Source organism: Pinus tabuliformis, chromosome Q (assembly GCF_031772625.1).
Source record: "Pinus tabuliformis cultivar Carrire ecotype Pingquan chromosome Q, CPIR1, whole genome shotgun sequence".
Classification (NCBI taxonomy): domain Eukaryota; kingdom Viridiplantae; phylum Streptophyta; class Pinopsida; order Pinales; family Pinaceae; genus Pinus; species Pinus tabuliformis.
In genome coordinates this window covers 1,135,372,021-1,135,516,199 of record NC_142296.1, presented here as the reverse complement: position 1 = coordinate 1,135,516,199, position 144,179 = coordinate 1,135,372,021, and the positions used below count along the sequence as shown (strand labels likewise).

The following is a 144,179-nucleotide window of genomic DNA, read 5'->3' as shown; positions in this document are numbered from 1 at the left end:
TGTTGATAAAAAACCATAAGATAGATTGAATTTAAAAACTACTAGAAGGCTAATTCATTTATACAACACAACTGCCAAGAGGTTTGTTTAGGGCCTTCAATCTATCAAAAATGTGTAGATATGGAGATTCCAAATTCATTACAACAAGTATTGAGTTGAGATAAAATATCTTCACAAAAAGGTGCCAAAAAAATACTAAAGAGTAATGTCCTTATTTTCCTACTTTATCTGGAGAACTATTTGCTTTATGAAGGGATGATGGTAGAATTTGAAGTGTTTTGTCCCATATTTTTTATGGAAGTTCCACTGTCCCAAATCCAAGTGAAGACCTTATTTAGAGACAACGTTCATTATTCTGTTGCATTCCCTGTATACATGGTAGCATGTAAATTCATCAAATGTATCACAAATATAGAGGATTTCCTCCAACAAGGGAATAAGGTGATCATTATGACACCTTTGTGCCATTTTAACCCAATTAATTACTGGCTTTGAATCCCCAAAAGCCTAAATGAAAGAACATTTCTTTTTTTTTTTTTTGCAAAAAAAAGTAGTAGTTTTAGTGCCAAAAGTTCTACATAATTATTGGATCTTGTTCCTAGTCCCATTTTGATAGAAAAGGAGTGGATTTATGGATGGTGTAGGGTAGTCCCCCCTCGCCCCCCCACAAAAATTATCTCCCCCCTGAGAAGCTACATTGAAGAAAGGCCATGGTTTAGAGGTGTAAAAAAACTATAGAGATCAGAATGTGACCAGTGATAGATTTTTCCTTATGCGGGAGGAGGGAAAGAATAGCCATGCTCTGGGCATCAATTCAATCTTGTGAGAATATTGAATCTTTGATTTTATTTATTTATTTTAGTCTAGCCATACACCCCAACAAATTAACAAAGGGAGGGATTTATGCCTTGAGGACTCCTAACTTTTGAACCAATATCACAAAGATTCATCCATATCTTTACTCTATTAGTTAGCCATTAAGCCTAGCTAGTTTTTATAGACTTTCCAGAAACATTTAGTACAAGTGCAATGATTATAAAAATGTTGAACATTCTCCTCGACATATTTGCTTAGAGCGCACTAGTTAGGGTCTTCAATTTGTCTCTTCTAGATGATGTCCCATGTGGGAATTTTATTTTCAAGAAGGCACCACATAAAGAGCCTCAATTTTGTAGGGAATTTGAGTTTCCATATTTGTTTCCACATATTTGTTCCCCTTGAAGTCAAGATGACATGCAATGAAGATATCCTTGTTTGAGAGTGTAATCTCCAAATGGGGATATGGTCCACCATAACTCATCCTCTCACTTTGTTAAATGGGTATGGGATAAGTTTAAAGTTGTGAGGTAACCTTCCCATGCCTTTGAGACTGATTCTTGAATATCCAACTATGATTCCAATATCCATCATTGAGTCAATATGGTGGTGGTTACTAGGTCTAGAATTTGGTTTAGATGAGTAATGCCTCTCAAATGAAGGATTTTCACCAACTCTTTTAGAAAGTGAAAATTATTCCCACATCTAGTCTAATAGTCCAACCCAATTTGAACTTGAGTTTCATTACTGACTCTCCATTCCAACCCTTCCTCAATGACATGAAAGGAAGATAACACTATCTTCCTTATAGATGACAAGTTTTTCCTCATCTTAGATGGAGCTTTGGTACATTCTTTGAAAAATCTAGGAAATATATATTTGAAATGGACCATTATTGGCCATAGGATTTGGATTGTCAAAAGTCACCAACTCATTTTAGATGTTAAGGCTTTTGCAAATTTTGAGTCCCCAACTACCCTAAGATTTCAATACAATAATCCTTTCTCATTTAACCCAGGGCAAGAAAAAATGGTCTCTTGATCCATCCCACATGAATATGAGACAAATACTATGCATCTTTTTAAACTCCCCCCTTGGGATCTAAGTGTTGTCGCTACGAAAACGACTCTCCAAAATTTTTTCCTATGTCAATTTTGGAGCCTATATCAGCTATCGTTTCAAGCCCCTTAGTTTTTTCATGTTGTTTGATTTGTTATTTGTGTGTTTTCTCCTAGTGTCGCATCCTGCTAGGTCAATGTATCCTAAGAATAATCACTTAACCATTATAAGCTCTTGAGTTAGCTAGTCCATGGTTTAGTGAAGTCATCACTTATATTGACTTAGAAACTTTCCTTATCACCATGCACACACTAGAAAAACACTCAAAATCACATAAAAATCAAACAAAAGTGAGAAAATCACTTAGAAAAGAAAAATCACACTCAAAGTTGGTGAAGACACATGCCCAACTAGAGCGCACTCCTTTGTGCTGAAGAAGTGCGCCCTCCTTGAGCACACTCCTTCATGTTGAGCAAGTGCACCCTACCTGATTGCACTCCTTCATGCTAAAGACATGCACTCATCTTGGTGCATGCATGAAAATCCTTTTACATGTGGGCACACTCCTAGAAAATAAAATCCCCAGTTAACTTCTCTTAACTAATCCTTTCACTCATCGACAAGTGGCACTCATGAATGAATCAATTTTTCATGCAAAATTATTTAATTCAACACAGTTAATCATTATTTTGCATAATCATTCTCATCTGAGTTGGGGGCACAACCGGCAATTAAGACACTCTTTATCAAGCCATTTCAAAAGTAAGTTTTTCATGTCAAATATTTTCATCACCTTTCTTGATTTCAATGTTGTTCTATCTTTTCTTGCTATCGTTTCTTTATTTTTCAATTCAACTATTGGTGTTTGTGTTTAATATTCATCTTGCAAGTGTTAGTTCACTATCACATGCATAAAATCTTCACATTATTTAACCTTTCATATTCCACCATGAATGTGACAACCTATATATAACCTTACAAACCTTTCTTCTTCTCATCTTATCACCAAATCTTGCTATTTAAAATTGTTTCTAAGATTCCAACAGGTAGAGAGCTCCTTTGGAGCCCAAAGCTCGATTAACCTTTAAATTGCACCCTACATGACCAAGTTTTCCTCTAGAGTGCACTTCTTCACCACAAAGAACTGCACTCTCCCTTGAGCACATGAGCGCACCACGAAGACTTGAAGCATCTTCCTTTGTCCCTTCGGCATGATCCAGTGCACCATCCTTTGAGTGCATAGGTGCATTGTGAATGCTTGAAGGTTGGTCAATCCATTCCTTTGTCCCTTTAGAGTGCGCCTGTGTGACCTATTTCTCTCCTTGAGTGCATGAGCGCATAGGGAAGGCCTAAAGGCCCAAAACCCCACCTCTTCAACCCTTCAGAGTGCACCAGTGTGCCTGAGATGGTCTTCTTTCACTTGCTTGAGTGCACTGCAAAGCCCTGAATGACCCTTGACACTCCTTTGTCCTTTAAAAGTACACCCTCCTAGTTTGCATGCCTATTTTCTCATGCATACAAGTTATTTTGTGCTTTCACTCATAAATTTACATGTACAATAACTTTTGATGGCTCTTTATACATGATGTACAAGTATTGCTGCATAGTTAGGTTTCTTTAAGCTAATCTTGTCACGATGAGTGTGCTACCACAAACATGTGTTCATGCTACAAGTATTGTCACCCTTTTATAATCTATTGGATCCATGCCTCCTTGTAAAGTGGCCTCCAAAGAAGTCTCAGAAGCAAGCACCGAGGAACCTCTTGAAGTTATCAAGACAACCATTCTAATATATGTAATACACAATGCTTCATTGATAAGTCTACATAGGTCACATGGAGCAAGATATACAACACATTCATGTAGGAGAAGTTTGCTGAAAACTTAGAATATGTGCACACACACATCAATATCAAGAAGTTCAGGATGCATAGGATTTCATGTAGCTTCCCCGTCATCCCCTGTGCAGAAGTAATTGAGTGGATCATCACACACATGGATGACTCTTATCTTATGCTTCAAAGTGAGAGTGGTGGTAAGCTCGCCACTTATTATGAATAAGACTTGCAAATGTAATATAAGATGATTAATCCCAAAGAATATGAAAATAATGGCTTCTAAACCAGATGGGAAGACCTCGATACATTTGACATTATCAGATCTTGGTGTCGAGATCCTGCTAAGTTTCACCATCGCCCATTCGCAGTCTAGCCGACAAAGATCCTCAAAGATGTATATTAGTATCTGATAGCCATGTGTTGTTAGTTGCATGGGCGCAAGAACACCGAGGTATTTGAGGACAGTTGAATATATATGCTCAATGTGGTAGTCACCCGAGGTAAATTATTCAACTGGGTAGATATATTATCATTTGAGTTTTAGCATCATGCCAGGCAGGAAAAATAATCTTTGAGGGCTAAGAAGGCACCTAAATTCTACATGTCTGCATTTCTTCTAGATGGAATCTATGCATTATATTCTTTCCCAACATTGTATTGGAACTGGACTCCTGAGAACAAGTTCTCATTTTGCTTCCTCTATAGAGTGCTATTAGAATCAAGCTTCAAAGGAACATATGCTAGATTGGTCAAGCACATCTTTGCAATTATCTTTCAGATGATATTCAAGATCAATCCTCCTTGCATGAATGATCAGGCAAAGGAGTCACTATGGGATATCATAGTTTGGTTTGAAGCCCTTGAGGGGACATACATAAGATGTTTTGGTTTCCAGATATCCCATCATCTCATGCTGCAATATGTGACCAATAAGGTGGTCATGCAGGAAGTAGAAATCAGTTGGACAAGAGATTATTAGGAATTCTTCACAAGAGGAAGAAATTCCCTTAGGCCACCTTCTTGTTGAGGATCAAATTATATGAGTTAAAGAGACACAAGACGAAAACAATAAATATACAAGAGATGCATCAACTACACTTCCTCACTATGGATTTCCATGGATATGATCCCGGGAGAGTGATCATGCAACATTGTGAAAGGGTCTGTCACAATACGGGGTATTCTTCGATATCTATAATTGAAGATGAGAATCTAAAGAAATGGTACAATGAAAAGATGAAGGCCCACTAGCTCAAGACTTGCAGTCACAAGAGGAAGAACATATAACTCCTCAAGTAAGGAACTTAGCTCCTAAGAAGAGGATAAGATATGATTCAATAAGAGAGAGTAGAAAGAAGTGGAAAGATGATCCTTTGAACACAATAGTTGTTCAAGAATAATGGGAGAGGAGATAAGAAAAATAAGAAGAGGAGAAGAGTCAACAAGATGAGTTTATGGAGAAGCAACAAGTAGAAGAAAAAGAGAGTAGAAGGATAGAAGAAGAACAATAGAGGTAGCCCTAGGAGGAAGAAGAAACACAAAGATTAGAAGAAGAAAAGTTAAATTAAGAGCTGGAAGAGGAATAATTCAAGGAAGAGGTTACCATCAAACCAATGGAGGAAGAACCATATACTCCAAAATAACATCCCCTCATAGGTGGTCATCTTCCATTTGGAGAGATTGGAATCCCACCTCCACTAACAGATATAGTCATGGATGTATGCAGTATAAAATTCCATCAACTTAAGAAGAGGATTGTGAAGTAAAGGCATATATACTTTCCTAATGATCCTCAAAATCCAGTCTTAGTTGCTACCGAGAAGGTGAAAACTTCCAACACCAGAAGGAATCCTAGGGAAATCATGGTGGAAAATGTTGCATTCACTACAATGACATAGGATAATTCTGAGTACTTGTTGAATGAGAATTCCAAGCTGATAAGAAAACTTTCTGTGGTGAAGAAATACGTGGAACATCTTGTGGTAGTGAAGCAATGATTGCCATCACAAAGTGTTAACACCACAGAATGGAAGTCAATCATGTCGGAAGAACTGGGGCTAATGAGGACACCATTGAAGGATATATGACGAGATCATACTTATACAATAGGTGGTGTCTCCTCTCGTTAGAATTAAAAAGAAAGCATAGGAAGTGGTAAAGCTCCTAAAAGTAGCCAACAAAGCAGTTGACAAAATCTAGGAGTGGATTGCCAAGTATTTGGATGCTCCGCAACATTTAGAGAAGAGACACAAGATTATTGCGGAAATAGATAAAGTTCAGTTGAGACTCCACAATTAGAACTACTCACATCTTGGAGAATAATTGATTAATACCATTGATCCCTACAATCGACTGCATAATGGTTTTGAGTCTCTTACACAGAAGCATGGGATGCCCATAATAGAAACATTGGATGAAATTAGAAGCAGATAAGTCATATTCTAAGAGATCATGTAGTATATGGAGCCAATCAAACATGAAACAAAATAGGAAGGCTTGGAGGTTACCAAAGACATTATTCTATAGTACGCCATCATACCAATAAAAAATCATATTAAACTTTCATGATTATGGAGTAATGTACAATCATGATCCAATACTTTAGTGATGGAGGCAATGGATGTGAAGATGTGGTATATAGGGGACTTGCTAGTTTGGGTCAAGGACATCTCAATGAAGTTCAGGGCATGGAACACAAACATCACAAGTGAACTCCATGAAGAAGAAAATGATTTATTTATTTGATGAGAATTTGTCCCATTATCAATTTTGTCTTATTAGGCCACCATCATATTTGTAATTTGTCTTATGTAATAAATGTTATGTAATGAATTCCAAGGGACACATGTGGAATGTGAATAGTCACATATAGAATGTAATAAGTCATAAATAGAATATGAATAGTCATAGAAGTCAAAGAGTCATGAGGAAGCTCAAAGGTCATTGTTATTTATTATAAATAGCTCCTCATAACTAAAAGAAGGGACTTGGATTCTTGAAGCCTTTCTTTGGCTTCTTTTGTATCACATAGGAGATAAATCATTATTTGGAGAAGCAGGTTACAGCTTCATGTTCCCCTATTGGATATAGTGTTTCATTCATGTAATAGTGTACTTGGGATATTTCACTCTTAATAAAAAAGCTTGATGAACCAACACTTCTTCATACATCTATCGTAGATATAGTTGGACTATTCTAGTTATGTTTATGGTATATGTTGTTTTAATTACATACTAAGTGAATTAAATACTTCATTTCTTGGTTATGGATGTTATTGAATGAGTGTTGTTATGCTTTAATGATTGTTGTTTATTATGTGGACTAATCTACAAGTATTCAACAAGTCTTTCTCTTATTTCTCGTGTTCCCCTTTCGAATAGTGCTATTACTTTCCTAACTGGTGGCTGATATTCCCTACCAGCCATGGATCTTCCCTTGTGCACCTTACATTGGGTGTCTCACAAATCTCACATACTTGTTGCCCCAAAGAGGTGTTGCATTCTCTTGTGTGTAATCATAATCAAGGAAAATATGTGAAACCTTTCCAATGGTGGCCATACCATTGACCTGATGGGACTCCCACACACAAGAGAATGCAACACCTCTTTAGAGAAATCTTCGAAGATTTTCTTAAAGGTATAACTATTTTTGATCAAGAATATGACATGCTTATCATTCAATTTTTTTGCAGTAGTATTGAAAGTCTATCTTCTATTGAATCTCATGATTTCACTATTGAATCTCATATTGATAAGAAGCTGATCATGTTTCCACAAAATTCAAAGCTACTTCTGGTGAATAGAACACTTCAATGTAAACTGATGGTTAAGTTAGGTTCTTATCACCGTGATGCTATTTGCAATTTTTGCCAGTTCATGATTCTTTTGCACCACTTTATCTCTAATTTCATCACATGGGATGTCACCTCTCTCTTGAGGGAGGATCATTTTCTTCACGCAAAATGTTTCAACCCTCAAGAAAGAAAGTTTAATGTGACTATTGAACTTCCACCTCTGCATTCCATCTCAAGAAAATCTTTAATATGTAATGTGGGAACAAAGAAAGATATTAATGAATCTTTTACATCATCCGTCAAACAATCTCACTCGCATGACAACATGGATTGTGGTCAACCTGATAATATTTATTATGACATGGATCTGCCTTTTTTAGTCTTTCTTGTCTAAGTTTCCCTAAAGGTTGTTTCCATGATCCTATTAAGGACTCATTAGAAGAAAAATTTCAGTGCAGACCATGTCTCATGGAATATACTTGCATGTGCTCCACTAAGTCTTGTATGATCACAAGTTCGTTAGTTTTTGATGTTGTGGAGCTTTCCATTTGGTAGAGAAGTCGAGTGTGATGCACTGTTGTGGTTGTACTTCCCATTTCTGTTGGTCAGTGCATATGTTTGCACGATTTCTCTTGTTCACTGCATTGTTTTTTTGTTTTTGTTTCTACATGGTCGTGTCTTATGTCAGAAAGGTTAGGAGAAACTTCTATGGCTACATTGGAAATTTCATTTCACATGACCCAACTATGTACTATTTAGTTTAGGGTAGGATAGGATTTTACTTAGTTTGATACATTGAATTTATTTTTTGTGTTTTTATCTTCCCTTTTGATTCTAGTTTTAATGGTCTTGAATAAATATGGTTTGAGATTCGAGATGATGTGGCTTAACTTTTGTGCAAGGAAAGTTGCAGTACCATACAACCCTTGGCTTATCTGTTACCCTCTTCTTTTTTTTGTGTTACATCCCTTTCAAGTCAATGATTTCTGATGTTAAATATGATCCTTCAGTTGGAAAGCTATAAGAAAACCATGATGCCCACTATTAAGACTCTTATTCCTCCACTCATTCCTACTATGAATAGTGTGTTCTTGCTTATGTATCTGAGTAGAGTAAGATAAGGGGAAATTTTTTAGTGAACAAAGCATCAGAGGTATAAAACCTGTATCTAAAGGAAAAACCCCTTCTTCTCTCAATAAGTCGTGATCCCTATTCTGCCTATTGAAAAATAATAAGTGCATATGCACATTCCTATTGAAAAAGAAAGAAAATAAAGGGTGAAAAAAGGGAAAGGCTTCCTGTGCAGGGAGGTGAAGCAAGTGACTTCACAAGGGTACTGTCTAGGCTCATTGGTAGTGAAGCAACATTTATGTTCCTGAAGTGAATCCATCGGGGTATTATCTAGGCCTATTGGTAGCAGAGCAATGCCAGAGATGTAAAACTCACACTCTGATTTTTTTTATTTTTTCGTGCTATATTACCCTTACTTACATTGAGAGGATAATGATATAACTTTCTTTATTTTGTGTTACACCGAGTAATGGAATGGATAATACTATATCTTTAGCTGGGTAAGAGTGGGGAGCTAAGGTAACTCACTGACTAAATCAATACTTCCTATATAAATGAGACTTTGTGCCTAAATGAAACCGTTTTAGAGAAGCTAGGGTTCTTCTAGTGTGTCACCAAGTGTTGTTTCTATGACAACTACCCTCCAAATTCTTTTCCTATTTCAATTTGGAGCCTACATCAACTATCATTTCAAACCAATTATTGTTGTCATGTTGTTTGACTTGTTATTTGTGTGTTTTGTCCTAGTGGCGCATCCTGCTAAGTCAATGTTTCTTAAGTGTCATCGCTTAACCATTATAATCACTTGAGTTATCTAGTCCATGGGTGAACTCATCACTTATCTTGAATTAGAAACTTGCCTTATTGATCTAGATCTTGCGGGAAGGCCCCCGAGATCTTAAAAAATTGAAATTCTAGAAGACAAGAGGAGAATGCACAATAAACAAAACCACAAAGAATTTTTATTATTATTAAAACATAGAATAACTATAAAGGCTACATTGTGGTGGAAAATATGTCCTTTTATAGAATGTGAGTTGTTACTTATAACCCTTTTTAGTTACAATACCAAGGGTAAATTCCATGGGTGGGTAAATACCATGGGTGAATGAATACCATGGGTAGATGCCACTTATAATACCATGGGTTGATGCCACTTACAATACCATGGGCAAATGAATACCACAGGTAAACACCATGGGTGGATGCCACTTTCCATTTAGATCATTCCTCCCCCCTTAAGAAGAAATGGTCCCCATTGTGTGAAGTTTCGTCCTAAGAAACCTTTGTTGAATATGAAGAGCCACTGAAGAGAAGGGTTTTATGTGGTTGACCCATAATTGTGATGAACAAAGATCCAATGATAGAGATACCTTGTAATGCTTATGCCCAACTGTGATAATGACAATGTACAACCTAGAAAATAGACTTCGATGAAGTGTGCGTTTGTGGATGACCCATAACCATGACAAGCGAAGATTTGAGGATAGAGATACCTTGTAATGCTTGTGACCAACTATGATACTAACAGTGTGCGGCCTAGAAAATGGAATTTGATGATAAGGGTTTTGTGCAGTTGACCCATAACTTTTAGTTTGTGGGTCACCCATAACTGTGATGTTTGTTAGTCTACATGGTAAAAATATGGTGGATTTTCTGGTAGATTCTCCTATCCAATGAGATGTTGTAAAGGCTTATTTCACATTATAGACCTCTTACTACAACTTTATTGATAACTTCTACTATAGGTCATGAAATCAAATTCCATCAAAGATCCATTTGAGGTATTGAAGATATAATTCCATTGATATAAGATAATTGAAATTTGATGACCCGTGGAGTGAGAAAATGATTTAAAAAATGCATGGTATGCATTCCCACACAACGGTCTAGAAATATGCAACTTCAAATGCTCATATCTCTCAAACAGGGAAACGAAATCAAATTCTGTAAAAAAACCTATTTGAGATAACATAAAATAATTTCAAATAAGATGTTTTTTACCTTCTATAATGCTATGTAGAGTGTGTAGTACTTACATGAAGTTTCATGAAGATTGTTGAAAACTTTGAAACTAAAATATGCTTCAAACCCTCATTCCCATGGAGCCATAAGCTGAATATGATACCATTGATCTAGATCTTGGGGGAATCCCCCTAAGATCTAAAAAAATTGAAATTTTAGAAGAGAAGAGGAAAACACATAGTAAACAAAACCACAATAATTTTTTTTTTTTTATTAAAACAGAGAAAAACTGTAAAAACTACATTGTGGTGGACAATCAGTCCTTTTAAAAAATGTGACTTCTTACTTATATCATTTTTTTAGTTACAATACCACGGGTAAATTCCATGGGTGGTTAAATACCATGAGTGAATGAATAACATGGGTAGATGTCACTTACAATACGATGGGAAAATACCATGTGTGGATAAATAAAATGGGTGGGTGAATACCATGGGTGGGTGCCACTTACAATACCATGGGTAGATTCCATGGGTGGATGAATACCATGGGTGGATAAATACAATGGGTGAATGAATACCATGGGTAGATGCCACTTACAATACCATGGGTGGATGCCACTTTCCATTCAGATCACTTATAAACATGCAAACACTAGAAAAACACTCAAAAGCACAGGAAAAGAAAATAAAAATGAAAAAATCACTCATAAAATCAAAATCACACTAAAAGTTGGTGAAGACATGTGCCCAACTAAAGTGAAGTCCTTTGGGATGAAGAAGTGTGCCCCCCTTGAGTGCACTCCTTCATGCCGAGAAAGGGTGCTCTACCTGAGCAAACTCCTTCATGATGAAGACATGCGCTCATCCCAGTGCATGCATGAGAATCTTGTTGCATGTGGGTGCACTCCTAAAAAATAGGATCCCCACTTAACTTCTCTTAAATAATAATTTCACTCATCGAAAAGTGGCACCCATGAATGAATTAAATTTACATGTAAAATTCTTTAATTCAGATCAGTTAATCATTCTTTGCATAATCATTCTCATATGAGTTAGGTGCACAACTGGAGATCATGAAACTCTTCATCAACCTACTTCACAAGTAAGTTTTGCATGTTGAATATTTTCATCGCCTTTCATGATTTCACTGTCATTCTTGCTTTTTTTGCTATCATTTCTTTGTTTTTTAGTTTGACTACTGGCGTTTATGTTCAATATTCACCCTACAAGTGTTAATTCACTGTCGCATGAAGAAAATATTCACATTCTTATCTTTTCATATTCTACAATGAATGCGACAACCTCTATATAACCTTTTTGATCTTTCTTCTTCTAATCTTATCATCAAATATTGCTATATAAACTTATTTATAATCCTCCAACAGGAAGCGTGCACTTCTGGAACCTGAAGCCCGATCAACCTTGAAAATGTGCCCTAAATGACCAATTTTTCCTCTAGAGCGCACTTCTTCACCACGAAGAATTGAGCCCTCCCTTGAGTGCATGAGTGCACCATGAAGACTTAAAACATATTCCTTCATCCCTTCAGCATGCATGAGTGTTACCTCCATGCCTTTGAGTGCATAGGTGTATTGTGAAGGCTTGAAGGCTGGTCAACCCAATCCTTCATCGCTTTTGAGTGTGATAGTTCACCCTATTTATTTCCTTGAGCACATGAGTGCACTGGGAGGGCATGAAGGCCCAAAAAACCACCTCTTCAACCCTTTGGAGTGTGCCAATGCACCATAGATGGTATTTTTTCACTTTATTGAGCACATGAGCACATTGAAAAGCCTTGAATGACCCTTGACATTCCTTCATGCTTTAAAAGTGTGCCCTCCTAGTTTGGATGCCTATTTTCTCACACATGCAAGTGATTTTGTGCTATCGTTCAGAGATTTACTTATACAGTAAATTTTGATGGCTATTTATACATGATGTACAAGTATTGCTATGCAGTTAGGTTTCTTTAAGATAATATCATCACTATGAGTGTGCTTCCACAAACAGGTGTTCATGCTACAAGTATTGCCACCCTTTCATCATATGTTGGAGCCATGCCTCCTTATAAAGTGGCATCCAAATAAGTCTCATAAGAAAGCACTGAGGAACATGTCAAAGTTATCAAGACAACCATTATAATATATGTAGACACATAGTGCTTTATTGATAAGTCTATAGAGGTCACATGGAACACGATATACAACACATTCATGAAAGAGAAGTTTGCTGAGAAATTAGAAGATGTGAACACATACATCAATATGTTGATGGTGCTGGAAATATGTCAACCAAGGGGGTCTCCCCGATGTGAAGTCCAAATTAGACCTCACACTGTTTGGAATAGGATCCCCATCTGCGTTATCGGTTAGGCTTCCATATATTCTTATAGGTTTTTCTTGGATACAAAGTTCAACACAAGAGAGTTATGCACAGGTAATCTTAGATCAACAAGTGAGTACACCTGGTGAGTGTTTGATTGTATGTGTGTCAAGATTATTCTACTGTATAGGGAAAGGAAAATGAGCCTATAGGAGAGAGGTAATAGTACCACCATAATAAAGAGACACACACACAAAATATATTGATCTAACATCTAGTAGAATATTCCACAAAGATGAAATGGTATTTACAACCATTATAAACAAGAAAGATATGTCTAACATCTAGCGGAATAGTCCACAAGGATGCGAAAATTATAGAAACCATTGGAACACATTCTTAATTAGATAAGTACTAAAATAACTGAAATAGGTCAACTAATTTAGAACAGATGTGTTGCGGTCTAAGAATTCTGCTGCCGAAACATGGGGGATAACCACCTAGTCCAGACCTTAAGAAAACTCCTTTTCCGTTTAAAGTGGTGGCTCCGACTGGGGATAATGGGACCGGTTTCCTAGTGTGGGTTTTAATATGAGAGTGGGTGGTTCATGAGTGTTTTAAATAATAATGATAATCTAAATGACCTATTCTATGATGCAATTCTCTAACTAAGTTATTCTAATATAAACCTGGGTATTCCTGTGTGGTATGCGATCTACAAAGGTATCTGTTTAACATGTGATAATAAATATTGAACACAACTAAACATAGATGATAATGTAAAAGATAATTCCTTTGACTAAATATTTAGTTAAATAAATTTATAAAATATATCGCATATATGATGAGTTATATATGAAAATCACAATTTGAGCTAGACATCATATAAAAGTGCAATTAATGCTTAACAAAAACAATAAATCTCACATATAATTCATGAAGGTAAAGTTTTTCCACTACTTAAATGTAAACAGAACCAATCATACAAGATAATAGTACCATATGTGTGAAGTCCTACTCATTTGGCAAATGAAATATACCAACTTCTTTCTTCAAATCAAATAGTCTCCCAAGAATACAAAAGTGCATCAACAAAGGAAAGTAGTATGATATCTAAAATGATCATGTTCCATAATTTCACCAAAGCATTCACAAACTTACAATAGTGCATTATTTGCAAATGTTTTTGATAAAATTATGGACCCTTCTCTAAATGCATGAGAAGGGTATAAATACTATTCCAACTAATATGAAAAAATAAATTATACAAAATTTGAGGAGGTTTCAAACAACCTTCCTCCTAACTAGGTAACTAACTCCAAAAATAAATAGAGGCTAAATGAACAGAACTAAGAGGATGTCTTTCTGTCTGCTAGCTTGTCCTTTAAATCACAAATATCAGTCATCGGTTGAATTTGAGGAGGCACCCCGAAATGTGTCCTGAGTTGTCTTGTGAAGATCGCATTGGTGAGAGGTGGCAACATCCATTGAGTCATATGAAGGGAACAATTGAGAGTCATAATATGGCTGCATGGCTTAACAAGATACTGCTAATACGACTCCATGTTGGTCGTGGTTAGTTTTGTAATTGCCTCTCTTTGACTCCCCACCTTTTCTTGCCAGCTTTTATATAGAGCAATTAAATCAGGTATTTATTTTCTATTGCCTTATTTAATGAGATTGGTTGTGAACATTTTGTGATTCACTACCTTAATGATATTATTTGATACCCCAGCTGCCCTTGTGACTGCTAGCTCGACTTGTTTGATTCTCGCATCCCAATCCGTGAAGAGAATGTCATTATGAGTTTCCTCAATCTCGGGTAGATTGGCTTTCCTTCTGTCTTCTGTTTCCCGCCATTCAATGAACTCAAAAATTTTGGTGTTTAAATCTTTAAACTCTGTTCTCTGGTCGATTTCCTTATCTATTAGCTGGTTGATAGTAGTAAGATATGGAGTAATGCATCACATATTCTAGCAGAAATACTCCTATTGTTTCATTAGAATGGAATTTAATTCCAGTGCCTCTTTAATAAACTCCTCAGTGGTGGGAACATCCTTGTATCTTTCCATGGATTGCTGCATTTCTTGGACTTGCATGTTTTTGGCTGATATATCAGCTTCATGGCTTATTTTCAGGACCTCCATGCCTTGCTGCAACTGTGCGAGCTGATCAACCACCTGCCTGTTTGTTCTTGCTTTCTCTGCCTCGAGCTCTTGTTCAAGCTGCGTAATCCTCTCCTCTTTTTCCCTTAGTAAAGTAGAGACTTCAGTAGCCTTATCCATAGTGTCTGATGCATATGCTCCTGTGAACTGTGATAGTCTAGTCAAGTTATCGGCTGGATTGAAAGGAATTTCCTTCCAAATAACGTCCATCAGCGCGTTTCTAGGTGGGAATTCAAGTGTATTTACCCTTCTCCTTTTTCTTTGCCTTCTAAAAACAACCATGTGGAGAGGGATATAGAACACATCAAGTGGAGGTATTCCAGTTACTTTCAGAACAATTTCTGACATGGGCAGAGCAGGGATAATTTCAGTATGCTGGGATGTTGTCACTTGTTCCTCCATAGGCTTGGATTCTGTATCCTTATGAACATGTAGAGGATTTTTACATTCCTCTATTTTTTAGGTATTTGTGGTTTTGGGAGTGCCTTGCAATTTATAATTAAATTGGTCCCACTCCTGCTCCAAACTACTACCTTTGACCTCTGAACTGATCTTTGTAGTTAGGGTGCTCATCAATTGTTTCTTAGTTGACTTCCTACTGGACTTAGCTGTGTTGTCTACGTCTTGGGGTTTTCCTATGTCTAGTGTATTCTCAGTGTTTACCTAAGAGTCTACTTGAGAGCTAGGACCTCAACTATCAACAGTGACACTTGGTGTAGACTTATCCTTGGGCTTTAATAGATTCATTGGTATCACCTGGAGCCTCTCATTTCTGAATTCCTAAAAGCTTTGAAAATCTTCAGATTTCAAGTTCACCTTTGCCCATTCGAATGCTTGTTCGAAGAATATGACTAACTGTAACAAGTATTCAAAATAATTATCTTCATGGTTGTATGGCTTGAGCTTTACTCCAGTAGTGACATTATATGCCACTTTGTTTGGATCAAATTCCCTCTTAGGCAATGCGTGAAGCCTGAGGGCTTCCATATGTGCTGACTCTTTAGTAGCATGAACAAAATTCGCTAAAGCAAAAGAACCACATTTGATAGGGAAAGGGGGCCATAATGACTTCTTGCCGTCTTTTAGAACTTTAGTCAGGCCCCTTCCCATGGTCTGGTAGGCAATGTCTCTTGCTAATAATTTATCAGAAACATATAAAGGAAGTACATGTGGATTGGTTATGCTACCAAAAACCCTAATGTAGGTGTACCATTCTCCAATGGAATATTTTCTGACAGTAAGAAGGTCTGCTGTGACTTCTTGGGAAAACCTAGGGGCTTTATTATTGAAAATTATTTGATGTAGGAGCAACACAAAAACATGAAATATATTATAGAAGTTAGGTATATAATGTGATTCCCATATTTTTTTATGACTGAGATGTATTGGGTAGGGGTCCTGTAAGGTCCATTTGCAACCCATAGTTGGAAATGTCGTGCAAAAACAAATAGCATCCATAATGTAGGCACTAAAATATAACGAAGGGAGGTTATCTGAAGAGGAGGCTTTCTTCTGTCGATATTCAGTAATGGTGGTGGCTAGGTTGTCAGACAGGATGGAAGGCTAGTTCATGATATGGGAATTAACACACGCATCAACCAGAGGAATCCATTCTATTGAAAACTTAGTATTATTGGGTAGCCCATACAATCTACATAACATGGCTATTGCATAGTTGTAGGGGTTTGCTAAAGAGGCTATAACATACATACCCGATTTGTCATATTTGAATTTGTTGTCCAACACTCTCCAACCCTGAATTAGCTTGAAGGGGTCTAGGTTCTTCTTTGCGAAGTTAGCCACAAATGTGCTATTGTAGATATCCTGTGGGTCAGGTAGGTGGTAAATTTTCTTCAAGTCCTCTACTCTGAACGACCCTATGAGCTCCATTCTTGAATTCTTGAACTACCTATCTTCAATGATAAGGTTTTTTATCACCCACCTGATCATATCCATGTATGGGAGGATTTTAGCTCTTGCTCCTATCCTATGAAGGAAAGAACATGAAGCATATTCGCATTGAAGTCCTAAAGGCCTTGTTGATTTAGTTGTTGCTCTTGTAACAATGATTTTAGGACGTTCATCCTCCAACCTATTGTAAATAACTTCCCAAGATGTTGCACCTTCAACAGCATCACAAACTATATCAATGAAGATAGGGGCCATCTCTATAAACTCAGATTCAACAATGGTTTGCTTGCTCCTTTTCAACATCACATTTCTTACTGAAATGTCTTTTGTAGCTTGCCTAAAATAGACAAAATATATCAACAAAGACGATATCAAGTAATTAACACTAAAATATTATCTGAAATGACTTTGGATCGTGAGAAATGTTTAATGAGATACTCGATGTTAACTACCCATAACTTGGAAAATGATTTTCCTTCCTCGGGCTGCTAAATATTTATTAACCTGTCAATTTGTTCGTTTTGGTATTTAAAACGTAATTCTTTCACACGTTTTACCGCTCTTAGTTGTGCATAGCAATCTTTAAAGGGATACAATATAGCACTACCAGATGCATCAAGTGTAATGCGATTGTGGATATCACAATATCGCATTTCGAAAATCGCTAACAGTCATTCTAATGGCATATCTAGGTTTCTTGCGAAGTCTCTGAAGTGTGAAATGCGATTGCGAAATGGCGAGGTGCTATTTATCAGGTTATCGCAACAGGAGACCTAATCGCAGATCACAATTTTTTGAAGGTGTTTTAAGATAGTCATGAGGAAAAGTGCGATTTGCTATGTAGATTTTATCCTTAGTTTGTTTTGCAAGGTTTTTCTAGGTATTTTCTTAGAGTTAGGTATTATTATCCTAAGCCTAAAAATTTAAAAGGCTCCCCATTTATAACTCTAACCTTAGCTATTGTTCTTTATAAATGGGGGGGTTGTTTCGTAGTACAAAAATTAGCGATTCACTTGGGAGAACCTATTACCTCTGAGTGTTTTTCTAAAATTTCTAAAATTTTTCAAAGTAATTAGAGTTATAAGAATAATGATTACATGAGTTATAAGGTAAAAAACATTTCTCTCGAACCATAATTACTTTTCATTTCATTCCAATAATAAGATTTAAAGTAATATAGCAGGTATCTTCTGTAGATTAGTTTTTTGTGTTTACTCATTTATCATAGATAGAGCCTCTGTTGCTAGTAGGCATTTGTAGCCTCGACAGGGTTATCTTTTAACCAACAATGATTCATTATCCCATCTGTATGAATTTTCAAATTTCAAAATGATATTCACTTGGATTAAATCTCACTTGGACCTTGTCCCTTTTTCCCATTTCTGAATGTAATATTTTTCTTTTTTGGTTTCTTAAAAGACATTATCTAGGTGTGGTAACCTACTAATGACAATGCCATTCACTAAACTGAACAAGTGGCTCTTGATGAGACCCCTTGTCTTCTGATCTAGGAGATCATTAGCTATTACCTTGTTTGATATGCATTATTGGTAATATCAGTTTAATCACTTCCCTAAGAACATGGCAAACAAGCTCGTAATGAGACTTTTTATCTTCTAAGTTTATATATTTTACAATTACTTTCTGAAAAAGGAAAATTTTAACATATGGGGTGAATCATTGGTTCTTTTGAGAATTTTGGGTGATAATGATAGAGTTTTTAAGATAACCATCTATAGAAAGTCCTTACTATGTTAAAGGTTCTTTCCTTGAATGATAACAAAACCTTTATATTCTATAAAGATAAGAGTTTGTTTGTAGAATAAATGTGTTAAGAAAGATCAAGTTTTTCCAAAGAAATCAAGTTTACTTTAGTACTCAAATGCCCTAATTATTTCTTTTACCTCTTGCCTTCTTATAAAAGCGAAAAGCCAGAAATGTTATCAAAGATTTTATTTTGAAAAGCCAAAAATAAATACTAGTTAACCATTATTTTCCTAAAAAGAAAATTGTACAAAATTGGAAGAGGTTATCTCCTAGGAAAATTATTTTTCAAAATTTCCCAATAACGGGCAAAGAATCCTTCTTACCTGACAAGTCTTGTAAAAGAAACATCGATTTTCCAATTTTTTCAATGATTTGAAAAGGGCCAAGCCATAGGCTTTGGAATTTGGTATGTCTACCTTTTTCCACGTGTGCTTTGTCCAATTTCAAAACCAAGTCACCTACTTCAAGAGTTTTTTGACTGGTAGAAGTTGTGTCAAAAGAAGCTTTGACTAATTGTTGATGATGGAAGTGGGTTGATTTAACCTTTTCTCTTTCTTCTTCAAGCTTGAGAATTTGAAATTGTCTAGCTTGGGGAGAAGATGAAGGGTTTTCATTGATGAATTGCACTAGGGCAAGATATGGGATTGGTACATTTGTGGTAAGAACAACTTCTTTTCCATAAAATAAAGAAAAAGGAGAAGAACCAATAGAGGATTTACGAGTAATCCTGTCTGCCGATAGAGCAAATGTTAACGCTTTGTGCCAATTCCTATGATTTTGATCAATAGTCCTTTTGATAATTCTAATGAGGTTCTTGTTTGTTGATTCTGCTAATCCATTACCTTGAGGATAATAATTGGCTGAATATTTCAACTTGAAACCTCGCTTTAGAGAAAATTCGACCATTGTATTTCCAGAAAAGTAAGATGCATTTGCAAGCATTAAAGTTGAGGGTAAGCCAAACCTGGTAATTATGTACTGATCAATGAAGTTTGTGATGTTTTATATATTAACTATCTTTAATGGGACAACTTATACCCACTTTGCAAAATAATTAGTAGCTGTAAGGATGTACCTATGTTATTTGGAAGAGTTAGGAACAATCTCACAAATTATGTCTAATCCCCATTGTTCGAATGGTTATTGGATGCTAACTAGTTGTAAAGGGAATGCTTGATTTCTTTCTCTTCCAGCTATGGTTTGAAAAGTTTTACACTTCCTTGCATATTCATGTGCATCTTTAAATACTATTGGCCAATAATATCTTGCATGCAGGATTTTGTGAGCTATGGTATTTCCTCCAAAATGTCCTCCAACTGGCCGATCATGTAATTCCTGCATGACCTTATCAGGTTCAGGTTTCTCTAGGCAACTTAGAAATACTAAATCATATTTTTTCATAAACAATACGTCATTGAATATTTCATATTGATTTGATTTCAATCTTAAAGCTCACTTTGTTTTATAATTAAGATGCATAGGAGCTTATCTGTTTTTTAGATAAAATTTCAAATCAACATATTGTGATTGCATATCATTGAGGCTTACCTCTGTCATTTACACTTCATTACCTTGATCTTCTTCTGGTGTTAACTGGGAAGCTCCTGTTAACATCTTGCAAAAACCTTGGCCCCTAACAATTTTAGCTTGTCAGATTTCTACATCATATTCTTGGAGTGCAGTCACCCAATTTGCTCTTTTCTCCCCTACTTCTCTTTGGATCAATAGTTGTCTTACTGCAGGGTAGGGTATAACTATATTTGTATGCATTTTAAGAAGAAAAGGTCTGAAATGTTTCAAAGTTTTAAAAATAGCAAATACTTGTTTCTTGAAAGCTGAGTAATTTAATTCGGTGCCTTGCAAGTTAGAACTGAAAAAGTAGATGGGTCCCTCGATATTTTCATCGTTCAGTTGTGTCAAAACTGCTGCATATGATATATCAGATGAAAAAGTATATAATACAAAAGGTTTGAGAAAGTGAGGGGTTGTCAATGAAGGAGCATTAATAATGGTTTTTTGAATCAACTTAAATGACTCTCTTTCATCCTTGTTCCATTTTGGCCTAGGAATGATTGCATTGTTTTTTTGTTGTGTGGGAGAGGAATATTTTCAATCTCTTGGACTCTATTAGGATCAATGTAAATTCCTTTCTTGGATACTATAAACCCAAGGAGTTTTCCTTCTGGTAAAGAAAAATAAGATTTTTTGGGATTTAAGGAAATGCCATATTTCTTGCATCTTTCGAAAATGTGCTTTACGTCACTTAAATGATTATTCCTATCCTTATAATAGACTGTGATGTCATCCAATTAAATAAAAACTGATTTATTAATTAGACCTATGAAGGAAATGTCCATAGCACGTTGAAATGTGGCACCGACATTAATGAGTCCGAAAGGCATCTTCTATTAGGCATATGTTTCCCACTTGGTCCTGAATGTTGTCTTTAATCTATCATCTGGATGCACAAGAATTTGATTATATCCTGAGAATTTATCTAGAGAAGATATTAATTCAGAACCTGCAACTGCTTGCAATCTCTTTTCGATAGTAGGCAAGGGAAAATTATCTTTTTGACAAGCTTTATTCAGGTTTCTAAAATCAATACAAATTCTAATATCACCGTTCTTTTTCCTTGTGGGTACCATATTCGATACCCACTTAGAATGTCTAACAGGGAATATTATTTTGGCCTTCAGAAGATTCTTCAATTCAAAGTTGATTTGACTCTCAAGGTTTGGGTGAATTTTGCGAAGCTTCTGTTGAATTGGCTTTTCATTCGAAGTCATAGGTATGGTATGTTGAATTACAGAGGTATCGTAGGTCTTGAGATCTACATAATCCCAGGCAAAGACACCTTTGTATGTTTTCAATAACCTAATGAATGATATTCTTTCTTTAGATGATAGGCCAAGATCTAGGTTGGCATTCTGAGGTTTTTCAATTGATCCTAGGTTTACTACTTCAAATCTTAGAGTAGAACTTTGAGTTTTGGATTTGGTAATTTTCTTGAACCTATCCTTTAGATCATAAAGAGCTTCCATCTTAACCAAATACTTCGGGATTGGATTTTGATCATGATTATGTTTGATTTCTAGATCATGCTGATATTCATCTATGATCTATTCTTCATATGACCCTTCTGAAGTAAGGAAATTAACTATATCCGCATCATTGTTGAATACTCTCTAATTTGTTACATTGTCAGGAATAGATGGCCTAAATATTAAATCTATTGAAAATCTATCTGGACTAAAGTATTCTGAGGGTATGAGCTTGGATGCCACATTAGAAAGTAAGTCAGCACTTGCGTTTTGCAGTCCAGGGAATGAAGATATGTTAAAAGAAGAAAAATGAGAAGTTAATTTCTGAGCTAATGATTGATAGTGTTTAAGGTGCCCAGAGACACAATGAATTGTATTTCTCACTTGTTTCACAATTATTTTAGAATCACTATAGACTTGCAGGTATTTGACATTAATACTGATGGATTTATACAGTCCTTAAATCAATGCTTCATATTCAACGATATTATTAGTGCACTTGAATTCAAGTCTGCAGGCTAGCATGGTTTTCTATCCTTGCAGATTAATCAAAATGCATCCTGCACCTACGCCATCTTCTGATTTAGAACCATTAAAATAGAGAGTCCAGAACATATAGTTATTAGAAAATTTATCTACTAAATTTAGACATTTGGAAGCATCTGTTTGTGAAAAATTTTCGATTTGAGAAACTATGGTGTTATCTAAAAAGATTGACCTCTGGGCATTAAAGGATCCTAAAGAGGACATGATTGAGTAATTTCCAATGATATTATTAGTGAAGGAAATAGGTTCATTTCTTCCCTCGATATCAGTGACTATATATTTCATGAATTTCTCTTGGTCTACCTTGATTTGGTTTGGTTTACCATTGTGTGGCAACCACATGTGAGAGAAATCAGTTGCGAAATAACTTTGCAATTTTTCAGACCAATCCCTACTAATAATCAAACCATAAAATTCAGGGATATCAACCACCAAAATATCAATTATTTGTGAAACTTTTGGATTAGAGGAAAGCCTAATTGAAACTCATGATATCTTTCCAAGCACCTCTAATTTTGTCCTATCTAACTGAACTATGTGTATTGCAGATTTTTGAGGTGTAATGTTCAATTTGGTACACACAGCTCTTGGCATTATATTTGAGGAGGCTCCTGAATCAACCAGGCAGTTATGAACATTTCTGTTGGAAATTTCATAAGTGAGCAGAAATGGAGGAACATGAGAAATATACCTATCACCAATCTAAACTAGATGTGAAAGATCCAACTTGTTTGGGGATGAGGGGGGTTTTCCCTTATCGTAGGTAGCTTGAGTAACTACAATAGATGGTATAGGAGATACTGGAACTGCCTTCAACTCTCTTAATAGAATCTTATTTTGCTGCTTGAGTTTAGTGAGATCATGCAATGAGATGTTACGTCTAGTATTTTTCATGTCTTCCACTATATTGTATTCGACTGTATCTGAGATTACCAATGTTTTTAAGGCATTTGGGGAAGCTAGAGGAATAGGATCGGTTTGGCTAGTCTTATATTTCTTAGCTACTATTTTCTCTTTTGCAGGAGTAGCAATTTTTTGCTTCTGATTTGTGAAAGACATGTCAAGAGAGTTTTTACTTCTTATAGTCATTGGCATTGCTTGTGCCTCTTCTTCAGTTGGGAGGATGAAATCCCACATCCCATTTAGTTCAATTTCTTCTTTCGTTTCAGCTTCATCTTCGTTTGGTGAATCTTCTTCTGATTCTTAGTCAGACTCAACAATTGAAATGGTGTTTGGGCGTTGTGATGTAGAAGAAGGGTTCCTTTTGAATGATCGAAAATGTTTCTTGGGGGCAGAGGATTCTGCGATCTATTTTCTAATTTTGACCATTTCATTAGACATTGTTTTTAACACTTTTTGAAGGCCTTCAATATTGAAAGGGTTCTTTGAAGCTTTATTCTTAGAGTCATTCTTAAATGCTACTTTCTTTGACTTCCTTTCATCTGTTTGTGATCTCTTTTCCAAAGCTATGATTCTTCTTTCTATAGACATGGCTTCTTGCATGTTTTCTACAAGGGTAGCATTATTGGCTCTATCTACAAAAATCGTAATATTGGAAGGAAGAGATGATATATACCATTCTATTTGTACATCTACAACATGTTTAGAGGTAGTTGGGATTTTATTTAGCAATTTGTTGAATTTGGAGTTGAAATATTTGATCTTTTCATCTGGATTAGCTTTCAAATTAGAAAGATCATTGATCAAGGATGCTATGGTCCTATCATCACCAACTTTTTCAAGAAATACTTCTTGAAAATATCCCAGTCTCTAATTGAACCCACTGGGAAGGAAAAATACCAAGACCCATTAGATCCTTGGAAAGTATAAGGAAACAATATGATTACAACATCTTCATGTGCAACCCCATTGAGATTCATGGCTAACATAAAATTATTTATATGTTCTTTGACCGGGAGAGCATCGTTAGGATTATACTTTTAGGCAACCATTTTTCTGGGTTTGCTGGGAGTGCATTTGGATTTGCAACTAGGACAACACAGGGATTTGTCCAAGGTTGATTGGCCATAACTTGAGTTGGGAACTGAGAATATGGGAAGGTCAGTCCATAAGTAGGTATAGATGGCAAAGAACTTACTACTAGGTTAGTACTGCTCATTCTAGTACTAATTGGAGAAGTGGATAGGTGAGGAGTCATGGATTGAGTAGAAGTGGATGGGGAAGTGAATGGATGGAAAGGTGATGTGATCTCATTGGTATCTGATTCGAATGTTGGTGAAGTGAATTTTCTACGTCGTGGAGGGATGGGGAACTCGAAAGGGGTGACCCTAAGTATTTCAATTTGCAGTCTAGTCAATACACCAATTTGTTGTAATAAGGAGGTAACACTCTCTTTAGACACTTCAGGTCTCTCTGGTTTCTCAGCAGAAATGGATATCTGTTCCAATTTTTGTATCAAATAATGAACTTCGGGAGACTTGGGAGTGTAATCTAGAGATGGTGGTTGCCTTACTACTTCAAGAGAGGAGGGAGATGTTTCTACAACTTCAGACTCCTAGTTAGGGGATTCTGAATGAGTTTCAGAAGGTATAGAAATGGTGGAGGGGTTTTGACTCTTATGAATTCTTTTTGAATAATCTTCAGGTTTATATTCTATTCATAGTTGAATGCCATCCTTCTAGCGCCAAAATGTTCCAGCCTCAGAATTCTACTGCCGAAACATGGGGGATAACCACCCAGTCCAGACCTTAAGACAAATCCTTTCCTGTTTAAAGTGGTGGCTCCGACTGGGGATAATGGGACCAGTTTCCCAGTGTGGGTTTTAATATGAGAGTGGGTGGTTCATGAGTGTTTTCAATAGAATAATGACAATCTAAATGACCTATTCTATGATGCAATTATCTAACTAACTTATTCTAATATAAACCCAGGTATTCTTGTGTGGTATTTGATCTACTAAGATATTTGTTTAACATGTGATAATAAAGATTGAACACAACTAAACATAGATGATAATGTAAAAGATAATTGCTTTGAATAAATAGTTAGTCAAAGAAATTTATAAAATATATCGCATATATGATGAGTTATATATGAAAATCACAATTTGACCTAGGCATCATACGAAAGTGCAATTAATGCTTAACAAAAACAATAAATCTCACATATAATTCATGAAAGTAAAGTCTTACCACTAATTAAATGTAAATAGAATCAATCATACAAGATAATAGTACCATATGTGTGAAGTCCTGCTCATTTGACAAATGACATTGACCAACTTCTTTCTTCAAATCAAATAGTCTCCCAAGAATACAAAAGTGCATCAACAAAGGAAAGTAGTTTGATATCTAAAAGAAACACTCATGTTCCATAATTTCACCAAAGCATTCACAAACTTACAATAGTGCATTCTTTACAAATGTTTTTGATAAACTTCTGGACCATTCTCTAAATGCACGAGAAGGGTATACATACTATTCTAACTAATATGCAAAAATAGATTATACAAAATTTGAGGAGGTTTCAAACAACCTTCCTCCTAACTAGGTAACTAACTCCAAAAATAAAACATAGGCTAAATGAACAGATCTAAGAGGATGATTTGCTATCTACCAGCATGTACTTTAAATAAAAAATATCGATCATCAGTTGAATTTGAGGAGGTGCCCCAAACTGTGTCTTGAGTTGTCCTGTGAAGATCGCATCGGTGAGAGGTGGCAACATCCATTGAGTCGTATGAAGGGAACAATTGAGAGTCATAATATGGATGTGTGGCTTAACAAGATACTTCCAATATGACTCCCAATTGGTTGTGGTTAGTTTTGTAATTTCCTCTCTTTGACTCCCCGCCTCTTCTTGCATGCTTTTATACATAACATTTAAATCAGGCATTTCTTTCGTATTTCCTTCTTTAATGAGATTGGTGGCGAACATGATGTGATTCACTACCTTAATGATATTATTTGATACCCCGACTGCCCTTGCCATTGCTATCTTGGCCTGTTTGATTCTCCCATCCTAATCTGTGAAGAGAATGTCTTTATGAGTTTCCTCAATCTCGGGTAGATTGGATTTCCTTCCATCTTTTTTTTTCCTGCCATTCGATGAACTCAGAGATTCTAGTGTTTAAATCCTTAAACTCCATTTTCTAGTCAATTGCCTTATCTGTCAGCTGGTCACTAGTAGTCAGATAGGGAGTAATGTGTGACATCTTCTGGTAGAAATACTCCTACTGTTTCACCAGAAGGGAATTTAATTCCAGGGCCTCTTTAATAAACTCCTTAGTAGTGGGAACATCCTTGTATCTTTCCATGGATTGCTGCATTTCTTGGAGTTGCATGTTTTTGGCTGATATATCGGCTTCATGGCTTATTTTCAAGACCTCCATGTCTTGATGCAATTGTATGAGCTGCTTAGCCACCTGCTTGTTTGCGCTTGCTTTCTCTACCTCGAGCTCTTGTTTGAGCTGCGCAATCCTCTCCTCTTTTTCCCTTAGTAATGTAGAGACTTCAATAGCCTTGTCCATAGTGGCCGATGTGTATGCTCATGTGAAATGTGATAGTCTAGTCAAGTTCTCGGCCAGATTGAAAGGAATGTCCTTCCAAACAATGTCCATCGGCTCGTTTCCAGGTGGGAATTCAGGTGTATCTACCCTTCTCCTCTTTCTCTGCCTTCTAACTACAACCTTGTGGATAGGGCTATAAAACACATCAAGTGGAGGTATTCCAGCTACTTTCAGAACAATTTTTGACGTGGGTAGAGCAGGGATGATTTTAGTATGCTGGGACGTTGTCGCTTGTTCCTACATAGGCTTGGATTCTATATCCTTATGAACATGCAAAGGAGTTTTACATTCCTTTATTTATTGGGTATTTTTGGCTTTGGTAGTGCCTTGAAATTTCTAATTAAACTGATCCCATTCCTGCTCCAAACTAATGCCTTTGACCTCTCAACTGATCTCTATAGTCAGGCTGCTCATCACTTGTTTCTCAACTGACTTCTTACTGGACTTAGCTGTGTTGTCTATGTCTTGGGGTTTCCTTATGTCTGGTGTCTTCTCAATGTTTATCTGAGAGTCTACTTGAGAGCTAGGACCTCCACTATCAACAGTGACACTTGGTGTAGACTTATCCTCGGGCTTTAATAGTTTCATTGGGATCACCTGGAGCTTCTCATTTCTGAATTCCTGGAAGCTTTGAAAATCTTCAGGTTTTAGGTTCGCCTTTGCCCATTCAAATGCTTGCTCAAAGGATACGACCAACTGTAACAATTCTTCAAAATAAATATCTTCATGGTTGTATGACTTGAGCTTTACTCCTGTAGTGACATTATATGCCACTTTGTTTGGATCAAATTGCCTCTTAGACAACGTATGAAGCCTGAGGGCTTCCATATGTGTTGATTCTTTAGTAGCATGAACAAAATTCGCTAAAGAAAAAGAACCACATTTGATAAGGAAAGGGGGCCATAATGACTTCTTGCCATCTTTTAGAACTTTAGTTAGGCCCTTTCCCATGGTCTGGTAGGCAATCTCTCTTACTAATAATTTATCAGAAACATATAAAGGAAGGACATGTGGATTGGTTGTGCTACCAAAAACCCTAATGTAGGTGAACCATTCTTCAATGAAATATTTGCTGATAGTAAGTAGGTCTGCTGCGGTTTCTTTGGAAAACCTAGGGGCTTTCGCATTGAAAATTATTTGATGTAGGGACAACAAAACAACATGAAATATCTTATAGAAATGAGGTATGTAATGTGATTCCCATATTTGTTTATGACTGAGATGGATTGTGTAGGGGTCTTGTAAGGTTCGTTCGAAATGTCGTGAAAAAATAGATAGTATCCATAATGTAGGCACTAAAATAGAATGAAGGGAGGTTATCTAAAGAGGAGGATTTCTTCTGTCGATATTCGATAATGGTGGTGGCTAGGTTGTCACATAGGATGGAAGGCCAATTCATGATATGGGAATTAACATAGGCATCAATAAGAAGAATCCATTCTATTGAAAACTTAGTATTATTGGGTAGCCCATACAATCTACATAACATGACTGCTGCATAGTTGTAGGGGTTTTCTAAAGAGGCTATAGGATACATACCCAATTTGTCATATTTGAATTTTTTGTCCAACACTCTCCAACCCTAAATTAGCTTGAAGGGATCTAGGTTCTTCTTTGCGAAGGTAGCCACAAATGTGCTATCGTAGATATCCTGCGGGTCAGGTATGTGTTACATTTTCTTCAAGTCCTCTACTCTGAATGACCCTATGAGCCCCATTCTTGAATTCTTGAACTGCCTATCTTCAATGATAAGGTTTTCTATCACCCACATGATCATATCCATGTATGGGAGGATTTTAGCTCTTGCTCCTATCCTATGAAGGAAAGAATAGGAAGCATCTCTGCATTGAAGTCCTGAAGGCCTTGTTGAGTTAGCTGTTGCTCTTGTAACAATGATTTTAGGACGTTTGTCCTCTAGCCTATTGTAACTAACTTCCCAAGCTGTTGCGCCTTCGGTAGCGTCACAAAATATATCAGCGAAGATAGGATCCATCTCTGTAAACTCAGATTCAATAATGGTCTACTTTCCTTGTTTCTGCATCACCTTTCTTAGTGACATGTCTTTTGTAGCTTTCCTGAAATAGACAAGATATATCAGTGCAGACGATATCAGGTAATTAAGGCTGAAAGCTTCTCTGAAATGACTTTGGATCGTGAGATAGGTTTAGTGAGATACTCGATGTTAAGTACCCATAACCCGGAAAATGATTATCCTTCCTCAGGCCGCTAAATATTCATTAACCTATCAATTCATTCGTTTTGGTATTTAAAACGTAATTATTTCACACATTTTACTGCTCTTAATTGCACATTGTAATCTTTAAAGGGATACAGTATAGTGCTACTAGATGCATCAAGAAAAATGTGATCGTAGATATTGCAATATCGCATTTCACAAATCACTAACGGTCATTCTAATGGCATAGATAGGTTTCTTGCGAAGTTTGCGAAGTGTGAGATGCGATTGTGAAATGACAAGGTGCTATTTATCAAGTTATCGCAGCAGGAGACCTAATCGAAGATCACAATTTTTTGAAGGTGTTTTAAGATAGTCATGCAGAAAAGTGTGATTTGCGATGTGGATTTCATCCTTAGTTTGTTTTGCAAGGTTTCGCTAGGTATTTTCTTAAATTTAGGTATTATTATCCTAAGCCTAAAAATTTAAAAGGGTCCCCATTTATAACTCTAACTTTAACTATTGTTCTTTATAAATGGGGGGGTTGTTTCATAGTACAACAAGATGAAAGAAAACATGAATTACAAACATCCACAAAATAATGTTACAAATATTCAAAATCCATGCATGAAGAACATGCTAGCCATGAGGCTTTTGATATTAAGTAAAAGTCCCAAGACACATGTATACAATGTACACCACTAGCTCTAATAATGGAGCGTTGGAAACACCCCTTGATCCCCAAAAGAATTAGATTTCCTCCTAAATTCCCTATGGGAGGAGCCAAGGTGAAAATTTCCATTTCTCATATAATGAGGGTGTATATATAACCAATGGGGTGATGCTTCACCTCCCATGTGAATCTTTGACTACCCTCATGACTGTTTGACTTCTTTGACTTTTCAAATTTACATGACTCTTCATCTTCTATACATGTCCTTTGGACTTCCACTTTACAATACATTTTCAAATAAGAAATTACATAATCCAAAAGAATGATGTGGAATATGATGACTCATGAAATGACATGGCATGACACTGCTAACAAGGACTTCTTGATGATATGGAAATGTCGAACCATTCTTGCCGCTCCTTTGTCTTCAACAATAGATGTGCAATGCTTCATATTCATGAGAGATTAGCTTTGTTCTTCATATCCACCCTCCAAAGGGTTATGAATAATATGGAGTCTTTATGCGGCCTTGATCTTTGATCTTCTATTTTAGTCTAGTGTTCCTTCATCTTCTCACCTAATGATCATATTATCTCTTCATCTCCATATGTGTCTTCTAGCATGTTCTCTTTCTCCATATCTTTCTTGATCATCTTTCCATAGTATGATAGAGGTCCTTCATTTGTAATCCACTCATGAAAATATGATATCAGTCCGATAAACCCCTAATATAATATGCTACATGATGATAAATTGACTGGGCTAGAACTAGGTGGCGGGTTGAGGGAGAGGCTCACTGACTGTACAATTGTGCATCTCAGGTAGTCAAGGGTCATGCTTGAGCCTTGAGACTACACAATGTGCAATTTAGGCTTAGACTGAGCAAAAGATTGCATAGCTGGGGAGCTTAGGGAGCTAAGCTGAGGATTTGAACACATAATTTTCCCATTGCGTAGTTCTAGAAGGTAGAAGATCCTAGGTGATTGTGAAGTTCAAGAGATCAAGGTTTGGGTTTGAGCTCAAGGACCGCGAAGTGCATAGTTGGGGCCAAGCTAGAGGGTTGAATTGCACAATTTTGGAGGCCAAGGCTTGGGATTAAGCACTGAAACTTTGTAATGTGTAGTCCTAGAAGGTAGGAATTGTGCATGACACAATTTCAAGAGGCAGGGTTGCAACTTTAGGTTTGGGACTGCACTATGCACAGTTTAGGAAGGCCAGATGAGGCTAAGTTGGAGGGAATTTTATGAAATTTGGTGAAGCGTGGGATCAATGAAATAGATGTGAATAGTGATAATAATTGACTTTGATCATACAATAAGAGTTGTTGACGACAAAAAATAGGTCATCCAGAACAAATTAACAACATACTTCCCTTAGTGTGAACACCTTTATGGCAACTGATGACAAGTGCGACACTAAAGATACACTTTGCGATGATTTTGAAGAAACTTGTGTGACAATGCCTAAAAATTTGGAAATTAGTGTGACAAAGGTTTACATGGTAGGATCAACTCATTTACACAAGGAGAAACTCTTGAAACGACCAAAGCAAGCTTATGTAAATTGTGTGACACTTAACATGCCAGAAGATGACATGTGCTAAAGTGAAAATGACACTTGCGATATACGAACGAAAATGAAAGAAACACATGCTAGAGCGAATATAACATGAAAACAACAATAATAAGAGTGAAAGAAAGAAAACACAACAACTGAAAACATGAAAATGACACTCATGAAAACAAAGGTGCGCGAAAGTGTTAGTTTGCAAAACTCACCGAAATAGAATTACAAAGGTAGATAGAAGTGAGAAATTTTCGGTGTGAGTGCACATTAACTGTTGACATGGATTAGACATCACATATGCATAGTCTTGATGGACCATGTTGTGCTTGTTTAAGCTTGTGTAAAAGAATCTGATCATGAACTTGTTGTAGACTGAGCATGTGTGAGAAAGTACCCTCGACACTTCCAATCGAAGTAGGGAGATCAAAAGCATCAACTAACTAAGAAGTGACTACAGAACTATCGATCACAAGATCTAAAGTAGGCTCCAAAATTCGAGTGTAAGAAAATTTTTGGAGGGTGTTTGTCACAATGACAACACTTGGCGACACATTGATAGAACTCTAGGTTCTCTACATTGGTCAATTATTTCATGTAGGATCTAGCTGTTCAGGAATTATTGATTCATCATTGGATTACCATGGCTTCCCCACTTACCCTGTGCATAAACATGGTCCCCTTCATTCCTTTACTCAGTTAAACACAAACATAAGATCAACGATCACACAATGTTTCGAACATGATAGGGTAATGAAGTTCGTGAAAATTTTTAGAGTATACTTTTCGTCTATGGTGTTTCTCTGCTACTAGCAGGCCTAGACATTACCTCAGAGGAGTCACTACAAGAACACAAACATTGATCCGCTTCCAGTGGGCCTCAATAGTACCCCTACGAAGTTGCTGGCTTCACCTCTTTGCAGAGGAAGCCTTTCTCTTCTTTTTCATTTATTTATATAGGTAAATAGGACTGTGCATAAGTACTTATTCATTTTATGGGCAGAAGAGGGATCCTGAATTATTGAGAGCATAAGGGGTTGTCCTTCAAATAAGCATATATAAGACCTCTAATATTGATTTTCTTGTTTATATTTTCCTCTTGTCCTTCTATACTTAATTGGATCAGCTTGAAAACATCGAAACATAAAGACCCAAGTGTAGGAATGAGGTTCATAGATAGACATGGATATCATGGTTCAAAATAAGGATTTCCTAATGCAAGGATTGTACTTTCTGTCAGAACATCATCAACCAAAAGATGGAACCAAGACAAGGAAGAAGGAAATAGAGTTAGCCAAATGTTGCAGTGTCACAAAGTCCTTTTCTATTTTTCCACATTTCCTTTTAAGCCAATAGATAATCTTCATGCAAGGTCTCATAAAATGAAAGGAAAGACAACACACAACGATGAAGCAAAACTAGAATAGAAGACAAAAAGTGGCTAAAACAAAACATGATGCAAAACCATAAACATAAAAAATACAAGAAACGAATGTAGGATGAATGTGTAGGAAAACTAAAATGCATTTAGACCTACTCCTAACCTAACCAACTAGAAGTTCGGGGTCATGTATAATGGAATTTCTAATGTAGCCAATGTAATTGTTCCCAACCTTTCGAATGGAGATCACAACTAAACCAACCTTGGAAATTTCTTGTGAATGCAACTTCATCTATGTCATCCCTTTCAGTAGGCATGAGAAAATATTGAAACTTGTTATTAGCAAAAGGGATTGCTAAGTAAAATGCTTCCAGGAAATGATAGACTGGATATTGAAACTTGAAACAATCCTCTTGGAAATTATAAAATCTCAGAAAAGATAAATTTGCAATTAAAATCATGATATAAGGATGACAATATTGTGAGACACACTTGATCTAATCATATTCAGCCAACTTTTCAAGACAGTGAGGGATTTACATGACCATCAACGAAGGATGAAATTCCTCAACCGTTTGAAAAGTACTCAAAGGATGAGATGGGAAACAATGAAGATAAAATGATGTAAAATAACTGTCATTGGATGTGATGAGAAAATGGTAAGATGAATGACAGTCATTAGAGACAAAATCCTCATCAGATGGATTGATTAAAACACAAGACTTCCAATTTGTAGTTAGCAAAGATAGATAAAAATGAACAACTCTGCAAATGATCTGAATAATAGAACCAACTCCGTCACATGTCAGATGTGACAAATGATTTTCCTGTAACTGGTGACAAAATGTACAAGCATCGCAATCATTGAAAGAATTTAAAAGGTAAGCCAACACAACAAACACATGAGACTAATCTAGAGATAGTGAATGGGGAAGAATTTGATTCAAGCAATAACTTGTGCATCCATTATCACTCAAGAGGATTTCAGGTGCGATGAAATGATAAACTTCACAATTCTGTGACTCTATGAGAGAAACATATTCCAAACCCGAGTTTGATGCAAGAGATTTGCATGAAGATGATCAATTGAAGAATATTCTTGAATCCGATTAGAAGTAAAACATTGAAATTTTGAAAGATTACATACATAATACTAAAGATATTTAAAAAATAAATTTGCATAAAGTGAAACCACGCAAAGGGAAAGATTGTGTGAAAGAAACCAGATTTGGCTTAGTTTGGGGGGCTCACCAGAGTCGTGATATCCTGACATAAACATCAATGGAAATTGAAGTTCCTTGACTTCCTAACAAGTCCCAGAACTTTTAAAGATTGTAAAATCACATTTTGAAGATTGAAACAAATCATGCATAGTGTGAGGATAGATACTACCATTGGTTTCAATAAAACTACTTCTCGCTGGATGGAAACCATCTCCGTCACCGATTTAACCGTATTTCTCAAATTCAAAAAAAAAATTACATAAGTTGAAAGATTCTTCTGATGCGCAAATATGAAGATGTATGAATTGGAGACATTTCATGAGCAAGCTGATTTGAAGAGTTGTCTTCTTGCAAGAGATGAGATGATGAGGGAAGGAAAGAGTGCTCAGTGATTTGATTTTTTTCATTTTCATCATGGATAATATTACCACCACCTTGTGCCAATTGAAAAGTTAACTCATTAGATGAAGAACTTGAAGATCATGGAGAATCTCCTTCGCAAGTTTCAATAAAACCATCTTCTTTGACCGAATGAGATTCTAGATCTAAATTAAAATATTCATGAGAAATCGAAATATCAACTAGTGCACTTGGCCATTTGTCATCACTTACCTCAAAAAAATTATCACCATCAACATAATTGTTTCCCAAGGCTACAGATAGATCAAAGGAATTAGTTACATTTAATTCACTACCAAGATTAGCAGATGGAAAATCATCCAAGAATGAAAGTGCATCATCTTGACATGAGGTAATTTGAAAGAGGAAAGAGAGATCAAAAGTCTCTTCACTTTGTTCTTCATATACACCCTCCAAAGGGTTGTGAATTAGATGGAGTCTTCATGCGGTCCTGATCTTCGATCTTCTGTTGTAATCTAGTGTTCCTTCATCTTCTCACCTGATGATAATATTATCTCTTCAAATCCATATGTGTCTTTTAGCATGTACTCCTTCTCCATATCCTTCTTCATCATCTTTCCATATCATGATAGAGTTCTTGCATCTAAGATCCACTCATGACAAGAAGACATCAATTCGATAAACCCCTAGTCTAAGATGCTACATGATGATCCAGTGACTGAGCCGAAACTTGGTGGAAGGTTGTGGGAGAGGCTTAGTAATTGCACAATTGCATGACTTAGATAGTCAAGGGTCAGGCTTGAGTCTTGAGACTGCGCAATGTGAATTTTAGGCTTTGATTAAGAAAAAATATTGTGTAGTTGGGCGGCTCAGTGAGGCAGGATGAAGGCTTGAAAAATGATTTTTCCCATTGCACATTTTTGGAAGATATAGGAGCCCAGGTGATTATGAAATTGTGCAGTTCAAGAGCTCAGGGTTTGGGCTTGAGATTAGAGACTGTGTAGTGTGTAGTTGGGGCCAGGTTGGAGGGCTGAATTTCACAATTTTAGAGGTCAAGACTTAGGCTTGAGCACTGAAACTGCTCAGTACGTAGTCCTAGAAGGCAGGAACTACACATTGCACAGTATCATGAGGCAGTGTTGTAGCTTAAGGGCTAGTACTGCGCAATGTGCAGTTTAAAAAGGTCGGATGAGGCTAAGTTGCTGGGAATTTTTCGAAATTTGTCTAAGTGTGGGATCAGTGAAATTTATGTGAATAATGATATGAATTTACTGTGATCACACACTTAGAGTGCTTGAAAAAATGACATAGATCATCTAGAAAAAATTAAAAACATACTTCCCTCAGTGCGACAACCTTTATGACAACTTACGACAAGTGCGACACTAAAGATACACTTTGCGGCAATCATGATGCCACTTGTGTGAAAATTCCTAAAAATTTGGAAATGAGTGTGATGGAGATTTACATGGTAGGATCAATTCATTTACACAAGGAGAACCTCTTGAAACCACCAAAACAAGCTTACGTACATTGTGTGACACTTAACATGTCACAAGATGGCAAGTGCTAAAGTGCAAATGACACTTGTGATATGAAAATGAAAATGAAACAAACAGATGACAGAGTGAAGATAACATGAAAATGATACTATTCATAGTGAAAGCAAGCAAAATCCACAATAAAAAACATGAAAATGACACTCATGAAAAAAAGGTGCATGAAAGTGACAGTTTGCAAATCTAGTTGAAATAGAAGTACAAACACAGCTAGAAGTGAGAAAATGTCGATGTTAGTGTGAATTGACTGTCAACATGGAATAGACATTGGACAAGCATAGTCTTGATGGACCATGTTGTGCTTGTTCAAGCTTGCATAATAAAATGTGCTCATGAACTTGTTGTGGACTAAACATGTGTGAGAAAGTAACCTCGACACTTCCAATTCAAAACGGGAGCTTAAAAGCATAAACTAACCAAGAAGTGACTATGGAACTATCGATCGCAAGATTCATTGTAGGCTTTGAAATTCAAGTGTGGGTGAAAGTTCTGAGGGTGTTTGTCACAACGAAAACACAATATCAAGAAGTATAGGATGAATAGGATTGCATGTAAATTCCCCGTCATCCCATATGTAGAAGTAATTGAGTGGATCATCATGCACATGGATGAATCTTATCTTATGCTTCAAAGTGAGAGTGGTGTTAATCTCACCACTTATTATGGATAATACTTGAAAATGTACTATAATATGCTTATTCCTAATGAATATGAAAATAATTATTTCTACACCAAATGGGCCGACCTCGATATGAGTGACATTATCATATCTAGTTGTCAAGATTCTACTAAGTTTTTCCATTGCCCATCTAGGATTTATCTGAAAAATATCCTCAGACATGTATTCAATATCTAATAGCCATGTGTTTTCGATTTCATGGGTGCAAGAATGTTGAGGTGTTTTAGGAGAATTGGATATATATGCTCAATGTGGTAGTCACCTGAGGTAAAGTCTTCAATTGGGAAGATATATTATCTTTTGAGTTGCAACATTGTTTTGGGCACACAAAAGCATATTTGAGGGCTAACCAGGCACCTGAATTCTACATGTCTACATTTCTTCTATATGGAATCTATGCATTATATTCTTTGCTAGAATTGTATTGGAACTAGACTCTCGATAACAAGTTCCAAATTTACTTCCATTGTAGAGTTCTATCATAATCAAGCTTCAGAGGCACATATCACATATTGGATGAGAAATTCTTTGTAATTATCTTTCAAATGATATTTGAGATCAATCCTCCTTTCATAATTGATCAAGTAAAGGATTCACTATGGGATATCTCAAATTGGTTTGTAGCCCCTAAGGGGACATACATTAGATGTTTTCGTTGCCAGATATCCCCTCATCTCGTGCTGTGATATGTGAACAATAAGGTGGTCATGTAGGAAGTACCAAATCATTTGTATAAGGGATTATTAGGAATTTTTCATAGGAGGAAGAAAGCCCCTTGGACCACCTTGTAATGCCCTGCGGTTGTCACCAACCGGGCGCGCGCTCCACCCGCTCCACAAATGCGACTAAGGCATGAAACAATGCGTGGGGTGAAAAAGGATGAGGCACTATACTAATATGCGTGGGTAGAATGGCATTCCACTTATATGGCAAGTTGAGGAGGGCTCGTTTAGGCAAGCCGACCGAGGTGCGATGGCGAATCTAGGGTGAGCTGGTGGGGCAGTCCCACACCATGGGCAGGCCAAACATGTAAAGGCATCGCATATCATTCAAAGGAACATGGTTGGAAGTTTATTTGGAGTGTCGGCTGGAGCATAGCGCTACACGGAGGTAGCGTATATATGCGCAAAGGGAGTTGGCATTTCAACCAACAATCATCGCTTCGATCTTCAACGAAGAGGAGAAGTGCGAGTAGGGGAATAGCCGCAGCAAAGGGCGAGAGATGCGCCCGGGTGCCGGGCACGGTTCTTAGACTTCGCACGACGGTTGGAGGTGCGGGTGGTGGGCGTGCAAGGGCGCCCGCCCGCCGAAGTGTATACACGGAGTTGGGTTTGTGTTGGGCGTGGGTCGTGCACGGGCGCGCCCGCCCGTTCGACAAAGAACTCGGTTGTATGTTGTATTGTGTATTTCGGTTGAGGTTGAGGCAAGACCACCGTGCTCTCTTGCATGGGTGGGTGCCCAACCAGGTATGAACGCTGGTGGAGCTTCGCTCCCGGTCATTGTAATATTTTCTCATATATAATAAAAGAAGATTTCCTCTTGCATATTTTTGGGTTATTATTGTTGTTCATGTATTATTAATTGATTCCACACATCAATAATGTTAATTCATGGTTATTATGAATTGTTGAAGGCGTAGTTCGTAAAGTTAATCTAACTATGGAAAGAGTTGGTAACTTAGGCGGTGCCGCACCCGGCCAATTTAAGGAAAAAGGGGGCATGATAGTTGGTATCAGAGCAGGTTCATAGGTGGTGAAGCCGTTGCTTGATGATGAACGCAAAGAACAGACATGTATGCAGGGAAACGTTATGGAGAAATCATGGATGAACAGTCTGGGTTTCGTGGACTTGATGGTTCATGGCAAACCATTCAAGCTCTGGTGGATACGGGGGCCACTCATAACTTCATGATGACACGGTTGGAAAAAGAGGTTGGACTGATGATCTTCCCATTGAATGTGGAAGTCAAGGCAGTGAACTCTAGAGCTAAAGTGGCGGGTTTGGTACACGAAGTACCTGTGCAGATAAAAGACTGGAAGGGTCAGTTGGACTTCACAGTGATGGAGATGAACGATTTTGATATGATACTTGGACAGGATTTCTTGAAGGGAAACAAGGCTATTGTTGTCCCCTTCTATGATGAGGTGGTGCTGGTTGGACAGTCACAAACTTGGACTTTGCCCACTCAAAGGCAAAGGAGGGAAGTCAAGGTGCAGCATGTTTCGGCACTGAGTTTGGAGAAGGCTATGAAGGAATCATATATGGAGACATATGTGGTGATGTTCAAGGATGTCGAAGGTGATGGAGTGGGGACGCCTGTTCCAGCCGAGATTTCTGAGGTGCTGACCAAATATGCAGATTTGATGCCTGATGAGCTACCAAAGAAACTTCCACCAAGGCGTGCAGTGGACCATAGCATTGAGCTTGAGCCAGAAAAGAAACCCCCGGCTAAAGCACCTTATCGGTTGTTAGGACTTGAGTTGGAGGAGTTGAAACGACAGTTAAAGGAGTTAGCTGATGCAGGTTTCAACAGACCTTCAAGGTCCCCTTATGGAGCTCCAGTATTGTTCCAGCAGAAGAAGGATTCGAATGAGCTACGGATGTGCTGTGATTACCGTGCATTGAACAAGCAGACGATAAGGAACAGGTATCCTTTGCCATTGGCTACTGATTGCTCTGACAAGCTTGCGAAAGCCCGAGTGTTTTCCAAGCTGGACTTGAGGCATGGGTATTATCAAGTGCGGATAGCTGAAGGAGACGAGAAGAAGACCACAATAGTAACAAGGTATGGTAGCTTTGAGTTCCTTGTTATGCCATTCAGGTTGTGTAACACTCCTGCTACGTTTTGCACTTTGATGAATGATGTCCTACGACCATACTTGGATTAGTTCGTAGTAGTGTACTTGGACGATATAGTGGTGTTCAGTGACAACATGGAGGATCATAAGAAGCACTTGGCGATGGTGTTCGAGGCACTGAGGGAAAATCAGGTGTTCTTGAAGAAGTCTAAGTGTGTGTTCGCTCAGATCGAGATTCCGTTCCTTGGACATATTGTTGGTCAAGGGTACATACGGATGGAGCCGAGCAGACTGAAGGTGATTGAGGACTGGGTTGAACCAAAGAATGTCCATTAGATGAGGGTGTTTTTGGGCATGACCAACTACCAACGGAAGTTTGTAGAGGGGTACTCCAAGGTGACATTGGCACTGACAGACCTATTGAAGAAAGACAAGAGGTGGAGTTGGACGAGCAAATGTCAAGAGGAATTTGATGATTTGAAGAAGAGGATGGTTACAACACCGATACTGAAGTTGCCTGAATTCGAGAGACCATTTGAGGTACACACTGATGCTTCGGATTTTGCCATAGGAGGGCTTCTTATGCAGGATGGGCATCCGGTGGCGTACGAGAGTCGGAAGTTGCAGGATAGAGAACGAAGGTATCCGGTGCATGAGAAGGAGATGACTATAATCATTCACTGTCTTCATGTGTGGAGGCATTACCTGATTGGGAAGCCGTTTGTTGTCAAGACTGACAACGTTGCAGCAAGTTATTTTGCATCACAACCGAAGCTTTCTGCGAAGCAAGCTCGTTGGCAGGACTTCTTGGCAGAATTCGACATGACTATCGAGTATAGACCGGGAAGGCACAATGCGGTAGTAGATGCCCTTAGCAGGAAGGGACAACTTTTAGCATTGGAGGAAGAAGATCGGGCAGCTAGGAGTAGGAGTCCAGTTCAGATGTCAGAAGAGATGCAGCATAAGATCAAGGAAAGTGTTGAAACTGATACTTTGGCACAGGATATAGTGAAGCAGATAAAGGAGGGAAGACACGAAAGTTCTTTCTACAAGACGGGTTCTTGTTCTTTGGAAGCCGACTCTATGTTCCAAAGTCATCCGGACTCAGGAGGCACCTTTTGAAGGAGTGCCACAACTCGCCATGGGCTGGCCACCCAGGGATGTGTCGTTCTTTGGCATTATTGGAGAGAGGATTCTTTTGGGAGAAGATGCGAGAGGATGTAGAGGAGTATGTACATATGTGCATCATTTGTTAACAGGATAAATCGGATACTCAGAGGCAAGGAGGACTATTGCAGCCTTTACCGATTCCTGAGAGACCATGGATGAGTGTCTCGATGGACTTCATCACTTAGTTGCCACAGGTTCAGGGGTATAATGGGATTATGGTCGTGGTTGATCGTTTTTCCAAGTATGCTGTCTTTGTTCCAAAAAAGATACCGTGTGGAGCCGAGCGGACTGTGGAGTTGTTCTTTAAGAACATAGTGAAGTATTGGGGGATGCCATTGAGCATTGTGTCGGGTAGAGATCCATGTTTCACAGGAAGATTTTGGACCACATTGTTCAAGTTAGTCGGGACAGAGTTGTTGATGAGTTCGAGTTACCATCTGCAGACAGATGGACAGACCGAGAGGATCAACGCATTGCAGGAGGACTACTTGCGACATTATGTGACGATTACGGCTGATCAGAAGAATTGGCCTGAACTCTTGGATATTGCTCAGTTTAGCTACAATATTCAAAAGAGTTCTGCGGCGGGGTATAGTCCATTTGAGTTGGTGAATGGGCAAATGCTAGTTGCATCGCATACCGTAGTGACAGGAGGTTTGTTAAAGAGTCCTCACGCGAAGAAGTTCATGAAGGCTTGGGAGGAGACCTTGGAGTTAGCACGGTTGCGCTTGCACGATGCTACAAGGAGGATGAAAAAGTATGCTGATCGTGGGAGACGGGAGGCACACTTTAGTGTGGGAGATATGGTGTTTCTCAGGATTACCAGGGAGCAGTTTCAGCCAGCCAAGGGGACTGCAAGCAAACTGACACAGAAGTATGAGGGACCATTCCGAGTGAAGAAAAGAGTGGGGGAAGTTGCTTACGAGCTGGAGCTTCCGCACCATATGCACATGAAGCATCCAGCTTTCCATGTGAGTCAGTTGAAGAGATGTAGACTTGATTCAGACCATCCAGAGAGAGCTGAACCGCCGAGAGGACCAGCCGGGATTGTGGACAAGCCAGGACTGGAGTTGGAGAAGATTTTGAGCTACAGAACTACAGGGATTGGTTGCCACATGAAACGGGAGTATCTTGTCAGATGGAAGAATGCACCGGAGGAGGAAAGCTGGGAATCAGAGGACTCACTTTAGAGATGGAAGAAGAAGATTTCGAAGTATGAATGGAAGATAGTGAGGCAGTCAGGATTGTCGAGGGCGACAATGATTTCAAGTGGGGGAGGATGTAACACCCTCTGATTGTCACCAACCGGGTGCGCACTCCACCCACTCTACAAATGTGACTAAGGCATGAAACAATGCATGGGGTGACCAAGGATGAGGCGCTATACTAATATGTGTGGGCAGAATGGCATTCCACTTATATGGCGAGTTGAGGAGGGATCGTTTAGGCAAGCCGACCGAGGTACGATGGCGAATGTAGGGTGAGCTGGTGGGGCGGTCTCGCACCATGGGCGGGCCGACCATGTAAAGGCATCGCATATCATTCAAAGGCATGCAGTTGAAAGTTTATTTGGAGTGTCGACTGGAGCATAGCGCTACACGGAGGTAGTGTATATATGCGCAAAAGGAGTTGGCATTTCAAACAACAATCATTGCTTCGATCTTCAACGAAGAGGAGAAGTGCGAGTAGGGGAATAGCCGCAGTAAAGGGCGAGAGATGTGCCCGGGTGCCGGGCACGGTTCTTAGACTTCGTACGACGGTTGGAGGTGTGGGTGGTGGGCATGCAAGGGTGCCCGCCTGCCGAAGTGTATACACGGAGTTGGGTTTGTGTTGGGCGTGGGTCGTGCACGGGCGCACCCGCCCGTTCGACAAAGAACTCAGTTGTATGTTGTATTATGTATTTCGATTGAGGTTTGTTGCAAGACCACCATGCGCTCTTGCACGGGTGGGTACCCAACCAGGTATGAACGCCGGTGGAGCTTCGCTCCTGGTCATTGTAATATTTTCTCATATATAATAAAAGAAGATTTCCTCTTGCATATTGTTGGGTTATTATTGTTGTTAATGTATTATTAATGGATTCTGCACATTAATAATGTTAATTCATGGTTATTATGAATTGCTGAAGGCGTAGTTCGTAAAGTTAATCTAACTATGGAAAGAGTTGGTAACTTAGGCGGTGCCGCACCCGGTCAATTTAAGGAAAAAAGAATTGGGGGCGTGACACACCTTCCCATTGAGGATCAAAATATATGAGTTAAAGAGCCACAAAGTGGAGCAACAAAGATTGAAAAGATGGATACACTACACTTCGTCACTAAGGATTTTCATGGATATGATCCCAAGAGAGTTATCAGGAAACATTGTGAAAGGACTAATCACAATACAAGGTATTATTTGATATATAATGTAGAAGATGAGAAGATAAAGAACTGCTACAATGTAAACATGAAGGCCCACCGAAGGATGGAAACCAGTTCACCACAAGACCCACCAATCCAAGACTTGCAATCATAGGAGGAAGAACATATAACTCCTCAAGTAAGGAAAATAGGTCCTAAGAAGAGGATCACATATGATTAAGCAAGAGAGAGCGAAAAGAAGTGGAAAGTTGATGCTTTGAACATAGGAGTTGTTCAAGCAGAATGAGAGAGGAGAGAGGCGGAAGAAGAAGAGGAGAAGAGTCAACAGGATGAATTTCTATAGAAGAAACAAGAAGAAGAAGAGAGGAGAAGGATATAAGAAGAAAAATAGAGGCAGTCTCAGGAGGAAGAAGCAACACAAAGATTGGAAGAAGAATAATTGACTCAAGAGCTGGAAGAGGAATAGTTCGAGGAAGAGGATACCACCCAACCAATGGAGGAAGAACCAAATGCTCTAGAAGAACATCCCCTCACAGGTGGTCATCTTCCATTTCGAGAGATGGGAATCACACTTCCACCAACATAAAAAGTGATGGATATATGAAGTATAATGTTCGACCAACTTAAGAATAGGATTGTGCAGAAAAGGCATAGATACTTTCTCAATGATCCTGAAAATCCAGTCTTAGTTGCTATCGAGAAGGTGATAAATTCCAAAACTAGAAGTAATCCTACGACAGTCATGGTGGAAAATGTTACATTCACTATAGTAACATAGGATAATTTTGAGTACTTGTTGAATGATAATGCCAAGCTGAGAAGAGAACTTGTTGTAGTGAAGCAACATGCATAACATCTTGTGAAAACGAATCAATGGTTGTCATCATAGAATGTCAACACTGCAGAATGGAAGTCATCCATGTAGGAAGAAATGGGGCTAATGGAGGACACCATGGAATGATTAAGAAAGTTTTAATGATGTATAGTTACTAATTTTTAGGATCTCATGAGGATTGTTTTCCTAACTTTGTTGAATTTGTTTTATTTATGCATAGTTTTTATAATTTCTTCTTTCAAGCATAGAAATAATTCAATAAATTGATGTTATATCGAGACATGTGTCTGTGATTATCGTTTTTTGTTCTTGGAGGTCAAAGGATTACCAATATCCCACTTTGAAGTTTCATATTCTGCTTCAAGTTCCTAGATATTGCTCGACATTTATTGGAAGATTAGCCTTCAATTTCTCACATGTTTCAACTAGTTTTTAAAAGTTGTTTTATCTTCTTTCCTCAAGCCAAACATAGAATATTGATATTAGTTACCATGCAAAAAGTTATTGTGTGAATTGTTTAAAGCGGTTTAAGCTAGTGCAACTTTATTCCTAGTTTTATTCAAAGTGATTGTGTCAAATTCATCAATTTTAATACTAAATCACAAACCATAGAAAAAAGTATAATATTTATAAAATATTTGAAAATGGCTAATGATATATTTTATTTATTTTAATAATTAATTTTTTTAATGCTTTTTTTATTTTATTTTCACGATATGAAATGTTTTAGGAACTAAGTATTTTGATTAGAAACAAATTGTTTTGATATTGATCTATAGTTACTAGTGAATTAAACTTTGCTAGTCATAATTTAGTTGTTAAATTAATAGTAAAACACTTGTTATTATGAATTATTTATAAATATGAATTAATTTGTCTTTACAATTTAACTTAAAAAAATAATTTAATATTAAATCACAAATTATAGATCATCCCAACTCCATTTTGTTCTACAAAATAAAGAAGTCATGTTTAAAACGAGACACCATTTGAGAGATAACATTAAAAGTTGTGTTCCATATTCCCATATCTTCATTGCCACAAACACAATTGCATTCAACTCTATATCAATCATGTACAATTCCTATGAACTCTGTAGGAGAGAATTGGTTTTTCAAAAGAAGTTCCTTGGAATTGACACTTCATTGAGTTGAAACTAAGTTTCTCCATATCAATTTGAACCAAACACTACCAAAGAAATAAAGTTATAAATCTTCATTACAACTAATGAAGGAGGGTGCTCACCAAAAAGCAACATTTTAGCACAACATTTTCACTTTCATTTGTAATTTTGTATAACCACTTTCATTGAACATCTCACATTATGTTAGCAGTTCATACTCCAATTAGATAGATTTAAACTAAGCTCCAGGTACTAGCTACTACATAGAACTTCTTATATTGAAGTTTGGATATAATATTTTTTTAATAAATAATAAAAAGCATTAAATATGGATACAGATTAAATTTTCACAGTATAAACTTTTTTTAAATTTTGACTTTTTGCATTAAAAAAAATGTTTTCTCTTTACGTTTATTAAATTTATATTGATTTATAATTAATATTAATTTTTTATTTTTTAAATGAAAATATAAATTATCGATTTTTTTTTGAATTTTTTTGAATTTTTTTTTTTTTATTTTTTATTTTTTAATATAAAAGTGATATAAAATTAAATTCTTTAATATTAATATACACATATTTTATTTATGGTTGAGAATGCACAATAATAATAAAATGTTCTTTCATATTAAAAAATTAGCAAAATTTATATATATATATATATATATATATATATATATATATATATATATATATATATATATATATATATATATATATATATATATATATATATACTAAAATAGTTTTGATTCGTAATTTTAATTAAAGTATTGAAAAGTTTTTATTAAAATAATTACATATTTCTCTAAAAATGAAAATATAAGATTTTTTTTTAATTAATTATTTAAAAATATATTATTTCATACCAATATAGAAATGTTTTATTTGTGAGTAAGAGTGAAATACATTTTTGTGATTAATATATCTCATGTCAAATCTATGTTAAATATAGATAAAACTACACATCACTTTCATATTAAATTATAATTAATATTAGTTAATTAACTCGCGTAACACAATGAAAATGACATGATTAATGTTTTATATTTTAAATTAAAACTAATTGATATTAATTTTTTATTTAACAAATATATATAAATAAAACATCAATTCTAAACTGAGTACAAAAATAACGCTAGATTATAAAATGTGCATAGTAATATAATAAGTTAAATTTATTTATTTTACTTATTAATATCATTAATCTAATTAATAAAATAAAATCATATTCTTTTAATAATAAGATGATCTTTATCCTTTAAAATATAATACAACTTTTTAAACCTAAAAGAGTGAATTACATTAAACAAATTTTTATAATTAAACATTAGTTTTTGTATATTACAATTATTTTTCCATATTTTTAATTATTTATGTTTTTTTTTAAACAATAAAATCTTAAAATTATGAGATTAAATGGGAAAAGAGCGTTTAACGGTATTAACATAATAAAATATTGTTTTTTTTAATACGTATGTTTATGTTTATAGTTATGCATCATATAATATATTTTCAAGTATGTACTTTTATGCATCTTGTTACTCCAAATATTAAAGATTTATCTATTTGAGATTATGATATATAAATAAATAAAAATTAATGAGAAATAGAGAATTATATATATATATATATATATATATATATATATATATATATATCTATTTTTTAATGGGCATGAATAAAAAGGTTACATTAAAAATTAATCAAAAATACAAAATATGAGTGTATGATAGAGATTGTGTGAGAGAAAATGTTGATAGACATTTTTATAAGTGTATAAATTTTTATTAACAATGAATAGGTGAATCATATATAAAAGCATGTTTAAAAATAGAGATAAGATTAAGGAGTTGAAAAAATAGAGGTTATTTTTCTTTACACAAAAATCCTTATTAATGAGCTCTTAATGTCATAAATCGGATTACCGATGATGATATCTTCAAATTAATTGGTCTTTTTTCTGACATCTACCTTTTTCAGCTTCTAGGGTGAATTCTATGAATAAACATGTGGAGTTTCCATGGGTTCTCCGCTCTCTCCTATTGTTGCTAACTTATTCATGGAGGATTTTGAGACCAAAGCTTTGGCTTCTCCTCAATTTCAACCCAAGATCTGGAAAAAGTTTGTAGATGACACTTGTGTTGTATGGCCCCATGTCGTGAGAAGTTGGATTTTTTCCTTGTTCATCTTAATTCTCAACATAACTCCATCAAATTCACAATGGAGGTTGAATTTAATGAAAACCTTCCTTTCCTTGATGTTCTCCTCTCCAGAATGGAAGATGGCTCCTTGTCTCACTAGGTTTTTTACAAGAAAACTCACACAAAACAATATCTTCATGCCAATTCTCACCATTTACCAACGTAAAAATTCAGAGTTCTTAACACCCTTGCTACCCATGCACTAAGGGTCTCGAATGAAAACTACTTGTAAGAAGATAAATTCCACCCTGTGAAAGTTTTTGAAAACAATGACTATAGTAGACATCAAAGTCTTCTAGATTTTCAAAAATCCTGTAAAGGTTCTTCAATTAAGAAATCTTGTGATGAACATTTTTCAAATGTTCTTCCTCCTTTTATCCATGAAACCACTGATAAGATTGTTAGTGTTCTTAATAAGAATAATGTCAATGCTACCTTCAAGCCCCTTAATACCATTAGGAGCTCCCTTAGATCTATTAAGAACCTTTTAAACCCTAAGGTCATGAAAGGGATTTATTCAATCCCCTGCTCATGTGGGATTCCTTGCTTAGGAGAAATTGGTGGCTCCATTAATATGAGAATTCAAGAGTATGCAGCAGACATCAAACATAATCGTTCCCGCTCCTCAGCGATTGTTGAACATGCGGAACAAACTAAGCACCATGTTTGCATTGAGGATTCCAAGGTCATTGGGATGATTGATCATTTCCACCATAGGAAGTTAAGAAAGGCCATTGAAATTGAGAAGCAAGCCGAAAATAACAATAAGGACAATAATTGGAAATTAAATAAGAGTTAGGTTCCTGCTCTTCCTTTGTGGTTATTTATTTTCTTATTTAATTTTAATTTTTAATATATATATATATATATATATATATATATATATATATATATATAGTAATTATCTATTTCTTATTTTATTTTTTTTATATTTTTTTTAATCTCCTATATTCCTATATTTTTATGCTATTATAATAATAAAAATTAAAAAAAAAATTGTTCCCTTCTCTTTTTTTTCTAATTATTTAATAATTAATAATATTTTAAGAATTAATTAATTAATAATTTTAAATTAGTACTAATTTAATAATCTCTTACATATTGACTAAACTAATTATAATTTCTTATATATTAACCAAAAACTAGTGGTTAATGTTAGTTTTGATTAAATATTATTAATAATAATTAACAATTTAAGAATTAGTAAATGAAGAAATAATAAATTAAAAATTAATAATTAAGAATTAACTCTTAATTCTTAATTAACGTCACTAGGATACCAACAAATAATTATATGTGATTAATCTAAAAGTGGATTTCAAACAATTAAATTTTTGTTTTTGTTTTATCTTTTTTAAAATGGAAATGTAAGTTTTTTCTTTTTACTTTATCTCTCTATACAAAATTTATACAAAATTTACTTAATATGGACATATAAATATTTTATTTATGGTTGAGAGTGAACACAATGATAATAGAATGTTTCTTCATATTGAAATATATGATTCTCTCTACATATATGATATTAAAATATTTTTTCTTAGTTTATTTATGGTTAACATTTCATTTTCCGTGTTTATATAGATATACATAAAATTGATACAAATATTTTGGTTAGTAATGTCTTGAAACATCTTTAAAAGGAAAAGAATTACACATTTTTTGAATTAATTTCAAATAATTTATTTTATGTCTATATAAACATGTGTTAATTAATAGAGACAGAAATATTTTATTTGTGGGTGAGAGCAAAATATTTTTTTGTTATTAATATATTTTTTTAAATATCTCATGTCAACTCTATGTGAAACATTGATGGAACTACACATCACCTTCATATTAAGTTGTAATTAATAATAATCAATTAGCCTATTGAGCACAATGAGAATGACACCATTGGTGTTTTATATTTTTAATTAAAACTAACCTTTTATATATATATATAAATGATGTGTCAATTTTGGGTTGAGTATAGAAAGAACACTAGATTGTAAAATATGCTTATTAATACAATAAAATAAATTTATTTATTTATTTTATTAATGTATTTAATAAATTAAAATCACATTCTTCTACTAATAAAATATTATTTTTGTTGAAAGTTAGAACACTAGAGTGTAAAATATGCTTATTAATACAATAAAATTTATTTATTTATTTATTTTATTAATGTATTTAATAAATTAAAATCACATTCTTCTAATAATAAAATATTAATTTTGTTGAAAGTTAAGGGAATATGGGGGAGCCCTAAAGTGTGAAGGTAAATACGGATGACTGCAGTGTAAGGGTTAGGCCTAATGGCCTTCAGGCCTAAGACGATAGGAATAGTATGAAATCAAGGTTGTCGGTTCAAGGATGTTACAGTGGTAGTATGTTGGAAGAGTGGTATTCACAAAAACTTCAAGGGATGGAGGAAATGATGGTGGACTACTCTTTTGACCTAATGGAGTTCTACCAAATTTGTCTGAGACAGTTGGAAAAATAACAGAAAATATCGGTGATGTTGGATCAAGGTATGACCAGGACCAAGTGTCAGCGGTGGAGAAAGTTTTAACTTCTCTATGGAGGAAATAAGTAGGTTTGGGAAAAAACCGTAGGTTCATGCTCATGGGGCTTATAGGTGGATAGAAGTAAGGAGGTGAATTTGTAGGCTCGGGAACTAGCTTTGTCTAAAATAGTTATTGATGTATAGTCACTAATTTTTAGGATCTCGTGAGGATTTTTTTTCCTAACTTTGTTGAATTTGTTTTATTTATGCATAGTTTTTATAATTTCTGCTTCCAAGTATATCAAGAATTCAAGAAATTGAATTTATATCAAGAAATGTGTATGTGAAGGATGTATGAACTGTATGACTGGATGGGATTGCTACACAAAATTGTGTGAGGTCTTATTGGGACTTCACATTGGGGAGATCTCCTTACAATGTTGGTGGAATCTAGCACCGTCAACATTTTTGGCACTAGAAGGAGGTCTATATGACAAGCCAAGCCTTTGAATCCTATTTGAATCTCATACCTCTAATGGATTCATCCCATATCATAATCCCGAGATGTTTTTCCGAAGCTTTAGATCTTACAATCCCGTTTACTTTTTACATAACTTGTCGCATTTTATTTCGCCGTGCTATATCACCCTTACTTACATTGATATGATAATTATATAGTTTGCTTTATGTTGTGTTGTGTTGAGCAATGGAATAAAAAAGACTATATCTTTAGTCGGGTAAGAGTGGGGAGCTAAGATAACTCATTGAATGAATCAATAATTTCTGAAGAATTGATACTTTTCACCTAAATGAAACCATTTTAGAGAAGCTGGGGTTCTTCTGGTGTGTCACCAAGTGTTGTTGCTGCGAGGCTAATCCATTGATAAGTACTACATAGGATATTGAAGATATGTATCTCATGACCCATGATATGAAAGGGATTTCAAAGCCTAGATGGGTCAACAACAACATTATGTAAATACAACTCACCTTGTTCAGAAAATCTTCGGCAAAATCACATAATCAATCTTGTGTCGACGCGTTTCGAACCAACCAATGTGGTTCATCGTCAGGACAGGTTGAAGATCAATCTGGCTTAGCTTGATTAAATAGAGTGTGCAGAGATTCCCACGGTTATAATGCCAACGGCTAATTTTGACCTAATAATCTCGGTCAAATCACTAGATTAGTAATTACTATTCCTAGAAATAGCTAAAATAGGTAAAAAAGGAATTCATTTGTTAATTTAGAAATAAATAGATATATTATTATTATTTACGAAAATTCATATCCATATCTAATATTTAATAATAATGGTCATTCATATTAATTAAATTAATCTATATTTATTATTTCAATATTGTTTAAATGGTAATAATTCTCTATTAATCTTAGAATATAGTTACATTGGGTAATAATTATTTAAAGGTCCATTGGTAAGATGGATCATTCTTATTATTTAGGTATAATGGTCCATATGAAATTAAAATAATAAGATGTATAAAATAATCTAAATTTATAATTCCACACAAATTTTTAAATCATTATTATTCCTAGAATTTAGTTACATTAGGTAAATAACATAATTTAGGGTTGTTAAAGTGTAACTAATATTATAAGTATATCATAATTCAACCTTTAAACCAATGGTCAAATAATCAATAATAATTAAATATTTATTTATTAAAAATATTAAAGTTAACTAAGTCAATAGGTAAATATAATAATACTTATAAGGTAAATACCATAATATAGGGTTGATATGTATATTAATAATAGGGTAACTAATATTATTGGTAAATCATACTATTTCTATAAACCTAATGGCCAAATAATATATATTTATTACTAATCAATATTATTCCATATTTGTTTATTCCACTAAAAATATTAAAGATAACTATATCATTAGGAAATATAATATTATTTTTAAGGTTTTAAGCGAAAGGGAAACCCAAATTATAAAGAATAAATAATGAATTCTGAAAAAATCAAATCTAATTATAATATGCACAATAGTATCACAAACAAGACTAGGTTAATAAGTAATTAGCCCAAAATTAATCCATAACAAATAAAGACCCCGACACTCCATAATATTAGGACAAACCCGCCAAAAGAAAAATTAAATAAGGGAGGGGGAAGACAGAAACTCCAAGACCTAACAAAAGGGGAATGAGGAGGCTAGGAAGACAAGGCTGGGACCCAGCAACTGCTAATCTTCCATCCATCATCCCTATTTAGATTGTTCGGTCTTTTCTCAATCTCCAGGGCCTCTCTAAATTTGCGATGGTGAAACTGCGCAATTTTGGCAATGACTTGAGCCTCCTCTATACATACATGATGCATAGTCTTCCCTGCATGCTCAGCCAGGGCCGAGGACTTGGTCCTACCATGTCTTAAGTCAGCCGAATGCTCGCTAATCCGCTGATTGATAGAGCGACCCGTCTCACCAATATAAGGGGTCCCACAGGAACAGGGAATGACATAGACGCCCTTCATGTCCTTAGGGTCAATCGGGTCTTTCACAGACCTGAGGGAGCCATGAATAGTATTGAGAGGTCTAAAAGAAGCGGGAACATCATACTTCCTCAGAATCCTCGCAATCCTGTCCGTGGTCCCTTGGATGTAAGGAAGGTTCACACCCATGATATGATCTTTAGGAACCTTTCGGATAGAATGCTCCTTCTTGGCCCTGAGGAAGGCTTTTTGACCGAGGTGCCTATTGTAACCATTCTTCTCAAAGACTTCTAGGAGGTGAGCCTTCTCTGATTCCAGGCTCTCCTCATCCGAAATTCTAACAGAACGGGTGGCAAGCGTGCTAAGAACCCCTAACTTCTGAGCAGGGAAATGATGCGAAGAAGCATGCAAGTATTGCTCAGTATGCGTCTTCTTTCTAAACACTTGATGAGAAAAGGAACCATCTGCCTTCTTAGAGATGAGCACATCCAAGAACGGAAGACAACCATTATCTTCTTTTTACATCGTGAATTTAATGGCGGCAGATTGGTTATTAAGGTGACTGAAGAAACGATCCAGCTCGTCAGGACCATGAGACCAGACAACACCAGTGTCATCAACGAATCTTTTCCAAAGCTTAGGTAAGAGACGAGAGGAGGCCAAAGCCTTAGACTCAAAATCTTCCATGAAGAGATTAGCGACGATAGGGGACAAGGGGGAGCCCATGGAAACTCCGCAAGTCTGCTCATAGAATTCTCCTTCGAAACTGAAAAAGTTAGAGGTAAGGCAAAGCTCAACTAACTTAGCCGTATCAGGGTCAGTTAGCTTATTAATTACCTTCATGGCCTCCTCTCGTCACCTTGTTGTAAGCATTGGAGAGATTTATCTTGATTGTTGCTCCTTTCAATTTCCTAGATTTTATGTTGTGTAAGACATCTTGTTCCACCTCAATAATGTCATGAACTTCCTTCCTTTAGGGAAACCAAACTATTCTTCCATAATTGACCTGGACAAAATGGGCTTCAGTCTATCGCAAGCACTTTGGCTATGATTTTGTAAATGTAATTGCAAAGGTAGATTGGCCTAAAGTCATAAAAGGTGCATGTATTGTCCACCTTAGGAATCAAATCTATGAAGGTTGAGTTGAAGGAGACCCTTATTCTACCAAAGGTTTTGGATTCTTCCACCACTCTTAGAAGATATTCTCTAATGAGATCATAGAGTCATAGAAAAAAATATATAGGTCATCCATCTAGCCTAGGAATTTTATCCTTCTGAAAACTGTGTAAAACCTCTAATAGATCATTGTTAGAAACCTTTTCCATGGGATGATTATTATCATTCTCATTCAGAAACCTTGGAAAGAGTTTTTATATGCTTATAAATTCAACGATTGAGGACCATCCTAGAGATTTTAATAAATTCCCAAAATGATCCCTCCCTAGATAATAATCTCATCAAAGGTCATATCTTAGGAGCCATTCCTATCTTCCACCTTCTAGATGGTATTTCTCATCTTCCTATGCTTGGAAAAAACATTGTTGTTTATTTTTTATTCTCATCTCCACATTATAACCAAACTTCTCTTCTCCTTAATCTCCAAGTGGCTTCCTTTTGTTCCAAAAATTTCCTCCTTCGAGTCTCAAGTTTATGTTGCTTCTCTCTAGATGCTTGGGTGGCAAAGCCTTCATCACCAGATTCTTAGAGAACATAGAGTTCTTCATCCAATTTCTTGAGATCTTTGTCATCCTTTTATTATTTAACAACTTCCCATCATAATGTAGTTTCTTTAAGATGTTAGCAACAAAATGATCAACCATTAACTCCCCTGAGTTAGGGTTAATGGGGGTCCATTTGGAGTAAACTAGTTTAAAAAAATCTTCATCTTGAAGCAAGGAAGGCACTGGCTAGTTTCTTTCCTACCACTTTCAATTCAAATAAGATAGGTTGATGGTATGAATCACCTTTGTTTCCTATCCATTGGAGAATGAAAGGAATTTCACCAACCAGATGTTCAACAATCACGAAATGGTCTAATATCTTAGTAATTATATCTTCTCCAGCTCTTCTATTTATCCAAGTTGGCTTCAATTTCACCAATTCCATGTCAATTAGGTTATGAACCAGTAATGCATGGGAATATAAGTATGAAAGAAAATCCGATCTCACATGTGGTCCACATGCTTTTTCCAACCCCAATGAGAAATTTAAATGCCCTCCCAGAATCAAGTTTGTAGAGGAAACAAGGGATTTCCTCAGTAGTTCCTCATAGAAAGGCTTCTGATCCATGCAAGGACCATAGAAATTAAGTAGAATAAACTCCATTCCAAGTTCTATTGAATATCACTCTAAACCTAGTGCAGACTCAAAGCCTTAGGCACATATAAGGTTGATGTTTGTAGGGTTCTGGTGAATTTCTATTGCCCCAAATTTCCAACACACATCAGAGAAAATAAAATTCCAATATTTCATAATGCTTACAAAGATTTTGTAATTTCATTCTCATCCTCCAACATTTCCTAGAGGAGAAGAATGTCCGAATATTTAAATTGACTAGTCTCCTAAGGGATAATTTTTTTGACGAGCTCACCAAACCCCTGCAGCTGAAGGTTAGATGATCATTGGGTCAACCCTCCTAGGGATTTATCTACTCCAAGCACCCCATCAATTGAGAGTTTAGGTCCTATTGCTAAATCTAGATGACACTTGTTTTAGTATTTTTCTAGTTATGACTTTTGACCTCTCCCTTTTCCTTCTAGTTGAGTTACATAAAGCTTCCCCAACCCCCCCCGATGACTTCCCATCAGACCATGAGGAGGATGAGGTCAAAGATTGTAATGTTGGGTCAATTAAGAAGACCCAACCTCTCCAGCTACTAAATAAGAGAGTGGAGGGTGTTATTGAAACAAAGGTGGTTTAGAAGTCGCACAAGTACATGATAGGAGAAATTGAGGGGGAAAGGGAGGGATTTGCGGGTTGTGAATTGATGAAAGAACCCCTGCCATAATCAAAGAAATAAGCTACCAAATTTAAGAGAGGGGAAGGGATATAATTATTGTCCATGTGGTTTTCCTTCCACTACTCCTTGCCTAATCAGGCTTCCCTCTTCGAGCCTCCTGCATTCTCATCCACCTTTAGTTGTTCTCCTTGTTCTATTGAGGGAGGAGCTTGTATCAAGGGAATTTATCCCTACCTCTATAATCCTCCTGTATAGGTCCTTTTTTCTCCCAGGTTCTCTTCACCAAGAGTGACCCTCTTTTCATGATCAATAGAAGGTAGGACTATTTTATTCTATTTTCATGACATCTTTAGTAATGAAAAGGGACACCTTCATAGTCCACGATATATTTATGTGGCATGCCGCAACTCCAAGAAGTAATTTCTATTGCCAACCCATCAATAGGATCTAGATTTACTAAGATTCAGGCCATTGTCATCCTTCCCATGGAAAGAAAGGTCAAATCTACTTCCAAAAAAATACCTTGCTTGTTGTCAATTTGGCGAAATGCCCCTTTCCAACACCCATAGTGCTTCTGCTTTTGAATTAAAGAGGGAGAGGAACCATCCTTGAGTTAAGGCCTTAATACTTGGCATGTTTCTCATGGTTTTTCCCAAATTTTGATTGGCCCAGTTTATGAGGGTTTGATGGCTAAAAATTCTTCCTCTAGCTCTTCCAACAACCACCAAAATTTTCATTTGGTGGACCTCATTCAGCTAGACATATTCTCCAAAAACCATATCAATCTCTTCCATTTTTCGCTTCGTACACTTTGACATTCAGTTTTTCCTTTCTAGTGGTCCTGACTTCCATGCATGTGATGAATCTAAGTGGATTGGACCTTTAGATGTCGAGCTGCCTTCCATTGCTAGATGATGATCCAAAAATTCTTGGGTTTTCTTATGCCCTAATAATACATCCACAAAATTACTATCACAGATATGGATATGATTTCACTTACCTGTGGTAGAGGTATGACAACTCCTATTGGGAGACACAGTTCCAACACTAATAACCCCAAATCAAGACTTCTGAGGCCATCCAAATTTCCAACATTTAGCAAATTTCTTGTTTGAGTTCCTTCTAAATTCTCACCTATCCTATTAGACCAACCTGCAATAAATACCCTTACACACCTTCTACTTCTCACCATTTTCTTACTACTTCCATTATAGTGAAGAGATAACGTGGGACCTCTCTCGAGGAAAACCCTATTTCAAACAAATCTAGCTCTCAAGCCTGTGATTTCCATCCTTAATTATATCCACCTATAAGCCCTATGAGCATGAACCTAAGATTTTTTTCCCAAACATACTTATTTACTCCATAGAGAAGGTAGAAATTTCTCCACTGCTGACACTTAGTCCCAGTCCTACCTCAATCCCACATCACCGATATTTTCTATTATTTTTCCAACCGTATTAGACCAATTTTGTAGAACTCCATGATGAGGCTCATCAATAGGTATAGTATATGGGTCAAAATTCCATCCTCTAACTTATGAAATTATATTTTTCTCACATCTATCCACAAATTTTGTTATATTATTCTTAGTTTGAGGAGTAAAGATGTGTCACTATGCCATGTGGCCTAATGTGTGTTAAATGCATGAATTGGAGCAATTTTGAGATGATATGAGTGTAGGAACTCTAGGAGGTGGTCCACCTCTTTATTCCTCAAATTAGTCGAAGATCCCCCACTCTATCTCATCAATTTGGTGTCATTGGTAGCCAAGCAGATCATGTTCATTGGCAGCCAAGCCAATGCAAGTCAAGGAAACATTAGATTCACCTATTATCCAGTTAGGGAGAAAAATATCCCTATTTTCTAGGGAGCTATTGGTAGCTCCATTTTTGTATAAATAAACCAGTTAAGAGACTTATTAGGATCCAAGTTTTATTGTAGCCAAGAGGCCATTAAGCTGATGCACATTTGGTTGTTATTGTTATGATGTATTTGCCACTTTTTGAATGATAATGAGAAGTTCTATTTTGATCCAGCAATAAGTTGACTCAGAGGGCTGAAGCTATTGGGTTAGGGCCCAACCCTAGAAACAGAAGTTCCTCTCTTATATCTATATTCTTAGGCTAGAATGTTGATTAGTTTCTACAATTTATTCATGTCTTTTAGCTCAAAGGATTGATTAAGGTGTTGGTTCATTCATGTTTCCATTAGCTTAGATGATAAATTAGTTGTTGCAGTGCAATAGATTAGAATAAATAAAAAATATTGTGACATTGACCCCTATCTCATCTCCCTCATGGGATCATCATTAGAGGACCCCACTTTCATAGCCCAAAAACAAAGTTTGATTTCTTGTCAATTGCATCAATCAAGTTGTAGCATTAGTTAGATAGTTGTTTATGATTTCTTGGAAAGAGTTACAATTTTTAATTTTCTTCTCCTGATTGCTATATATTAGTCGATATTTCAGTTCATCAATCAAGTTCTTAGCAACAATTAGATTAGTTTTTCCAAATTTAGTTCATCTTTTCCATATTAACATAAAACAATTTGCAAATGAAAAATAATAAGTATAGGTGTTATGCCTGGGTTGTTGATCTGCATGCAAGGATCCTTTCCACCGACTCCATTTAGGTCCTCTCCCCCTTATGTTGATGCGTACTAACCCATGTTCAAAACCTCTGTTTCCATGTCACCGTGAGTAAGCCATCTTAGCCAAACTCGGCCTTCTTGAAGTACTAGGCTTAGCCAAGGGTGAATATCACCTTCCCCACATTGTCCCCAACTTTCATACACCCTTCCAACATGTCATATTACCATTCTTACTCTCCAAACCCTCTCAGCCAACTTCTTATAGCATTTCAAGATATCATGTAGCAGTACAAGACATCCTTCAACAACATCCTATAACTCACCTGTAGCAGTCTGTTTTGACCCTGTTTTGATGTGTAATGATAGCTTAGCCTAGTTTAGGAGTAGTTCCACCCCTCAGCTTGGACTCCATGACCAGAAGTGCCACCTAGACCAGTCGTTTGACACCTTTTCCTTCCTACAATATCATATAACATTAGTTCTTTGATTTCCAAATATAGAAATTAGAACTTTATTTACTCTGCAAGTGTAAATTAGATAGGCAATGCATTCATGATTGAATTATGAAATTGTAGAATAATCTTCTATTTTCAAGAAATCCCAATAGCTAGATGACTGAGTGCAAGTTAGCATAGTTTCGTTTCTGCAATGTAGCATAAGGTTGTTGTCATTTGATATCATTTACAAGTTGAGAATTTTCATCTTATGAGTGTAAAAGCTTTTAATTTCTCTACGCTAGGACTAGACTTCACATTCTACTTTTAGTAGTTAGACTCCTTTCAGTTCAGTAGAGGAGTGGTCTAGAACCCTAATGATCAAGTGACCCAGTTGAGGGTGGCATGACTATAATAATTCATCTACTGTGTATACAACAATGTCATCTCTATGTTTGTATGAAACCCTGGGTTGATAAAGTAAAGTTGGTAGCTTTGCGAGTTGCAACATTCTTGTTGCAATACTGGGGCTTATCACATTTTGGTGCTGTTGTTGGGGAGGTGTATAGGTAGATGTAATTTCTTCTCTTTTTAAATTTTCCATTCAATAGGTAAATGTTATTCTTTCTTTCCTTTCTGTTCTGTAGTTGATTTTGAAAATCACATAAAAAGGAAAAAATATCTTTCATGCCTCATAGGAGTAGAGACACTTTAGGTAAATTCTTTCCAAATACCCCACACCATCAAACAATCAACCTTCACTCTTCTTCGGTGACTTTCAACTTCCCTCTCTGACTGTAGGGGAGTTAGAGGACCCCTTAGGTGAACAACCTGAGATCTTTGAAGAGCCTATTGGGGAAGAAGAATAAACCATTCCACATACTCACACCATGGCTGAAAATAGAAATGAGGGTGCTTTTCCCATCATAGAAACTAGTGGAGATGCTAGGATGATAAAAATAATCCCTTTTTCCATTCCTCACTTTCATGGCTTAACCTTAGAGGACCTTGATACCTTTTTGTTTGAGTTTCTATTGTGTGTAGAACTTATGATTATACCTCTAATGACCAGAATTTGAAGTTGTTTCCATCCACCCTTAAGGATGAAGCCTTGCGCTGATTCATGGGTGTACCTGAGGATAGCATCACTACCTGGGCTCAAATTCAACAATACTTTAACAACAAGTACAAGGACTATTGTAGGTCTAAGGACACCAAAGAGGAAATATTTAGGATGACTCTTGGATCAGATGAATCCCTTGAAGACTATGAGGAAAGGTTACAGTTCATCTCTAAAAGCGCTAGATGTACCCTTGATCCTGAATCACTCAAGTTAGTCCTTCTTAGAGGAATAAGGGAGGACATACTGGAAGCCCTAAACATGTTGTCTAGAGGGGACATTTATCAGTTATCCTATGACAAAATCAAGAAAGTATTAAAAAACCATTCTAGGTTGAAAGGAAGAAGGGTAGGTCTAGTCAAGCTCTCGAAAGTTCCTCTTCCTCCAGCACATCTATTAAGAATGAAACTGGAAACATGTTGGAGGACTTTAAAAATGAAATTATGCACACCTTTGCTCTGAAAATGGACACCATGCAAGTCAAGAAGAAGCAAGAGGAAGCAAAAGGAAGCAGAGAGATACTTAGCTATATTTTGCACTAAACTTACTAGAAGGCACCCCGAAAATGAATGTCCATTAAATGTTATAGAGATCTACTCGGTCTGTGAGGAAAATCACTCCATAGATAAGTGCCATTCCTTGCCTATATTTAAAGCTATATACTAAGGGACAAAAGGTGGGACTGAACAACTCTGTTACATTAATCAAAGGAGACCTCAAGGACCTCGTCCATACCAATAGGGAATGAAAGGTGCATCCTATTTGTATTACCATCCCAACAAGAATGCTCCCTTGCCCCCTTGGTATTATCCTACTCATCCTTCATGGTCCACAACTTCTCCTTGGCCTTATGGACCTCAGTATCCACCCAACCCCACCAGTCAACCATTTCAGCCATATGCTTGTACACATCCTTAGTCGAATCCCCCAACAAAAAGTTGGAGGCCTCAATTCAACCAACCACCCACTTCATTGACTCCACCTCCATCTCAACCACAGCTCATTCATCCTACTCCACCTAAGCAACCCCAGATGCCAACTCAACCAAATTCAAACTAGAAAAACAAGAAGATACAACCTTGCCTATGATGTGGAGTTTCAAGAAATCAATCTCATGTCTGGAAGAGTACTCCCTGATAACAAACCTCCATCTCCACCTAAGGATCTTGAAGAGGAAAAGGAAGAGAGTGTTCCTAAAGCCAATCCACCTCCTTTTCCTGAAATATTGATCCATTATAACCAACACACCTTAGAATAGATTGAAGTTCTAGGAGAATTAAAAAATTTGTGTGTTAAAATCCCACTCCTCCAAGCTATCAAGGATGTTCCCATCCACAACAAGCTTATAAAGGAGAAATGCTTCAAACATCCTAGGAGGAGAAAGAAAGACACCCCTACCATCAATGTCATTGGAAAATTGTCTGATCTAATGCTGGTTTTTGAGGGACAAAGTCCCCTAGGGTCTTGGGTTGATAACCTAGCAGATCGGGGGTTATCTACAAAGAAAAACAAGAATTCCACACAGTCATGATGCTAATATAAACAAACTACATGAAGAGATGTGAACCTGGGGGTCCTTCGTTTGGGTAGATCCAGCTAAGGTCCAAACCCTATTGGAGTTCCTTTGATCCTTCAACCTGCAAAACGATCAATTCAAGAAAGCACAACAGTATATGGACCAAGCATCATAAAGAAATCAACTTCATGGCATATTGAAAGGTATTTAGTTATACAATTACAACAACCATTCATATGTAAATCAAAACATTGATATCATAAACATGAAGAAGATTTATATCGAGAACAAGACAAATGTTTCTTTTATTATAGATAACTAAAGTATAGAAAGGAATGATTTGACTTGAGTCTTCCTTTCACAGGCTCCAAGCAGAACCGTCCTCCAGATTTGTCCAATCTCAAGCCTTCAACAAGCTCCTTCCATAACTCACTCAGGGATATCTCAACTAATGGAAAGACATCATACCTCAAGGAAACAAGGGTTTCCTGTAATGGGGGAAGTGCTGGAAGCACAAAGATCTTCAGACCTGGTTAGAGATAATCTCAACAGAGTGATTTTTCTCTCTATTATCTCCTCCTTAGGCCTTCCCATTGAAGCCTTTTTATACTTCTCCCAAAGTATTTTTTTAGTTGAGAATTTGTTGGGAACAATTGGGCCACGGGCACTAAGAGGTAATCAATAGGTAAAACCCGTGATCTCCACCCGAAATTAAGGATATTTAATTTTTTAAAGTGTTTTAAGACATATATGCGGGTTGGGTATACACAGACCCGCGTACACATGCATTTAGCTCAGGGCAATGTCGCGTATAGGGAGTAAAACATTGTTTTTTAAATATTTGGACTAGGTCTGGAAGGAGGGGTTGCCCTAGGCCATGAGTGCAGCATCACAAACATGAAGAGTGAGATTTGGAGCTATAACAGATGCCCCCTAATATATGAGGTCAGAAGGGGTACATGCTGGCCAAAATGTATTAAGTAAGTGCATGGAAAGGAAACTTGCCAAAAACTAACAAGGACTTCACCAAATTTCATCCTACCAAGCCACAAAAGGAGATCAGAAAGAAACACTATTTGAGGTGGGCATACCCATGCTCAGAGAAAGTAAAGCATGTCCGCATATCAAGTACAAGTGGATCCACTAAGTATACAAGTATAGAAGACTGGAAAATACATAATGGATCATCTAATCATGATCGAAGAAGTACATGTTTGAATATCACATATAAGAATGTCAATGATGCTGAAGGATGAAGCGGATCACTGATATCAAAGACTGATCCCAAAAGTACCAAATGAACATGATGGAGTAAGATGGTACTACACTGCAAAATTAGGTGCCAGCATATAGAATGTCGCCATGAATGACTGCAACATATAAGGTGGAGTGGTATCAACTCACAGCAACAGGAGTAACTGTCGAGTGAACCAATAAACACTGATGCAACCTGAGGTCTTCATCGACCGTCGTGGTAAATTTCTACACCATGGGAATAAATGATCTGAAGTCGACCTGTGAGAAATCATTTAATTACCAGTCATTGATGTATACCGTTAACAAATGCGAAACTACTCACCGATAATGATAATGAGTGTTAAGGTACCCAATACAATCTAACAAGTGTGAATAGATGAGATGTAGTCAAACACCTATAAGAATCTATCGATCAGGAGACAATGATGGTTTCCCACTGTCGATAGCGAAGGATCTGCCACTAATGACTGCAAACCCCAAGGTACTGCCAAATGGACTCTAGATCTTTGCCCTAGAGCAATGAGTCGTAGTCGATAGGGAAAGATCCGCTAGAAGGAAGGCATTAAGGCATCCCTCATCAATCTAGCGTGAGTGTAACTTGTAGTCCAATAACGTGGAAGGAATCAGACGAAAAAAGACGTAGTAACCCGACCAAAGCACGTTTCCAACGTACAAAAGATGTGGCTAGCGCATGACAGAAACCCTCTGAACCAACCAATAATGAAAGCTGACACAGAGGCGAGGTATCCACCAATAGGGTCAAATGGAAACCAAGGTACTGCATGAATCCCAATGTGTGATAGTGTAAGTTAATGTTGAACACAAGGGAAACCACTCAGTCAAAGACCCATGATACTGATCGATGATGAGCACAAGGTGCATCTCTAGGCCTGTCCTTATAGCAAGATGTCGTCGTAGATAAGGACAAGACTCGCCAGTAAGAAGTCAATGGAGACCTTCTCAAATTGGCACAAGTAAAGGACCAATATAGCTGATGTGATGATAGACAAGTCACTGACAACCAAGGATGGCTGACTGAAAAATGAGTCAAGAGACACCGCAGAGAGGCCAACTCAGGCTAACTTCCCTTAAACAAAAGCATGCCTTAATGTGACTATGTGGCAGCATATGATGACTCTGTATAAGTTCGTTATGCAGGAGGCACGAACAAATCCTCCATATGATTGGAAGAGATAACCAATCGGGGGAGAATTGACTCAATAACAAGGTTAAGGCATACCTAAGTCAAACTAAATCCCGCCCAAATGGAGGAGACTTTGTTTTGAGTGCTTTGTTCAAGGGCGACAAGATTGACTCTAGCTGCCAACAATAAGTGGAAATATTGTCCCGTTCCTGCTCTTTTTTGGAATATATAATTTTTTTTTGTCTTTTTCATTAAGCTAGAAAAGAATAAAAGAATTCTATAGTACAGTGGAAAGAACGAGTGTCGGTGAAACAGATGATCTAGTTCCTGGGATTGGAACAATCCCATGCTCAATGCAGAGAGGTGAAAACTGGTCAAAGATACTCAAAGGTGTGTTCCTTCCACGGGTCAAGGTGTGTCAAGTTGCAAAAGTCAAGGGCATGAAAGTTTGATTTTGTAGTCGACATGGTCAAAAGTTGGCTTAAACACGAGTCCAAGTGAAGCTGGCTCAAGGCCAAAAGGTGTAAATAGTCAAAATGCAATGTAGTAGTACAACTCAACACAAAGGAGCCTCTAGGGTATAAGGCCAAAACGAAGTGAAGAAGCAAAGAACACATATTTCATTAAATTTGGAAGTATTCAGTGGATCTAGAATATATAACTTTAAATAGATTAAGTTTTTTCAAAATGGGGAATTAGAAATCCACTTAGTTCACTAATTTTAATGTAGATATTCATCATTTTTTGCGAGAAAATTATTATGATAAACTTTATTAAACAAATTCATATAAACTTGCAAAAACAAATCTTTCACATCTTAATCTTGGATTCCTTACATTATCTATTTTAATACTTTTATGGTTTGTATTAAAATATAAGATTGTTAAGGTTATTTTATGAAAAGAATGATGTGTATTTTACTATTATTAACCCATTTAATTATAATTTGATATAGTAAATATCATGTATGTGTTAAGTTACAATTATTACTAAGACAATGTTGGCACAATTTAAAAGTCTATCACCTTTGCAACACTAGTAATATCATTGAAGATTTAAAAAATGTCATAGATCATCGAGTTTATACTCATATTGGAATTAAATTTCAAAATATTTGTGACGCTACCAACATTCTTGATCTTTTAACTAAACAAAATTATGATGAGCTTGAAACACTTCTTTTAATGCTTTTTGAGCATAACAATAAAATTCAAAATAATTTTGGGTAATATCTTTTTGCCTTCTTATATACCATATTTGGTCTTAGTGGATGATAATCATCATTATCACCATTATCATTTCATACTATTGGAGGAAATTTGCACCGTTTTAGAGTTCAGGAGAAAATGTTTTTTTAGGATCAAATTAAATGTTGAATGCGAGTAGTAGCATAATTTATTTTTATTTATTATTTGTACTTTTGTGTTAAAAACTAAGTTGATTGAGGCTTACTTTATGAATAATAGATTAATATGCAAGATACATATTAAGTATAAAATTATTTAATGACAAATTATCATAGTAATGTGTCCAATATATACCAACATAGATCCATCTTAAGCACGAATGTAGGGATCAAATTTCTTCTCATGCAAACATTTTTAGATTGTAAAATACAATGTATTATTTTTCATTGTTCAAACTGTATTTTTGAATGCTAAATAGAGTATACATAAGACCAATAAAAATTTTAACCATAAAAACTTCTTTTTTATATATATAGATATATGTGAAGTTGATATTGAAATAAATTAGTTAATATAGATCTTCAAATAGTATATTTGAATCTCTAGCTGAAATATTTTTGAAAAGCATAACATTTAAACTTCTAATTCACACATTTTTTCTTCTAATTACTTTACAACATATTCATTTTTTTTATTTTTCTATTTAGAACATAATTTTTATTTTAAAGGGGCACAAACGGACAGACAAACTTACACATCTCCTCACACTAGGTTGTAGGATGAGCCTCCCAACTCAATTCCTAATCATTTTAATGATTAAAATCAATCACGAATTAGAATAATAACAAAGTAGTACAATTTGATTATTTTCAAATACAAGAGGAAAGAGAGAAAATTGACTAAACTATTTATTACAAATGTTTAGTTTTTGTTCCCGTAGTGTTTAAGGATATTGTATTGAAAAGAACATATTAACATTCATCTAAAACTTAGATTCCTTACATTATTTCTATTATCATTTATATTTATATTTATGTATTAAATTTGACTCATGAATAATATATTTCGTTAAAAAAATCCTTACCTATAAAGTTTTTCAACAATATATTAATATTGTTTTTCTTACTATTATTGACCATTTTAAATTGACACTAACTACTTTTCCTAAGTTGAGTACAAATTTATTATAATAGTACAACGTTGGCACCACTTCAAAATCTATAAGAGGAAATATTTTATAAGTCTAGTTGTGTTGTTCAATGATCAAAATATTTTTTTGATAAATTAGAGTGCAACAAAATAGAAAATTTGATTTATATCAATTATAATAAGGAATATTAAGGAAAACTCACTTCAAACATTATTACAAGTGTCTAGCATCTATTCATTAAGTGTTTAAATGATTTATATTAAATAGAATACTAATTAGGTACCCCACTATTGTTTTAATAGACCAAGTTTAGAAGATGTTTTTAAGTGTATTATTGAATTTGATTATGCATATCTGATATGGTGAGAAGTCATGTTGGTCAAATAAAGCTTTGAAAACTTAAATATTTTATGGCAATGTCATGTAATTTGTATCAATGCATGATTACAATGAAATACTAAATAATATAAAACTCCAAAAATAATATGAAGATAATATTTTATATACAACAAATATTGAAAAGTGTGTCTGAATGTATATTAATAGATCCTTCAAAAAAAAATTACATTTCTGAATCATATAAACCTAATTTTAAGATATTTGTTCTTTCAATGTTCTTTCTTTTGGCATCCATGCCCACACTATGGTATTAATTAGAATAGAACCAAGTTCTGTGTCATCAGGATTTGGTAGCCAATGCTGTTCTAAAAATTTTCCATTGTATTTCCCTGACATAGGCTTCCACTAGTCAACCTTTACATGAAGATTCTCAATTTCATTATACCTAAAGATATCTGAGATGGATTTTGCCATCCAAATCATCTCTCCTACATCCTCATTGCTTGATCTAACTAGTAACATCCTTCCTTTCTCAACATCAATCATCGGATTGAATGTTGGCTTTAGCTTGTTTCATTTGGATCCAACATATATTGGTTCATTTATCGCATTATCAAAATCTCCATCCATAATACTTGAGATTACATAGAGTGCATTACGATCAACATCAATGCTTTGCCTTCTCTTGGGCCAAAAATCCTCAGAAGATGAATCACTTCCATCTATTATTCTATGATCATTATAGATTCCATCTAATGTATCAAGAACTCTTTCCCAATACACTACTTTATTTTTCCATTCCTCTATAACAGTTGGTGAATCCGCATTCCCAATAGTGCCTTTCGACATTTTTATGTATGATGTTATCCCTTTGTTTAGTTCTTTTAAATAGACATCATGTTGTTTGGAAGCTCAAAAAGATGTCTTCCCTATGGGAATTATAGGTCGACCTTCATCATCTCCATAACTCAACTTGTTCTGACCACTTAGTATCTCTAATTGATTCTTTGTACCTTAGTATTGAAACATCATTGAGTGCAAGAAATTGGAAGTATTGGACATTAAGATGTCCAACTAGTGCATTTTTTCCCTCCTTGGTGTATCCATTAAGGAAACTTTTGAAGTCATATACCTTGTCAATAAGTATAGGTGGAAACATTCGATTTTCTTTAATTGTGCGATATGTATCCATCATTTCAGGTTAAGAATATACATCTTTACTTTTTAGGTTGGAAGACATTCTTCTGTAGGTTCCATCTATGTATTCATGGGTGTGCTCCACAAGCTAGAACCTAACCTCAATAGTGATGAAGACACCAAGTGCAGTTAAAAGTGATAGAAACATGCAAAGATAGTGATTCTTATTATCACTTGCTGCATTGTCGAACTGTAACAACAAATGTCGAGGAAGAGGTTTAAAATCAACATTTTGACTTGTTGATCTTCCATGAGATATAAAATCATCCTTGTACACTTGACATTTTGAGTAAATAGAGGTGTCAAGTAATGCATTTGTAAGTGGGTTTCTTGAACTTCCACTTTCATAAAGTGGATCACCATACATATCCATTTGTGGGTCTTCAGGGTCCCTTAAGCACTTTGCAAGGGATGTAATAGTAAATTGTGATCCCATATGTACAAATGGTAAAGAGAAATGACCAAAACCTCTTGTCTTATGCCCATGTGTAAGCATACCTGTCAATGGCAAACCTAAATTTGTTCCTACAATAGATTTTGATTTGACATGTGGCCTTGGGATTGAAGTCTTTGTTTCGTCTATTTTATCATGGATAATGCTCAAATACTCCTTTGGAAACCGCTCTAACATAATTATGTGGGCATAGTAGCATTATCTTCCACACATAACAATCTTGTTATGTTTGTTCAACCTACCTCATGCCTTTTCTTCCAACTCTTTTGTAGTTTCTGACTTCATTTGTGCTTTCAACACAATACATTCACTGCATTTACTGAAGTTGAGGTTCTTTGAAAATGCCACATCTCGAAACTTAGTATTCCAGATCTTGCTCATTGTTGATTGTGATATTGATAGGTAATTGAGCTTTTGAAGAGCCTCGTTGATCTCTTTTAACAAAGAATTTTGTGTGTAAGTCGAAGGAAGCAATCTTAAAGGAGAATATGTTCCATCTTCTTCAACTTGACGTGTTTGGTTTGGCGAAAATTCTGAATTATCCATTACAATTTTGTGCAATATTTCTATGGCTGCCTTTGTGTGAGCTCATGCTTTGCATGTGTTGGTGTTACCATGAATAGCTTTGATCTATCCATGTTGGAAATAATGTTGGTAGTTATAGAATGTGCTTTGAGGAATCTTATGTATCTTATACCAGGCTTTCTTACAAATAATATTCCCATTAAATATCATGTCCTTTACATTTCTAGCAATAGGTGGTAGGCCATGGCCATGGCTCCTTCACATGACTGTGTTTGACATGAGTGAATTCAAGACAAATTCCCTAATACCATTTTTATTTATTTGTCTCATACCCTTCCTAGCACCTGCAATGGCCTTCCTATCCACATGTTGAAGACAATCTTTTCTACAACATACACCTGCTGCCAAAAGTCGAATTGCTTTCACTTCACCTATTTTTGTTTGACATTTTGCAATTTTTTTTGTAGCCATAACTCGTTTAATCCTTTTATATGGCCTTGTTAGTACATGCATATCAATTGATTTTCTATCTATTTCATTACAAAGATACCCATCCCATTTGTTTAAGGGATTTGTGTCCTCTATAACATCCCATATCACCATTTCCTTGGGTGGCTCCTTGAACTTTTCCTTAACCCCTAATATCACACCTTTTTTGTCCACCAACTTATTTATTGGCCATCTAACCAAACAGTATATAGACTTATCCCCAATTCTTTATATCTCATAATTTCCATATATCTCTTCCAAAAAAACACCAAATTCCATTTCACCTAGTGTTTCACCCTCAACAATGTGCTCCTCGCAGACATTAACTAGCATTCCTTTCGCAATGCACATGCATGTTCCCATGCATTCATGTGTAAGAGAAACCTTTGTACATATGAATCTAACCCTATCTTGGGGAATATTTATGGCATGATCATGACAGTGAGGCTCCAAATTTGATTCTGGCCAAATCTCATAAGATTCCAATGCACCCCGTAATGTATGCTCAAATCCTATTGGATGTGGTAGAGGAGCATCATGTTTTAACACCTTCTCAATTTGAACCACTATGCATCCTTTATTTACCATATTTCTATGCACTTTATGCCCAAGCTTTGTATTGAATATGGAGCCCTCACCCAACTTCAATCCATGTTGCAGAAGATCTACCTTGTCTCCAATAGAAAATGTAGAAGAAACATTTGCACCTATAAACAAATGTAAATAAGGTTAGTATTTACTCAATAAAACATTTACTATACTATCAATAATATTTAACACAAGCCTCAATATTTTGATTTACCTGTGTTGTGTCTCAAATCTATGATCTTCCATGGATGTATGTCCCCTTCATTAACATCCTCATCAATCAAATGTGGTTGAGTGATACCAATTATCAAAATTGTAGCATAACCTGCATCAACCCTTTCTCCAACATAATAAGTTCTAGACTCTGCAGAATCAACCCTTCCTAGCCCAATGACCTGATCATTAATAAGGAGATCAACATAGTCCCCTTTTGCCAAAATTATATTTTCCATTGTAGCTTGTATCAATTCTGTAACAAAAATTAAATCGTAACATGTAATTAAAAGGTTGAACCATGTAAAGTGTAACTTTATATTTTCGCAAAAACACAACTTACAAAAAAAGTAATATAGATGCAATAATTTAAATAGTATGGTAGTCATACTGTATGTAATGAAACATTGTTTCCCACCATCTAGTGCCTACTACCAAAAATTACTTTACATACAAATTACACATAGAATATATATATATATATATATATATATATATATATATATATATATATATATATATATATATATATATATATATATATGAAGACCGAGCAATTAGAGATGTAGATAGTATCATAGAATGAAAAATATAACCTCATATCAAACCACCAAGTTCCTATTTAACTTTAGAAATGACACTTGTAGTCTTGATGCATGTTTATGAATAATGATCATAAGAAATTTGTAGAAGTTGAAGAACCAAAACATGGTCCTTTGGAAAATATAAGAAATTCCAAGATCAATGCTAAATAAGATGTCTAAGATCCCCATGAGAAGGAGAAATTATATTTATATTTCACTTAGTGAAGATGTTTGATGTTTGAACTCGATAATCGAAAACCAAACTAGAGGTTTTCTTCCAAATAAAAGTTTTGGTACTGTAAATACTAGATAATTCTCATTTTTATTCTAAAAGCAAAGAAATTGCATTGGAAGAAAATTATAATATACCTCAATAAGACATTTATTCATAAACTTCAAAATTATACAAAGCTCACATTATTCTCCATGGATCAAATAATTATGATTGGATTATTGTGTTTCTGCCAAAAGGAAAGCTATATCCTTATCTTTCCTTCCAACTCAAGCACAAATGTAGTGCCAACAATAACATATATTTATATACGATTATTTTGCACTATCATTGATCTTCATAAATTGTTCCAAATTCAATAAAAATGCACATCAAAAGCTATAACTCTAACCATTGTGATTATTTAAACAATGTCACTCTTAGAGCATTGGTTGCATAAGCGTAATGGTGTCTAGAAGAAAGTTAGTAATCGCTAGGTATCCTTCTTGCATAATCACAAATGCACTGCCAAGAATAATATCAAAGCACTAACCTTGGTGAGGGTGAAATCTTGATAGTTTTCCTTTTGGCAAAAGAACAAAGATCTAGTGCATTCTATAATTCCTTCTAACACAAATACAAGCACATTTCCAACAATAATTTTGCATTGCAAAAAAAAAATTAACACATGCAAGATTTACTTCTATCACAAACACAAACACATTTTCAACTGCAAGATGAAGGAAATTTAACACATTCTAACCTTCCTTCTAGCATAACGACAAACATATTTATAATAACAACATTGCATTATGAAGGAAATATAATGTGATAGCTTTCCTTCTATCACAAGTAGAAGCCCATTTCGAACAACAACATTGCACCTCAAATGAAAGCTAACAATCAATATCATTCCTTCTACTACAAACATAAGCATATTCTAGAAGCAACATTACATGGTCAAATAAATCTAGCACATGCTAGATTTCCTTCTAGCACAAACACAAGCACATTGCCAATAACAATATTATAAGGTGAACGAAATCCACCACACGCTAAATTTCCTTATAACATAAACAGAAGCATATTACTCACAAAAACATTGTAAAGTAAAAGAAAGCTTACACATTCTAGAGTCTCTTCTAGCACAAACACAATCACATTGTCAAAAACAACATTGCAAGGTGGAAGATATCTAGCATACGCTTGATTTACTTCTAGCATAAACACAAGCACATTGCCAACAATAACATTGTAGGGCAAACAAAATCCAACGCGTAATAGAATTCCTTTTAGCACAAACAAAAGTACATTTCCAACAATATTGTATAATTTGAAAAAGAAAGCCAATGCAAGTTATATTTCATTCTAGCACAAATACAAGCACGTTGCCAACAACAATATTGCATTGCGAAAGAAATCTATTGCATTCTAGATTTTATTCTAGTACAAACACAAGTACGTTTCTAACACCAATAGTGCATTGCAAAATAAATTTAGTGCATGTTAGAATTCCTTCCACCATAAACAAACACATTGCCAACATCAATATTGTAGGGTAAAATAAATTTATCCCATGCTATATTTTCTTCTATCACAAACATAAGCATATTTCAAATAACAATATAGCAAGGTGAATTAGATCTAACATGTTATTTGTACTTATATCTCAAACACAAACATGTCACCAATAACAACATTGCAAGGTGAATGAAATCTAACACATGCTAGATTTCCTTCTCTCGCAAACACAAGCACATAACAATATTGTAGGGTGAAAGAAACATACCGCATATTAGATTTACTTCTAGCCCAAACAAGCATATTTCCAAAAACACCATTACAAGACAAAATAAATCCGGTGTGTGATAGATTTCCTTCTAGAACAAACAAAAACACATAACATTGTAGGGCTAAAGAATCTAGTGCATGCTAGATTTTGTTATAGCAAGAACACAAACATATTACCAACAGCATTCTAGGGCAAAAGAAATCTAGCACATACTAGATTTCATTTTAGCAAAAGCACATTGGCAATAACATCATTGTAAGGTGAGGGAAATGTGGCGCATACTAGATTTCCTTCTAGCACAAACAATTGAATTGCAAACAACAACATTGCAATGCGAAAGAAATCTAGTGCACACTAGATTTCCTTCTAACGCATATACAACCACATTGTCAATAAACTCATAAAAGGGTGAAAGGAATCTAATGTATGCTAGATTTCCTTCTAGCACAAACAAAAGCATATTGCCAACAACCACATTGTAGTGAAAAGAAAAATCTAGTGCATGCTACATTTCTTCGAGCCAAAATAGAAGCATGTTGTCAATAACAACATTGCAAGGTGAAGAAAATCTAACACGTGTTAGATTTACACATAGCACAAACACAAGCAAACAACAACATTTTTGCCAAACAAGTAGTTCAACAAGACGTGAGTAAAAAGGCCTTTTAACTCCCTTTATCAAACGTTTCCACTCAACATCTGGAATTTTCGAAGTACTCATAAAACCTTCGATAAATGGAAGTTTATTAGGAGATAGTCTTTTAGGCTTCCTGTGGCCAAAATGAATAAACTTTATTAGTATAGATCTGCAAGATCCCACTCACAACTTGAGCAACAAATAAGTCCACACGTGAAGTTAAAGGATCATTTCTAAGTCTTTGAAATTCCACCATTAATTCCACATAGGAATCGTGAACAAAAGCCATCAATTCCTTATTCCAAGAGGCAATAATTTGATTGTGTGTCATGTTTATTTTTAAAAGCAGTTACGAAGGCTTCATTTTCAAATAGATATCACCTCGCATTGTGGCATATAAGAAAACATACAATGATCGTCACTAGCATGATGACTAAGAAATTCAATGGAAGGGGGGATAAGATGCAATTATCTAAACAAACCATCGTAGTTTTTCCATTTTGGGACACATTTGTAGCAACACCAGCTATTTGAGCCAAGTTGTAAGACATATACCTCCTGTCCAATGCCACACATCTCTGTTCGGAGCCAAGGGTAATGGCAACAAGCCATTTGTCAGTAATTTCGCTCCCATCTTCAACTATGCATACATCTATAGTATGCAATTTTGTCGCAACACTTGAGCTACTAAATAGATTTGATATTTGAAATTTTCTCCACCTTTTTTCAGGAAATAAACTCCTTAGAATGGAAAATATGGGACCCATAGAGACAGCATATTTCTGGCATGGAAATGATAATCCTGTTTCTTGAGTTGACAATAACACCTGTTCAACTGACATAAAAACCAACAATACAACAAAACCATGATCTTTAAATTTGTTAAATAATCATTTGATTCTCTGATCACCACTTTCAACAACGTCTTTTGTAGAGTTAGACTTCGAAGGCATACAAATAATTGTAGAATCAGATGATCCCCAAGAAAGAGTTTTGCTAATAGAAAGTGGAAGAAATTGATCTTGGAACCTCCCAGGCAAATTTTTACCTCGTAAATAATACATTTTTGCACTTGGTGATCTTGAAGGTATAAAATGACCAGGGTTCAAAGACGTATTAAGGACCAAACCCAAAGGATCAAATAAATAAAGAAATCCATCAGAAACTACCAATGGAAGGTCACATAGCAGGTAACAACTTAATAAGCCTAAGCCATAGCTAAGGGTTTGACCTCGAAGTTTTCATGGAGGATTAAGATGGAGAATGCATATTTCCTCCATACTTAGCACAGTCTCTTCAAAAGTAATTATCAGAGAAGGCCCCTCGAATTCACCTAGATTTGGTTGAAGTAAAGATTGTCATGGGTGATCCCACTTATCATATATAATGTGTAATTTCTTTCTTTTGCATTGGTCTGCTATCTCTGACAGGTCAAACAATATAAGGTCGTCATTCCCATATCTCTGAAACAATTCAGTTATTCTAGTATGATTCATACAAGGAAAATCTTTTGACATTTCTTGATCTATAAATGACATATATCAAAGTGACTTTGCACCAAGTCACTAAGCCAAATCATTTCTTATAAATCAACAAAGTGTAATGGTGATTCTCTGTTGTGAAGACCCATATGAAAAGTGTTGTAATGATGATAAGACCAATGCAACTACTACTAGGATACCCACTCACCTTTCCCTTTATCCTACAAAACACTCCCAAGTGTGAAATCCTTTTTTTGCCAAGTGTTTTCTTGTAAAAGGGGAAAGTAATGAATAATTTAAACTGGCAGAATAACTTTATTTGGGGAAAACAGGATGGAAAACATGAAGCCTCATCTCCTTACCAAGCAAGGCTAACTAGGCTTGATTGATATCCATGACCGAGGAACTATATTAGTGGTAAAATGTGTTGTTTGCACTATGATTGGTGATGAACCTTGAAAGACACACGTGCTATCATCTTCAGAATGTTAACAGTCACACATCCATGGCATCTCTGGCTCTTCCAACTTCTATGACATAATCAGTGTAGTTGAAGCCTTGGAGATTTCTAGATCCAATGTTCTTAGAAGAATGTGGCAGGGTTAGAATTTGGTATCCAAGCCGTTACTCACATTTATCACAAGCTGACCAACTGGTTTTCCTATTCTATATTACTCTCAAGATCTACTTACATGCCACAAACAAAAGAAGGTATTGTAAAAACAATCTCTCTGTTTCTAAAGGAAAACAATCTTTGTGAAATGAGCAAAGATAATTTTTTGTTATTTTTGTAACAGTTGCCTCGAGAACATTGTCGGAGAACTCATAATCCATTGCAGCATTTGAAAATGACACAGGGCACTGATTCTCAAGCATTTCTTGTTTGTTAGAATGAACTAGGTCCTATAAAAGGTAAGTCTGTCAACCCAAAATTTCGTTGCACAACTGGAGGGTTAATCTAGCTAGACTCCACCATGTTGGTTTGTTAAAATTGGCAAATAGGGCCAAATTCCACTTTGGACAGCTCCTATGGGAAAGATTATTGCAACATTAAATTCCTCTCTTTGATAAGACCAAAATTGATCTAAAGATCGCCAAATTTGGATAAGGAAAATGGGTTTTCGAATTTATGTTCTCTCAAGTAAATTTATAAGGTCAGCCTCATCCGTATGTCGACTCATCAAGCCTAATGGTCACATCCCATGAGCCCCCATCGAATTGTATATATAGAGGTGTCCTCTCCCCACATTTCGACACATCCAAGTGCATCATCCACGCCTCTGAAAAAGGTGGACATCTAAGGCAAGGACGTAGGTGCCAAGAGTCAAGTTTATGAATATGTTTATCTCTATTTAGGGTGCAGTTTCCTTGGGAGAGAGTTGTAGGTCTGAGGCACCATGGGTGGAGGCTAGAGGATTGTCTGGGAAGTCTAACTCTTGATTATGAGAATGAGTTTCTTGTTGGATAGGGCCACAGTCAGAGGTATGCTCATTGGGTATTTTTCTGTGCCATTTGGTGTGTTGCATCTCTATTACAAGCCACGGAAAGAGGGCTACTACAACAACTTATTGGTAAGCAGTTTGGAGGGTGTAAAATCCTTCTCTCTAGGCCACATATGCCCAGGCTAGAGCGCAGCTAGGTCAAGCACTCTTCCATGTGTTTGGGACTTTTTTGTAATCTCTCATAGGTCCAAACTGCAGCAAGGAGGAAGATGCATCCGAGAGGGAGTTCTGCATGATGTTTGGGCTTGTCAAAGTTGGATTTTTCTCTCCTACAGCAGGCCACAGCCTAGCTGTGTGTTACAAGTAGGCTGCAGGTCTTGACAGCCTTGGACAGGAGGTTGAAATGTTGGCAAGAGACTGCAGGCCTTGGATCTCTTGGATGGGAGACTGTGACTCTTATCTTTTGTTTGATTAATAGTCCAAACCATCAACAAATTGGAACAGAGGTGTTTGGAGGAAGGCCAGTCAGGTAGGGGTCCAGGAGAAAAGAAAGAAGGTTGTAATAGTTTGCCATCAAACCCTCTCAATAATTGGTATTATCTCAGTTCATCATTACAGAAGTGTTTCAACCCTTTAAGATGCTCAACCTGTATTGTTTCTATGACTCACATTTTATGATTTGCATTCTATAAACTTTGGCCTGCCTGGTGTTCATAATAATCACTACAGATCTCTCCAGTCGCATGACAATGACTCATTATGTCTACACAACACCTTGATATGTAAAATAGTCTGTTCAAACTCCATATTGGCCATGATATGATGGATAAGATATGACACATGGAAATTGATACTCTGTAAATCCCATGATAGTGACCACAATTCTCATCAATAACATATTTGTACTTTGTAACCTTGTAGTATAACATAATTCAGATTTCATTAACTTCGTACTAATCAAGTTTGCACCTGTGATTATTATTTGAAGCTGTCTAAACTATAATCTAGCCAGAGATAGCTTGCTCCTGTAATACGACCTTATCTCAGTGCCCTGAAATCAGTATCTATGACATATCTCCTTAGATCTGGGTTATAAATTGACAAGAACCTCGCATAGAAGTAACATTGACAAGGTTAAGTCTTTAGCACAGTAAACCTTGTAGCTGCTGGTATATGATATAAATATAAATGGCACAATCCTGAGGATGACGATAAATGACAGAAGTATCATATGGGGTTCAAGTTGATCACACCCTTGTATTGTGTCAATCTTTGAATATCTAATTTTATTAGTTGAGATACCTCTGTGGCTCAAATCTGAAGAATATAATTTGAGGTAGTATCTTCTAAGCTTTACATCTTGTGAAGATCACCCTTGGAACACTATGATGATTATCTTGTTCACTTGATCATCCATAATTGATTGGTGGCTTACTACTATTGAATATTGTTATATCCCTTCCGGAGATTGAAATATCAAGTCATTGTCTCTAAAGCAATAGCTCAAAAGGCCACTTCAATTGCTTCTCCAGATATTCTATTGGCAACACTTTCAGATAGTTACATTTGTTGAGAGTAGGTGTTGTATGAATTTTGCCAAGGCTGAGAATTGTGAAAGTCTTGACATTGAGATCACTATACATGAGTCAGTACTACTGCATACACAATTGTGAAATAACGATTGCAGGGTAGTATAATGCACATCAAGATTTGAGAGTCGATGTTCTTGGTGGTGCCTAGGGTTTGTCTTTGAGTGAGATTTGTCAAAATTCTGTATAGCTGATTTACAGTATTGATAACTCATATGACAAGATGCATGTGGAAGAAGATGAAAGATGGAAGACTCGCTGATCAGAAGTTCGAAGGCTTGCTTAATAGCTTAAGCAAAGCTACCAAGGTTTTCAAAGTATTTGCCATATGTCTACAACTGAATAGAATATTAAAGCAGTTTCTTTGATATCCTGGGAAGTCAGAATATGTTACTATTAGTATTATTATGTATGACAGTCAGGGTACATCTTGATGATGTATGGGCTTCAGTTTTCCAGAAGTACAATACCTTCATCTGGCATATTCAACCTTGAATAAAATCTATTGTTCAGATTCATAATCTGTTGAGCAGTCAATATATCTCAGGGTCTATATTTGATGACAAGTGTATCTAGGTCTTTATAGTGATTAGGGATTGCTACAAAGTCAGTTTCAATAGATTCCCAGAAACTGTTATTTTTTACAGTTTGTTTTTTCCTAGAAACAAGAGTTCCAGGGCTCACATGGCAGAGATGCTTAAGTAGATTGCTCCTCAAAGTGATTTTGTTTTGATAGGACCACAAATGTCACTATGAATTAACTCGTGATTTGTGTTGCTCTCAATTTAGATATTTCAAAGCTATCCATCTTCTGCTTTCCAAAAACACATGCTTCAGCTCTGACGCCAGGTGAAAATTGAAGCAAATTAGCATCATGTTATCACTGAAACTGGATCACATAGATCATTCAATAAGACAAAAATACTATGAAATGAGACACTGACAGTTTTATTACAAAGATAAAGCAAAAGAAAATGGATTTGGAAGCACATGAACACATAATAGATCTTTTAACACGAAACATTCCCATTCGTATCACTCTTTATTTTCCCAATAACCTTTCACTTCCTATAATCTCTCTCTCACCACATATGTAGCCAAGTTTGTCCTCTTATTGACTTGCCATTTTACAGACCCTCAAATTACACCACACACAATTGTTTCATGTACACTAATTTCAAAATTTGACCATTACTTTAATGACCTAACATTTTAACAACAGAACCAAGGCAAGCCTTCAGGACCTTTCCTATAATAGCTCACATCAAATCACAAGATCCCAAAATGGCTTTTCCTGGTTGCAGTCAACCTCTGACAGATATGTCACCTATACTGAAGTGACACAAGAAACAGGATTGTCATAATGTATGACAGAAATTCGCGTCATTAAGATGGTGTGACCCACCATAAGCCTTATGCATTAGATAGGGAATTGTTTGTCGGGGAAAATAAAGTGGAAAGATGAATAAGGTGTAGAATGATTTTGGTGAGATCTAACCAATTTTGGGAACAAAAGGGTAATCACAACAAATATGCACAACTGTGGTATCATTAAAATAACCTCTTTAATAATTAATGTTTGTGCACAAAGCTATCAATGAAACAGTGATCCTCATTAATCCTTAGTGACAAACAAAGAGCATCAAGACAAAGTGTACTAAAATAGTCTGTATTTGTAGCTAATACATGTAAAAATTACCTTAATGGCTTTCTTGGAAGTTGTCTAAATCAAATCCTGTTGGAACTATCCTGCTACAGGAATACAAATACACATAAGAACCTTTAGACTATATTTTCAAAAGGTTGTTCACCAAAACCCTAGTTGGTTATTAAAGCATGATAAAATTAATTTCCTGTCATATCTTCACTTTTATATATAAACTCCTGTGCATGCAAGTTCAGCCTTTTAAGATCTAAATCACCCATGAAAGTGCCTCTGCATATCATTAATCACATAAAATAGATTGAAAACAGTTGAATTAATACATGAATACACATTGAGAAACAAAATCTGCATGGCATGTTGGCAGAATATCGAATATAACAACAATTTTTATGCATAACATCAATAACTTAAAATATTGGGACAAGAGACAATTATCATTTTATATCATAAGCCTTTCTAATTCCTTCAAATCCACTCCAAGGTGCACCAAAGACATCATTTCAACTGGATTGCCTTCTTGCAAAAATTTACAGTGGTCATCAAATACATTAAAGGTACACACAACCACAGTTCTACAGATGTTCTGGGAATACCAAAGCCACTCCATTCCCTCCATCTATATTAAAGGTTCCTGAATCTATGAAAAGTTGAAACCCATCCCCCCGTCAAAGTTGGCACAAAGAAGCAACCAAGGGCACCCACAATAAAGAATAACATGCATAGAAGCCAACACTTAGCACAGATCTGAAATCAAGCTGCTAAGGTCTTGGGCTTATAAATCCATTTACCAAAATTATTTTCCCACATTTGGATAAGCATATCCCATTTTCCTCACGTGTTTCTTGAAAAGAAAAGGAATTCCTAGGAATTTAAAAATCTGGCTTGACTTGACCCAAACCCACCCTTGTGTTTTAAGTAAATCTGGAATCATCTGTGAGCTCTACCTTTAAGTCAATCGGGCATGTTTTGTGAGCTCTACCTGTAGCAATAGGTTTTCACTCATTGAATGTTTAGAGCTAAGGGCCTTGCAGAAAATGCCTAAGTAATCTATAACACATTATCAATTGACTCCAATCTAGAACAATGAGTTTTAGACCATTCAAAAGATTATTTGGATACGGTTTGTGCAGATGAATCCACTTTAATGACACCTTGCTTGACCCTATGAGATATCAGACATACACTGGCCTCTGTTTGGCAACTTGATCGGAAAAGGATTAACTCTGGTTTACACTCTTTAAAAGAGAGGCAAGGTTAGTTCTTGGTAAATAATATCTTAAAAGCCTTTAGAGAAATTGGCTCAAATACAAGAGGTAGAATAAAGGGATACCATGCTATCACGTAAGTTTTTTCAAAGCTGGTTTTGATGACAAGGATGTTATGGCCATAATGACTGGGCCATTCCATGCCTTCACAGACTGCAATAATATTGGCGATGATGAATCGCCCTTTGATGAAACAAGTTTGCCCAAGTTTGATAATAATCATGAGAATATGCTTGATTATGAGCATTGAGCTTTGGTAAGACTATTAAATGCAACATTCAACAGAGTGATAGGCTTTGAGCTCATAGTCACTTTGGAATGGGTTTGGGTATAAACTTGATAATAACTTTGTTTAAGTTGGTTCTCAATGATTGCTCTTGTGATGGATTCTTTGTAAACCTATACAAAATGTTTGGATTGACAAAGTACTAGGTAGCATTATAGAATTCACACTAGAATCTGTTTAATCCCAAGACTTACCATCATCATTGATCATGTTTGAGAGGATAGCAGCTAGCTTACCCAAGGTCAAAGACTAGTCATACAATATTCTTTGTGCTTAGTCTTTGCAATTGAAAATTCTTTTGTAGGGAGAATTAGGAAGTAAAATATTTTTCAATTTCATCTTTTAAGCCTACCCTTGGTTGATTTGATAGTGGATATTATCTTCAAGCCTTCTTTTGAATATAGATCCCCTAACAATCCTTGCACTATGATATTCTGCAGATGATTAGATCATAAACAATCATACAAACAGAAACTGTTTTCCGTTGAGAAGAATCTATATACCCCTCTCAAGGTCCTGCAAGGCAAGGACATGGATTGAAAAGAATATATATACTCTTCTCAAAAGAATATATACGTTATGCATGAGGTTAATTCTATACTATCTTGAGGAAAAACAAAAGGCTTGGGTTAGATCCGGTAGTCCAAAGGGAATATCTTCTATTGCTAGTCTAATTGAGGGCTTTCTCGAGCATTGGGGCCCTGGGTTCCGATGATATGAAAATACCTTTCAAGACCTTGTGGTAGATGTACAAGAAGAAGAAGTTCCCACCTCTCTTGAAGATGATAACAGTATCACTGAACAGACCCTCCAAATTCACAAGATTGGTTCTTGGACAGGCTACTTGTGACCAACGTGGCCCCACATTAAACCCCATCCTCATCAAAGAACAACTATGTGTTGATGTATCTGTCCTAGATTCTATGAATGATTTGCATGAAAACAAGGAGCATGATAATAATTTTCACCATTGTGACGATGCCAGTCATGATTTCCTACATGACAAAGTGATAAACAGAGGAAATGAAGAATTTTTTAATATTTCCACCGATGATACAACCCAAATGCAGTTCTAGACAGGTAGAAACCATGTTTCTACCCCGAAAGATCAACCACATGAAAAGGATGATGAAGATCATGCTTCCCTTGCTGATAATTTAAATCCTGAAAACACTTTTGAGGTCACAGAAATATAGTTCAATCACACTAATCCTATTTTCATAGACACTGAAACTAAGGGAGCTGTAGACTTTCATGGTAATATACTTGGCACCTCAACATTTCGTTGTGAGTTTGAGAAGTAATGTAACCCCCACGTTGCACTTTGATGTTAATCATGATCATGTAAGAAATAAATGGAAGTAATCATAATTTCCTACAGTTTGAGGTCAATAAACTCAAAAGGCTTTTCAAAGCTAGCAAAGTAATAATGTGACCATTATTATTATCTGAGTGAACAAACAATTAATATTATAGTTCAATCCTCAAAGATCCATATCATGGAATCCAACAGTCCTGATATTTTTTAAGCCTACAATCTGAATTTATTCCTCAAGCCTGATGGGATAGGGAAGTCTCTTCCTTTTACTGTCAATACTCGTCTGGAAGAAAATGTTATTGACATATGTGATGGATATTCCTTGGTAGACGAACAAAGGGTATGTTATAAACACACAATTATTGAAGCTTTCAGTCATACAGATCCATTTCCACCTCTAGATGGCTCTATTGTTGACAATAATAAAGTTGGACAGCCCAGAATATTGATGAAACCTATAATGAAACCCTCGATGACATATACAACTACAGTGCCGAGAATGAAAACGATGTCAAGAAAATAATTGATGAAGAATACAGGCTTGACCAAATAGAAAATTTCTCTCTGGACCACATCAAATGCAAAGATGTTCTCTTCTTCATGAACATGTGGACAATCATTCATGCACTAGATTTTTAAGAAGAAATGTAGACAACGAACCTCTAACAAATCCACATGAAGTCAACGCTGAGGGACAATTTTGGGGCCTGGAAAAGGTGCACTCTGGAATGATCGATGATATAGGTCAGAATGATCTTGAAACCAGCAAGAGGACATTTTCTCAACCTAATCATAAACAAGATCTGGCTGCTCTGACCAATCAGCTTATGGGGTTTAGGGTTTGATGGTGATACAAGCACCGTTATGAAGTGTTGTGTCTTTGTATCAATTTCTGGGCATTATATTTCATAAACAGACTACAAGATGTTACTTATAGTGGACCACTATAAAACAATCAGGTTCCATCTTTCTAATTCCCCTGACTGTGTGTTCAATTTTTGAATGAGAAACGACCATTTGTGGGTATTATTGGTCTTCTGGATCAAATGTGGATGACCTTGAAGGCTCTAATTTTTCAATGGCAATAGGATGAAGTTAAATTGACAAAAATGGACCTTAAACAAAAGTTTTGTACCATTACTTGGGTCAAACTTATCGGTCCATTCATCACTGCAATTACACAATATTAGAAACATCCAAACACCTCAAGTCTCTAAACAAAGAATCTGGTGTAAACTCATTGACTCCAGACGACAACAATACTAGAGGCGGTCATCAGAAATACCATGTAACATCCAATGGGAAAATACGTTTTATACACGAAATCAAATGCAGTCAGAGTATTTTCTAATGTTAGAACCCTGGAAAATTATGGAAGACGTACTCATTCATTTTGATTAAAGGTCAAAATACTGATTATAATATAGTGCAAGGCAATTCCAAAAATTTCTTAATTGGAGACAGAATACACTTTCTATTAATATATGTCCAAAGATAAACAACTACATTCATACATGAAAGAAGGAATTCTCTGAACTATTCAATACTTCCTAACAACTATAACCCATTCCAAAAATTAAAAAATGCCATTTCATTTAAGGATACTAAAAAGAAAATGGAAGAAATAAGTGAGTGAACTGACAAAAAAAAATTAAAACAAGTTCCCAATAAGATATTCTCAAAGGGAATCTATGCAAGTTCATTCATATTCTCAAAGTAGACAATGACATGAAAACTTTCTAGTTTGTAACTGAGGAATACCAGAGCACAATGAAGATGCCAAAGAAATATATTTTTAACTTGCAAGTTATCCAGTTTAAAGTGCATGATGCTAATCAATACCAAATACAGAAGTGCAAGCTGTGGTAATCGTGTCAAGATTCCTGCAGCAAGAGCAGTAATCAAACCAGTCGTATATCCTGAAAGTGCATGCCAAATATACTTGCAGCCCCTCATAACAGGCAATTTTGTACCATTCCCAAGATCCCTGTTCTTTCGGTAATCAGAACAGAGCACTAAAGCGAGGAGCATCCCTGGAATTTCCTGCATTGTGATTCAATATAAAGTTTAAATAATGAGTAGGTGGATGTGAATAAGGTGCTCACTATTTATGAGTCCTCACTTTTAACAAACCGTGACATCCATAGAAATATTGTTCATAAGAACATTTGTGTAAAAAATAAACTAAATAAAGCGTTCAAACAAAATGGTATCTTCCCACTAAAAATGCACCAACTACAACAACAATCTGCTGATGGTTTAAACAAATTAAAGAACATGTTAAATAGTTAATACTGACAGAGTTAATGACAGGATAAGAGAAAAGACTTCATTCTGGAGTAACAATGAAGTAAAGTAACTCTCTTTATTGGAGATCTTATACACAAAGTTTGGTGTACCTGAACAGGTATTGAATATCTTATAAATACTGTTTGTACCCAAACAGGCCCAAAATGTATCTCATGTATGCAGTTAATCTCTTACAAGCACCCTATGTCCATTAATCAATTCACTGTAATACTAAAATAGCAAACAGTTATATCATGGCCAAATATGACATGTAAGGTTCCTAAACAAATACTGTCTGATAAACAAAGCTGGAATACAGTATTATACTGGAATATACTTGATGAAACATCTAAAATCTGAAACCACCTGACTGTTACATCTTTATAAATTATTCCAAAAAAAATTATAGACAAGAACACAAACAAATAATTGTTTTGAAAATGGCGGAAAATGAAGAGGAAAAGAAACCTTAGCGGAGCTCTGATGGTCATCGATAATGGAGTTATTGTGGCACTACTGGCAGGCACCTGACGGTAAGGGTTAACCTCCACGGCTCGCCGGACTCCGTTCAACCTTACCTCCTTCCCGTGGGTTCTCTAGCGTTTTCCGTTCCTATGGTCCTCCCGCCTTCCTCGTAGTTCATAACCACCATCGACTATTTTCCTATCGGTTGCAATGGACCTGGACGAGGTGGACTATACCGAGGACCCCAATCCCCATGAGGTCATTTGGTCTCACCATCACACTGTGTTGGGCTCTGGTCCTTTTACCGTATCTTTGTGACCTCTGTCAACTCCTAGCTCTGCACTGGACTGACTTGGGCCATATGTGCCCCATCCTCCACCCTCTGTCAACATCGAAGATGCCTCCGACTTGGACTGCCCACCGCTTTCCCTGGCTACCTTGAATCTCCTCGGTACCTACCGGCAACCATCGCCCACTTTCAACGCACCACTGCCCCGTCTACCCACATCTCCACCCCGCCCTACAACCCTTCCTCCTCTAGCATCCCCCCTCCTAGGACTACTACCTACCCTATCCCTGCACTATCCGGTAGCACCCTTAATCTTGGTGGCCCATCTCCCAGCACCCCTATCTGTTTTGGATGCTTCAGCTCCCCAGTCCCAAACCCTAAATCGACCCCATCCACCCCACATACGGTTAACCAGGGCATACGAGGACATCTTTGGGACTCTACGATGGCTCGCAGATCTGACAAGCTAAAGAAAGGAAGGTGCCTAAAAGCTGTCGACAGGGACATCAACCTATCCTTGGGCGAAGACCTCTCGATGGGGGAAGTTGTTGATATAGCCAAGAAGGTCTTGGTGGGCCGAGTTCGGGGGCGAAACTATACTGTGGAGAGACTTCGTCTCTGGACCTCGGAGATTTGGGGTTCTTTACTCAAAGAATTACCCACCATTCAGGTGCTTGTGCGAGGATGGTTTGCCCTTCATTTCCACAGGGAAGAGTACACGGACTGGATACTCTCTAGATTCTGGCATATCGAATTAGCCCCTGTTCTGCTGAAAAGATGGGATGCCTTATTTGATCCTGAGAGGGAACAGATGGGAGTTGTGCCGATTTGGGTTCGATTACCAGGTCTTCCAATGCAATACTGGACTCCAATCGTTTTTAAGCGCATAGGCAATGTTATCACCCCAAGAAACTCTCCTAGGTTGTATCTCGAAGATGCGTAGGAACATATAAATTCAACTTATCGTTGCAAATGGAAATGGAAGAAATGGTGCTTGTCCAAGCCAGATAACCACTTCTACTTTGCTTGACTCCAGACATGAGTGAACACCCCCAGACTTCAAGGCTTTAGACCACCAACTACTCACTGTTTTAAGATCGGGTGAATATGGAGAACTCAGAATACTGACCACACCAGCAAATGCACAAGACCATGTGATGGCCGGCTGCAACTAGTAAAGAAGTTTGCAAATCTAATCTCTTAGTGCACAGACAGGATGACAGTTCTCTGGTACTAGAGGAAGAGAAACCTGAATCACTCATTCAATGATACATACAAGACTTTAACACGGAGATAGGATGACAACTACTCTAGTGCTAAACATCAAGAGTTCAGGAATACAACATATCAGGCACAGCTTAGAGGAGAAGAGAAATGGAAAGTGAACAATTAACATCAAAAGAAGCTTGTATTAGCTAAAAATGAAGACGAGATGCTGCAAGTATCAAAATAGTTACAGTCTCCAGAAGTTGGACCTTACACCAAAATATCAACCATCAACCCTGATTACATCTTGTTTCTGGGTATATATAGAGTCTCATTACAAAGGCACCTAGCCATTCTAGATATGAAAGAGTCATAATTGACCACCAACCGCATTTAGTTGCCTGATGGCACTTCTGAGTGCGTTTGCTTGATTTAGTGGATGAATCTGATCTTTTCTTGTGCTCGGTTGTCCTCTCAGGTAGCTGGAGTGCTTGTAAAACTGGGAAGTGATAATTAATGAGAAATAATCACGTTATGATCAATAAAGTAAAATTAGTTGTTGGGAGTAGGTTGCTTGAGCAATATCTTAGACATTCAGCTAAATAGGTCACAAAGTTTATCATTATGAACATTAATGTAGGAAAGATGCACCTTTTTGGTTGTGCAGAAAAAATAAATTTATAATTCAAAACCGTAGAAATTTTATCATGTATATTGAGAATGTTTATGTTTAGATTTAATAACAAGGTTCCAAGTCATTATGACAAAAATTTTCCAATTATTGAAGACAAACTCAATTAATTATCAATTTAATAATAAAAAATAATTTCCATTTTTTTCCTTATTACTTTATAAAAGGGATATTGTGTCCTTATTCAGTTCGTGGAAGGCAGGGAATATGATTCTCAATACGACTTAAATGAGCATTTTGCTATTGAATATGGCACTGAATGAGCTAGAATTCCTTGTGTTTTCCAATATTTTTGTTGCCAACTCCAAAATTCTTGCAAAGGTGGACGTTAAAGCTTTTGCCAAGAGATTTTTTATCATCCAGAAAAGGTAAAGGGTCTGTTGGACCTGGGTGTATCAACCTTTGGTATCGGGGTCAGGGATGAGATCCTGCCATTCATTTAGCTCCAGTTCATGATCTGTTGCCTGTTACTTCAATTCATTGTCCCAACCCGAAATAATATAATCAACCTGTTGGTGTGCATTAGTTAGATAAGGCCAAGTTGCTTCCAAGATTAAATCATTGTTATTTCTACGACCCCGATTTCGGGTGGTTTGAGGTTGAGCTTGAGTTCTTCCACAACCACAACCCTGGCCTTGGCTATGACCTTGACCACCCCTTCCATTTCTCCCTTGGGACGAAAGAGTGAGGAGAAAGAACATTAGGGAAAATATTGGACTTGAGGGATGCACTTTGGAGGGAAAGTAAATGTGGTAGATGCACTGACAAGCCAATAGACTACAAACTCAAAGAGTTAGAGACCAAACCAACCGTGAGATACTGAATGAAAATTCATTATATGGCAATATACCTAAATGTCTTTGTGTTAAGGGGAGAAATCTCCTTGAGAATTAAACAAACTCTACTACGAGTGATGCCTTGCCAAAGGCTATCGAAATAAAGCGCAGGAGTTTGTTGGTAAGGAAACATAACACAAAGAGGTAAAGGGACTAGGCTAGGAGGGATTGGTCCTTCAACTTGCTTGGTTGTTATTAGGCAATATGTAAAGCTTTTTCCCCTTCATGATTTGATAATTCCATGCCCTTTAGCGCAAATCAACAACAGAAAGAACATTCCCAAACACCTCCTAAGTTTCCCATAGAATACATCGGGATCAACACTATATTTAATGACATCATCAATTTTCTTCAGTGCTTTCATTATGGAGTGAATGTGAAGAGATGATCGTATGCTCAAATGAGGGTTTGCGCAAAGCTGATTCAATGCCATTTGCAAACTCTCCTTGATTTGATGAATTCAGTGACGCGTCGTGTAAGCCAACCTCAAGTGGATACAACTACCCAACTTTTTGATCCTCTTCACTCGTGCCCAACATAACAGTGTGAAATTATCACAATCTAAAAATTTGAAAGTATGTATAGTCTACTATAAGGGGGGCTTCTAATGCCCCCACAACTTGCCATGACGGGGGCTCTTAACGCCCCCAAAAGTTAGTACGAGGGGGGTTCCCAACATCCCCAAACATTGTTACAAGGCGGTTTTAGACCACCCTAATAAGTTGCTACAAGGGGGGTTGTAAGCCGCCCTTGTAGGTTGCTACGAGGGGGGTTTTAAATTGCCCCCATAGGTCAATTTTCAATGGGGTTTCAAATCGCCCCCAAAAGTGAATATTTGGAGGCTATTTACAACCAACCTTGAAAGATGACTTTTGAGGGCTATTGCAATCACCCCTAAAAGTCACTTTTTGGGGCTGGTTCATATCTCTTAAAAGACCTTTTTGTTTGTCCTCACAACACCCTTAGGCTAGCCCACCTGAAGGACCCTCACACCTAATTGACCCAACTTTTGGGGCTTCCCCCTGACGAAGCCAAGGAGAATTGAACCAACGCCTCATAACAGAGGGCCAATGACTTGCCAGGGGGGCTTCAACCAACCATTTGGGCTACCCATCAACGCTATCTCTTCAAATACCTTCCCTAAAAGGCTTGACATTTAGAGGTGATGCTTTGAAGAGGGGGGGTTGTCGTGGCGGAAAAAGTCGTTTGTGCGGACACAACTGACCTCCCTAGGAGTCTAAACTCTCTAGCGACAAACAAGACAAAATGGAGTGATCTTTCTCTAAATATACCTTTTAAAACATGAAAACTACAAGTGTTTAGGCTTACCTTATTCCAAAACGCGGTTGTTGTAGTCCGTCCTTGCCGATCCGGATGAGCTCCTCCTTCAAGTCAATTCCTGCAACCACAAACAATCAAACAATTACCAAGCACTTGCATTTCATATAATAAAACATATATTCAACATGCAGACCAAGGAACACATGAAATAACTCATTAACACAAGCTATTGAGAAAAATAAACCAGTTTGTATTAATAACGAAACAAAGAAACTCTTACAACCTGGCCTTGGTGTTGTGCAAGTTCCTCCCAGGGTCCATCAAGGGTTTTCCTCTACTTTGACAAAGCTCACCCACTTCCAAGTAGAATCAAGCAAAGACAATCTCTCCTCACAAGGTTCTAAATGGGAGTCCTAATTCCTGCAGCATTTACCCAAAGAAAATGTATAGCTCCAACCTCTCCTCCCTCTGGCTCAATGTATTTATTTATAGTGCTGTAAAGAGGTTATTCAGGTCCACCATCAATGGGATAATCCCCCTCTTTGGGTGGGATAGCTCCCTTATTGATGGGATAAGTTCCCCCTTAATAGAGATACATGAACCAACTGGAGGCGCATCCAAATCATCAAACCGACCTCTAGAAAGTTCTAGAAGTAACCACAAGTAACTTTTTTAAGATGAAACTCGCGCATTTTGCCTTTTCCAGAAGGACGCACCTGTCCCTTAACATACAGAGCGTCCAAGGACGCACCTTTTGTGAACATGGTCAGCGTCCCCGCAGGTGAGGCTAGAGAGAACCTGCGACCCCAGAGATAAACATATTTTTTACAAGACTTTCTCTCTTCTTTGAGTTTGAGATGGATAACAGAGGCATAAGACTTGCCTAAGAGGGTAGCATGACTGTTGATTTGAGCCATACTAACTGTAAGTGGTCATGGTGACATTTTTTAGTGTAACAGATTGCCCCCTAAAGTGCGAAGCCTGGAATAGATTTAGGGTTTTGTAATTCTAGGAAGGGTGAAGCGCTTTATCATTTCAAGGATTGTCTTGTGGATGGCCTGGTTGGAACCTGCAATTTTCAACACAAAATACATGGATAAGATTATATCATCACTGAGGTAGGCATTCCCATACTCAGATTCAAAACTTTAACTAATGGACTAACTATTCTGATACAGGAATGATCTTGCAGTACATCATTTTTATAGACTTTTGTAGACACAGTATGGACGCAGCCATCTGTTTATGATTAGTCTACATAGATAATGAATACAAAACTCCTCGCAGCCTGGATGGTAGAAACTAGATCCAGGGTCTTCACTTCTACTTCCCGAATTGGTACGATTCTAGCCATGTGATTAAATGATTCGATGTCGAACATGTTAGAAACCACTTGATTACCAGTCGATGATGTAAACTGTTAACAAGCGTGAGAGAAACCACCAGTAATGTCAATGGTTCTCAAAGTACCAAGCACAACCCGTGAAATGTGAATAGATGTTTTGATGTCGAACACTTCACGGAATCCTTTGATCGAAAGTCAATGATGTAAACTGACGTCAAAGGCGAGAAACCTGCCATTGATGCATGCAGACTTCAAGGTGCTGTCGATTCCTAAGTCATCTTTCTAGATAATGTGTCGATGTCGATAGAAAGCGACCCGTTGCAGGCAAGCCCGCAACACGAAATCATTGTTCAAGTTGAAGAAATGTTGCTGTAAGGACTGACTCAGGGATGGTCAAATGGATGACAAGTATTTTGCAGATGAAAGTTTTTGCTTGCAGACCTCTTGAACACATAACGACACGACAGATGGCTTGGTGACGAATAACTTAAAGTTAATCCCCGAAACCCGGTTAAAGACTTTCAAAGTGGTTTGGTCAACTGTGAGGTAAAAGATTTCCCAACCCAAGTGAATGAAAAGTGTCGTGTTCAAGAGTGGTAATAAAGTTTCTTTTGAGATAAAAGGTAACAAATAGGCTCATTCTTCTCTCTTTTCCCCCACCATTTCTGGTAAGTACCTCTTTATTTTTAACAAGCTTGAGGAGGATAACATATGCTTGATTATAAGCTCATCCTTCGGACGAGTCCAACCTAGTTTAAATTCGAACCCTAGGAAGGAGTGGTTCGTTCCTGTTTGTAATTGAACAGGTCCTTTACTGTAAAAGTTTAACGAGCCCAGTATAGGAGAAACTCGGCGTTTTTCAATTTTAGAGAGTCTGAAAAACTTAAGGAAACTCCACGTTGAACTTTTTCGTAAATTTGTGTCCCTCAAGCCCGAAAAAGTATAAAATAATACCTGGGGGAACCGCTTGATCTTGCGACCAAGGAGTACTTTCATAATAGTGTCATCGACCTGAAAAGTAAAAAGCGATCAAGGACACGTCGTTTTATTTCCTTATCGAGTTTGAAACGACAAAAACCCGGCAATCTTTTCCTGATTTTACGGTCAGAAAAGAGCTAAAAGGGGACCGTCTTTTAATTCCGTTTTAACGAGTGTAAAAGAAACGCTCGGCAGTCTTTTCATGTTTTAGGAGTCAGAAAAGGGCTTAAAAGATGACTCTGATATTTTATTTGTGAAAAAATTACAATTTCCCTTGAAATCCCTTTGTCCTGCACAAAAGCGACACATTACTCATACCTGTTTAAAATAGGCAAAAATACATCGAAAAACATCTTTTCATGGTAAAAAATGAACTAATTCATCCAAAAAACCTATAAAAAGACCTTTTACCATATCATTTTTACCGTTTGACTTTGGAGGTTGAAAAAGGAGCTTTTGACAAGAAACTTCCCGTGGTCGCTGCGGAAAATCTGACCGTCGGAATCGAACGCCGTCTCATCCAGGTATTTTACACATCCTACTCTGCATTTCTATCCGTTTAGAATTAATTTTTAGGTCTTAGTTTCATTTTTTGGGGGGGTTTTGGTTTTGGAATGCGCCTCTCGGCGGACGCAGGTGCCCTTCGGGTGACCTGCGTCCCCCGACTTTTTCTCATACGGGAAAACGGTCGGAAGACGCAGCCCGCCTTCAGGCCAGCTGCGTCCGGGCGCCCTGTGCTACAAAGCCGGGGTGCGTCTTCCGAGAAGTGCGCATTTCAAAACCCCAACTCCCTCAAAAAACCACCAAAAATTCCTAAATCAATTTCTAATTGCTATTTTTGATATGCAGGGCATTAATCATGTTAGACTGGAGAGAAAGAGAGCATGTAGAGGAAGATGAAGCTGCAATAAATCACCAACCTTCTCTGGATGCCCTAAGAGCATGCGGATTATACAAATATTGGACCATACCGGGCATGAGGGGCCAGGTAAGATTCTTGGAATGGCTGGTTGAGCGATGGAACGTTCAAGAACAATGCTTTTACATAGGAGGGCACCAGCTCGAGATAGAGCCCTCGGATGTATACTTTCTCACTGGCTTGCCGAACAGAGGTGAGCAACTCAGTCTTGCGGGGACTAGGCCGGGTGGCCAATCCCTTGATAGTCTCCGCGAGGATTGGTGCACACGTGGGGCTCACCATTCAAAAGGCATAGAGATAAAACACATCACTCTACCGGAACTCAAAGTCATAGCGTTCACGGTTACCAGAATTTGCGGCGCGGCCGCTTTACACATTGCTTCCGGATCCCAAATGCGGATGGCAATTGACTGTTACCAAGGCACCATTTTCAACTGGTGTGAAGCTGTGTCGGCTCATATGAAGAGCCAACTGACCAAGGCAAAGAACGGACGACTAAAGACTTTTGGATATGGGCCTATAGTCGTGAGCTTTGCCTTGGAGAGAGTTCCAATGTTGATCCCTCAGCAACTCACTGTTGATATCTTGGGTCCTCGGCAGCCAAAGCTGATACGATGGGTTGCGGTGATGGCCCGGCATCCTGACGAGGGTGCGACAGTGGTTCGATTCTCAGATAGTTACTTTCACTGGTTAGAGGACCAGGTTTTTTCGATACAGGACTTTCCGTATGCCGGAATGGATTTCAGAGGTGATCCGGACATGGTTCTTCCACAGGGAGAACAATGGGACGACAGAGGTACTTTTATTTTCACAAGTTTTCTAATTATGTATTTTTTATTTTTCATATATATCGTCTCAAAACTAACAGTAAAACTTTTCAAAATGCAGATGTTGGTCCACAGCGTCCAGCCAACCTCCGGCCTTTTGATAGACTACATCCAGCTGCACCGGTACCGGCCCCACAGGACGCGGCTGCAGACGTACTAGCTGAGTTGGAGCATGATCTAGAGCGTCTCACGGCAGACATACCTGAGACTACTATGGACGACATTCCTATCAGACTTCAGCGTTTTGTAGTCGCGGTCCCTGGACCGTTTAGGAGATTTTTGCGTAAGGTAGCCCGCGCAGTGGTGTCATACAGAGAGCACCACCAGTGATTGACTAGTCACTTTTGTAGTCACATGTGACATTTTGACTTTTTGTACTATCATTTTGCCGATCATAAGGTGTTTTCAACCTATGATCGAAGACGATGTATATATTTTTTGACACACTTCTATCTATATATATCACTATTACCGGCTTATCTTGTTTAACATATGTGATGAAATGTTTTTAAATTTACTTGCATGATTATCGTAAATGTCTGTCCAACATTCGAGAAGCAATTGCATCTGCTAATGTATTCAAAGACCTTGGAATATGTTGATATTCAATGTAATCAAATTCACGTTCCAAGAGACGCACTCTCAAAAACAACCTTAATAACACAGGATTCCTAATGGCATAAACTCTATTAAGCTGTAATACAACAAGTTCAGAATCTAACCTCACTGTCAAACGTCGAATTCCAAATGAAATAGATTCGGATAATAATTCAATCACTGCACTGTATTCTGCAATGTTGTTCGTTGTTTGACCGAGGCTTACCCCATGCATAGAAACTAACTCGTCAGAGGGCGAATAGATAACCCAAGCTGCGGAAGAGATGTTCCGTGTACTACGACAAGCACCATCAGCAAATCCAATATATGTTTGGAGAGGCGTCGACATCTGCAATATCAAGAGTAAAACCAAGATAAGCCAGAATAACGACGAAAAACCACACTCTCTAAGCTAAGCACACTGACTAAACTAACACACTTGCTAGCTAGAAAGAAAATCTAACCTATCTAAAAATTTCTCCATTCCCATCATTTAAGCATAATACCTCTTTAAGTAAAGTCCATTTCTGGGTTTACCCAAAGAGTCCCCATCAAAGTCAACTAGCTCATAAGCCCCTTTTGCTAGCTTTCGCTTTACAATGTAGGGCCCATGCCACATGGGAACGAATTTTCCGGCACCTAGCTTATCGTTAGCTTGATCATATAATAGTACTAGGTCTCCTTCCGAAAAACTTCGAGGGGTTACATTTCTATCATACTGAGCTTTCATTCGTTTCGCGTGAGTCTCGATTGCCAATGTAGCGTCACGTCGAGTCTCATCTAATTTAGCCAAGTACAATAAACGTGTCTCCTCTTCGGAAGTAGCTGGAAGTAATTCGACAGCCATTTGAAGTGATGGGATTTCGCATTCAATGGGTAACACAGCTTCTAAGCCATAAACTAGCTGGAAAGGAGTGAACCCTGTTGAATTTTTCACTGAGGTTCGGTATGCCCATAGTGCTGAAAATAACATGTTGTGCCAATTCGACCGATGAACACCAATGGTTCGTCGGATCATGGTAACTAGAACTTTGTTGATAGACTCAACCAAACCGTTGGCTTGCGGATAATAAGGAGTAGAGCTATCGTGGCGCAAACCAAGCTGGCTTGTAAGCTCAGTCATCATGACATTTCGAAAATGGCTCCCATGGTCAGTAATGATTGCTTGTGGGACACCAAACCTAGTTATGATATGATTGAATACGAAAACTGCAGCTGTTTTGCCGCTTGCGTCGAATGTAGGCATCGCCTCGGCCCACTTAGTAAAATAATCAACCGCAAGGATGATATACGCATGCCCCCCGGCCGAGTGAGGGTTACAAGTAATAAAGTCGATACCCCATTTGGCGAATGGACCAACGGCAATTATAGGGTGGAGAGGAGCAGGTGGAGCGCGCATCTTGCGATCAAACACTTGACAGTTGTGGCACTTCCTGACTGCAATGATACAATCTTTAAACATAGACGGCCAGAAATAACCAGCGCGCAACACCTTCTGAGCTGTGGCATACCCAGACATATGACCGCCACATGCTCCAGAGTGACAATCATTCAAAACTCTCTCAGCCTCTTCGTGAGTTAAACAACGTCGAAAAACTAAGTCTGCCCCCCGGCGATAAAGTGTATCTCCAATAATTTTGTATGGCTGGGATTGAAACCGAATTTTTCGACGTTCTGCTTTGGAAGCTTCAGGCCGAAAGGTTTGGGTTTGGAGATAAATGATTATATCCCCGTACCACGGATCTACAGTACTGATAAGAAACAAAGATTCGTCCGCAATGGACTCCTCTGCCACAGTCTCTGTGTCAGCACTCGGGAAATCACACATCAATTCCGCAAAAACTAAGGATTTCTTAGACTTGGACTTCTCGAACTCCAAGTCGAACTCTTGCAGGATAACAATCCATTTAGAGTACTTGCCCCCTAGCAGTTGTTTTGTCAAAATATAAATCATAGGGTTGCAATCCGAAATAACTGTAGTTTTGCGGAGAAGAATGTAGTGACGGAAACGCTGGACAGCTTGAACGGCTGCCAGGGCCAATTTCTCCACATGCGAATATTTTAGCTCAGTTGGATTCAAGGTCCTACTAAGATAATATATCACATGCTCCGCTCCGAATTCATCTTCTTGAACTAACACCATTCCAATGGTGGAATGCGAAGCTGCGAGGTATAAGAAGTAGTCTTGGTTGTAGTTGGGAGGATGCAATAACGGTGCATGGGTCAACGCGTGTTTAAGTGCATCAAAAGATTGTTGGGCAATCTCGTCCCAAAAGAATTGTGCGTTCTGTTTCAACAACCGTGTAAAACCTTTAGTGACCTCGGCGTAGTTTGGGATGAATCGGCGTAAAAAGTTCGCTTTCCCTTGCAAACTTTGGAGTTGGCGCAAACTCGAAGGAGGAGGCAATTTGATGATAGCCTCGACTTTCGAGGGATCGACGCGAATGCCGGCTTTTGAAACAACAAATCCCAGCAATCGACCTGTTTCTATACAGAAAACACACTTGTGGGGATTCAACCGAATTCGATAATGCCTACACCTCATAAAGATTGCTCGTAGGTGGACAAGGTGATCAGCTCGATGTAAAGAATGAGCAGGCAAATCATCGAGATAGGGTTGCACAATGTGCTTGATATCATGAAATGCATAAGACATCGCCCGTTGAAAAGTGGCCCCGGCATTCTTAAGCCCAAAAGGTAACTTGCAATAAGCAAATGTCCCCCATGGACAAATGAATGCCGTTTTTGGTTGGTCGGCAGGTAGAATATTGATTTGATTATAGCCCGAAAAACCATCCATGAAGGAAAACATTTCACTTCCGGCACAATCATCAATAATTTGATCGATATAAGGCGTAGGATAGTTGTCTTTTGGACAAGCTCGATTTATATCCCTATAGTCGATACAGATTCTTATTGTTCCTTGTTTCTTGTTGACCGGAACAATATTCGATACCCAATCCGTTAAGGGGATCGGATAAATGAAACCTGCTTTCAACAGCTTTTCGACTTCTGCTTTAATCGCAGCCGCTTTTCGAGGGTGAATTTGACGCAACCGTTGCCGGACGGGTTTAGCATCCGGGTAGGTCTTTATTTCATGAATAACAATGGCAGGATCAATTCCTGGCATTTCCTCGTAAGACCAGGCAAACACGTCGCGGAATTCTTGGAATAGGGCCTTGTAAGTTTGGATTTCTTCTTCAGTACATGCGGCACCTATATGAATGTTTTCCTCGATTCCGGGCTTCACTGAAATATCAATGGGAATAGTACGAGAAATATTCCCTAAATTCAGCTCTGAATCAGAATGTTTCGTTGGATCCTGAGCGTCTTTGACATATTCAGCGGTAAAGATAGATGAAAAATCATTTTCAAATGCATCATCCTTAGGTAAAAACGAAGATCTGTGATGGAGATCTTCCCATGGTAGATCGTCTACACTTAGGATTTCGCGAAGTTGTTCGTCAGATGACACGACTTCGGGAAACGTTATCCGTTCTAAGGGTGAGGTGAAAAGTGACTCTTCACTGACCACATTCATTTGGTCGACTTCGGTTGAATGAAAGTCAGTAAAAGACATGAGAGCTTCATAAGCAATTTCATATGGACTCAAAGGCATAACATCACCGAGTGAGTCTATCTCAGAGTCAGATGGGACGAACCAAGGATCATCATAAATAATGTTTTCTGATGTAATCATATGAATGGTTGCAAACGAAGGATCTGCGCTGAGTGGAGGGAGAGGAAAAGTTCCCAGTAAACCGGAATCCTTAACTAAACCTACACCAACATCCCTATAAGGGATTGTCGTTTTACCAACATGCTGGATACTCTCTGAAGAGGCTGGATCGGATGAAAAGTATGTCAGCTGATCAATAGTCACGATCTTACCGTTATGTGGAAATTTAATTACTCTGAAGACCGATGAAACGACCGCTGTCATAGCATATGACCAACTTCGACCCAAAAGAAGGTTGTAGTCTAGAGGGGCATCAACCACTTCCACATCCAGACTAACGGTTTTACCTTCAACCCCTATAGGCAATTCTTGTAGAATACCAAACGGACGGAACCCACGGCCATCAAAGGCCTTAAGGATGGTGGGGGATTGGTTCAACGAAGGAGAACCAAGCGATCTCCAACATTGAATCGACATAATACACGTAGAAGCTCCCTCATCAATCACAGTCCGATGAATAGGCCTGTTTTTGACTATCACTGGAATTTGGAAAGCCATTTGATGGGGGAGACGTGGTGTACTATTTTCTAGATCAAAGATCATTAGGTTCGGGTCCTGAACATCGACAGCTCCGATAGCCGACAAAAGCAATTTCCGTTGTGCTGGACATGATTGCAGCACTTCGAGTGCCGACATTGCTGAAGGTGAAACAGCTAAGTCCTCAACAATGTTGTAATTCTGGGCTGCTCTCGCATGTGGATTGAAAGCAGACCTTCGAAGTACACCCTTGGCGGGCGGCTTAATCACTAAGTCTGGGTTAGGTTTTTCGATCTGTAGTGGATCGGAACCAGGAGCTGAGGTTGATGGGTTAGAGTGAGAAGATTCTGCTTCCTTGCCATCAACAGGAGCCTTACTACCATAATCTTGCGATCGAGTCGCAATCCTCACATGAGACATCATCAAAATGGGTTCTTCACTGGCATTCGAAGAAGAACCTATCATCTTATTCTCCTGCTCTGGAAATGGATTTTTTAACACAGCAGGAGTGGGAGAACCTTTGACTATTTTTACAACCTCGGCCCGATGAGGGCAATCTCTCGTAAAATGATCCTCTTCACAAATAAGACAAGGATATCGAGGTTTTCGTTTTTCGTCATTGGTTTCCGACTTTTCAGTTTTCTCCTTTGGAGCCTTGTCTGCTTTAGCCTTCTTCTTTCCTTTCTTCTTTCCACCGTTTTTTGATTTGGCCGTAGATGACTCTACAGCGTGAATGTCGGCGGTAAGTTCAGGAGGAGAAGACTCTCCTGTCGGAGAATCTGGCAAAGTGATTATTGGAGTATTGGAGGCCTTGGAAGACTTCTTCTTACTCTTCGTAGTCACGATACCAATCATACCATCAGCGGCATGAGATCCCGAAGGAGCAGCAGCGATTTGATTCGACTTTGGAAGATCCGGAATCTTCTCGTGTAACGTACCCGACTGAGTGTAAACTAAGTCAAGGTATTGTGCCTGAGCAATGACTTGCTCCTCAGTAACTACTCCGGCCTTAGCGACATCTTCAGTAATCTTCGGTAATAATGATTTGACAAACCATTCAGCTAAGATTTGGTCCGGGATAAAAACTTTCACTAATCGCCTTCGACGTCTCCACTCATGAATGTGATCAGAAATATACGTGGACGTCGATTGTTTTAGTGAAGTTAATAACTCCGTGCCGTTATCGTATCTGACCGGCAACTGAAAGTGAGTTAAGAACGAGGTAGCTAACTGGCTAAAGTTGTAAAAAGAGGCCCGTGGTAACTCAATGTACCACTTGGCCGCGAGACCAATGAGTGTACGCTGGAAAAGACGTAAGCGGATGGAATCATCTGAGATAGAATTCGAAGCACACCAGAGGTGGTAAGTCATCACATGATTGGACGGATCCTCTCCAGACTTACCTTCGAACTTGGGTATATCACTGGGCAACTTATTTGGCATTGGCGGCCAGAACTGAAGATATTGAATTGGATCGTTCGTTAGGCGCGTCAAGTCGGGTAAATCTAAAGTTGCAATAAACGGTAACTGCCGGTTAGGATCTCTAAAACTCTGAGTCACAATACCAGCCCCAGGAGGAGGATATCCAGGATAACTAGGAACAGGAGTCGCATTTGGGATATTATATCCTCCTGGAAAACCAGGATTAACCGGACCGTACTGGGGTTGTTGAGGTTGTTGATAAGTGTACCCAGGATACGGTTGATACTGGTAAACCGGTTGTTGGACAGCTTGCCCAGGTTGGTACTGTCCCTGGTACGGAGGTTGAACAAATTGAGGTTGAGTAGTCACAACCGTACTTATACCAGGCTGACCTACAGGCATCTGGACCGTGGTTTGAATCGTAGATCCAGACAACGGTAAAGATGTCTGAGGTGCGGTAACAGGGACAGTAGAAACTGGAGCCGTCGATACTCCAGAAGTAAGTATGGTAGATGTAGCGGTAGTTGCAGCAGCCGTTTGAGATGGAGTACTAGGTGCAATTGCCGGCTGAGTAACTACCGAAGCTACAGAAGCTTGAACATTGGGCTGGACAGGTTGCGGTTGCTGGGTTGGACCAGAAACTACGGGTTGTCCAGCTTGAGGAAGCATTTGTACACTTGGCTGCAACACCTGTTGACCCTTTGAGGGATCCCACACTAACATTCCAGGGTACTGACCCGTAACAGGTTGAGGGTACTGAGATCCATAACCAGATTGAGGGTAGGATTGATAATTGTAAGGTGCAGTTCCCATACTTGGAACATATGACTGACCTTGAGGCGGTTGATAACCTTGACTTGAGTATTGACCTTGAGGTTGATAACCTTGAGGTAAATACTGATACTGGGGTTGACCTTGACCTTGAGGTTGGTATCCTTGAGGTTGATAACTTTGGGGTTGATACCCTTGAGGTTGCCATCCTTGAGGTTGATATTGATACTGAGGTTGACCTTGGGGTACATATTGAGGCTGAGGTTGACCTTGAGGTAAGTATTGCACCATAGGTACATACTGACTTTGAGGTTGCCCCCCAGACACAATTTGTGTACCTTGAGGTTGCCCCCCAGGCGTTAACTGCGGTTGCCCCACAGGCGGTAATTGGCCACCTTGAGGTTGGGAAACGGGAACTGAACCTGACATCATGTAAATGTCTCCTACACCCAATGGTTTATTACCACTGTTTCCAGCAAATAACCCATGATCAATGGGTTGAGGAGATGCCCCCGCAAAGGTACCAGAAAGTGACTGATACCCAGTGGGGACAGAAGGACCGCCGTGTAAAAAAGATTCAGGACTTTGTGTAAACACGGACGACTGACCAGACATATTTACGGAGTATGAATACCTCCGGTGGAAAAGGAGTACGAAGGTTGTCTAAAAAATTGGTTAACGCAAGGTAAAGAAGTACTTCTAGGAGGACTGTAAAAGATGGATTCACGCTCCCTTAGATCAATAGTAAGTTGACCTTCAAGGTGAGAGACACCTATATCTTCTTCTGGAGCAAGTTCTTCTATAGCAATCAAACCAGAAGGTAGATTTTCGGTGATAATTCTTTCTATTCTCGGTGAATCAGGGACACTAGAAGTTGGAGTAACAGGTTCGGAAATTTCAGGTTCTTCGCCTGTTTCACTGGCAGATGAAAAACTACCAGCAAGCTCGGAAACTGTAACAGTTTCGGGATTGTAACCTGTTTCTAAACTTTGGTAATCTGGATGGACTACCAAGGAAGATTCTCCTTCTTCAGGTGAACCTACTCTACTGTCACTAGGAGGAGTTACAAGGACCTTTAACCCTTCTAAATTACCCGGGTCGTCTCGAGGAGGGGATCCCCTAAGTCTACGGGATCTTCTCAACAATTCGGCCACAGAAACAACTTCAGGAGACTGGCCCCGAAGTCTACGGGACTGTCTCGGTAATTCCGCCACAATTAAAGATTTTTAACTACAACACACGAAAACAAAGTAAAAATTTCAAATCAAACCACCTAAAGTCTTCTAAAGAAGCAAACAAATTTGAAGCACACGCCTAAATAATCTAGAGCGTCAAACCACACACAAACAGTAGTCTTCCGGACCAAAAGCGCTAGTTGGTGATTAGGCCCAACCTCGCAGGATTCAGTACAGAAATGGCGGGTGGAACAGTTACCCCGGCAACCTGCTTAATGAATAGACCGGCACAAGTTCCTCCACTTTAACCGTCTCGAAGTGAAGTGAACCCCCCGGAAAATCCAAGTGAGTATAACCGACGTCTGCTCCAGGTACAGTGGGACCTTCCCTCCACCGTCACCTCGGTAGAACCCTAAAGATTATGGTCACTAAAGTTACCAATCACAACAATTACACCTGGGGGAACAGTCTAAACTCTGACAGCACGCAAGGGCAGAGTAGCAAGCTCCAATCCCCTTACCGGCTCCTTGACAACAATCCAAGGTTTACCGATAAGTGACCCCTGGCTCCTCGACAATGGTTAATCCGAGGTTTACCGTTTGTAATACGTACTGTCTGGCGTCGTTCCCAACGAGGGAGGAATGATCCCCTCACTGGTTCGGACACGAGCTCGTGCTTCTCCTTTAAGAGGAGCTTTCCCAGAGTATAACTGAAACAATTGGATTTAATCTACTCAAGATAAACTATCTGTTTGGTTTTGTAGTCTTGGAGAGTTAAGTACTCACCTACTCCAAGACCCTAGCCTAAGCTATGTTGGTGTTTCAGAGCCCTAGAAAAATAAAAATTACTAGATTGATTTTAATTTAAGCGTTACTTTTAAGGTTGTTTCTTAAGTCAAAAGGTGATGGAAGTGAAACCAGTGGTGTGTTGACTCGACTCGAAACCACTACAAAATGCACCTAGGATGATTTACCCACTACTTTACTTTTTCGATGAATTGCTTAACTAAAAAGTTGAGAGAATGCAATCTTTATAAAAGCAACTTCTTAATTGAAGACAATCAAAGAAACAATTCGTTTGTCTTTTCCAAGCATAAAAAACATGACCGCTCTTTACATGCACGAAAAAACTCTTTTTCTCTTTCAAAAACAAAAAGCTACTTGAAACAAGACTTTTAAAGAAGATGTTTTTGTATTTTTCTTTTAATAAAGCAAATAAATCTAATATAACCAAAAATCAATCTTAACAACTATTAAAATCTATGAAAATGCACTCATAAGCAAACTAAAAGGTAAATTTACTCTAAGCAATCTTAACGAGGCCAAAACCAACAATGATTATTCTAAGGTGTTTTACTTGATCACAATCAAATCAAGGACTAGCTTATTGCAGAACCAAAAACTAGTCAAAACAAAACTCTAATCTTTTTGTTCTTTTGTAAAATGGAAATCAACACTTTATAAACAAGTAATTCAAAATTTGACCCAAAACAACTTAAATGGCAAGCTGCTCACACAAGGAGACTTTACGACAGGCCCGACTTCTAAGAAGGCTGACTAACCAGAGAGATCTAAGGCTGGACAACTTTCTACCGTCAAAGTCACTACAGGACCTATTGAAAAATCAAACCCTAGGCCTAAACTTCGTTGAAATCCACTAAAACACTCAAAGCTCACAAAACAAGTCTAGGTGAAAATTCTTGACAGGGTACTAAAGGATCTGGGTAGAAAATACTAAGAAAAATCAAAATCTAAAAGCAATTAAAGCAAAAAATGGACTTTTCCTAAATTTTACAGGAAGACGCAGGCAACCCGTTATAACAGGTGCGGGCCCGCTCTGTGCAAACGGCAACAGCGCGTCCAAAGACGCACTGTGCAGTACTCAGAGGGTGCGTCCTTCTGGAAAAGTTGAGAAAAACCAAATCTAACTAAATCTGAAGCTAAGCCACCCAAATACTAATTCTCACAGTCAAAAATCAGAAAATAAAAGTGATTTTCACAGAGCAAAGTTCACACAAAGGAAAAGACTCTCTCATTAATGGATTCCCCAGCGGAGTCGCCAATTTGTCGTGGCGGAAAAAGTCGTTTGTGCGGACACAACTGACCTCCCTAGGAGTCTAAACTCTCTAGCGACAAACAAGACAAAATGGAGTGATCTTTCTCTAAATATACCTTTTAAAACATGAAAACTACAAGTGTTTAGGCTTACCTTATTCCAAAACGCGGTTGTTGTAGTCCGTCCTTGCCGATCCGGATGAGCTCCTCCTTCAAGTCAATTCCTGCAACCACAAACAATCAAACAATTACCAAGCACTTGCATTTCATATAATAAAACATATATTCAACATGCAGACCAAGGAACACATGAAATAACTCATTAACACAAGCTATTGAGAAAAATAAACCAGTTTGTATTAATAACGAAACAAAGAAACTCTTACAACCTGGCCTTGGTGTTGTGCAAGTTCCTCCCAGGGTCCATCAAGGGTTTTCCTCTACTTTGACAAAGCTCACCCACTTCCAAGTAGAATCAAGCAAAGACAATCTCTCCTCACAAGGTTCTAAATGGGAGTCCTAATTCCTGCAGCATTTACCCAAAGAAAATGTATAGCTCCAACCTCTCCTCCCTCTGGCTCAATGTCTTTATTTATAGTGCTGTAAAGAGGTTATTCAGGTCCACCATCAATGGGATAATCCCCCTCTTTGGGTGGGATAGCTCCCTTATTGATGGGATAAGTTCCCCCTTAATAGAGATACATGAACCAACTGGAGGCGCATCCAAATCATCAAACCGACCTCTAGAAAGTTCTAGAAGTAACCACAAGTAACTTTTTTAAGATGAAACTCGCGCATTTTGCCTTTTACAGAAGGACGCACCTGTCCCTTAACATACAGAGCGTCCAAGGACGCACCTTTTGTGAACATGGTCAGCGTCCCCGCAGGTGAGGCTAGAGAGAACCTGCGACCCCAGAGATAAACATATTTTTTACAAGACTTTCTCTCTTCTTTGAGTTTGAGATGGATAACAGAGGCATAAGACTTGCCTAAGAGGGTAGCATGACTGTTGATTTGAGCCATACTAACTGTAAGTGGTCATGGTGACATTTTTTAGTGTAACAGGGGTCTAAAAAATTGCACCCAAAAGTCACTTTTCAAGTTTGGAAACCCCTTTGAAAAGTGACAGATTTGGGGGCAATTCATCTCTCTTAAAAAAACGCCCCTAAAAGGCTTGACTTTTAGAGGTGATGCTTTTAGGGGCCGCTAGGGGGTGGGGTGAGTGAGGGTTTAAAAAACTACAGCTAATGCTAAAATCGGTTATAATTCCCACTTTTGGAGGCAGCGTATAGCCCCCCCGGCCCCCCCAAAAAGTATTTTTTGTAGTACTGGGAGTTATCATTTTTGTCTCCAGAAGTCATTCTTTTTTAATGATTAACTATGCTTTGCTTCTTTCTAGGATCTCCTCTCAAGAACATGTTTCAACCAATTCTCAAGTTCGTTCTTCAAATTACTTTTTAATTATTTTTGAGATTTATACTTCTCTAATCTTCTATAAGAAAAGGACTTTCATTTTATACTGGCAAGGTGATTCCTTGAGTTAGAGGAAAGGAATATCCTTCCCTCACTAGTAAAGGGATTTCCTTGTAGAAAAGGAAAATGATTTCCTTTATTGAGAGAGCTACAGAATTTTCCTTATCAACGCCAATTGCATTACCAGCGTATGCATCGTCAACATAAATAACACATAAATGATCATAACTTGAAGAGTTTCTTTGAATTCACTTACCTCAAGCTTCTATGAAGAGGAACTATCAAGGCAAGTGAGGGAACCCAATCTTAAGTTCTCTTAAGAAACAATAATCCCCTAATTGACAAGTCAATCTAGAAAGTAACCCTACCCAAATAATAAAGGCCTCTATCTTTTCTTGATTAACCATGATGCCTATTGATGTAGTGACGATATCAAGAAATTGTGTCATTCCCACCACTAAACGACTGAATGAGCTTTGTAGTGAGAGCAAGGTCATCTATAAAATTCACATTAAGCACTTTCTCCCCATAAAGGAGGGGAATGCCTCAAAATGTTTGTTATAAATAAGAAATCTTAAAGGAGAAATAATAACGCATCACTACAATACCACATAAATATGGGGAAAATGGTTTGGATCATTCATGAAATTGCATGTGGGGTTTGGTCTAGGGTTTGTACTGGTTCTGTATGCTGATTCAACCCCTTTTATGGTATATAGGCTGGAAGATCATTTGCAATGTCGACCAAATTCGAGTGCCAGAGTAACTGGGTAAAGGGATTGAACTTTTATATGAAAAGGCCATGGATCCTAGCTAGTCTTCACGGTGGGGTTATTCAGTTATGGCTGTTATCACCTAGATTGACCTGACGCTGAAGGGAGGCAATTCTAGGGTAACCACAAACCAAGCTTAGCCTAGTAGCTAGCCCTACTAGGCCAGGAGAGGGCTCTATCCGTAAGGATCTCAGTCAAGATGACTGGATCATGTAAAGGATTTTAGGCTAGGTATAGCATGAAAGTTTTTGATTGAATTTGTTGGTGTTTTGCTGGATCAGATGGAGCTTGGCAGTTTAGGTCTGGGAAATTAGGTCATTAATGCGGGGTGTTCTATGTGGAAAGGTAGGAATAGGCTTTAGCACTTTAGGCTTAATGGTGTGAGGTGTTTAACACTGATGAGGAGCTAAGGAGGGCATGTGACAATCATGGATCCTTCTCAAACAATAGAAAACATGAAATATTGAATGATTTCCCAAGGCAGAGCACTGTTACAATGGATTCTACCCTAACATTCAATAAGAAGCAATGAAATGAATGATGGCATACATAAAACATGTAAACAAATGATTACAAAAGAAGAATCTGTGCTAAAACTCCATACCACAGAGGTCCCATAAAAATAGTTGCAAATCTTATTAATCTTCTTACCAAACTGCTTACAATGATTTACAATCAAGCTCTGAGCATCCAAGTGAGTCCAACCCACACACTGACTAATAAAATACATGATATAGACCCCCAAACAACTAATCCTAGCCTCAGGGGTCGAATTCCATGAGAGGAGGAGTCAGTTGCACAAAAAATTGAGCAGACAGCTGAAGACTAGGATGTTGAAACTGAAACATTCCTAGTATGAAGCAAACAGATTCATTCATCTCATTTAAGCTTTTCATCTAATGTATCTACCCTAGGTTAATGAAATCATGATTTTACATTACATTAGTGAAAATATTAAAATCCCATAGGTGAAAAGCGAAAAACCAAAGAAACAGTGAAAAATTGGGATGCTTGTCAAGTGCGCAGTGCCTCTCCTAGATAAATGCGCAGCGCCGACTTCAAATCAACTTTTGAGTGCCTTTTTGATGTCAAAATTGGGCATGGAATAGCTCATTGGAAATCTCGTCACGTCTACTTTCCAGAACATCTTGAATTTTTCAATTTGGAGCTCATTTGCCATGTAAAAAGCCCAATCTCCCAAGACTAGTCAAAATGAGCAGAATGAGGCTGCCAAAATGAAGAGTGTTGTTTCAGTCAACTTTTGGAGGTCTTCCTCAACTCAAAATTGAGCTCATGATAGCTCAATGGAAATATTTCGGTGTCTAGTTATCATTTGACTCATCAAGAAAGTCATTTGGTCACTCCAGCTAGGAGAAAGCTTGATTTTCCCAAAGTCACTCCAGAAGTGCAGCAACTCTCCCGAGGCAAATGATGTTTTGGACATTTCTCCCGAACCACGAGACCTGTGTAAAAACTGAAGGAGGTTTTTCTTCTTGAGTCTGTGATGGGAAAAAACCTTTCTCACTTTATTCAAATTCATCTTTTCTTGCTCAGAAACATCATTTGAATAAAACCTATCCCGATGTGTGGAACAGGGGATTTGTAGAAATGAAGGGAAATGAAGGAGATGAGGGGCCTCTAATTTCTTGAGAAAATTTTGGGAAGTAGGGAGGGATGTTAGGAAGCAGGGGAAAGTAGAATTTCAAATATTGAGTGAGGGGAAGGGGTCTAAAAGGGCAAAACACAGGCCTAACCTAGAAAAGTGTTAAATTGTAGCAATAGGCTAGGGTTTGTGGGAAAATGATGAATTTGAGGGATATAAGTGATGGGAAGTGTTTAGGAAGGTATATTAAGGATAAGGAGAGGTGTATGAACATTAGGATACAAGTTTTGTTGATGATTTGACCATCCAAGAAAAATTACCTTCAAAACCCGAGAGAGAAATGAGCCTTATTTAAGCACAACTGAAGCACAAACAAGGTGTAAAATGACCCATTGGAACTTGAAATAATGATGACAACTGAATGATCACACACTCAGCCGAATGGTGACATGGACCAGTGATTGGAAAACTTTGGAAGGAGTGAAAACAATCCTAGACCTAATACCTAGTGACCAAATTTTACACGAAGACTCACTGAAATGACAAAAATTTGATTTGGACACCCCAAGACCACTTTATAAGAGCATATTTGATCACTGGTGGAAGACTGCAAACACTGACACTAACAATGGCATTATCAAATGGGAACATTGATAGATTTGATGAGCATGATGGGTTGATTAGAGGAGTACATTTTCACAAGGCTTAGTCGTGTTTGTGTCTGTAGGTAAGCCAACTGGCTTGGATATTTATTGCATGTTTTGTGGTCCATGTGAACCTCTTTTTTTATGTATTTAAGAGATTGAGCAGCACTTTGAAACTGATCACCAAGGTTCATTTTTCAGTAGTTCCATCAATTGGATGATTGATATGGGTTTCAATGGATACATTTTTATATCCTGGAATGGTGGGTGTCTAACACCTTGGTGACATGGAGAGGGTTTTGAACACATTGGTGTTGTGAGAGTCCCTCATGTATTTTGACAAAAATTTTATGGATCAACTAGGAGATTACCTTTACTTGCTCTGTATTGTAAAATGTCTAGAAATTACACATGTCTAGTGGCAAGTTTTGTAGTGGTGTCAATTGGGTCTAGCTTGGGTGGTTGGGAAGAAAATGTTATCTTTCCCTGTTTGTGAGTCAATTGTTGTTTGGAGCTCTTCTTCATGAGCTATGAGGAATAGAGTCAATTTTTGTTTGGAGCTATGAGGAATATCTCAGTCTCACTACCGGACGGAGGGTGGGGTGAGAAATTACACGCAAGGAAAAAGGTTGTAAGGTAATCAAACTGGTATACCTAGTTTAAAACCTTCTGAATGGGTGGGGATTGGGCCAGATGACAAGTCCTTGGTGATTTTGGCAGGCTTAGAAATGCCTCTCATAGTGCAGCCACTTAGCTAAAGGAGAGCTGCAAGAAAAAATCCCACCCTCTCCCATCCAAGGAACAAAGTTATTTTAGAATTGGTAAGTTTAGTGAAGCTTCCCAGCCATGTAGCTTCTTATGTAGATATTGTGCATGTATATTTAGGACATCTAAAGAGTAGTGCCTTCGATTGTAAATGATATTAACTGCAAGTCATCTGACATAACAGTAAAAAATACAATTATGAAAAGTTGTTATAACTCCAATTTACTTGTTAATGTTACAGGGAATGTCTTTAAGATCAATATATGGAACTACAATATGCACCGCTGTCTATATCCGGAGAGTTAAGTTCCACAATGAGTATCCTTAGATTGTCAGTGCCAATGACGAACAAACAATAACAATATGGAACTGGAAATCTTGAACTTGTATCTGACCTTACTGGCAACATTTTTTGTGTAATGTGCGTTTCTTTTCATCCCAAAGAAGATTTGGTCATTTGAAGCCCCTTGGATCAGACTGATTGTGTATGGGATATTTGTGCTCCGAGGAGGAAAACCATCTGCTGATGATATTAAGGTTAACACAAATGAACACAGATATTTTTGGAGAGGGTGATGTTGTTGTCAAATATGTTTTGGAATGTCATGACCATGGAGTGAACTGGGCTGCTGCTTTTCATCCCAGCTTGCCATTGATTGTGTTAGGAGCAAATGGTCACCAAGCAGATTGAATGGCATGCAAATTCAATTGCTTGGTGAAGTTATATCTATTTCATTAGAGATATATTAACATTTTTTTTGTTTTTTATTACTCCTCTTTCTTGAGTAGCATCTCAGTTTGCATGTAATTCATTTGTGAAAAGTTAGTTTGTTTTGTTCTCGAATACCAAGGCCTGACAAGTTGGATAATTTAAGAGGGCATGTGAAAAGTTTGTAGATAATTTGTTTGTGAAAAGTTAGTTTTGTTCTCAGAGATCAAGGCCTGGGAAGTTGAATACTTTAGGAGGGCACATGAAAAATTTGTAGATAATTCATTTGTGAAAAGTTAGTATGTTTTTTGTTCTCGGGTACCAAGCTTGGGAAGTTGGATATTTTAACTTTTAAGAGGGCATGTGAACTATATGTCTCGTGTGATGTTCCATCCATGCCACGAAATTATTGTTAACATTTAGAAGATAAAAGTATCTGAGTTTGAGATGTATCCAAGTATTGTAGAGGTGTCCAAACATTTCGTAGAGACCATGATTGCTTCTGGATCCTTGTAGCACATCTTGATCTGAATCTTCTTGTTGCTGGGCATGACCATGGGATGATTGTTTTCAAGTTAGAAAGAGAAAGATCTACTTTTGTTGTTTATGAGGGCACCCTATACTGCAACAATGACCATTTTTTATTTGCTCATCAATTTGCAACTCAAAAATACTCTCAACTTATACAGATAAGAAGGGCTGGATCCATGAATTGGATCAAGGATGATGATCATTGTTGTTTAGCCCCATGGAGAATGTTGTCCTAATACGTTTGGATGTTGATGGTGGGTGATATGAACTTATTCTTGGGCCTTTTTTGCATGCAATCAATCGGCAGTCACTGACATGAGTCATAACCAAGTGATAAAAATCGCAGAAATAAGGTGATCAAGAAGTCTAGTTGTCCAGTAACTGTGGATACAATTTTCTGTGTAGGAACATAAAACTTTCTTCTTGGGCCAGAAGATAGTGATGGGATAGAAGAGTGACACAATGCAGGAAGAAAAGACAGCAACCTTGGTTTGCAACAGAGGATTGTACCTGGGGACCTCCATATTCCATTTGTTAAATACATTTAGTCAGATGACATGGAAAATGTAGCCTTGCTGAGCAAGCATGCAATCATCATTGGAAGCAAGGAGCTTGTACATTGTTCTCTGCATAAGATTATTTGTGTTAAAACTTAAGAGTGGTGCTCGGGGTGACAATTGTGCTTTGTTGTCTTCCAAACAGAAACGGTGGCCTTATTGGAACACTTGATGTTCAAGTATGTATAATGAAGGTGTCTGAGAATTCTGTCAATTGCATGAATGAGTTGGAAATAACTGTGTCATACAGATTGATGCATGAGTATATATTCAAGCTGGCACTGATAAAAAGGAAGTATGACAATGTTATGAGCATGATTAGGAACTGATTTGTGGACAGGCAGTGATTGCTTAGCTGCATCTGAAGGGCTTCCCAGAAGTGGCTCTTCACTTTTTCAAAGACGAGAAGGCATGATTTAACTTAGCAGTGTAGGGTGAAGCTATTCAAATTGATGTTGCTTCTGCAAAACAGAGAGATGTTAAGGTCACTGGTATACACTTGGAACTGAGGCCCTTTGGTAAGGAAATGCTGCCATTGTTGAATATGCTTACCAAAGATTAAAAAATGTTGAAAGGCTTTCATTTTGTATCTTTTCATGGACAATATTGATAAGTTTTTGAAGATGTTGGGGATTGTATAAATATAAAATGATGTTATGGGTCAGTTCACAATGCCCATATGTGAGTGCAGTAGTTCATGGGCTTACAGAGATTGCTGATATGCTTGTACTTAGTAGTTAGGTGGCAATCTGCCCACTCTGCCATCTGGACCCACAATCATCACTTATTGTGTCTCCTCCATCAATTTGTCGCAATCGTGAATGGCTGTTATTGAGGGTTACCGAAGACCTTTTTGAGGGTGGGTTGCATAATGCAGGGGTTGCGGTCCATGAAGAAGAGGATGGAGCTGCAGCCAATAGGGGTTAAGACCTTGACACTTCTGGTGGGTTGGATAATGCAGGGGGTGCAGTCCATGAAGAAGAGGATGAAGGAGCTACAGCCAATAGGGGTTAAGACCTTGACACTTCTGGAGTTGAAAAACAAAATGGCGAGGTTGTAGTGGTCAGTGATAGAGAAGTGAGAGGAGACAATGAGGATGAGGTAGGATGGGATGTAGAAGATTTGAAGCTCCCTACAGATGTCTAAGCTGCAAATGTTGTAGGTACAACTCATAATGTCATTAGTTACGCCATCACCACTTATGCCAGTAATTCAAATATGGATACAGAAAATCTTTTCTTGTAGGTGAGAATGCAGCTGCTAGTAACATTAATATGGCGATGCAGCTCTCAAGTCAACAACTTGGTATTAAGAATTTCACTCCATTAAAAGTTAAAACCTTTTTTTTGGATCTTTACATGGGCAGCCATACATACCTCCCTACATTTGTTTCTGCACTGTGGTCTTCTTAGCAATAGAGGGAGGCTGGAGTGAGACTGCTAGCTCAAATGTCAGAGGTCCATGAGATTTGGTATTTAAGCTTTTTGAATTATATGAGAAACTTAGACTAGCTTACAAAGCCACAACAGATGGGAAGTTAGCTTACAAAGCCACAGCAGATGGGAAGTTTAGTGAAGCATTAAGGTTATTTCTTACAATATTGCACGCAATTCCAGTTATTAATGTAGATTCCATTTAGGAGGTTGAGAAGCTGAAGAAATTGATTGGAATTGCTAAAGAATGTGTTCTGGGTCTTCAAATGGGGGTTAAGAGGAAATTAAGGATCATGCTGTCGAACAACAAGAGCTTGCAGCCTATTTTACTCATTGCAACATTCAAAAAGTCCATTTGAGGTTGGCTTTGCTGAACACCATAGGTGTTTGCTAGGGAAATTCAAGTTTTCCAAAACATAAAAGCTTGGTTTTTCAGTACATTTAACTACAACAACAAGGTCTTCACCATATCATCATTCCAGTTGGAAATAAAACACCAGTGATAATTTCTTTCCTATTCACTAGGGATAATGGCCCTTTACAATCCCTGCACAAAATTCCAAATACGAGACAATACTTACAGCTGTTAGCTCTGTATAAACTGAAGTCCCAACATGCAACAATTGTTGTTCCTTTAGCATCTCCAACAACCAACTCGTTGGACACCTTGGACTGCTCCTAGTGACTCGGTAGCCCTCCTGGCATGCCCCCTGTACACTCAATCAACAATCTGCCCATCTAGCAGTTCCTCAGCTACATCCTGTAGGCCATGGTTTGCTTCCTCAGTCCTCCTGTAGTAGACTTCAAAGCCTTGGCCTACTCCTTTAGTCCTCAGTCACCTTGCTGTAGCAAGTTCACACCGTCACCCCCCCTGCACAGAACTCCACAGGGCCACTAACTTGGCTTGATAACTGCTGGCAAATGAGCTCGCTGCAAACCATGCAACAAAGGCCCAGCAAGTTCTGCAGGCATGTGGGAGGCAGTTGCAGGATGCTAAAAACACTGAATTATGACTTCAGAAATCCTTTTGTTGTTTATGGAGCAACGTTTACACCTCTATACCGTGGTCAGAAGTATGTGTATGTCCACATTGTACACCACACTTTATTCCAATCATAAAGGGAAATCTGTGAGCTATATGTGAGCTTGCAGTTGTGTTCCGGGTCTTTAGACGCAGTTCAGGAGAACGGAAGTTAAGGATGATACTGTTCAACAGAAAGAGCTTGCAGTTTATTTTAGTCATAGCAACCTTCAAAAATTCCATTTGAGGTTGGCTTTGCTGAATACCATGGGTGTCTGTTATAAGGGATGGAGCTTTAGTACAACAGCTAACTTTGCTTGATGACTATTGGAAAGTGAACCCCTGCAAACCATTCAACAAAGGTACAACAAGTTCTGCAGGCATGCGAAAGGCAGCTGCAGCATGCCAAAAAATTGAATTATGATTTTGACTTCAGAAATCCTTTTGTTGGTGGTGCAGCAACTTTTACACCTATATACCATGGTCAATCAGAAGGATGTGTCCTGTCCATATTGTACAACATGCTTTGTTCCAGTCATACAAGGAAATGTCTGCCCTATATGTGAGTTTTCCATTGTGGGTTCCGATGCTTCTGGGTGCTGAATGTGCATCTTTATTTCAAGAAATTTCATTACCCATGCATATTTCCATATCAATATTGCACTCTCTACCTTTGAGAGCCACATTGAGAGATATGGTAGGACAATCACTAAGAAGTCTTGGACAGACTTGAGGGTCTTCTTAAGAGACTGGAGGAGGTTGTTTATTGATCACTGAAGTGACAGTAGAAGTAAAACTTTCCATGTTTTTTCATTGTTTACAATTTGAAATTTCAGTCTCTGTTTTTGCTTCCCTTTCTCAGTCTCAGACAATGAAAAGTGCCAGTAATTTAGCTTTAGGTCTGGAGAATTTTTTATAGAACCCCCTGGGTGTTTATCCTATCTTTATCATGCAAGTGTTCTAGTGGTTTGTCTGAGTAGAAACAGGCACTAGGGTCTTATTATTCAACATCAGAAAGCAATGCAATTGTTTGAATGCTTTTTCATATGTAGGTCCTGTTAGAATCAGAACTGGTCAAATGACCCCGCTGGACTGGGCATGGTATTGAACCAGCCTGCTGACTAGACTGGTACCTAACCAGTACAAATTGGCCATAATTGGCTGGACAAGAGACTTAAATTTTTATGAAATTTCTGAATGAATTTTCTGTACATGCGCAACAAAGTTGGTTTATTCTTTTGATGATGACTATAGATGCAAAGTAGACACTTGTGAATTTTTCTTAACGCCTGGAAATAACAATCCTCTCTTAATTATGACTCAAAATTTATAACTCTGAAGTTGTTATGTGTTTGAATAAAAACTATTTTACAAAATGCTTAAAAGAATTGGTTTGCATCTACATAACAGTATTCATGTCTATACTTGTATGTTGGCCATAGGGCTTTAGATTTGGGTTTCTATCTTTGTTTACACGGGTATTCTAAGTTCAGAACATAACCATCACTTTTACACTAGAAAGGCTTGGAAATTCTATAGCCAGCTGTTTGTGCTACATGCACTTGAAAAGGTGTCATTTATTTGCTGAAACCAAGGCATCTTTTAATGCAATTGACTCACAGCAGGAAGGAAAGCTATGACACAATTTAGATTTGCATTATTTGTATATTTACCTGTCTATATGCTGAAAATTTAGTAGTGGGGTATATTGTATTCACGCTTCCTAGGAAACTTACACCATGTGGCCTCATTCCTAATCTCAAACTAAACCTCGCAGCCAAACACTACTTCATCTCAGGAACAAATTATAAGGCCTTTAGGGCTTCAACATCTAAGACTCTTTGGTCTTCTTTTTTCTTTGGAGGCAAGGTTGTTTGAAACTCAATGCATGTTATATTAGGATCCAAGGGACCAAACTTGGCGTATAAAGAAAAAGCACTACTTTCTACACATGTTTTTATTACCAAACTAGGTGCACCAAACCTTTTTTAAATCCTGAACACTAGTAGTAAAATTGTAGCATTTCATAGTAAGCCGTCTTCTATAGCTAATATCAGAGGAAGAGATTGCTACAGCAGCAGAAGGAGAGATTACCATGGGAAGCAGAGGGTTTCAAGAAACAAAGAACTGATAAGGGGACTAGGTCGTTTTTCCATATCGAAAATGTATCACAAAAGGGTTATTTGGGCCCTCAAGGAAAAGAATGGGGGCAGTTTTTCCCAACATGCCAAACAATCGAAAATGTATCACAAAAGAGGTATTTGGGCTCTCAAGGAAAAGAACGGGGCAATTTTCCCTAGCATGCCAAACAATTGCAGGTGCCCAAATCTGATGAAAACCCTCCCAAATTCTTTCCTGCAGAAGACATGCTTGTTAGACCCAATTCCTTTTCACACAGTAAATCAATAGTTTGTTGAGTACCCAGATACCCAAAAACTGAGATTGCTAAACCTATCAATCGCAATTCTGAAAAAGAGTAATGGGAAATTGGGAATCCAAGGTTTATGATGAAAAAAATCTTAACCTTATGCTTGGCACCTGCGTCAGAGCTCTGGAATAGTGAAGATAGAGGTAATCAATGGGGAGAAGAGGAACTTAGGTCTTTCGGTGTTGTACAATTCTTACACATCCACGCTTTGTTAGGTAAAAGCTACAAACATGATAGAGCTGTAAACTCTGGCATGCATAAAAAAGGAGCTAGAAAATCCAAAAAAGAGCGTAACCTCGTTGCATAGATGGCAGCTTCAACATTGCCCATTACTTCACTCAGTTAAGCAGCACCCTGTTCTTGGCACCGTCCACATTGCAAACACCAACCTTGATATTGAATCCTTTGGATAAGAGTTAGGTTACAAGCAAAGCAAGGATACCTGCTATCTTAAGGCCGATGGCTGACTGACACGAGGTGAGGACTAGGCCAGAGGCCACCGGGCCTTCCTCCCCGACTATAGTTCATCGACTGAGTAAAAGTAGGGAAATCTGTCTTCCTTTGCTTGCCTGCCCTTATGAATATGTGTATAATAGACTCGTATTCACAATGAGATTCTTCTTCCTGCTTTCCCTTACATTCTAAGAAGGCGAATCCATTTTTCGTTGTTTTTTGTGGTACCTGCAACTAATACCCTATGCCCAATGCAATAATTCAATGTCGAAGGTATGGTATGGCGGACGGTGATAGACTGACCAACGAGAAGGAGAAGGGTACTGTTAAAATTGGCAACTAGGGCCAAACTACATGTGGGTCTACTTATTCATGGCAACTTATATTTTTCCTAGATTCCTCTCGTCGAGAGGTGTAGGATTGATCTAAAAATCATCTGATTCCAACATGTATTCATGGAGATATTAATTTAATTGTGTTATGTGACAATTCGTTAAGGTCAGCGAACAACCAAATTACCCCATCTATCTTCAACATTTTACTATAAATAGAAGATGTTTGCAAGCCATTTGAGACACACACTCACACCTCTTATGATCTCTTCCTCCCCACTTGTTTGGGTTTTAGTGGAAGGAAGAGTTCCTAAGAGAATATGCTTCCCTAAGAGAAGATGCCCTAGCTCCTAATGTTGGCATGGAGATGAAGGCCTAACACAGTTATGAAGATAGGCTTTTAACGCTGCCCTAAAGTCCTGAGCCCTAGCTGCACACACAACGATGTCAAGGAGGGCAGTGAAGTGTAAGCCCTCATAAAAGAGGCTTACACTCAACTTAAGGATAAGCCTAAATGCCCTAGCCACTGGTCACAATTTGTTGTTACAAGAGACCCTCAAAACGCAGTAAAAGAGAGCCTTATTCTGATGTCTGAACAACTCCTAATGTCCGCTGTCATAACAAAGACTCTATCCACTGAATTGAGATCTATAAGCTGACCCAATGATAGGGAATACATAATCACCCTAACGTTGTCCTTGAGTGCCCTAAACACTGTGGCCACAGTCAAGGAGGATGCATATACTTAGCCTTCTATATGCTACTCATACGCTGCCCTAAGCTGCAGGAAGGAGGCCTAGAAGAGGCCCTAATCTCAGGCCTGAAGAAGACTTAATTTGCTGTCACAAATACAGCTAACGTTGCAAAGGAATCCTAGCAGCGACAATGTTAATTACAACTGTTCTAAGGCATAGGTAAGTTGGGGGCAGCTGTATCTATATTATAAGTATGAGGGTGTTGTTGCCATTTAAGAAGTTGGTAGCTAGCTGCCTTGCTAGGCTGCAAGCCATAGCAAGCAGGTAAGGCTGTTCCATGACAATATTGATGAAAGTGCAACATGAATGGTACAACATCGTGCAACATGAATGGTGCATCGTAGTGATGATGAAGTGCAGCATGATGGGTGAAACATAGTGATGATGAATGGTGCAGCATAATGATGATGAATGGTGCAACATAGTGCAGCATGACAATGGTGCAACATAATGATGATGAATGGTGCAACATAGTGCTACATAGTGCAACATAGTGATGATGAAGTGTAGCATGATGGGTGCAGCGTAATGATGATTGTATGTAGTATGATGAGTGCAACACAGTGATGGGTGCAACTCAGTGATGGGAGAAACATAGTGATTAGAACAACTCAGTGATGGGTGCAGCACAGTGATGAGTGCAACACTGTGATGGGTGCAGCACAGTGATGGGTGCAACACTGTGATGGGTGCAGCATGGTGATGGAATCACCTTGGAGAATCAATTGAAGCAGTATGCCTTCACCTGAGTTCAAATCAGCGACCTCATGTGTTATCTTCTTAGTGAAGATCTCTGCTGAACTATTGAAGAACATAAGAAGAATTGATCAAGGGTTTCCCCACAATGGGGTTTGTCCCTGGATGGCGCCACATCTTGTGTCCTCTTGTCTTGGCTTGTTTTCTGCGATTTATGTTTATGTTATATCTGCATTTTACTATCATGCTAAATGTGATTGCTAATCTGGAATTGATATTGAGCTAATATGGAAAATTGAAGTAAATTTTCTCTCAGCATAGAACATACCTAAAATTAACAGGTACAAGTTGCCAGAGAGGAGTAGAAGGTTTCAAAACAGGGTGGAGGATGCCATAAAGCGTTGTTGAAACACGTAGGTAGGAGAAAACACGTTGAAAGCAATTTGGACAAATGGAAAATTTCCATTGGTTAGAAGGGCGAAATTTAATCTTTCCCATTGGCCGGTGGTGAACAATGTTTGCCCACCCCAAGCCAACAAAGAGAACACTTATCAGCTTAATTTTGTAAGAACATGTACAAAGTTATTTTTAAAGTTACTAAATTTAGATGTAAATTCAAATGTATGTTTTTTATTTTTTGATGGCTCTATGTTGAGTTCATGAGAAAGGTCTAGAGGCACTCGTAGAGATCTTAAAGGATACAAATATTTGATGTCTTGTCGCTTGTATTTCCCATGCACAAATAATGTCACTAAGTATGAGGCTTTGATACGACGCCTTAAAAAAGTGGTAGATTTGGATGTTAAATAGCTCCAACTAATAAGGATTTACAAATAGTTATCAAACATTTAGGAAATTCAACTCATTGTATTTTAATCACCTTAAGAATTATAGAGATGAGGCATGGTTTATTATTTCTAATTTTGAAACATTCAATATTAATTATGTACATTAAAGTCAAAATGCAAATGCAAATTAACTTTCAAACACAACTCCTATATTTATACCAATGGGAAACTTTTCTATGGACATGTTTTCTAATGAACAATTTTCCAGACCTTCTATACCAAACAATATTAGAAACTAGATATTTTTTGATGATGATGCTCCTATTTTAGAATTCCTCACATAGGGAGATACTTTTAGGAGATCAACCATTGATGAAAATTGACATTGCGATCAAAAAATTAATACATTGCCTCTAGATGAAAAACCAAAGAGTGAGAACTTATTTCTTAAATATGTGGTTCAAATCTTTGTAACAAATAATATCCACAAAATATTAATCTAGGTATTGGATACGTGCCTATTGAGAGGGCTACATTTTTTCATTTCCTTAAGGAATTATAAAGACTTTTTTGTCGTAGAATTACATTGATTCAAAGACCCATGACATTAAGATCATTCAGGATGAGATATCATTCAAGAAATATATAATCCTATTCAACAAACATTCCTAGATATGTATTCAAAAATATAATAACAAATGAAAATGAATATAAGAGGAAAAATATTTTTTATCATTCATCATTCCCTATGGGTATCCAATATGGTCCCTGTTAGGAATAAGAATGGAGAAATCAACATTTTCATTAATTTCAAAAATATCAATAAAGCATTAGATAAATATAACTACCTTGTTCCAGCTGTGGAACACATCCTCTAGTGTATTTTAGGTTCTAAAATTTTGTCTATGTTGGATGATTTTTCTAACACCCCAATTCCAACCCCTCAATTGTAAATAACATGTACATGCAAAGATTAGGCTAGTGGGGGTATCATGCCCATGTGTATGTATGTGTATATATTTTGGGACCAGAGTATCGATGTGCATATGTTTTTATATGTTTTGAGGCTAAAAAGTCTGGTGTTGCAAATATGATATTTCATGCACACTAATAAGCGCATTAGCACTGCAGACCAAATAAGATGAAAAGAGTATGGGGCGTAAGACCCAATGTGCATACAAAGTGGGTTTCATATAACTTAATAATTATGATAAAAGTGCATTGGCTTCTGAAAAAAGTCCATGAAATGACTTGAGGGGTGTTAGGTGTCAAAAAACAAACATGCAAATAAAAGTATGTGTGTGGGAGCTACTAAGGGTTAAAGTTGTTATGTGCTTATTTGTGCTAAAGAAAATCTAACATTCGTTAGATTTCTTTCATCTTACAATGTTGTTATTAGCAATACACTTGTGTATGATAGAATGAAATCTAGCATGTGTTAGCTTTCTTTTGCTTGATAATGTTGTTGTTGGCAATAGGCTTGTGTTTTTGCTAAATGTAAATATAACACATGTTAGATTTTTTTCACCTTACATTGTTTTTATGTGCTTGTGTTTGAGCTATAAGGAAATTTAGCATGCACTAGATTTCTTTCACAATGCAATGTTGTGGTTGGAAATTTGGTTGTTTGTGCTAGAAGGAAATATGCTAGAATTCTTTGACCTTGCAATGTTGTTATTGGAATTTTGCATGTGATTGTGTTAGAAGGAAATTTAGCACACGCTAGATTTCTTTTATTGCAATATTGTTATTGGCAATATGTTTCAGTTTGTGCTAGAAGTAAATTTAGTGTGTGTTATATTTCTTTAACCCTACAATGTTGTTATGTTCTTGTGTTTGTGCTAGAAGGAAATCTAGCACGGGTTATATTTCTTTCATCCTGTAATGTGCTTGTGTTTGTGTTAGAAAGAAATCTAGCATGCACTAGGTTTCCTTGCCGTGTAATGTTGTTGTTGTCAACATGGTTGTGTTTGTGCTAGAAGTAAATCTAGCGCGAGCTAGAATTATTTCACCTTACAATGTTTGTGTCTGTGTGTGTTTATACTAGAAGAAAATCTAAAACACATTGATTTTTTTCACCTTGCAATGTTGTTATTGGCGATGTGCTTATCTTTGGGCTAGAAGGAAATTTTGCATGCACTAGATTTATTTCACAATGCAATGTTTTTTGAAATATGATTGCTTGTGCTAGAAGCAATGTTTTAAAACTCCGACTCCGGTTCAGAAACGCCCGAGGGTTAGCTCCAACTTCGACTCTGACTTGGTATCGATTCAACCGGTTTGATTCCAATGATTTGGTAGTTGTAAAAAATACATTAAATATTTTTTTTTATTATAAAAAACATAATTTTAAATATTTTCATTCATGTTTCCAAACACAAAGCTCTAGAATATAGAGAGAAGAAAACATATGATCAAAGTAGGCTCATGAATATATCGATTATATCAAAATGGCACCCAGTGCCCTGTCCAATACAAAGTTCATACTTAGCCACCACTACCAGGATTCTTTTCTGCCTCAGCCTAAGGACAATCACTAGACTACAACAACAATAACACCAATTCTCTACCCCTAATGAAGTCTCAAAACCCTTGATTTAATTTTGGTCAAGCTCCAGAACAATTAGAGGTAAATATGTATTTATTAGTCTATTGCCAGAGCGTTTGCCTTTTTAAAAACATTGTATGGCTCAATGCATTGTTTCAGTTTTCTAATTCATGCCACTAGGATAACCATACTTCGGCCTTGTAACTTTCAAAACTTTCTCACAATGATAGATTACTTTAGGGCTATAAATATGCAATAAACAAAAACCCAACCATTGATATGTAGGAGGCGAAACAACTTTTGACAAATGTGTTTTAAGATTTTTGTCAAAGAGGCTAGCCGACCAAGTTGTTACCGAGCTGGCTGAGTCATTACCGAGTCGACCGACTTGTTATCGAGCTAATCGAGTCAATGACTGGCTCGATAACAACCCGACCAGCCATTCCGTTTCGGCTGCCGAGTTGACCCAGCAAGGCATTGGCTCGGTCTGACTCAGCCGAGTTGGAGTCGACTCGGTCGTTTTTTAAAACAATGGCTAGAAGGAATCTAGCATGTGTTTTGTTTCCTTCAGCTTGCAATCTACTTATGTTTGTGATATAAATGAATCTAGCATGCACTAGACTTCTTTAGTCCTACAATGTTGTTATGTGCTTGTGTTTGTGCTAGAAGGAAATATAACATGCGTTAGATTTCTTTCAAATTGAAATGTGCTTGTGTTTGTGTTGGAATTTTTTTTAGCATAGGCTATATTTCTTATACTCTACAATGTTGTTGTTGGCAATGTGCTTGTATTTTTGGTAGACATAAATCTAACACTTGCTAGATTTCTCACTCTACATTGTTGCTATGTACTTGTGTTTGCGCTAACAGGGAATCTAACACATGTTAGATAGATTTTCTTTTACCTTGCAATGTTGTTATTGCTAACATGTTTTTGTTCGGGCTAAAAGGAAATCTAGCTTGTGCTAGATTTGTTTTTTCTTGTAATGTTGTCATTGGAAATATTTATATGCTTGTTTTAGAAGTAAATATAACGCAGACTAAATTTTCCTCACCCTACAATGTTGTTATATGATTATGTTTGCATTAGAAAGAAATATACTATGCATTATATTTCTTTCACCTTGTAATGTTGTTATTTGCAACATGCTTGTGTTTTTGATAAGAGGCAATCTAGCATGTGTTAGATTTGTTAGGAGGCAATCTAGCATGTGTTAGATTTGTTTTGTCTGGTAATGTTGTTGTTGGCAATATGTTTGTGAATTTGTACTAGAAGGAAATCTAGTACGTGTTATATTTTTTTCACAATGCAATATTATTTTTGACAATATAGTTATTTGTGCTAGAAGGAAATCAAATGCCTTGCATTGTTTTTATTTTGCAAGGTGTTTTTGTCTATGCTAGAAGGAAATCAAATGCCTTGCATTGTTTTTATTTTGCAATGTGTTACTGTCTATGCTAGAGGGAAATTTAGCATGCAATAGATTTCTTTTTTTCTTGCAGTGTTGTTGTTGACAATATACTTGTGCTTGTGATAGAAGTAAATCTAACACATACTAGATTTATGACACCTTGCAATGTTGTTATGTGCTTGTATTTATGATAGAATGAAATATAACACACATTAGATTTCTTTCAGCTTACAATGTTCTTATTCGCAATGCGTTTTTGTTTGTGCTAGAAGAAAATCTTGTGGGTGCTAGATTCCTTTTTCCTTACAATGATGTTATTGGTAATATGCTTGTGTTTGTGCTAGAAGTAAATCCAACATGTATTATGTTTCTTTAGCCATACAATAATGTCGTTTACTTATGTTTGTGCTAGAAGGAAATATAGCATGTGCTAGATTTTCTTTTACCTTGCTGTAATGTTGTTGTTGACAACAAATTTGTGTTTGTGCTAGAAGTAAATCTAGCATATGTTAGATTTCTTTCACCTACCAATGTTGATATGATTTTTTTTTTTTTTTGTTCTCTTTTTTGTTTATGCTTAAGTGTCTTTCCCCTTCTAATGTTGTTATTGGCAATGTGCTTTTGTCTGTACTAGAAATAAATCTAGCATGTGCTACATTTAGTTTTCTTTGTAATATTATCGTTGGAAACATGTTTGTATTTTTGTTGAACGTAATTCTAGCACATGCTAAATTTATTTCACCCTATAATGTTTTTATGTGTTTGTTTTTATGCTGTTAAAATTGGAAACTAGGGCTAAACTCCATGTAGGTCATCTTATTAATGGCAGTTGATATTTTTCTTGGATCCCTCTCATCGAGAGGTGTAGGATTGATCTAAAGATCATCTGATTTTGATAAGTATTCATGAAGATCTGAATTTATTTGTGTTATGGGACAATTTGTCAAGGTCGGAGAACAACCAAATAAACCCACTTGTGCCCAATGTTTTAGTATAAATAGAGGTGGCCTTCATGTCATTTCTACACAACTTGGGATCTCTTCCTCTCTACTTGTCTTTGGGTTTTAGTAGGAGGAGAGATCCTAAGGAATAACACTGCCCTATGGAGAGGCCCTAACGCTGCCCTATTGAGAAGCCCTAATGCTGCCCTATGGAGAAGCCTATACGTTGTCCTAAGGGTGGTATGGATCTACCCTAGCCGCAACAAGCCTAGAAGAGAACAACGAGGAGTTAGGAGGATATTCCAGGAGGTCGAGGAGCTGTTGAAGAAGGCCACAACCCGCATCTTGAGGTTGAGAGGCAGGGGGATTGTTTTGGGGTGGTTAGGTGAAGGAATATCCCCTAGAAGGGCTGCCACAACTAAGGGACAACTTGCTGTAGCAAGCCACAATAAATAAGAGGAGGCCGAGGGATGGAATAGGGGTTGAAACTGCCGAGCATTGTAGCCAAGGCTTTCCTTCCCTCTTAGAAAGGCAGACGCAGTTGTGGAGGGCTATTCTGGCCACATTTTGAATGTTGTTAACACTGTTGTTAGAATGCCCTAACCAGTCTAGCAATGCAACAAATAGAAAAGCCCCAAAACAATGATGATGATACATTGAAGCAGCGTGATGATGATATATTGCAGCAACATTATGATGAACGCTGCAGCATGATGGGTGTAGTGACTAAGTGTATCATAGCATAATGAGGGGCAACACAATGGTGAGGTGCAACAATATGATATAGCAAGTTCATGGCGCTGCAAGTATAGCACATTGGTACGATAGCATGCAAGGGACAACAAACTAACATTGGAACAGTTGTATGGTACTTAGCAGCAAGTACACCAAGCATGCAATGGTACATCAGCATGCAAGGGACAAAAAACTAACATTGGGACCACTGTATGGTACTTAGCAACAAGTACACCAAGCATGCAAGGGACAACAAACATGGACAACATGGTTCAACCATGACACATGGGACAACAATACAACATTAAGTGCAACAGTCATGAGGTCCAACATTGTGATGATGGGTGCAGCATGATGACGAGATGCAACACGATGATAGGTGAAGGAGTCACCTTGGAGAATCAGTCAAAGTGTTGACTTCAGTTGTATATGTACTATCTCTCTGTCTCTGCTGAACTATTGAATAACATATAAGAAGAATTGATCAAGGGTTTCCCCACATTGGGTTTTGTCCCTGGCTAGTGCCACATCTTGTGTCCTCTTGTCTTGGTTTGTCTTCTGCCATTTATATTTATGTTCTATCTGTAGTTTACTTTAATGCTAATGTGATTGCTAATTTGAAAAAATATTGAGCTAACTATGAAAATTGAAATAAATTGCTCTAGAATAGAACATACCCAAAACTGAACATCAGAGTTGAGGTGAAGACAAAGCCCAAGCAAGAGTGAAAGAGCAACCACCAAAGACAGTTGGGAAATGACAAAAATGATCAATGGATTCCTCATCCCTCTTCTAATTCACCAAGGGTGAAGTCGAAGCAAAGAATATTATCAGAATGGCACAGCGGAAGTTTCTGATGGCCTACCTGAAGATCACTTCAATGGGAAGTCTGAATCTAAGGGTGGAAGGAAAGGTAGATGCCTTGGTTGAAATAAGTTCGACCATTATGCAAAGGAGTGTCCAACTGGCAGGGACACATCGCTTGATGATGATAACAATCATTCCAGGGACATATTCAATGATTAGAGGAATGACATGACACAACCGACTCTTCAGAGAAACCAAGGAACCCCAGGTATGAAGAATCAAATGTTGTTTATGATAAGATAAAGAAGTGTTATCTTGTATTGGCCCTCTCCTTCAGATTCTTTGGGAATCTAGCTTATTGATTGTAGTGCTTCAAGGCACTCCATTGGATAAAAGGTTGCTCTCTCTCTAATTTGGTAGAGATGGAAACATTCATGGGATTATACTTGGAGTCGATGCCACCTATCCTGGAAAGGGTGTTACCCCTCAATTGAATGAGGGTAACTCGATTCATTTACATAATTTCTTTTATGTACCTGATCGCAAAAAGAACCTGGTGTCAGGGACACATCACTTGATGATGATAACAATCATTCCAGGGACATCTTCAATGATCAGAGGAATGAAAAGACACAACCGACTCTTCAGAGAAACCAAGGAACCCCAGGTATGAAGAATCAAATGTTGTTTATGATAAGATAAAGAAGTGTCATCTTGTATTGGCCCTCTCCTTCAGATTCTTTGGGAATCTAGCTTATTGATTGTAGTGCTTCAAGGCACTACATCGGATAAAAGGTTGCTCTCTCCCTAATTTGGTAGAGATGGAAACATTCATGCGATTATACTTGGAGTCGATGTTGCCTATCCCGGAAAGGGTGTCCATTTCGGCAATGGAAGTCCAAGGTTTTAGGGTGGCATTCATCGATGGAAAGGTATGTGTTTGAAAATAGAATTTTCAAGGATGATTTTACTCATGGGTTCAGGGTTGGCAATTTGTACCAAATTGCAGAAAGTCCATTGGGGACCATGTCAGTTGACACATAGCACCAGAGGTCTATGAGTCAGATGATGACAGGGATGCCTGAATTCAAAAGGAGCATGAAGGTACATGTCTAAGATGTACCGAAGGAAAATCTCACAAGGGGACCATTCCCCTCATGTAGCAGGTCCACAGGTTTGGAACAACCCGAGGAGGTTTGAGATTCATGACTAGGAATCTCATGTGTGTAGGTGGAAGAAAGCCCTCTATGGCTTGAAGCAAATTACCTCGGGTTTGATATGAGAGAATTGATAGTTGTCAGATGAAGTTGAGATTCACTAAGAGTGAAGGCGATCCAAACCATTGTTTGAAGGTTGTGGATGATAGACCTCTCATACCGGCGCCTTCTGAGAACAACCTATTTCTGACAGGTGCGGACCCTCTCACTTGCGGAAGTAAGAGGGAGTTGGATTCCGAATATGGAATGGTAAACTGCACGCCCATGACTACCTCGAGGATCTTAACCTTCAGAAGTTATATGGTGGTGATGCCAGACCAGATTTGGGAAATGCCTCTGAGTTTCATAAACTCATTTGCATTGATGTTCTTGGTGAACTTCCGTTCGAATATATGTTTTGCAGTTAGCATGGTGAGCTCATATTTGGTTGAGCCTCACTGGATGGGTGCAAAGAATCTTCTGAGATATCTTTGGGGCACAATCTCTCATGGATTGAGATACACTGTTAGAAATATGACGCTGCATGATTATTCGAATGCTAACTGGGCACCCAGTGTGGAGGAGATCACTAGAGAATTTCTCAGTGCTGGTTCTTTTTGGGTTCTGCTTCAATATCATGGATTAGTAGGAAACATAAGCCAGTTGTTATAAGCACCTCCAAGACCGAATACATAGCCACGAATTGCATTTAGAAGTTCCTTAAGATGAGCAATGTCTATTTCATGCAATTATATGTATGACATCATGAATTATTACTTTATTTCACAACACTAATAAAATAATTGTTGGTCAGGTTTGTCATTACTAAAAATAAAATATTTCTATTTTATTTATTTTTGGTGAGATATTGTGTTGATAACAATTATTGATTTGGATGGTCATTTAATGTTTTCATATCAAAATTTCCCATGCTATAGAAATTTTTACAATGGATTACATTATATGTAAAAATTAATAGATAACTAGTCTATTTGTTTGAATTAGATCATTACAATTATTTGTTTCAATCGTAGTTTAAGTTATCATTATACCTCTTAGAAATGAGTAATGTGAAGGATGACCCATTGCATTCTTATAACTTTTTTTATTCCATATAATGAAAAACTATATTAGGTTCTACGCAGCACCAACAATAAACATACATTTTGAATTATATTTTTCAATCGCAATTAAAGAAATCATCATAAGTATTAAAATCAATGATTTTAATGGTGGGTCAACGCTTTCTTAGAAGAATTGTATTTCATACAAATTAAATAAAGGTACTAGGTTGTATATATAAATTAAACATATCATTAGTTTGTTCATTTTAATGGGGCCATTGTATTTGTATTTTTGATTACTATTAACTCGTAAAATTCCCTTTGCATATAAATGGAAACAATTCATAATAAATATTAACATCATTTTTAATTTGGTAGGTGTTTATGTCCTTAAGCAATGAAGTGTAGATATTTTAATATCATACATGTGGTTGCAGTGCAGATGCAGATGGGCATTACTAGAAGTCAAAAGATGTTGATATTTGAAATGGAAGGAGTATTCTTCAAATCATACACCAAAGATGAACACAATTTTCATATTCAAAGAGAACTGGAATTGATAGTTTGGTGGCAGGTCTTATTTTTTAAGGCTTTTTCAGTCGGAAGTATTAAAATGTTGCTTAAAAAATTATGATGTCACAATATGGACATTAATGTCACTGACAAGTACATCCGAAAAGTACTTGAAAAGTCAAATATTGATATAGAGGACTTTAAATTTGCTTGGGACAAGTCTCATTGTTATTTGCAAACAAAATTGGAAGCAGGGAGAATAAGACAATTTTATGAGAAAAAGTTGACTGATGTGTGGTCCCAATATGGAGATAATTATAAAGAATCAAATGTATTGCTAATGATACAACAAAGCATACTTTTCAATTCATTGGATATTGATCAAACCACATCTTGATAAAATCCTATACAGGAAAAGAGCAAGATACTTGACTTATGCAAGTTTTATTCCCCTTTCTTAAGACACTTCATTGTATCAAAGAAAAATATGAGTACATTCGAATGTTCAATAGAACGTGTACTTCATTGTAGTGGCTGGAGATAATTCCTTTATAAATTTGTTGAAAAGTACATTCCAAATTTTCAATACATTTTGAACATAGTTTTTGTTGTATCAATTTGTATGATTTTATATTTTTTGAAATATATAGGAATTGTCAATTATATTAATATGTATATTTCTTATTATTTATAATTTCTTTTGCAATGACTTTGTTGCTTGCCTTTTAAGTTATCTTATATGAACCATCGAGATATGTTATTTTTAATGATTTCTGTTTACTTATATGCATCAATAATCATATATAAATGTGAAATATAAGTTTTGAAATAGAACTCCTTGCAAGCAAAGGTGTAATTCTTACCAAAGAAATTATAATAATTTACTTGATAAATGCTATGTGCACTATTTACTATTCACAATGAATTATTCACTATTAAGGTTAATGGGAAATGTGTCATAGATGAATGATTTGAACCTTTTGAAGCATAAGAAATGTGATTACTCAATTCATAATTTTCCTAAATTTATATGCTTAAATCAATTAATGATTGTAGTTGCAATCACATAACAATGAAAATCAACAAGGCACAAAGTTAGTTATTTATTGTTTACATATAAAATGCACTAATATGAGTGCATAAATATGATTTGTAATTTTTGAGATAAAAATCTATTGTAAATAATTGTGCATTTCTTAAAAACACATATAATTAATGATAATGTTTGCTAAGTGGATTATCAAAGTTTGGTTAGACACTACCATGTATGAATTATATCTTTGAACTTTAAGGCATTTAATTTCATTACTTAAAAGTTAATTTTTTGTAAATTTGTATTTTAAATAAATTGAAATTCTTAATCCATAATCCTATCACTTAATTTATTAAAAGTATTAATTTCATATTGTATTGTTTTGAAACAAAACTCTATGTAAAACAAAATTATCTTCTTAATAAAACATGAAATAATTAATTAACAATGTGTTAAGTGGACCATCTAGACTCATTAAAGAGATGGGTCAAAAATGGTTGTATCTAAACTTTTTGTACCATAAGACATTGATTTTCCCATCCATATTAACATTTTGTCATTTTCAATTCTTAAATAGTTTATTTGTGGTTTAAATAATTTCATAGAATCCATTAGGACTTGAATAATTCTATTTGGTTATATGCATTGATAGAAGTTTATAAATGTGATGTATTTTTGAAATGTAGCTCTTAATATATATATAAGTAATTGATAATGAATTCTAAATGATCTATACAAAAGCATTTATCGACTTTTATTTTTATATCATGAAGTTTAATATAAATGTATAAATGTGACATTTTTTTTTGAAATAAATCTCCATGTAAAATTAGATGTTTTTCCTAACAACACATAAAATAATTAATTGGTAATGAATGTTAAGTAGATTGTTCAAGTTCATTCAAGATACATGACATAAATAAATGTAATTAAACTCTCTACAACATAGGACATTTGATTTTCCCACCCCTAACATTTGGTAAATTTCAATTCTTACCCCTAATATTTGGTAAATTTCAATTCTTAAATAAATTATTTGTAATTGAAAAATCTGACAGAAGACAATAAGACAAGTATGTATTAAATTCTATTTAGTATATATGTATGTATACATGCAATTTGTTTTTGAAATAAAGTTCTTAATGTAAGTAAAAAAATATTTTTTAGAAAATTAATAATTTAAAATCAATCTTTGGTGAGTTCTAACTAGTTTATTCTATTTTGAATTGACAACTTTTTCTAACCACACATTCTTAAATCAATTATCTCTATTTGCAATCATATCATATAGGTCAATAAGTCAAGAAACCATTAATTGATTTTTATTTATCATGTGGTTTAATATGAATGTATAAATGTGACATTGTTATTTCCAAAGTAAAAATCCATGTAAAAAATGCATTTTCTAATAAAACATGGATTTATGAATTCACAATGAGTATTAAGTAGACTATTTAAGCTCATTCAACGGATAAGCCATAAATGAATGTCTTTAAACTTTTTGCACCATATGATATGATTTTCCCATCAAGATAAACATTTTGTAAATTTCAATTCTTAAAGAAACTATTTGTACTTAAAATAATCTCATAGAATCCAACAACACTAAGAAGCTATTTATTCAATTCCATTTACTTATATGTATTGATATAAATTTATAAATGTAATTTATTTTTGAAATAAAGCTCTTAACGCAAGTAAAGATATATTTTTTACAAAACTAATTAGGATTAATTGATAATGAACTTTAAGTGGTTGACTATATCAAACATCAAGTGTCATAGATGAATGCCTTTTAATACATATTTAATCTTCAAAATCAATATGTTAACGATAATTTATTTGTATTTATGTTAAGTATTTAATAATTAAAGAACATGAGGACTTATATAAATTTCAACTAAAATTTATGAGTTATGTTTCACAATTATTTCTTCCCCATTAAAAATTCTTATAATTTTCTCCTCTTAGTGAAAGTAATGGTCAATCATGGTTTTCCATACAATTGAGACTATTATTTACATACATTGAGACTATTATTGGTTTTGACAATGTTTACAAGGAGATATCAATATCCACACTACCATCATCTTTACTAATCTTTGAAAACCCTTTCCTCCACTACTCACAAGAAGACCACTAATTCTTGTTTACTTCAATTTGTTACATTGTCCATCACAATGGAACAACTTGAATACCCATTTAAGAACTCTCATTTGATGTACTTGGATTCTTAGTGGAGATAGATCAAAGGTGCCTAACCTTCTTAAAATACCTAAATCAACAATGCCTAACTTTTATAATGGATGCCTGGATGTTATGAAGATGAATGATCACCCCCTCATTAGTGCTTCATAAAGGCATGAAGGGACCGTAGGAAATTGAGCACAAAAACATTTTACTAATTTTTTTGTAGAATAGTTTCAATGCAATGCAAGGGACACACATCCTTTCCATTTTCACTAAGATCCTCACATCGCCATCATTCAATCAATAAATCCCTCGTAGGTTGTGGGAAAGGGGGTTAGAGTCATTAGACACAAAATTCAAACATCGAGGAATCTAGTCTGCTATCCATAACTATAATATCTTTATTGAATATTAGACATACTAATATGATTTAGTTTAAATCAATTACTTCTAAGAGTTTGATTTCACACCCCTATTGTGTATTGATACTATTGTAAATAAAAATTCCGTGTTTGACCTGTTCATGATCTCTACTTGGTTTTAAATTACTAGAATTATTTTTATATTTAATTAAGTTAATATGGAGATTTACAAAAGAATGAATGTTGTTGAAGGCCTTGTAATAGAATAGTTCCAAATTTAATGAAATATGTGTTAAAGAGGAATGAGTCTTCATCACATAAGTCATGGCGGGACTACAGAGGACTTCCGAGCCTACTCAGATTGAAGCAGCATGGGCAAAAAATGTCAGTGAGGTGCTAACTACGATGCCCATGAAAAGGATGGCTCTACCATCATGCCATGATTTAAAAATTGGCGAGTGAAGATGGTTTACGAACCATAACACGATGGGATCAACCCTATGGCAAGTGTATCAACAAATGGAGGCTAGTATGGATAATGCAACGGAAAAAATGGCTTCCTTAACCTATATGCGAGTGAGAAAATGATACCTGCCATGACGGGTTAGCAGTCATGGAACCGTCTCGAAACTATTGAAAAAGCATCCAAAATGTCCTGAAAATCAAACCATTCTCGACATTCCAACCTCCCAAGTTAAAAGTTACATGAGACAAAACAAAATCAAGTTTTGAAAAAATTTACCAGTTTCAAAGCTTATAAAATAGTTTTTTGACTCACCATTATCACTGTTTTGATTTGAGAGCAAAGGAGTGAAGCAAAAGGAGCAAGTATTTCCATTCGCCAAATTTGACCGTTCAAATCTTCCCAAAGTCCCCAGGTAACCCTTAAACTTATCTTGCATTCAATTGTGACTGGTTTTAGAATTTTTAATTTAAGTTTCACTGTTGAATTATTGCCAAAAAATTTGTCATATCATATATGTGGGTTGGCTATGTGCAACCTGTGTATATGCATAGACGCGACTGCGTATAAAATGGACCCATGTATACGATGCAAAAACTTCAAAACAAAAATCTAACAGTAAAAATTTGTTTTTTCTTTAGGATGCTAGTCACTTGGAGAGAAAGAGAGCATGCCTTAGTGGATGATGAGGTTATGAATGATCCTAATGCCATAGATGCCTTAAGAGGATGTGGTTTGCTAAAGTTTTTTAAAATGCCAAATATGAAAGCAAACACTCGCCTGCTCGAAATTTTCATTCACTATTGGAGCATCGAGGATGACTCGTTTATGATTGATCAGATGCCACTCAAGATAGAGGTTGAAGATATTTATTTCATCACAGGCATTTCCTGGAGGGGAGAGGTAGTACATTCCACAGGCAGATCATGAGGTAGTCTCTCTATTGAGGACTACGTGCATATATATTACCCGGGTTATCCAGAAAAGATTAGAAGTCAAATTCCAATCAAGCATGTGGAGAGTTTAGCATTGAGGATCATCCTATTCACTATAGCTAGGGTGAATGGATTAGCTTCCTTGCACCAGGCTTCACGGCTAGCCATGAGCTTGGCGGTAGACTGTCTCACCACCGTATTTGACTAGTTACTCCTCTTCTCACCAACCTGAAGAGGCAGCTTACTTCTATCAAGAAAGGGCAGACCAAAAAATTCGGGTATGGAACCATTTTGTGCTCTTTCTTCTTTGAGAGGGTCCCAGCACTCCGTCCTAGAGTATCAATTTCGATCAACACCCCACGAGATCCACAAATGGGTAGGTGGGCTGACTTGATGAAACCACTAGGAGGTGGGGACGTTCCATGGACTGCTTTCGACGATGAATTCTTCTCCTGGTGGGAGCGGCAGATCATTGCTGTAGATGACTACCCTTATGCTGGGTAGGACTTTCAAGGAGATCTAGATCTAGCTTTACCACCAATCGTAGCATGGGGCGATATAGGTAAATGTTTTTTCATTTTATGATGTTTTATGATATTTTATGATATTTTATAATTTTTTATGATTTTTCAAATATAAAAATGAATTTTGAAAAATATTTTTGATAGGATTCAAATGAATAATATGATGATGATGTTCCAGATATTGGGCCAATACGACTAGATGGGTTCCCACGGCATGGACGTCATGACCGAGGTGTCGAAGAGGCAGCTGCGGAGACAGAGCGACTTCTACACACAGTTCAGCGGCACTTGGTGAGACTAACTCACCGAGTACCGATGGAGGCCGTAGAGGATCTCCATATAGATATGCAGCGTCATGTGGTTGGCATGCCACAAGACTGGGTTAACACTCTTAGGCATGTGGCCAAAGCAGTAGTTGCATGCTTAGCTGCTCATCCTAAGCCAGGGCATTAGATGTACTGAACATGATTATGGGCATTTGATTCCCAATTTTTGTATATTATTTTGGACACACTTATGTACACTCGAGATATTTTATGATATATATATATATATATATATATATATATATATATATATATATATATATGATATATATATACAGTTCGACTTTTTGATGCCTAATTTTAATGCGATGAATGAATGATGTGCCAGTCTAATGCTTGATTAGCGATAGAATCAGTTAACCAATTATGAGATCTTGGAATGTGCAAATAATTAATGTAAGAAAATGATCTTTGCGACAACCTCACCCTTAAATATTGGCGATATAAACATGGATCCCTTACCTGATAAATGTTATTCAATTGTGACACTATCAATTGTAAATCAAGATAGACTATCAACGAATTGATTTCATAAGAAATTGCTTCAGATAGTAAATTAATGACGATAGTATACTCAGCCATATTATTTGAAGCAGGACTAACATATACTCCCCTTGACACCATCAACTGACCAGTTGGATATTAGATTACCCAAGCTGCGGAAGTGAGGTTTCAAGTGTGCCGACTAGCACCATCGGCGAATCCAAAATAGACCAAGTCATCCATCAACACCTGCCACAACAGACCAAAAGTGTCAATATCAAAAAAATCCCGATAAGATATGTACAAACCTACAAAATGTACAAAGAAGCCATTTCCTAGCTACTACTTAAGCAAAGTACTTCTTTTGGTAGAGCCCATTTCGGGGCTCTGCTAACTTGTTTCCTTCAAAATTGATTAACTCATACGCCCATTTTTCTAAAACTTGTTTAATTATAAAGGGACCGTACCACATAGGCTTGAACTTGTCTGCCCCCAAGGAATCCTTATCTTGTTCATAGACCAAGACAAGGTCGCCTTCAGAAAAGACTCGAGGACGGACAACTTTATCGTACTGAGTTTTAACCCTTTTCTTATGAGCCTCATTGATTGTGGCGGCATCTCGACGCTACTCATCAAGATATTCCAATTGAAGGAGGTGCTCTTCGAGACTAGAGGTCTCTGGAAGGAGCTCAATAGCTAACTTAAGAGATGGAATTTCACATTCAATAGGAAAGATAGATTCCATCCCATAAACTAACTAAAAAGGTGTAAAACCTGTAGTAGTTTTTACGTAGGTTTGGTATTCCCAAAGAGCCGGATACAACATAAGATGCCAATTGGACCTATTTTTGTCGATCGTCCTTTGTAGGATCATCTTAAGGGTTTTTTTCACTACCTTGACTTGTCCATTGGCCTGAGGATAATATGGAGATGATTGCTCCTACCGGAAACCCAATTTAAGAGCCAATTTAGACATTAGTTGGTTCTGGAAATGACTACCATGGTCAGTGACAACATCTCTCGGGATACCATACCTTGAGATAATCTGATTGAAAAGGAACAATGCCACTGTTTCACTATCGTTTTTATAAGTGGGCATGACCTCAGCCCACTTCGTGAAGTAGTCTATGGCCATTATAATGTACTTGTGATTTGCTGCTAAAGGCGGATTATAATTTGTAAAATCAATACCCCACTTAGTAAAAGGACCGACAGTGACAATGGGAAAAAGAGGAGCTGGATGTGTGCGCATCTTCCGAGTATAAAATTGACATGGGTGACAACGTTTGAATGCTTCAACACAATATTTGAAGAGCGAAGGCCAAAAATAACCGACACGCAAGATACGCTGGGCTGTAGCAAGCCCTGAAAGATGACCACCAAAAGCTCCAATGTGGCAGTCATTGAGCACTGAATCTGCTTCCTATATGGTTAAATAGCACCGAAGGATTGAATCAACACATCGACGATATAATGTATCACCAATGATAACATAGTTTTTGACCAGGTGACGTAATTTTTAGTGTTCATCCTTAGAGAAAGTAGAGGGAAAATTCAAATTCTGGAGATAGACAATGATATCTCCATACCAAGGGTTGAGTGAAGAGATGAGGAATAAATGTTTGCCGAGAAAACTTTCCTCATAAAAAGTATCCTCTCCGCAAGGCAGCTCAGAAATTAACTCTGCAAAAACCATAGATTTCTTAGACTTGGCGGACAAGAACTCGAGATTGAATTCTTGTAAAATGACTATCCATCGATTATATTTTCTCCCAATCACTCACCTACTGAGGAAAAATTTGAACGGATTGACCGCTGCTAAGACAAAAGTTTTGCGTAGCAAGATATAATGGCGGAGCCGCTGGTCAACATGGACAATTGCCAAAGCTAACTTCTCAATAGGAGAATAGTGTAGTTCAGGACCTATCAAGCCTAAGCTCAAATAATAAATCACATGCTCCATGAGAGCATCGTCTTCCTGAACGAGAACCATACCTATGGTTGATTCTACTGCAGCGAGATATAAAAGGAAATCCATACCATTATTCGGTGGACTCAAGAGCGGGGTAGAGACTAATGCCTTTTTCAAGGCATCGAAAGATTGTTGCGCAAAGTCATCCTATACATATGGAACTCCTTTTCGTAGTAGACGCGTAATCCCTTTAGTGATCTTGGCATAATTCGTTATAAACCTTCTTAAGAAATTAGCCTTTCCTTGAAGACTTTGAAGTTGCCGAATTGAGGACAGGGGGGGCCAACTAAATTATTTCCTCTACCTTGAAGGGATCAACTCGAATCCCTTCATTTGAAACAATGAACCCTAAAAAACGACCAGATGTAACCGTGAAAATGCACTTATTGGGATTCAACCAGATCTTGTAAAATCGACATCGCTCAAAAACCAATCGAAGGTGACTAGGGTGATCAGTTCTCTTTCGAGAACGAGCAGCTAGATCATCCAAGTATGCTTCGATGATGTGTTTAATGTCGTGGAAAGCATATGACATGGCCTGCTGGAAGGTAGCTCCAGCATTTTTGAGACCAAAAGGCATATTTCTATATGCAAAGGTACCCCAAGGACATATAAAAGCTGTCTTATGCTGATCTTTCAGACGGATAGAGATCTGATTATAACCGGAAAAACCATCCATGAAGGAGAAAATTTCATTACCCGCACACTCATCAATAATTTGATCAATAAATTGCGTGGGGTAATTATCTTTGGGACAAGATTTGTTTAGGTTCCTAAAGTCAATGCATACTCGGATTGTTCCTTTCTTTTTATCTACATGGACTGGATTAGAAACCCAGTCGGTAAGAGGAACTGGGTATATGAAACCCGCCTTGAGCAGTTTTTCTACTTCAATGTTAATGGCTACTGCTTCCCTAGGATTAACTGGCTGAAGCCTCTGACGAATTGGTTTGGCATTTTCATACATCTTGATCTCATGTTGAACTATGGATGGATCAACGCCAGGCATTTCTTCATAAGACCAAGCGAATACATCTCGAAATTGCTTAAAAAGGTCAGTGTAAATTTCAATTTCTTCAGGGGAACATTTGGCCTGATGAAGAGATTCTCGATCATGTTAGGGTTCCTAGAGATGTTTATAGATATCATTTTTGAAATCACAGACATATTACCTTCGACACAAAAGCATGTTGGAGCCAAAGGATTTGATACCGTACAAACATCCCTAGTAAACAACTCAGAGAACCTAGATTCTACTTCCTGCAACGGAGGAAGAAAATATGAACGATGGTGTAAGTCTTCCCAAAGTCGATCTACACCCATCATTACTTCTACGATTGCTTCTTTGGATGGTAAAACCGTATCTAAGCTTTCCATAGCGGAGGTAGAATCAAGGGTCCAAGCTGGGGCTACATCACCATCTATCTCCTCCTTAGAGAAAGGAGTAGAATGGTTGTCTGTAGAGTTGATGATAGACTAATATCTAAGCTCTGCTGCAGAAATAGGAAATGCCATTCCACCAACCTATCCTTCAACTAATGTGGTCATAGGTGAAGGCAAGGTGTTACCGGGAATAGTGTCTATGCAGAACTGCTAATCCCACTAAGGCTGGTAGCTACCTTAGAAACAAACAAAATTAAAACTACTTTCATTTTCCTTTATGAGATATAGATGAGAGAAGAATAAAGGAGACTAACCTCTGTCTCGCGCTTGGTTCCTTGCTCGATTCCTCTCTCTTCTGATAGTCCTTTGCTACTTGCCTTCTTGTGTACCCAGCTTCATAGAGTACCTGTAGAATCAAAGTAGCATAACACTATACGTGAACATAGATCTATTATCATAAGCAATATAGGATTAGATGTATATTAACCATACAAATGCATAAAATATCAATCAAACAAGTATATGGAGGAAAACTTGAATAGCTTTATTGATAATCAAGAAAGAGCCAAGAGAATTACAACCAATTGTTCTGACCCAGCATCATCCTCTCAGCAAGTAAGCCCTTCTTCACCTCATGAAAAGCTTAGATCACCCAACACTATGATATTGCACCAATAAACTAGCAGCACTTCCTTACAAGATACAAAATTCCAGCCTCTGGATCTCTGGGATGAGGGGTCCATATATAGATGTCTGCAAGGAGGGTGAGTTAGCTTGAGATTTGATTAGTGTCTTCTCTCTGATAGTTCTTGATTCCACTTGGAGATTGATGATCTCTTACTCATCCCTTAAGTCCGAAAAATTTTAAAACAATATAGAAGGGATGAATTTTCGGTACTTTTAACGAGCCGAACAAAACAAGCGCTCGATCTTTTTGTGTAATAATCCCTCAGGTCCAAAAAGATTAAATCTAAAGGAGGGATAACACTTCCGGTCACTTTAACGAGCTGGAGAGGACAATGGCTCGACAATCTTTTCATATTTTACGAGTCAATTGAAAGGAGCTTAAAGGGGACTCGTCTTTGAGGAACGAGTGATAAATTTGGGTAGCAACTAATTCCAGGTAAGGTTTGGAATCTTCCAATCATGACAGTGTTACAAGGATGGTTATCACAGCTGTTCCTCAAAAGGGGTAAACAATCAAGTGGAGGTGAATGATCGGCCAATACAGAGTGGAGGTGATGATGAGAACACGACCAAGGCTTCAAAGGCTGAAGTAATACATTCACGATGGTTATTTATCGGAAACTTGTTCATTTTTTAATGAGCTTAAATGCTAGGGGAAACACTTGCTCATTGCTTATGTTTATTTTTTAACGATCTTGAAGTCCGTCTACTCGAGGCGGGTTTATTTTTTAACGAGCTTTAACCCTGCGGTAACACTGCTCGTGGCAGGTTTATTTTTTAATGAGCTTGAACCCTGGGGTAACACTGCTCGTGATAAGTTTGCATGCCCCCAACATAATAACGCAAATCGAGGTGCATTCCCCCCAAGCTTCATTGCATTCATCTCGGTGGTTGGAATGAAGGTTTACCTTCGAGATCTTCGAAAGACTCGACTTTGATTTTACGAGATCGTAATCAAAGACTTAATTTGGAAAGGGAGTCATTTCATTTTTTAATGAGGTTGACACAGTAAAAGAACTATCCTCATGACTCCTTGTTTCATTTTTTAACGAGGTCGAAACGAGATAAGAATTGTCCTCGGAATCCACCGTATTTACAGTATTTGATAGAAAATCAAAAACTGAAGGATGATTAAGGTTGCTGGAATATTCTTTGTGGTAATTCGGAAGATGGGAGCGATGGTGGTAATCTTCCCATGGTTCCTCTCCTATCATCATTGATTGAATGATTCCTTCATCTGTAGAATGTACATGCGACGAAGGATTTGAAGAGATACCATATTCCTTAGACCTATCTATCCAAACACTCGATGAGCGTTGATTGGGTTTGCCCCCCAGGCCAAGAAAATTGATTTCTATAATATTTCTAAAATGGCGATGATCCATGCTAACAAAATGTTTAGGAATCTTCTGAATCCATTAGATATAGAAGATTTCATATTGCAGGTTTCCACTATGGCCACTTCCGCTAGATTACTCGGAGGTGGTAGGGCAAATGATCCAGACTTAAACAGGAACGCAACAAATTACAGAGATAACCATAAACACAGATATGCAGCGGAAATAATACTTCATTTCATTAATGTAAAATACTGAAATATGCTTACAAACAATAATGAAAATAAGCTAGCTAGGGCGATGAATGCTTATCTCTGAGAAGAGATGTGGTGGCTACATGCCTCTGAACTGTGTTAAGATGAGGCTCGAAGGCCTATTTATTGTTGAGAAACAATGGAAAACCCTTAACATTCCAAAACCTAACCCTAGAAGATGAAACGCCAAACTGTGGGCCCCGTTTAGGTAAATTGGTACACCAACTTCCCGGGGTCGTAACTTTGGCATACGATCTCCGTTTGACGCGTACAATAGCTCGTTAGAAAGATCTATCTGAGCACTACCACTTTGGGAGGCAACATCAATCCATGGACCCATGTTTCTCCATATTTCCCAAAAAATGTCGTTTAGGGCCTCAAAACGGCTCCGGAAGTTCAAGACCCGAAAAACTGCTAAAAATAGTAAGTTGTGCTACAATTAAGGAAACTGAAAATGCTAAGAGAAACAATGGTGGGGGTCCAGGTGGACTTGGCAGGTGGCCACCAATATCCACCTGGATCATTCCTCCCCCCTTAGGAAGCAATGGTCCCCATTGCATTGAGTTCCTCCATGAGATGAGGAAACTTCTGCTGAACTTGTTCCCTGGTGAACCACTTGCCCTGGTGAAGGAGTTGGCCTGCTTTGACAACTCGATACAGTTGGATATTCTGTTGGCAAGTGTTCGTGATCTGTGTGTCCATGATCTGATCAGCTGCAGCTTGTTCCATGCAATCTGGATTTAGTTCTGTGGGTGTGATCTGTTCTGCAATGTCAGATGTGTCTAGCAATGGTGGAAAGTATGGCCGAAGGCGGTCCGCATTGAACACTAGGTGTAGAACAAGGAATGGGGGAATGCTGAGCTCAAATGCATTATCTCCCACAGCCTTAGTAATTGTGTAAGGACCATATCAGAGTGGTTTCAGTTTCTGATAGGCTCCAGTAAGGCGTTCCTTTTGCAAATGCAACCAGACTTTGTCGCCCACCTGAAACTTGTGTGGCACCCGATGTTGATCATGTCGCTGCTTGTACTTGGCATTTGATTTCTCTAGAATTTTATGGACCTGCTGGTGAATATGTTGGATGCGCTCAATGAAGCTGGTGGCCTTATCTGTTTCGGACTGGACATGAGCTGAATTTATGTGAGTAGCTGCAAGTGGCATGGCCACATCAATGGGGCATAGTGGCTGGAATCCCAAACCCACCTAAAAAGGGTTATGGCCAGTCAAGCTGTGAAGAGCTCGGTTGTAGCTGTGTTGAACATAGGGGAGGCTCTCATCCCATGTGCGTGCATTCTTTGAGTTATACAAGCACAGAATGTGCACAATCATCCTATTGACGACCTCTATCTGGCCATCAGTTTGAGGATGGAAGGTTGTGGATTTAGTGAGTTTGGTGTCCAGGATTGACTAGAGACTGGACCAAAATGTATTGAGGAACCGACTATCCTGATCTGAGATGATAGACTGTGGGATCCCAAAGTGCACCCACACTCGTTCAAAGAAGAGTTTAGCAGTGGCTTCTGTTGTGATATTCTTCTTGCAGGCCGCCATAATTGTTATAGGGAAAAGTGTCTACTCAGAACTGCTTATCCCACTAAGGTGTGACAGCTGCCTTAGAAACAAACAAAGTAAAGCTACTTTCGTTTTTCCTTTATGAAGTATAGATAGAGAGGAACAAAGAAGACCAACCTCTGTCTCGCGCTAATCTCCTGGTTCGATTCCTCTCTTCTTTGATAGTCTTCCGCTACTTGTTCCCTTGCACGCCTAGCTTCACAAAGTACCTATAAGATCACAGTAGCATAACACTATATAAAGACATGGATCTATAATCATAAACAATCTAGGATCAAATGTAAATTGACCATACAAATGCAGCAAACATGAATGACACCAAACTATGGAGGAAAACTTGAATAGATTTTATTGATACACAAGAAAAAACCAAGAGCAGTTACAACCAGTTGTTCTGACCCAGCATCAACCTCTCAGCAAGGAAGCCCCTCTTTAGCTCATACAAAGCTCAGATCACCCAACAATCTGATGTTTGTCTCAAGAAACCAACAGCAATTCCTTACAATATGCAAAATTCCAGCCTATGGATCTCTGGGATGAGGGATCCATATATAGATATCTGTAAAGGAGATGAGTCAGCTTGTGATTTGATTAGTGTCTTCCTCTGATAGTTCTTGCTTCCACTTGGAGATTGATGATCTCTTACTCATCCTTGGTCGAATTCAGAGAGGCAAGTGTCACAGGAGAAGTTTCTGGAAGCTTCCATTGCCTCTCCACCTCGTGGAATGAAATTTCCATTTGTCATTTCTCGCCCATCGCACCCCATAAAAGGGCTTTTTGAAATGAAACGCACCCATACAGTGTATTTAGGTGAGATGCAATGCACTTGGCCTGTGGAGCAGCTGAAATGATCTAGTTTTGACCAATTCTGAGCAGTTTTTCATGGAGAACTTTTGGGAGAAGCTGTAATCTGTTGACCTTGTTCCTTTAGGGGTTAGAACAACACTTTTAGGGACTTAGGAGCCCTTAGTTTATGGACATTTCATGCTTGGGGTTGTAGTGCCCAAAAATGTCTATAACTGTTGTCCCCTAAAGCATGAGGTCGTTAATCTTTTGATGTCGGGCGAAATGCTTTATTATGAGGATCCGAAGTTCTTTCAAGCTGGGAGGAGACCTGTAATAAGATACAATACAATACATTATCTTCATAATATTTTCATGATCTAGCTGAGGCGGGCATTCCCATGCTCAGCTTTATAAATTCATTTTCATGTACATAGGACAGACAATCATCTGAGTGTAGATTGATGATTCTGATAGAGCCATCATCCCTTTGATTGGATGGTTATCTGTGCAACAATGATGTACATTTGATGTTTTTATTTTCCTGAATATATATCGCAGCCCGGATGGATGAAACTAGATCCGGGGTCTTCAATCTCCTTCGATCTTCACTCGAAGTACAAGTCTATCCATGTGAGAAATGTTCTGAAGTCGAACATGGAAAGATATCGCTTGATTACCAACCAATGATATAAGCTGTTAACAAGCGCGAGAGGAATCACCGATAATGATAATGACCCTCAAGGTACTGCAATACAATTTACGTGGTGTGAATAAAGGACTTGGCGTCAAACACCACGCAAAATCTTTCGGTCGAAGGTCATTGATGTAAACCTATCGCCGGAAGTGAGAAACTTGCCATTGAGGCATGCAAGCTTCAAAGTAATGAATGGGGTGTTCCTAGATCAACTTCTTGGATAATGAGCTGATGTCGACAAGAAGTGATCCGTCACAGGAGGGCCTTAATGAATCCCACATCAATGACATGGAACGGAGCCAATGATTTTAATGGAGGTGAAAATGATTTGGTGATATAAGGTTCAGGGTGGCGGTCATGAAAGAATGGAGTATAAATGTATTGTAGTGGGTGAGACACAGGTGAATTCTCTCAATGACTTCTCTTGAACATATCGGCGACACTGACGTGATGGATTGGTAGAATTAACCCCAAATGTGGATGGTATGATGGGACCATGGTGATGTGACCGATGAATGAAACAACCCAACCCGACTTGGATGCGGAGTGAAAGTGTCATGTTCAAGAGCGACTTGCTACCAACAAAGTTTCTTCAAGTTTTCTTCCCAATTTTCCCCAGTCATTGCTAACCAATACCTCTTTATTTTTATCAAGCTTGAGGAGGATAACATATGCTTGTTCTATAATTTGTCCTTTGGGCAAACCCATCGCTATGTTTTAACGAGCCTAGCGATAGTGAAACTCGTTCTCGTCTATAGACAAGTTTGTCGCTATTAAAATTTTAACGAGTTTAACGACAAAGATAACTCGGTCCTTTTCAATTTTAGAGAGTCTGAAAAGGAAAGTAAAGGAAACTCCAAAATTCCTTTTTCGTCATCTAATCCCTTAAGTCTGAAAAAGTATAAAACAATACAGAAGGGATGAATTTTCAATACTTTTAACGAGCCGAACAAAACAAGCGCTCGATCTTTTTGTGTAATAATCCCTCAAGTCCAAAAAGATTAAAATTTAGAGGAGGGATAGCACTTCCGGCCCCTTTAATGAGCTGGAGAGGCCAATGGCTCAGCAATCTTTTCATATTTTACGAGTCAGTTGAAAAGAGCTTAAAGGAGACTCGTCTTTTGAGGAACGAGTGATAAAATGGGTAGGAACTAATTCTAGGTAAGGTTTGGAATTTTCCAATCATGGCAGTGTTACAAGGATGGCTAGTGAGATCACTCTTCGCTGCTGTTCCTCAAAATGGGTAAACAATCAAATGGAGGTGAATGATCGGCCAATGAAAAAGTGGAGGTGATGGTGCAAACATGACCAAGGCTTTAACGGCTGAAGTACTACATTCACGATGGTTATTTACCAGGGAATAGTTCATTTTTTAATGAGCTTAAACGTGGGGGGAAACATTTGCTCATGGCTTATGTTTATTTTTTAACGAGCTTGAACTATGCGCTAAAACTTCTCGATTAAATGGTCTCTTTTTGACTTCACCATAGATAGCTTTGTTCTTTCAAAGATTGTACTGTATTTTCAATTGCTTCATCAAACTGGTCAGAAATGAACAATATATGCTTGAAAAATGAGTTAGAACACTAATATTTTACTTCGAACTACGTAAAAAGTAATGAAAAAGTGCTTTTACCTCTCATTTTACCATTTCATTTGAACTTTGGTTTGTTGGAGCTTTGGAGGTGCTTTCCCCCTTTGATTTTCATCAGCTGATTTTGGGAGATTCTGTGGACGATTCTAGGCACCGTCTGGACCAGGTAGGAGCTAAAATTGAGCTCTTTCATTTCATGCTTTCCATTTTGCAATCTGAGCTTGATTCCTGGTTTTTCTGAGCCTCTGGGGTTTGAAAAACTCGTTCTGCCTCCAACGCACCCTCTGTGTATTGAAAAGTGCATTGGATGTTGGCCTGTCCATTGGCCATCTGACATGCAATGCACCCAGAGCACTACTGTTGGTGTGATGGGCGCAAAGAAGGAATTTTATGCACAGTTTTTGATGGAAATTTTGCCTGTTTCTTACCAAAATCAGGATCTAACTCTTCTCTTGTTTGTTTTTCATAGATCTTTGGAGTAAGATGACTATTACATGGTGAGAACGTGAGCATGAAGAAGAGGACATGCTTGCCCTTCATGATCCGGTTATAGTAAACGCACTGCGGAACTGTGGCTTGCTGAAGTTTTTCCGCATTTCTAGCATGAGACAACAGATCAACTTACTGCAGTATTTGCTCGATGCTTGGGATCCTACCAACCAGGTGTTCCAGATCAGGGGAAAATCTATCCCCTTGACTGTAGTAGACATCTATTTCTTGACT

General features: G+C 37.4%; 2 pseudogenes; both read left to right on the top strand.

The window, feature by feature from the left end:
• Nucleotides 1–84,811: 84,811 nt before the first annotated feature.
• Nucleotides 84,812–110,458, top strand: LOC149223549 (coatomer subunit alpha-2-like; annotated as a pseudogene).
• Nucleotides 110,459–110,560: 102 nt separating this feature from the next.
• Nucleotides 110,561–112,796, top strand: LOC149223548 (coatomer subunit alpha-1 pseudogene; annotated as a pseudogene).
• The last annotated feature ends 31,383 nt before the right edge of the window (nt 112,797–144,179 follow it).